General features: G+C 38.6%; 6 protein-coding genes across 8 annotated transcripts; 4 read left to right on the forward strand and 2 right to left on the reverse strand.

Annotated features, from left to right (window-relative positions):
• Window positions 1–4,692: 4,692 nt before the first annotated feature.
• kpna7 (karyopherin alpha 7 (importin alpha 8)) lies at window positions 4,693–10,231 on the reverse strand. 2 transcript variants are annotated; one of them, XM_088936665.1, is made up of 10 exons: window positions 10,169–10,231; window positions 9,875–10,015; window positions 9,245–9,330; window positions 8,080–8,348; window positions 7,671–7,753; window positions 7,279–7,542; window positions 6,687–6,920; window positions 6,072–6,254; window positions 5,567–5,713; window positions 4,693–4,782 (listed from the first exon to the last, which is right to left on the reverse strand). In XM_088936665.1, the coding sequence occupies exons 1-10, from the start codon at window positions 10,229–10,231 to the stop codon at window positions 4,693–4,695; spliced, it is 1,560 nt and encodes a 519-aa protein (XP_088792791.1). The 2 variants fall into 2 exon arrangements, with proteins under 2 accessions (XP_088792791.1, XP_088792792.1); XM_088936666.1 differs by having other exon boundaries at window positions 4,693–4,779; window positions 9,245–9,320; window positions 9,865–10,015.
• A 3,183-nt stretch (window positions 10,232–13,414) lies between these two features.
• Window positions 13,415–44,545, forward strand: LOC148818525 (myosin-16-like). Its single transcript, XM_088936884.1, has 43 exons — window positions 13,415–13,445; window positions 13,950–14,227; window positions 15,564–15,707; window positions 16,307–16,463; window positions 16,757–16,784; window positions 17,678–17,777; window positions 18,702–18,794; window positions 19,114–19,177; window positions 19,804–19,902; window positions 20,449–20,552; window positions 21,010–21,148; window positions 22,873–23,141; window positions 23,347–23,517; window positions 23,627–23,803; window positions 23,948–24,133; window positions 24,950–25,037; window positions 25,403–25,520; window positions 25,947–26,067; window positions 26,605–26,741; window positions 27,312–27,393; window positions 27,490–27,663; window positions 28,352–28,579; window positions 29,394–29,498; window positions 29,865–29,951; window positions 30,071–30,216; window positions 30,598–30,688; window positions 30,833–30,889; window positions 30,986–31,072; window positions 31,259–31,504; window positions 31,812–31,929; window positions 32,363–32,490; window positions 32,619–32,815; window positions 33,486–33,618; window positions 33,711–33,927; window positions 34,290–34,426; window positions 34,686–34,789; window positions 35,163–35,355; window positions 35,715–35,918; window positions 36,424–36,549; window positions 36,941–37,111; window positions 37,930–38,130; window positions 38,521–38,748; window positions 44,257–44,545. The coding sequence occupies exons 2-42, from the start codon at window positions 14,018–14,020 to the stop codon at window positions 38,722–38,724; spliced, it is 5,841 nt and encodes a 1,946-aa protein (XP_088793010.1). The 5' UTR covers window positions 13,415–13,445; window positions 13,950–14,017; the 3' UTR covers window positions 38,725–38,748; window positions 44,257–44,545.
• A 6,171-nt stretch (window positions 44,546–50,716) lies between these two features.
• On the forward strand, window positions 50,717–75,842 carry LOC148818526 (myosin-16). The gene is made up of 41 exons (XM_088936527.1): window positions 50,717–50,926; window positions 51,294–51,437; window positions 51,971–52,127; window positions 52,657–52,684; window positions 53,472–53,571; window positions 54,052–54,144; window positions 54,503–54,566; window positions 55,000–55,098; window positions 55,638–55,741; window positions 56,359–56,497; window positions 58,545–58,813; window positions 59,019–59,189; window positions 59,299–59,475; window positions 59,620–59,805; window positions 60,070–60,157; window positions 60,442–60,559; window positions 61,114–61,234; window positions 61,729–61,865; window positions 62,646–62,727; window positions 62,824–62,997; window positions 63,270–63,497; window positions 64,310–64,414; window positions 64,522–64,608; window positions 64,728–64,873; window positions 65,129–65,219; window positions 65,814–65,870; window positions 65,967–66,053; window positions 66,370–66,615; window positions 66,934–67,051; window positions 67,442–67,569; window positions 67,698–67,894; window positions 68,568–68,700; window positions 69,527–69,743; window positions 69,923–70,059; window positions 70,373–70,476; window positions 70,846–71,038; window positions 71,397–71,600; window positions 73,322–73,447; window positions 73,889–74,059; window positions 75,037–75,237; window positions 75,639–75,842. The coding sequence occupies exons 1-41, from the start codon at window positions 50,717–50,719 to the stop codon at window positions 75,840–75,842; spliced, it is 5,841 nt and encodes a 1,946-aa protein (XP_088792653.1).
• Window positions 75,843–79,773: 3,931 nt separating this feature from the next.
• arpc1a (actin related protein 2/3 complex, subunit 1A) lies at window positions 79,774–86,429 on the forward strand. Of its 2 annotated transcripts, none has more exons than XM_088936730.1 (10): window positions 79,774–79,972; window positions 81,417–81,517; window positions 81,644–81,748; window positions 82,175–82,403; window positions 83,020–83,127; window positions 83,364–83,576; window positions 84,418–84,493; window positions 84,917–85,110; window positions 85,519–85,609; window positions 86,049–86,429. In XM_088936730.1, exons 2-10 carry the CDS (start codon window positions 81,454–81,456, stop codon window positions 86,085–86,087), a joined length of 1,119 nt encoding a protein of 372 aa, XP_088792856.1. In that variant the 5' UTR covers window positions 79,774–79,972; window positions 81,417–81,453; the 3' UTR covers window positions 86,088–86,429. The 2 variants fall into 2 exon arrangements, with proteins under 2 accessions (XP_088792856.1, XP_088792857.1); XM_088936731.1 differs by having other exon boundaries at window positions 79,831–79,976.
• Window positions 86,430–88,211: 1,782 nt separating this feature from the next.
• arpc1b (actin related protein 2/3 complex, subunit 1B) lies at window positions 88,212–100,881 on the forward strand. The gene is made up of 10 exons (XM_088936733.1): window positions 88,212–88,406; window positions 89,463–89,537; window positions 92,024–92,128; window positions 92,846–93,068; window positions 95,901–96,008; window positions 96,478–96,684; window positions 97,883–97,958; window positions 98,612–98,808; window positions 100,208–100,298; window positions 100,528–100,881. The coding sequence occupies exons 2-10, from the start codon at window positions 89,474–89,476 to the stop codon at window positions 100,564–100,566; spliced, it is 1,110 nt and encodes a 369-aa protein (XP_088792859.1). The 5' UTR covers window positions 88,212–88,406; window positions 89,463–89,473; the 3' UTR covers window positions 100,567–100,881.
• A 474-nt stretch (window positions 100,882–101,355) lies between these two features.
• On the reverse strand, window positions 101,356–118,489 carry wipi2 (WD repeat domain, phosphoinositide interacting 2). Its single transcript, XM_088936732.1, has 12 exons — window positions 118,232–118,489; window positions 116,675–116,757; window positions 114,392–114,561; window positions 113,825–113,921; window positions 113,064–113,161; window positions 112,122–112,214; window positions 111,246–111,316; window positions 110,176–110,283; window positions 107,779–107,943; window positions 106,700–106,807; window positions 106,241–106,338; window positions 101,356–105,770 (listed from the first exon to the last, which is right to left on the reverse strand). The coding sequence occupies exons 1-12, from the start codon at window positions 118,303–118,305 to the stop codon at window positions 105,658–105,660; spliced, it is 1,278 nt and encodes a 425-aa protein (XP_088792858.1). The 5' UTR covers window positions 118,306–118,489; the 3' UTR covers window positions 101,356–105,657.
• Window positions 118,490–133,711: the final 15,222 nt, after the last annotated feature.

A 133,711-nucleotide genomic window follows, 5' to 3' on the forward strand; every position in this document is an offset into this window, starting at 1 on the left:
CGTTTAAATTTGCGTTTTACCACATTTCAGAGTATATAAAAAATGCATAGCTACATGTGTGGATTATGGGGAAAATTAAATTCCTAACTTTGGTCAACACGCCAGAATCCATTTTCAAAGGGCGATAACTAGATTTCCAAAACGTCTCATGTTTCTAGTTAGTACAAGGATACGTCTTGTGCTGTACAAAATGGAAACGTCCCATACACAATTATATCCGAAATGTTTGTGTTACATGAATTATAGTCGTTTTAACGTGTTGTATATTAAGTGGTTTCTGTATGACACATCCTGCATCGACTTTCTCTTAATGTGATACCACTCTTGACGACTGCTTGGATCATTTTAATACAGTCTAAGCTTTGATGTTTAAAATACTAAATACCCTAATATGCTTTTGTTTAAATATTTATATATTAAAAATTAAATATTGAATTTAATATACTGAAATTCGCTACACTCCAAAAACTGTTACGCACCCGTTATAATTGAGTAATGTTCAAATTTCTTTAAGGAGTATTTAATGACTCAGCTGTTGTGAAGATTCGACGCCCTTAAAAATTTACATACTGTATGCAGCAGGACAGCCGTATTTAATGTCAAGATGATGATACATTAATTTATTCTGGGATTCAGCTTCATAGCTTTTTTCAATTAAACTTATTTAACTACATAAAGTACATATAAAGGTAAATTTAAATAGCTTTATTTAATATAGATTTACATCTTAACATTCACAAAGAGTAAACCAGCTCTTGAAGAATAATGTGATTTAGGAAGTAAAAGTTTACTGAAAACTGTTTCATCCACATCAAAATGTACTTAGTGTAGTACAAGATTCTCAAGTACAAGATTTTTTTTAAAGTTTGACATCTGCATTTGGAATATAATTTTATTTAATCCACAAACAAGTGAACTCCTGTGTTTAATGATGAAAAAGTCTTAAAACATAAAAAGACAGTCATATATCCTCATTTGTAAAATAAATAAAATATTCCACACCATATTGGAAATCAAAATTTTGAGTGGGGATTTTTTTTATTTAAACATTTTTTTTAAATATCTAAGTTTCTTTCTCAGGTCAAATAAAATCACTTGCATCCACCTTCCAGCTAATTGATACCAGACACAAAGCAGGTTCTCGTCAGGCTAAAACATTCTTTACAAGCTGTTGGGAAAGGGCATGTGAGTGCACCTACAGTAAAGAAACTTTTTAAATAACTGTGACTCATTTCCTGTCCAAAAACAGAATTATAATGGCGCATAACTTTGGTATCCGGCCTGCTGAAAGTCTGGTCATGTGCTGATGTAGTTCTCTTTCAGTGAGTTTTTGATTTTGTGAAAGCACGCACCCAGTTTAATTTGGGCAATGCATAAGATGACTACAGTTCCAGCCTGGTGGGACTGCTCCAGGCCCAGTGATCTGCAACAGTGTGCAAGACCATGCCAACTTGTAGAATGCCCATTACATGCTAATTGTCGCTGGCTGGTAGCCTGTTTCAGTGTAGCTCTATGGGATGCGTCTTTCAGTAGCTTTCATGGAAGAATCTTAGATTATGTTCGGCTGCAAAAATGAGTTAAGTGACTGTCTGCTCCCCTATCAATTTAAAGACGCTGTTCACCTAATTATATTGATAATTTTGTGGTATAATCACCTACATAATCTAAATGCTGCAACTTCTTTTTTTCCCAGTCAAGCTCATCTATTGTTTAAACCAAAATAATGTGAACATCAAGGTTTTTCTGCTACTCGTCACTTCAATTTATGGAATTATTTTATTAAACTAAATTAAATGCCTGATCTCAATCACTTGTCAATCTTGATGAGTCTTATTTCACTTCCATGACTCATAACATGATTAAACGAGAAATGAGAATCTCCTCCATGAAGCACCTGCTCAAAAGGAATTTCGTATAAAGAATTCTAAACAATAGTAAATCATTCCCGTATTCTCGCCTTAAGCTACGCCATAAAACTTAAGAGTCTTGCTGGCAAGACATGAATCCTAAACACCATGCCATTGCAGATAGTTACTAAATTCATAAAGCCACAGAGAAAAAATGGTGTCTTTGACCTACATAATTAAAATGTAAAAATGTGCGACTAAAGAGTTAAGGGCATTTTATTTATCAACAGGTTGAGCTTTATTGTGGATTGTAAAGAATTAGCTAACAACTAAACAAAGACTTCCTCTGACAAAATGTACAGGGAAACAATCCCCACAAGACAAACAAGGATTCCGACTGCCGTACTGCCTATGGTTCAAACACCTGGTTAAGGTTTTAAACATTACTGCATTCTTTAGGAATCGTGAGAACCACATTCCACAAAATTAACCATATTTGAAAAATATTTAATTGGAAGAACTATACAAGCATGTAAATCAAAATGAAAAAATATACATCCTCGGTACTTACAAATGAGTTGCAAAGAATGGATTGTATACATTTAGGTCACATGGAAAATGAAAAACAAAAATGCACATCTTTCTGATATCCAATTGCAAAATGCTCTCAAGTACTATATTCGCAAGGCTACAAATGCAATTGGAAAAGAATAATCAAGCATACTCTATACTCAAACACATGGTTTCTGCATTTTACACATTTGCATAGCTGGCCATAGATGTCTGCTTGTTGATTTACAAATCCAGGCCAGAGCGGAAGCAAACCTACACTCTCTAACCATATGTTCACTGAGCAAGATAACTTACTCGCACCACAGTCATTCAATTCAACATGTAGTCAACTGTATCTGTCAAAAACAAATATATAAGATATATGAAATATATAACAGGAATAGGATTTTGCAGAACCAATACAATTTTAAAACTCATTGAGGCCAGTGAGCATTTAGCAGTACATGTTCTAGATCAAGAAGTTTCCATTGCATAAACATCTGAGCTAATACAAAAAAAAAAAACAAACCAGCATAAATTAAGTAGTCTCAAGTTAATGACAGATGGATATACAGGAGCATTCCAAAGTAAAACAATGGACTGGAAATAGGTTAAATAGAAAAAAAATGTAAAGAGATTGGATTACCTAACAATGTCAATCCAAGTCATATATAGTATGCTGTATACAGTAGGAGGACCAAGGACTTTTGAGGAAGAGATCCATGTGGCACTATTGCTAAAGACATGCAGGCTGTCAGTGCACATTATAGAATTGTATATAGGGGAAACTTTATTGTATGACAGATTAATCAGATATCACATTAATGTAAAGTTTTAATCAATGCAAATGCTTTAAAACACTGGGAATGTTTACCTTATTTCAAACTAAGGTTTCTCCCATATTTTTCTAGTAATGAAATTTATATAACCATAATTTGAATTAGCATGTGACCCATCTTACAGCTTCATGGTAAAGCTCAAATTGCTTTACCATGTTAGACAAGTTAGTACTGATCGGACAAGCACCTTTCAGTGAGGTCACCATGATCTTGAAGGTCCTCATAGTCAGTTTGGCAGAAAATCCAGAGCACCCTCACCATCTAATCCCAGCCCCCCCACTTTAATATCCTGTCCGATTTGCTCTGATGGTTCAGTTTCTGTTCAGAGGATTTGGATCAGATACAGAGTTTTTCCCCCCCAAGCAGTATATTTGGAGCAGAGAAGCCAGGCTGTGTTCCAAGACTACACCTTTGTAACTTGAGTCACTCTGGAGTTACCCTCTAATCAAATCGGAGTGTGAATATATCCTGAAGAGAGTCAGGTGAAAATTCAGTTGCTACCTTTAAATTCTTAGGTGTCATCTATGATTATTCCTTCAGGTATCCACCCAGAAGGAAACTGGGCTTCTCTTAAACGGAATTCAGATCTGGTGACATGGGGAAGTAACATTTCTTGCAGTACCACATGTGAAGGTGAGGCTACTCAAACACTTACTGGGAGTTTGAAAAGCTTTCTCACGTGTGCATTTTAATAGGTAGCCAGGACAGTCTTCCCACTGAGCAAGAGCTTCCAGTTCGGCAAACTGGAATGTTCATCATACAACCTCTAAATGAGACTACTTAACCAGAATTCTCACTTTCAGAAGTTTCTCAAGCACATCTCTTATTTTTAAGAAAACTTGCATTATGAGGGATTTAAATAGCTTCAGATATTCCACCCGATTTCTATAATGCAGAAATGTTAGTATCCTGAAAATCAGATCCTGGAGGATACAAATGCAAGCACATAAATTTATGCGGAATTTGGGTTACTAGTCAACTCCATGCCTATGTAACTTAGAAAAACACTTTTTGGGAATTCAACAGGATGGTTACACTTAAACTTTAATACCTTACCAATTTATGCATCAAGACATTTAGCCATGGTACCATTTAACAGAGCTTAGTGTTTAAGAGCAAAGTCTTGCCAAGGTCTACAAGTTAAAAAAAGACCTACAGTCAGTCATTAATTTTAGTGAAAAACCACAATATGGAAGAAGCATACCCACTACTTGAGCTATGATGGATACTAGGTTTTCATGCGGACAAGTAAAGACAGGATTTAGATTTAGAAACACTCGATACTGTTAAACATGCATTTCAAAAATACTTTATTATCTGTTTACTTAGAATGCAATAATTCACACAATACAAAGATATGAAGAGTAAAAAAAAAAACAACTTGTTCTACACATTTTTTTCCCCCCCCAATGCCATTTAAGAGGAAAATAGCTTAAGGTTCTGAATGGTGAAGTTCAGAAACTAAATTTTTTGTCCACCTCCTGTGGCTGGAAAATGTAACTGCTTTTGGTGGCTTCCGTTTTCAGGCATTCCACATCTGACTCCTAGGTTTAAGATTTTCACAAGATGAGAAATGGGTCACGGCAGAAGGAAAGGTTTAATCCGCAGGTCAACATTTCACAATGTTCTATACAGTCACAATATTCCAAGGCCCTCTAGCATGTTACCCAATTATAATCATCCTTGCATGACTGGTCGAGACGACTGACACCCATAAGTTTTTAGCCCTATACAATTTTTGTATATGCAGTCTTTTAGGTTTTGACATTTTCCATTTCTAAGATTATAGTCTCAGACAGTTTTCATTAATCTGATCATGTAAACAATCCTTTAAATAGTGCAAATCACTCAAATGTGCTGATTCAATGCAGTAATCCATGTGTGGATTATAACCACATTCCAAGTAGACAAAAGGACTAAGCATGTCTGGGGTTAGGACTTGCCTCTCTCTAGAGGAAACCACACATGCTCATTAAGAAGGCAGGTGTTTATTACAGTTAGATCCTTCTGCAGACTTTGAAGAATATAAAGCTGGCTTTTGGGGTTCAAAATAATCCTGTTAGGAGCATCTTTAATAGCCACTACATTGGAACAAAGGTTTTGATATTTCAGGCAAAATTAAATGCAAAAATCTACATACATTTCCTTGCAAATTAAGGAAAATCAAAAAGTACATTATGTAGAGTATCAGTTAGGGTCTCTTGCTCCCTCCCCAAGGACAAAGTAATTATCTGCCCCTTTTCAATATGCTGCACCTCTGATAAAGCCATACATTACATAAAATGGAATTGTGAGCAATGCAGGAAGGTAGCTTTTGACAAGACTCACCTCATTAAAGTACTTCTCTATCAGTGCCTGTGCTGCTCGATACACAGAATCATTCTCGTGGTTCTGCAGCAGCTCTATCCTGTCAAGCCCTCCCAGTTCCTCCACTAGCAGGCACAGCTTCTCCGTTTCCCCCAGCTTCTCTGAGGCCTGCAACGGAGCAGTTCCAAAAGTAGCAAAACTGCAGTCTCGCATCGGAAAAAACCCCAAAACATTTAGAGCTTTTTAAGTTAGACAGGGCAGTATTTTCCCCAATCATCCATCACCAAAAGCTTTCACTTCCTGATATATTAAGCATCACTTAACTGACATAAGGTGTAAATTCTTAAAATCACCCAAAAGATCAAGCTGCTTTCTCCAAGCAATGAGATTGCATCTATGCCCTATTGCACACAACACCTTCATGTCTCGTTTGTGTTCCTTAAGTCTAGGAGGAACACACTCCGAGGTTTAATACCAAGGGCCTGGCCTAAGTACTCTGGAGCTTTCTCCTCAAAAAATTGCCTACCAGAAAGATGTTGCTGATGGCATCAAGGATGACCAGGATGGTTCGGCTGTCTTTGATCTGCAGCAGATGCAAAAGGGCCTCTAAACCCCCACTCTGGACAAGGTGGACAACTTGATCCACAGTGCCTCCACTCGTGTAGTTGGTGATGGCCCACACAGCCTCACGCTGGGATTTGAAGTCCCCCTGAAGAGCATATGGTTAGTTGGCCATTTTTATCATCACCTGTGTGCATTTAGAGTAATTTACACTTGCAAAATTCAGAATTAATCTACATTAATGTCCACAGATTCTCTAAAATTCCATAAGAAGCACAAGCTGGTAGAACCCATTAACCTTATGGGCTGGTAAAGAATGTTTTGCATTGAAAAAACTAGCCCAAAGTCCCATTTCTTGAAGCAGGAAGATTTTATATGCATGCTATAGCTGTATTAACACCTATAGTTTTACAACAATTTTGCCAAAGTATATTCACCAAACGATCCTTGACTGAATGCTGCCACCTGCTGGCACTTCATACCAAACAGTTAAAAGGGAAACACTGGGGTATCAATAAGGGTGAAGGCAAAATTATGTACATAACCAATTATGCAAATTCAGAACATGCTTTGCACTTACATTTCTGAGGAGATCAATGAGGGGTGGGAGAAGGCCACACGTTATGAGCTGCTGGATTTGTGGTGAAGGTCCAGCTGCAATATTGGACACAGTCCAGGCAGCTTCCTTCTGCACAGAGGGTTTTGGGTGACGCAGAAGCTGAGGCAGGACAGACAGCACGCCTGCATCTATGGCAGTCTGAGTTTGCACATCTGTTCCAGTTACAATATTCCCAATGCACCGGAGAGCTGGGGTCTACAAAGAATTTGTACTTTCAGAACTAGACCTAATATCCAAGCTGTTTGAAAGGCATTATTTTGGAAGAGGCATATTTGACTCCTTTCTCTAATCGCTACTCATTAGGAACACCAATAATCAATGAATATTATACAGTACATGGAACATCAATGATTAGCAATTGCAAAACTGGAGCTGTACGGAGACAAATCAGTCAGACCTTCCTCTCTGTACATCTCCACTCCTAGATTTTTCTCTTTTCTTCCTAAAATGCATTAAGATAGTTTGGAGCAACATTACAAATGAATATGGGTTGGATCTCTTCACAAGCAGCACGAGGCTCTTCCCATCATGACTAAATACAAATGGTATTTACCAGAACTGATAGTTCTTTGAACCCCATCAGGGCCACAAGTCTTGGTACAATGCCAGTCTTCACCACTACATCAATCCGGTCATTTGACCCATCAGTGAGATAGGACATGGCCCAGCAAGCATCAGACAGGATTTCCTTGTCCTCGTGATGAAGTAGCTGCATCAGTGTGGGCAGGACCTGCTGCACCGCAGACAGAGGAGGGTAAGGGTTCTTGTTCCTGCATAGGTTTGACAAGGTCCAGGTCAGGTTGCGCAGGTACCCAATCTGCCAAAACAAGAGATTCTGGTGGTTTGGGGAAATGCAAGAGGCAAGTAAAAAATATTCAGTAACATGAACATGACCCATGGCCCTGACAGCGATCCATTACAGAGTGCAAAGTGAGAAGTGCTTACTGGGGTGTCAGGTGTCACTTTCACAAGCAAGGCAGGGATAACGTTGCAGTTAATGAGAGCATCACGATATGCTGGACCATCACCTGGAACAAAAAAGGTTCATTGCATTACCCGTCAAAGACAAAAGACTTAAGACCCGATAAAGCAATTATTTCCATCTACAATAAGCCCAATGATAGACTACAATTTGATCAAATTAAGGTTAACTGGTTAAAGCTAACACCATCTAGAAAAACCAGCTACTCTGGGGCCCTCAAAGATCTGAATTTTAAGGTACCCTTGTTATGCATTCCCCCCCAAAAAAAAAAACCAAGTAGGCTGCTAAAATTCTAAATTAACAGTCTGTCCTAAAAACTCATTTTGATTTCATGCGCAATTTGTTTCAAACAGTGAGTGGTAATAAAAGTACCTGCAATATTTCCCAAGGCCCACACTGCCTGCTCACTGATGTGCAATAATGGTGAAGACAGGAGGGAAATGAATTTAGGTATAGCACCATGCTCCACAACCTGCTGTGTGTGCCATGAGGTACCAGAGGCAATATTGGTAAGGGCCCAGGCTGCCTCAAACTGAAGAGCAGGCTCATCATCCCTGCCCAGAAACTCCACAAAGCAATCAATCAGTCCCATGTCAATGACCTCCTGCAGGGGTGGGGATTTCTCTTGGGAGAGGAGTTTCCTATTGGGAGGGAAACATTAACTTGACAGTCAAGATTACAGCATACCGTAAAATGCACATATGATCATATGGGGAGAGAAAGGTCAGTAAAATAGTAGTTTCAAAATCATTTGAATTGAGGAGTAGCTTGTTGCAAACTTCATCTTGAATGTGAAATGCACAGAAGCAAGATCTAGCCTGGCTAGATCTTGGCTAATTACTTGCACAGTTTTGTCAAAAAGGCAATAAGGATTTAGAATTGCCAAGGCAAAAAGTGAAGGGTCTCTTTACTTAATGCATTTTAGGATGTAAATCTTTGAGGAAAAAAAGTCCTGAAAATGCATTTCCATACGATGAATGCCAGTGTAGTATGATCGCTAAGGATCCCAAGTTTTGCAAGTTTGATTTAAGTTCTAAAGGTCAGACAGGATTTGTAATTGCCATCAACTCTGCACCTATTTCCGACTTTCAGAAATGCCCTCACTCAGATGTTGCCTGAAAGTTTAGGTAATGCATGAGAATTGTCTGGTACAACTTATAAACTAGTTAGAGCTATTGCCAGCAAGCTGAGGGGAGGCTTCAAAAAGCTCTGTATGTTGAAGTTGTTGCAAACAGTCCTTGAAGCAGGATATTTTGGACACTCTGGGCTGAAGAAAGTTAGTTGATCTGCTTGCTTGCTTGCTTGCTTAACAACTTAAATATCTGAACAAATGGCACTGGAGTTTTAGAGCTCAGGTGGGAGCCAGCAGAGTGTACCCTCAAAACCAGGCTCAGGAACCACAGCCCTGGACATTTCATACCCAAATGGCAACTACTGTACCATCAGAGATGACCACTTTGCAGTTTGGCTTCAGTTAGAAAAATCCCACAATCCCACTGTGGACCTCAGCTGGTTATGTTACAGATTTAGGCAGTACCTTGCCGCCTGAGTCCCTCGGGTTTGTCGTTCTTTACAGTCACTGTTAACGCAGCTGACAATCTCTTGAAGGGTGGCTGCAATAGACTAAGGAAGAAACCAAGTTGTCACTATTGGATTAGACCATCACATAAAAACTGGCTTCACCCAGCTTTGGGACTACCTTCTGCTGAAGGGATTACACTAAGAACTCACTAACATGAAACTGCATGCCAATTAATCTCCTGCCTTTCAGATGACAGTGCACCAAGTATAACCAGCCTGCGGTCATTGTGAGGGCAGTGAAACCAGAGAATCAGGCAGACCTTTGCCTGAAATTACCCTGAAGTGGAATCGCTTCACTTTCATCACAGCAGAGGAAAAAAGTGCAGCTGAATGATGTATACAATAGATGTTGTTCAACAGATGACATCTGTTGAAACCAGGGCTGTTTAATCTTGGTACTGAAGGGCATGTCTGTGGGTTTTCATTTCAAATCATTTAATGAGCTTAAATCAATTTAACAGCTTCTTCCAGTTCCTCGGGTGCTGCCGTTTTAGAGATCCTACAGGACTAGGACTGGAAACCCCTGGTATAAACATTTTAAGAGCTCTTACTTCAGCTGCAACTTTATTACAATGCATAAAGTTACCTGCGGATTCGGACACTTGAGTTCTGGAGAAAGCGGTTCATCATTCGGCAGTGAAGAAACATTTCTCCTCTTCAAGATATTCTCGTTCCTCTGGGCTTTCCGGAGTTCAATACTAGCTTCTATCCTCTGTCGCCTGAGTTTCTGTTTTAAAATTAAAATAAATATATGCACACACTGAGAAAACTGAATATTAAATAAACATTCAAGAGCCTGTAAAAGTGAAAATCAACTGCTTCCTCCGCTTAGAAGAAAACGCTCTCAACGACTCATCGAAGCCGAGATCTTGCAACTCACCGCAGGGTCTTTGCCTTTATTTTTGAATTTAGCAAGTCGCTCGTCTTCTTCGTACGTGGGCATTTCGGCTCCTGAAATAAATGGTGAAAACCTAAATTCACAGAAGAGCTACTTATACACAGTTATACCCAGTTATACCCAGTACTTGTAGACTACGATTAAAAAAAGCCTACAACAATTGGCCTCGAACAATTCATTAGCGTGACACACCGGCATTAAATGAAGGTCTAGTTTTTTTGTTACGAAACTAAAAAAATAAACCTTCAGTGAATTCGTCTCGCTAGTCCTTAATACCGAAACAAGTACTGTACAGTTGCTGAAATATACACAACGCAAAGCTGTAACCGAAAGAAACCGGACTTTTTTTCCCCCAATTCTAAATCCAATAACGCACTGAGACATGTGAATTGCTGCCTAAGTAGGTCAAGTTACGGCTCTTTACTTAAATTAAACCTTCTTAAATTGTAATTTTATCTTACATAGAACGCTAATCTACCTCAGCTATTTTCCAAACTATTCAAGGTCTATCCACTCTGATCAAAATTCAACTATCACCATTTTTTGTTTGTGTGTTTATATATGCAGGTGATGAGCACCAAAATCGTAACAGGTGGGATTTTTCTCTTCTGTTTGAAAGAAGCCACTCCCATTCTAATAGGATGCTAATACTAGTTGTATTTTAAAAAAGTGTTTGTCGAAATAATCACTTCTAAAATAACGCTACTATATTCTAAACTGAAACTTACGTTATGTTTGTTTTTAAAACACGAAAGACAAAACACCTAACAACAGCACCATACAGTATTTCAAAATGAACTATTCTTATAAACGGTATTATGTATAAAACAATATACGATGTATTTATATTATTACCTTAAGATTTAAATCAAACATATTCATCACTGTAGTTGAAAAAGATGCTGTTTATGACTTTTAAGCATTGATTTATGGATTTATCCATATGGGAGTTTTGTTACCTTTGAAAACTTTAAACATTGTATTCAGAAAATGTATAAATACGTTTTTTAACGAAGAGTCATCCACAGAGCTTTTCCCACTTTAACATCTAGAGATGTTAAACGATGCTTGCTGCCTAAGTAATAAGGCTTCGCATGCTTAATAAACTGATTTGAATGATGATGTCTGCTGTGTGTTCATTCAGTTCACTCATCACCTGGCAATTGGTAGCATAACAGCATCAGCAGAGAAAAACATCCTCCCTGGGGTGTTGACATTTCATACCCCTAGATCTATTAAGTACCCAGTTTTAGTATTTCCACAGCTCTGCACCAATTTAGATGTAGGATGTGGTGGAAAATGTTATAATGTTTCCCATTCTGTACTCTGAATTTAACTTAAACTCGTTATAGAGGTTCGAGTGTGGAGTCTGCACCAGTGTGCGAATCGCAAAGTAGCATAGGAGCAGAAAGAAAAAAACAAGGATTTGGCCTTTCTTCAGGTTTGTGACACTCCTGGCAAGTGCATTTCAGCTGTGGAGCCATCTTTAGGTGTGTGACACACTTGAGTGAGGCCCCACTACCTAAGCAGAAGGAGACATCTCCTTTAATATTATTACATTGATTTGCTTTATAACAGCTCCCCTTCGTTACCACACAGTAACACATGACAATAACTCACCATTCAGCTCTATGAAAAAGTCTATTTTAAAAGTGAAGATGCCTGAATTCAATCATGTTGTAATTTCTTAACTTATATTACTGGGAAGTAGGAAATAGGATCTATACCAGGTGTAAAGTAAAACATTTTGGACAAAATGGCAGTTGCTTAGAAAGTAAAATGAGATATTTGCTCATTTAAGCCCTTTCGGAGAGATTATTGTGGATATGTTCAACATAAAGACCACACTGTTTGTGGTCTGTTATTTATGGAACGCAGAGTTCTGAGTTATGTGTGAAACGCACATAATGCTGCTTAAGGCTACTGAAAGCATACACAGCACCTCTATTGTGACCTGTTGGAAGTCCCTTTCAGTGAAATTTGACTGTCTGAAGAAAGTGGCATTTTCACTGTTCTCAGAATTAGGATCAACCTGTGAACAGGTATTTTTACACATGAAGTCAGTTCTTTGTCCCTCTTATAGTCAGTTAACATCTGAACACTCAGAGGCTAGCATGCAAGTTAAAGGGCAAGGATCACACTTAATGGTAATCCGTCCATATTCATTTATTAATTTTAATAATATTTTTATTAATCAAAATGTTAGTATTGACATTTAAAAAGTATCAATGGCACCCGAATCGATAAAACCAAGTTCAGGAACTAACTCTTGGCATGCCCCTTCTGAAAGGTTGCCAACCCCTGTTCTATATAAAGTCCTTAAAAATCCAGTATAGTTCTGTAAACTTTAAAGGGCAAATTGTTCCTCTGCCTGTGGTTTCTGGCAGAGCAGAATATGTTGGTAATTCTCACTGTCTCCTCAGGGAGGCCTGTGGCATCCTCCTTCAGGGAAAGAGAGAAACAGCTGAGAATGGGACTTTTGCTCCTGCCTCATCCACAAAGCATTAAATAAACTTCTTAACAAGGCGTCTAAATGAATATTTCATTTCTATGGGTAACTGTCAAATGTAGGTTGTGGTTATTCTCTGGACAACACAATCTTATGGCTGCAATACATTATACTTTATTTGCATATTCACACTACCACAAATGTTGAAACCTTTGAAAGGGTTGCTCAAAATACATTAAAAGCAAACCACAGGGATGCATTAAGGGACTAATTAAACAAATATGGACTAATAATTCAAAAGTAGCTCCCTCTGTAGCAGAACAAAAAAAACAAAGCAAGGATAGAACCTGAACAACAAGAAGAAAAATAAAGATTATGATAGACTTATATTTACTGGATTTCATAATAGTTTGTATACTAAAATATTTTTACACACAAATCATATTTTTGTAAAACAAAAAAAATGTGCTTCTTTTAAAAAATGATTTTTTTCAAAGTGTTTTGAAAGTGTAAGCATGGCGAATTCGTAAATGAGTTTCATAATATTCCTGGCGCAGAGAGTCGCCAAAGCAGAAGATGTCTTTCTTTAGCTTCCCATAAAGGGTAAAAGAAGAAAGAAGAACTCCCCAAACACCAGAGCATCAACTGATCCTTCCCAGCAGGACCAAGGCTGCTGCTTGAGCCTTTTGTAATGACTTTTTTAATAGTTACTCCTTAATCACGAGTACCACAAGATCATATATAAAGGATCCTCCAAAACATCCAGCATCATCAACTAGCTCTCTCTGTCTCACTGTTGGTCTTCCTCTGGTAAGTAATCAGATAAATCAACTGCACATATACATGGCATCAAATGGGATTTTCTGGAAGTTTTACTCTCTCTTAATCCCTTTAAGAGAGAAAAAAAGTTTGTTTGTGAAATATTATATTAGTAATTGTTACAATTCAATTAGCAACAAGGCTTAAAGTCCTGTATTAGGCTGCTATTTTATACATTCTCTTAAATTTGCAATTCTTTAAATCTTAAATTTGCATTTTAATTTTTTTAAGATAAGCTTTGTAAAACAACTCACTGTCTTGATTGAAATGAAAGAAAAGCTTTAGATGCAGAACTAGTGCAATTTCCCTGGTACTGTGTACATTAGTATTTTATGTCACAGCAGAAGAACATATCCCCTATAGTACAGTCTTGGAAAAGCTACGGTCTGTAGTAATTAGCAAGTTTTAAGTCTTAACAATGGAATTATTGAGTTGAGAATAGGACCACCTGGCAGTTCCATGCTTTTGAAATGTTTTTGTCTATTTTCTTTGCAGCCTCACACCGGGAGGTATCCTGAATTCTCTTTTCTGCTTCTTCTTCTGCTTTGGGAGAGTTATCCACCATGCCAGGAGGTTATAAAGGAGAGTGTGGGGACGATGTGGACCCTATGCCTTTCCTGGCTCCTTCGGAGAAGGAGAAGCTGGAGGCCATGAGCAAGCCCTACGACATCAAGAAGTCCTGCTGGGTGAAGGACGAAAAGGAAGGTTTCATCGCAGCAGAAATCCAGGCAGACAAGGGTGATCAAGTCACTGTGAAGACCGTCAAGAACACTGTAAGGAGCAGACAGAGCCAACAGGGCACAGGTCCAATGTACAGGCCTGTCACAAAATAGGTTTGCATGCAAAGGTATTGGCGAGCTGGAGAGGAAGAACTAACCAAGCAAGCATTTCATGATTTGTGGAGAAAGAATGGGTGACGTGGGTATGTACAGCATGGTGATTAGTGCTACTGCCTCATAGCTCTTGAGTCCTCAACTTATTTCCAACCTGGGGTAGGTACTGTTTGGAGTTTGAATACTTTTCTTTTTGGCCAGGTGCATGGGTTTCTTCCCACAGTCCTGTCTAGTGTCTAGGTTAATTGGCATCTCTATGTTGTTTGCTCTTATGGGAGTGTGTGTGTGTCTATCCTATCCTAATTTCTCTTTGTCTGCTGTAGTAGGCTCACTTTGTCTGCTTGTATTGGAGAGAAGGGATGAAAAAAAGCATTGTTTATGTGATGTTGCAGGAGCAAGTGAAGTTTCAATATTAACCAACAATTATACAGTTTTTCTTCCTTAAATATGTACTACGTGTACTTAATACACACCTCTACCAACCTGCTAACATATATTTACTATAATCTTCCTATAATCAGCACAAAACATTCTTATGTTGTCCCAGGTCTGTGGAAGTCTTTCATTTTGAACTTTTATTTTCTATTGTTGTAATCTACAGTAAACAATCTGATATAGTCATATGTAATACTGATTATTATTATTTCTCTTTGGCTTTGGTAATGGTGTTTGCATAGTAGTTATAAATTTGATTGAAAGCATTTAAAACATCACAGCGCACACAAGACAAGGCTGTTCAGTCTATTTTTTTTGGTATTTTAATTTTTAAGGGAAACAAAAGTTTCGCCCAGTCATTTCTGAAAGATTTGGGCCTCAGCTAGCTGGCTGGGAAACCTGTTCCAGGTTGTATCTATTGGTCATTATGTAATAGATACATTGTCTCACCATCTTCAGCAATATTCCATTTATATTAATGTAATGAATATTGGATTAATTAATCAAATAATTAAGAATCTTTTTTCCTGATCATTTGTTCATTTAGATTGTGTGGTAGGCCCATGGGTGTTGCTCAATAGCAGCTATCCTTATATACAGTAGGCAGCCGTGAAATATGAAATAGTGCACTTTATTTTATGCAGTGCAAAACCACACAAAGCAAAAACCTCACTCTTAAGGTTTTCATCCCAAATGATGCCAAAGCACTTTATATACAGGGGGGCAAGAACCAGTTTATTCCATCTCTTATTCCCTCCCCCCAGCTGGGTAATACATGACTGCTTAACTGTACAGATCAACCACAAAAGTAAGTCTTGTTATTTCCTTTTTTTTTCTCCAGACTCTCACCTTGAAAAAAGATGATGCACAGCAGATGAATCCTCCCAAGTTCTACCAGGCTAGTGACATGGCTAACTTGACCTTCTTGAATGAAGCCAGTGTCTTGGAGAACCTGCGTTCGCGTTACATCACTATGAGAATCTATGTAAGTCCCGAGTCTCAGGGAGCCCTGTTCAAACACACACAGTTGATGACCCTTTCAATATACAGTATATTTAAGATTCTTTTCTATAATGTGTCCATGAAATTGCAAATGAACCCAACAGGGAGAGTTTATAGTACAGTATGCCTCACATCTGCAGGAAAACAATTTTATTTTAGCTGAACGCATGCTCAAATTCATAGCCAAGAAAGAGGCAAATCTTTTTCTCTTCATGTTAACAATTAAACATTTAGAATTAACATTAAAGAAATGTTAAAAGAAATGAATAATATACTGTAAGCCCCATCCCGTCTTGTAATACAGTATTCTACCTTTACAATGACCAGAGCCAATTTTCTTGAAGGCTGTTTAACATTGCAATGTTCCCTGAGATAATAAAATGCTCCCAAGACACCCCATTCTTTGGAACATGTTTGTAGTAATCTATGATGTGTACCTCACGTGTCTTTTCTATTCAGTATGAAATATAAAGAAGGGAAACATATTTAAATCACCCCTTCTACCCTTTAACCACAGCCACAACCCCAACTAATTAATTTCTGAATTACAATTAACTGTAAATGTGACTTCTTTTCCTTCAGACGTATTCGGGGTTGTTTTGCGTGACCATCAACCCTTACAAGTGGCTGCCCATCTACGGGTCAAAAGTTGCCCAGATGTTCAAGGGAAAGAAGCGCAATGAGGTGCCTCCCCATCTCTTCTCCATCTCTGACAATGCCTATCATGACATGATGATGGGTAAGTCAACACATCACAGCGGGTGTGGTACTCAGAAATACACTGAGGAATGTTAAATTAATACTGTGTAATACACCATTATGTATGGAAAATAGAAACACATCTACTGTAGAGTTTCGTCTCCCTGATTTCGAATATTGTTGTTTGCTGTTGTCAGGGGAACAATATGTAAATAAAACAGTATGACAGCCATCTATAACCTGAAGCCTCTAAGGGAGGAAGAAAAACAAGGAAAATAAACAAAAACCAGAACAATTTGTACTGATTCATTTGCCTTTTTTTATCCACCACAGAGCATGAAAACCAGTCTATGCTGATCACGTAAGTCCATGCAAAAAGTTTTTTTTTTAATCTTAGATAAAGGGACCTGTTACCTATTGCTTTTTAACAACCAAATTCCTGACTTCCACAGTTAACAAGCCTCATTGTCTTCTTGTCTTTAACATACAAGCACACTGCAGCGGTGTGTTTTAATTTTTTTAAAACTTTTTGTCTTATTGCAGCATTTGTTCTTTAATACATCAATTCACCAAATAAATGCAATGTATAATTAAAAGTATTATTAAGAAAATACAATGGTGGCTTTATTTATGGAACAGAAGTTTTAATGTAACTAATTATGGCCAACAGTTAGATCAGCCAGCAGATGAAACCAATTCAGGTGTCCATGCTGAAGTTTAATAGGGTGTATGCTAGATATAAGAGAAATTCACATGAATTGCTATATGTTTTGCACTCATTCAACTGAAGAACTACAGAACAGTTATATCCATGAAAGTTAAAATATTTCCAAGATATATGTACCAACTTGTAGAGAAATTTATTTCCAAAAACATTTTAGAAATAATAGAAAGCTTTCCTTTCAGTAAACAAAATTGGTGAGAGATCCTCCAATATTTTAGGAAGTACTGTTCAAGGTAAAACACGTTATAGAGCTCAAAATGTTTAATTTAAGTAAAAAAAAATTTTTCTATCCTACAGTAGGTTTATCTGTTATTTTTTGTACATCTTTCATATGATACCAGTATTTTACCTGAGCAAATTTGTTCTAAAATTGTGGAAATGCACTGTGTCACAGAATGCAATGCAACAGAAATGACATAATAGCAATAATTCGGTCATAATGTCGTTAAAGGATGATACTCTGAAATTAGTGATTCTGAGATATACTACAGTTAGAATGACAAAAGCCTGACACTCTCCCCTCTCCCCAGTGGAGAATCTGGTGCTGGCAAGACTGAGAACACCAAGAAGGTCATCCAGTACTTTGCCAACGTTGGCGCAACCGGAGGAAAACCGTCCTCGGATTCCAAGGTAAATCTACTGCAGCAGGATGTGGGTCATTCAGGTATCTGCACTTCAGAGAGGCAGAGTGGGACGAGCCTGCTGAGGAACAGAGACCAGCTATTGCTGGAATTAACCTTCCGGGGAAGCATGTTCTGTGATTTTTTTTTCATCATACAAATGATGCTATATGCACAAATCAAGTATTTACTTGTCACAGTAGCCATATTGCAGTAAGTGACTTTGCTGGATTTCAAGCAGTCATAGGATACAGAAGCAAACTATTAATACATATATTTTTATTACATTGCCCCATTTTGATAATGGCAAGATACTGTATACTGTTTGACAACATTTTTGGTTGTATGCCAGGAGCAAAGTTCTTGGAACTAAGGTTATGTTAAATAAATTCTGGGTAGATCCTCAAGAATTTTCCTCCATTTTTATAACATCACTTGATCAAAAGTTATGAGTGTAATTTGCCATGGATTCCTCCACAATTTCTCCAACATTTTGCCCTCAACAAATGATTACATTTCACTTGTAACTATAGGGTTTAGAAGTAACACCTTTACGTGCGCCTTCACTTCAAAGGTCAGTTAACAGTTTTGAACACAATCTACCTAATCTTTTCAACCCCAATTTACCCAGTTTTACTCCACTGTCTTGTGTTTTACATCGATTTTCCAATCACATTTTGTATACATTTCATGTATGAAATTAGGGTAGCCTCCTATCATCTACATCTTTTCTTGTTAACAACTCCATCATTGCTTTTTTTCCCACTTTTCGTCATACAGTATATCAGTGTTTTGTCAATGTCATTACTCAACAAAATATTAAATGTTTTAATATCTCTACAATCCTGCTTCGTAAGGACTACGTGAATAAGGGCACTGTAGTACTTTCGCTGTATTAACTGGCGGGACAATCTTTGATCTGTGTTTGACACAGGGCTCCCTGGAAGATCAAATCATCCAGGCCAACCCTGTGCTGGAGGCTTTCGGTAACGCCAAAACCACCAGGAACAACAACTCCTCCCGATTCGTAAGTCTCTTAATTATCACTTGTGGTGCAAGTAAATTACTCTCGCCAGATGAAATATAGTGAATTTTTATTTATTCATGAACTTATTTTATTTTCTTTGTTACTTTATTAGAAATACAATTTGGACCCCATATCTCTAATGCCTATGCAATAATTAAACATTACAGATCTTAAGTCTGATTTACTTATTTAAAAGACCCCTACTTGTCCTAGTAAAGTTATTAATTACTAGAGACGTTAAATTAGGCTTTGAGGACAAGTTATATGTTGGTTATTGTATGAAAAATAACATGTGATTTGTCTCACATGTGCTTTCCAGGGTAAATTCATTCGAATCCACTTTGGGCCCACAGCTAAGCTGGCTGGCGCTGATATTGAGAGCTGTAAGTACTGTACTGTAAAACCATTCTGTTTAAATTGAATTAAAAAATTTCAACAACTTTTTTAACAATTTCAGTATTTATATTTATGAATATCTTTAATTGTAAGCTGTTGTGATTCAAACAATTTTCTCATTGGAAAACCAAGCTTTCACAAAAATGTCAAGTCTAACAGATATGACCACAAGCAGATATGACCACAATTTGCTCCAAATTAGAGAAGTAAAAATAATCTTTATTATAAATATAAGGCCTGATTGTTCCCTTGGTGATAAATATCCCACCTAATAAATTAATTTTGCAGAATATATGAACCTAAGCCTGATCTAAATCCCATTTTCTTCCTGAATCTGTATAAATTAAATCATATTTAATAATCTTTTTATAATCACTTTTTATATGTTCCAATATTTCTTTGTGATAACTATGTTACAAGTTGGTCTGGATTGAAAACGAGATGTTATTGGGGGACGCCCACAATTGAATGGTAAAACATTCTAACAAGACGCATTTGTTGCAATTCTTAAAACTGGACAACTTTCATGGAGTTCAGTCAAATAATGTTATTCAAAGAATGGGGAGCTGCATACTTTTATGTGACCTTAACAGGAGCTTGTTTGCTCCTGCAGACCTGCTGGAGAAGTCTCGTGTTATTTCTCAACAAGCTGCGGAACGTGGCTATCACATCTTCTACCAGATCCTGTCAGGGAAGAAGCCAGAACTTCTTGGTACGTTTAAACATACAGTACTAAGGAGAAACAGCATAGGCAAAGCTACATAAAGCCTTTGTCTGTTGAAAAGACAATCTCATCGCAATTGGAGTGAGACAATATTGACCTCTCATGTTACTGCCTGTGGGTCAAGACTGATATATTCTTTATGTGAACTCTTTTATATTCAAGAGTATAATCCTGAAGGTTTGGCTCTCAGTCCATGAAGGTGAGAATTTCCATAGTAACTTATTGTTTTAGTCTTTGGAGTTCCATCTCTGGGCTTATGTCATAACTCTCTCCACTCTTAAGGTCATTGTGAATTACATTAAAGATCCTCTTCATTGAGCAGACTTGTGCATGAATTTATGAATTTCTGCAATTTCCCCTTCATTTCCACTTCATGGGCATTTTTCCACCATTTACAGGAATTCCAGAGAGGACAGTCCTTGCCACTTAAAAAACAAATACACCTTGTACATTGCAATATGCAGGGCTGAACTAGAATTACATGCAGTGGTGTTGTGCTGCCATTGAGCTTGTTCTGTGTATTGTCACTTGCAGAAACGCTGCTGCTCACTCCTGATCCCAAACAGTATGTCTGGGTCTGCCAGGGTGTGACTGTGGTTGACAACATGGATGACGGAGAAGAACTGCTTCTCACTGATGTAAGTCAGAGCTCGGTGCTGATATTAACAAGGTTCTAGATTGGGTCCTTGTCTGTGAGATTTGGGGTAACACATACTCATTTTGTATTCATTTGCATATATTTATTTCTTTTCTTTCTATCAGTTGGTCTTATGCAATTAGTATATCTATCCCATACTAAGTAAATTTAATCTATCTGAGGCAAAAATGCCCTCATAATAACATCTTTTAATATATGATATCATTGTACTTTTGTCTTTTGGCTACCATGTGGAATTTATTAAAACAACAGTGGGTTATACTTGGTCTATATAAGGGTCATTATTATGCGCATGATAGCTACAATCTGTCATGAATATGCAGTTAGTTCATTGATTGCTGTCTAGATAAGATAAGGAAGGACATTTGAATCTATATAGTTGAACACCATCATGTCCCAGTGTCTTACGCATGCTGTATATAATAATGTTCGAACAGGAAGCCTTTGATGTATTGGGCTTCACTCAGGAGGAGAAAATGAGTGTCTACAAGCTAACTGGTGGCATCATGCACTTTGGCAACATGAAATTCAAGCAGAAGCCAAGAGAAGAACAGGCTGAAGTGGACACCACTGAGGGTAAGATGTAACATACTGTCGAGTGCCTGTATGTATGCAGCACCTTCCAATGATATTCATTTGGCAAAAATTCAGATGATGTTTACCTATTTTTAAGTGTTTTTTAATCAAAACTTATATGCTCAGACTGAAACAAGATAAATGGCAGCAAAACCTTCATTCAGAAATCCCAAACTAAAATGCATTAATTCTGTTATTATTTACCCCCTTTGCTTTGACAAACCTAAATTAGTCCAGGTGCACAAAATTACTTTGACAAGTCACACAGTCCTTTGAATTGCCTCTAATTTCGATTACGGACATTCCTGTCATGCCCTCTACTGCTAGAGGGCGCCCCTACTCTGTCCTGTTCCTAGATTCCCTGTGCTTTGCTTGTCCTTCCAGTGTGTCTTTGTGTGGGGCTATATTTTTCCGGGTCATCCTTTCCTCCTCGCTCAGCATTGAGGGTTCAGATGTCTTGAGACCCGCCTAGCACCAGGTCGCTCCTCCGCGGCCTGAGGTCATATGTTTCTATCTGACATTGTCTGACCTCCTGAGTGTTACGGATGTCAGAAGGGCAAGACGTGGAATGGCCAGGAGAGCAATAAAGACCCTATGCATAGTGGTAAAAGGGGGCAACACGGAGGTTAGCCCAGGCTCAGGGGGTCAGAGAATGTCGGTATAGAAACCTATGCCCTCAGGCCACGGACGTGGGGCGACCTGGTGCTAGGCGGTTCTCAGGACATCTGTACCCTCAATGCTGAGCCAGGAGCAGAGCAGACACAGGAAGTAAATAGGCTACACAAGAAGACACACTGGAAAGACATGAATAATCACAGGGAACTAGGAACAGGACAGAAGAGGTGTACAGGGCGTGACACTGAGCCCGGGGTAGCCCCCATTTCGCCGCTACGCATTGGGTCTTTATTGCTCTCTTGGCCATTCCACTGCACGCCCTTTCCAACATCCGTGACTGTTCCCACAGTCAGGTAGTGAATTTCAACATTTAACCATGAACACAAAAGTTTATTAGACCAGGACAAAGTTATAAAAACATGTCAAAAGACCCTGAATATCTGTAGTACAAAGAAACTGGTTAGGGATGGCACAGTGAGGCCCACAGTGATTTTGAAAGAGCTGTAGAGTTCAGTGAATAAGATGGGAGAAAATGTCCATGAGTCAACAATATCCAGGCAATTCTGCTAAGCTGGTCTGTATGGCAGAGCAGTAAACCCATCTCAGATCCTGCATGAAGTATGCAACAAACCATTCAAGTGATACAGCATTACCAGGTTTGTGGTCAGAAGAGATGCCATTGGAACAATTTGATCTTCTAAAAGGAAAGCATTATGTCTGGCATATAACTAAAGTTCACTAAGAAATTAAGACTGGCACAACCTATTTGACCTAATACAATATATACAGTACTGTATAGTATGGTACTACACAACTGGCACTATAGAGCTGAGCCAGTTTAGGAAACAGAATCATTTTCAAAATTTAAAGGGAATGTTGTTGAATTGTGACCATTTGCTGGGGTTATTAGCTCATTGCCCATGTCTATTACAATATAACTCATACTCATGGATTCTCCACCAGCTACCATGTACCTTGAGGAGCAATCTTATGGTATCCATTATTTTGAAGATATCTCTTCGAATTTGCATTTGTTATAAAGAATACAGGGAGTTATTTTGTAAACACAAAAATAAAACCATAATAATTATCCTCTCTGTCCTCCTCAGTGGCTGACAAAGTTGCCCACCTCATGGCAGTCAGCTCTGGGGAACTCCAGAAGGGCATTACCAGACCACGTGTGAAGGTGGGGAATGAGTTTGTGACCAAGGGGCAGAACCAAGACCAGTGCAACTACTCCATTGGTGCCCTGGCCAAAGCCGTCTATGACAAAATGTTCAAATGGATGGTTGCCAGAATTAACAAAACCTTGGACACCAAGATGCAGCGCCAGTATTTCATTGGAGTTCTGGACATTGCTGGCTTTGAGATCTTTGAGGTAAACAAATAATCCATTTCTATCCCTTCTATCACACAAATATAGAATTTTACTGAAAGAGATATTTAAATTGGTTTTGGTTGCAGCACTTAAACATTGACACAGTCTGGGTCAAAGTAACAGTTTTAAGAAAACCAAAAGCTCTGGAGTATAAAAATTCCTGAATTAAATCCATGAATTTCAGTTATTGCCTATTTCTTCACAGTTCAACAGCTTCGAGCAGCTCTGCATCAACTTCACAAATGAGAAACTGCAACAGTTTTTCAATCACCACATGTTCGTGCTGGAGCAGGAAGAGTACAAGAAGGAAGGAATCGACTGGGTCTTCATTGACTTTGGTCTGGACCTGCAAGCCTGCATTGAGCTGCTGGAGAAGGTGAGATAAGGGAGGAATGATTATATGCCTTTACATACAAAGTGTTTCAGTAATTTGAGCTGTGTGTGTTGAAGTGCTTTGAGTTCATAGTCTCATTGTCCTTTTGCAGCCCATGGGGATCTTCTCAATCCTAGAGGAGCAGTGTGTGTTCCCCAAGGCCACTGATGCTACCTTTAAGGCTGCCCTGTATGACAATCATCTTGGCAAGTCCAACAACTTCCTGAAGCCTAAAGGAGGGAAGAAAGGCCCAGAAGCTCACTTTGAGCTGGTCCACTATGCTGGCACTGTGAGTTTATAAACCTCAAAATCAAATCTGATTAAGTTTGTGTCACAGTTTCAATTTGGATTATAGCCATTATATCAGTTTTTGATGTCTTTCCTTTCAAATGTCAGAATTAACTGATCTTTCTCCCTTTACTTCATTGTTAAGGTTGGGTACAATATCACAGGCTGGCTTGAGAAGAACAAGGATCCACTGAACGAGACTGTGGTGGGCCTGTTCCAGAAGTCATCTATGAGCCTTCTGGCTGCTCTCTTCAAGGAGGAGGAGCAACCTGCAGGGACCAAGAAGCAGAAGAAGGGCTCATCCTTTCAGACTGTTTCTGCTTTCTACAGGGTATTCAGCCATCTCTGTGCTCCAAACCTTTTGTTACAAGAGCTGGTCCAGGCTCCCGTGAAGGGTAGTTCAGGGCCCTATGCGGATGGTATAATCCGGAAGTAAGTGGAGAAGAACGACAGGGAGGAGACGACGAGGATCAGGGTGTATTGACAGACAGGGGGGCGTGACATCGGTGATCTGGTGCTCGGAGGGCATGGCACAGGCAAACAAATCCAAACAGTCCAAGGGGGAAATCCGTGGCACAGGAACCACCAGAGACAGATGAGGTTAAAATCTGGAAATGGGATCCGGAACAGGGAGTTAAAAAACAAGATAACGAGGCCATTCGCTTCGAGCCCCGGTCTCAGGACGCCGTGATGAAGCCTATGCCGCTGGGTCTCTCCTGGACACGCTGGAAGACGGGCGTCCAGGCTTCCATCTTCCAATGCTGAGCCAGGAATAGTGGGAGTGCCAGGCTTAAATAATGACAGACTAAACAGGGGGCAGGTGCACGAAATAAACTAAAATAGGAAAGGGTCGGAGCGCCCTTAAGAGGAGGGATGACGAACGTGACACCTTTCTTGTTCTGAAATTCTGCAAATGATAAAGACATAGAATCTTTTTAAATTCACCCCATAGGGGATCAGACTTTGTCAAAGCACATACAGCACATACTTGTACGTTAACCTAAAAAAGCAAAGTAGGTTCTGTCTACTCCCAGCACTGTTTTGTTTTATGATAATTTGGTTCCAAGTGACATTACAAAATGCATGTTTTTGGTATTAGGGGAAGTTCAATAAGTCTTTAATATTTTTCATCTCTTTTTACAAACAGGAGCAGCTGAACAAGTTGATGACCACGCTGCGCAGTACTGCCCCTCACTTTGTCCGCTGTATTGTACCTAATGAGTTCAAGCAGTCAGGTAAGATACAGCACAGCTTAACACAGTGCAGATCTTCAACATGAAAGGATACCTCGGAGTATCGTAGGGTTTATACATTGAGCAATCTTGTTTATACATTGAGCAATATAAGTATCTTATACTTTTATACGCCACAATGAATACTTTGAAGTGTAAATGAGTCAAAAATATGTGTTCAATAATCAAAATGTATGAGGATCATTATTTTCATAAATCACAGACAATGTGTGTAAAAATAAGAAAGAAATCTTCAGACATTTGGCAAATTTATTTTCACACCATGTTCCTCTGAAATAAAGCTGAAAATGTGACCCTGGCAGCTCTGTGCAGGGATTCTACCTGACCATGTCCCTGTCTTCACCCAGGGGTTTGTGATGCCTTCTTGATTCTGCACCAGCTGGCCTGTAACGGTGTGCTGGAGGGAATCCGCATCTGCAGAAAGGGCTTCCCCAACAGGCTGCAGTACCCGGAGTTCAAGCAGAGGTCATTCTGGCAGTCATTGTGTATTTCCTACTGGGGCTGGTGTTTGCTGAATCCATGTATTGCTGTGCAATTTCTTTTCATTACCCTGATTTTGTCATGATCTTTGTCAGTCAATTAACAAGATAAATCCACAGTGACTAGGTATAAACATTCATGTTTTATCCCTGTAGCCATCTAGATGTGTAAGCTAGTGTAGGTTCTCTTCACTATTGAGTAAATTAAGCAAGTAAATGAGTGCTTACTATGCCTTAGTTATAATGTAGAAAACAGGAATGCTACATGTTGTGTATATCAGTATCTTACCTTATTTATTTACTATACAATAACCACTCAAGTATGATAATTTCCTGAAACCTTTAACTTTCTTTGTCTTTGTTCTACTGTGTGTTTCTTATTAATGTAATTATGTATATTTTACTGTTACAGGTATTATATTCTGAACCCCAACATCATCCCTAAGGGATTTGTGGACAACAAGAAAGCTTCAGAGCTGATCCTGGGCTCTCTGGGCCTGGATGACATGGAGTACAGGATTGGGCACACTAAGGTGAGACTGGACATCACAGAATGAACACAGGGAGAAAATGTCTTCAGAAGTTCTACATATCATGAAAGGACATCAAATCGGCCACCTGCAAATAATCAAGTCTTTAGATACTTCCTCTCAAGGAATACAATTTTACATGATTATTTTTTGTTGTTCCCTTGTCTCTTAGCAAAGTGTCTAATAGTGAAGCCTGTGTATTGAACTCTGATAATACACTTCTAGAGATAATACTCTATATTTGCAATTAATTTAATATATATATAATTCAATCATTTTCAAATTGTGTTTGCTTGTCTTCTTTGTAACATTATAAATATCATTAGATTGGTATCCTTGAAACTAGAGGTCACAAGGTCAGGGTGTACAATACAGCTTGCTTATTAATTGAAAACATGACTATTTCTCCTCTAAAATGACAGATAAATTTATCCATCGCTCAAATTTACCAATCAGAAAACAAATTTAATGTTATATTGAATCCTTTGTTGTCAATTCATTAAATCATTTCTGCTTATGATTTCCCCTCTGATGTGAAAGGTGTTCTTCCGTGCTGGAGTTTTGGCCAAGCTTGAGGACATGAGAGACGAGCGACTGGCGAAGATCATGACCATGCTTCAGGCCCGACTACGTGGTGTCCTCATGAGAATTGAGTTCAAGAAGATGCTTGACAGAAGGTCAGTGCTGACAGTATTCTCTGGCATGAGTATTTAATGCACAGTTAGGATTCAAGATTGAAATTCAAAGAAATGTTGTGATTGACCATATGAAACTGACTGTATCTTGAAACCATTTTTAGGGTTGAGCTTCCTTGCACAGACACACAAGGAGATACAGCAACAGAATTAGATGAGGGATAGAGCCTTCTTTCTGTATTGTCTACACTACCAATTCAGCTCATCTTGCACATTCCATGTTGGTAGTTTTAAAACTACCAAGAAGTAGACTTAGGTATTATAACTGAGTAGCAGAGATAAACATTTCCAAAACGTTGATGTCTCAGAGGACAAGAAGACAGCATAAACAGCATCACTCTGAAAGGTGTTTTGCTCCAATAAACAATGTACAACACTATTTCAGCTTACTTTTTTTCATACTTGATTTCTCTTTTTAAGCAATTCCGTTGATAAAATTAGGAATTATTTCTGGCCTCAAATTAAAAGCTTTGGCGATGACGCTGAGATCCTGTGTGTGTATACACCCAAGTGAACTTTCTTGAAGGATTTCGATATTTCTTCCTGTTGTAGAATTGCTCTGATCGCCATCCAGCGTAACGTGCGCAAATTCCTGCAGCTCCGCTACTGGGGATGGTGGAAGCTCTACAACAAAGTAAGTGGAGCGAGTCTAGGACTCAGCCGCCTTCTGTAGTGTCAGTGTGGGACAGAACCCCTCCAGCTTCCCTCTTTCTGATGTGCTGCCCTTCAGGTGAAGCCTCTGCTGAACGTGGCACGGCAGGAAGATGAGATGAAGGCCAAGGAGGAAGAGCTGCGCAGTGCAATGGAGAAGACCCAGGAGATGGTCAACAGGATCAAGGAGCTGGAAGAGAAGTTGGCCACCCTCTCCCAGGAGAAGAATGACCTTTCATTGAGTCTGATAGCGGTGCGTCCTGCTCCACAAAGAGCCATTTGGCACAACTGGTCTGGAAGATGCTAACTTATCCTACAATCTAGCCATTTCTTAAAATCCCTGTGGTACTGCACTATGACTAAGTCACCTCAATTTGAACTTTCAACACTTATCTGTACACCCTGTTTCCAATTTGTTATGAAAATCTAAATACATATATAAGATTATATGCACTTGTGTGTAACTATTACTTTTGTAACTTGTTCGAACACATCTAACAAATTGGTTATACAAGACGTACCTTTTCTAAATCCACTTTGAATTTTCGCTGAGCCTTTACTTTAGTTCTAATAATTCTTTCTATAACATCAGAGGTAATAGAAGTTGTATGTACTGTATTACTCTACCTGCCAGACCTATTTGTCTATAGTCATAATTATTGGCCAATAAAATACTGTGTTAGATGTTTAGTTGTTCACAACAGCTTTTCTCACGCATCTCCAAGGCCTTATTCCTAACCCTTCCTGTTTTAACTCTCTCAAGATCACAAATTCTATATATATGATGTGTATGTTATGAACAGATAAACAGTTTCCTCACTGTGAACATTAGAAAATAAATGGTAATTGGAATAGTAATTCACTCTGGGGTTTGTAAGTCCTCCACTGTCGAAGCTTAACTCCTGCCCATGTCTCATTCTCTCTACATCCCCTGCCTGCAGGAACAAGAGACACTGGCAGACGCAGAAGAGCGCTGCACCCAACTGATGAAGTCGAAGATCAGTATGGAGAGCCAGATCCAGGAGATGAAGGAGCAGCTGGAAGAAGAAGAGAGTACAGCCAGTAGCCTTGGGGCCCATAAGCGCAAGCTGGAGGGGGAGCTCAACGACCTCAAGAGGGATTTGGAGGGGCTTGAGTCCACTCTCGCCAAGACCGAGAAAGAGAAACAGGTAAGATCACCTTCTGTCCTTCAGGAAGGGCCATCTCTGTTAGACTGAGCAGAGAAAGGGCTTGGATTGTTCCTCTTTAACTTGGACAGGGAGGTTCAGTCTGTGGGGGATCAGTAAAAACAGGAGAATCAAATATTTGTCCTCATCCTCAGAAAATGAATTAAATTTCAAAACATTTGAAAAGGGGCCATAATAAACTATTCCATAATTCCAAGAGTAGTACTATTAATATTAATTAAGGCACAATTTAATATTTTCCTTAATTAAATTAACATAATTATAATGTTAAAAAGGTTTGTTCAAAAGACTAAGACAAATATGATCATTTAGAAACATCACATAAAAAAAATACGGACACCACACAGAAAATTATGACATAGTTGTAAGATGATTACGTGTCATATGTTCTAAAACACAAATAAATTATGCATAAAAATACTTATAATTTTGAAATAAAGTATTGTAAGGGACAGAAAAATAAGGGAGGTATTTTATTTGTAGTATGGTAAAAATAAATGTGACATACAACACAGAAGGTAACTGTAGCCAATATATATTACCAGTTCTTCACCCCAAATGAGGGGCAACAAAACATACCCAACACACTGACATTTTGCATTTACAGTCATGGCAATTCCATACCTGAAATGCTGAGAAACAGAATACTATTGCAATCATGTGTACACACTGTGGATAAATAGTATTCCATAATAATGAATGGGCTAAACTCCTGCACAAACACTATAAGCCAGAGATTAAAAACATTCTGAATTGTGTATCCATTGAAGATGATTCTCATCTTGTTCCTCCGCAGGCTCTGGACCTCAAAGTGCGCACCCTTACTGGAGACCTGGGTCAAAGAGATGACAGTATAGCCAAACTCCAGAAGGAAAAGAGAGCTCTCGAGGAGCTGCATCAGGTGAGGCCTGCTTCAGTGTTCTAGAACAGCTTCCTGCCTGACAGAAAACAAGACTGAACCTGTACTGAAAAACACAAAACAAGAAATAAATTTTGGGTGCCTCCTGGAAAACTTTATACATGAAATTAAACTACATTTGTTAGCATACACCCATGCTAAAAATCACACAGAATTAAATAAAAATATTGAATATATAAATATATATATTCCTGATATAATATATAAATCCTGATATATAGAAAGTAGTTGAATACAACGTTTACATTCTCCCAAAAATTCATACTGTCAGTTTAATACAGTAAGTAAAAACAAACATAGTCTTGTTCCTGTTTGCATATAACGATGGTATCTGGATTTTGTTTCCAGAAAACTCTGGATGATCTCCAGGCAGAGGAGGACAAGGTGAACCACCTCACTAAGAGCAACAGCAAACTCAACACCCAGATCCATGAGGTGAGTGAGTTACCAGCAGAGATGGAAAATGAATAGTCAATGCAGCAGATACTGTGGTGTTCCCAGAAGAAAATAGCTGAACGTTCGTATGATGAGACTACCTCTCCTTGATCTTTCAGCTTGAAGACAACTGGGAACAGGAGAAGAAGATCCGTGCTGAGGTGGAGAAAGCACGACGGAAAGCTGAGGGGGATCTGAAAATGACCATTGAAAACCTGAACGAGATGGAGAGAGCCAAGCTCGACCTTGAAGAGGCTGTCAAAAAGTAAGAATGTCATCAGACTGAGTCACCAGGAGTCATAGAATTACTAGGGTAGCAATTATCTCAAAATGAAGTACAGTATTGCTGAGCTCAAGAATTACAATAAATTATTGTAACATTATTACATGAGATTTGCGTGTCATTTTTGTGCTATTGAGGTCAACCTTAATAAAGAATTTGCAGTCAATAATTTACTTACGGTAGGTTATAATAGGAAAAAGTAATACTTATTATATTGTTATAAGTATAATTATATAATTATTAATATAATATTATTATATAAGTATATAATACTTATTATAATAGGTTATAACAACCTATTATAACCTACATGTGACTTGAGTGTTCTGTATGCAACTGGGTATTTTGTTGTTTGTCTCATAGGAGGGATTTTGAGATCAACCACTTGAACTCAAAATGGGAGGACGAGCAGTCTCTCAACTCTACTTTGCAGAGGAAGTTCAAAGAGCACCAGGTACTAAGAAACACATGCAATCTTGTTACAAGGCAGACAGGAATATCGACCAATGGGGGTCACTTGCTTCCAGTTACTAGTTCCAACCTTGAAATGAAATCATTACTTGCTGCTTCTTATGACTTGTGCCTGTTTAATTTGCAGGCTCGTATTGAGGAGCTAGAAGAGGAGCTTGAAGCTGAGAGAGCCATGAGAGCCAAGGTATCTACATCAAGAGCTCATTGCTGCTGTTCAGAAGTCTGTTGTAATTCCTGAGGTAGTGATTCTGTAACCATCTTCCTTCCTTAATTGAAACAGGTAGAGAAGCAACGTTCTGACTTGTCTCGTGACCTGGAGGACATCAGTGACAGGCTGGAGGAAGCAGGGGGTGCTACAGTTGCTCAGGTGAATCAGTTAATCCTTTTAGAAATTATGTCCCTCCTCAAGTTGCTCCGGGTGAGTAACAGTGTTGAGAATTGACATCTGCAACATGATGAGGATAGTTCCACAGGTTTAACCTTTTAAGACATAGCTAAGTCATTGCTATTATTTGTGATACTAACTGAAGGATTTCCGGTCAATGATCCCCAGATTGAGCAGAACAGGAAGAGGGAAACAGAGCTGCTTAAGCTTCGCCGGGAGCTGGAGGAGGCAGCTCTGCAGTCTGAAGCCACAGCCTCCGCGCTGCGCAAGAAACATGCTGACTCCATGGCAGAGCTTTCTGAGCATGTGGAGAACCTGCAAAGGGTGAAGGCCAAGCTAGAGAAGGACAAGCAGGTCATGAAGGCTGAGATTGATGACCTCAGTGCCAACATGGAGACTATCCAGAAGGCCAAGGTAAAGAAGCTCTGTAGGTTTCAAATGAGAGGAAGCCCATCTGGCCTGTATGGTAGCTAGTGTTTTATTGATCCAAGAATCTCTTTCCATAATTTTTCAATGTGCACTATTTTACATCTGATTGAATTTATGTTTAGCCGATGTCTGTTCATAACAGTTGTAGTCAAGATGTTTATGTGAAGGACCTTTTCTCACATTGATTCAAACATTTGTACTGAGACCTAATGTTTTGTATCAAAATCTAAAATTGCCAAGTGGTATTCAAAGGACATTAGAGAGAATCAGCAGAAACTGTTTTTCTGTGCAGCTGAATGGAGAAGCCCATGTTCGCAAACTGGAGGACAGTCTGGCAGAAGCCAATGCCAGACTGACAGAGATGGAGAGGAACCAGACAGAGCTGAATGCCTTCAAAACCAGGATCTCTGGTGAGAAATCTTGTACATTTTATTGTTCCTCCTCTCCATTGACAAATTCATAATACAAGAAATTGGCCAATAAAGTGATCTTACTCCAGGCCTGTTGTCCACATATCTAGATACAGTATATACAGAATTGCTACAAAACAGGGGTAGGGAGGGTGTTAGTTGTTAAAAGAAGTTAAATTATAGTGAAATATTTTTTATAACAATAGAGAACCATGTACTGGAGATGGGTTGTAGATGGGTCGATACATCTTCTTCCACCCCTCTTGTTACAGTATATAGGAGGGCGTCATTTCTCCAATTCACTTCAGATCTCTCTTTATGAAGTATAATACATGGAGACATGAGCTGCAAGTATGGTTATCATTGCTGACCAATACAAATGTCAGAGAGATGTTTTTCAATCATCATGGTCCTGCTCTCTCCTGCTGTGAAGCTGAGAACAGCGATCTGAGCCGGGAGCTGGAAGAGACGCAGAGCAGGTTGAACCAGTTCCTGCGTGTGAAGACCACCCTGACCTCCCAGACCGACGAACTGAAGAGGCAGGTGGATGAGGAGTCCAAGGTGAGCTATCACACTGAACTGTGGCCTTCAAACCATACATGGAACTCAAGGATTCTTGACTTGAAAGTATTCTATCTATTCTATTATCTAGAGAAATACCGAATTGCACCCTTCTCCTCTCTCCCCAGGCTCGCAGCGCCGCAGTGGTTGGTCTGGCCAACGCCCGCCATGATCTGGACCTGATGAAGGAGCAGCTGGAGGAGGAGCAGGAGAGCAAAGCAGAGATGCAGCGGCTCATCTCCAAACTGAACTCTGAGGTCACGACCTGGAGGACCAAGTATGAGACTGATGCTATCCAGAAGACAGAGGAGCTAGAGGAGACCAAGTGAGTTGTTCCTGTGTTTCTTAATCCAGAGATGGGACAGGCATCTGCTCTGTGAATCAAGGGATTTTATGCATATTACATTTCACTATTGTTGGATATTTACAGTAGCAACTTTCTACCAGTTGGAATTTCTGATATAACATAATGTGTCTCCAGTAAGACATATTTGAGGTGTAATTTGAAAGTTACTGTTTACAATGAGGAAAATAACCTGAATAACTTTGATTCACCCATAACATTTAAAATAACTATGTATAATATTTATATTTCAACTGTTTTCTTGTAAAGCCAAGGGACAATTGAGTTATAAATCAGTATATACAACAGTTAAAGCCCAAAAGCAGAACCCCTTTAAGGCCGATTTCACTCTACAATGATTTGTATGAAACACAGCTGACTTTGATGTTTACAGTGAATTCACTTATGATGAAGAAAAGGAAACACTTCTTTACCTAAACAGTACTAGGTTTCAGGAACAGGTTTCCCAGCCACTTGGTTAAGACCCAAACTCTGAGCGCCTTTAACAAACATCTGGATAACATTTTTTATTCACTTAGACACTTAACTAACAAAGAGGCAGGACAGGCCGAATGAGCCCCCTCTTGTTTGCAGACCTTTCTTATGTTCTTACTGGTATAAATCCCAGCTGGCCGTGATGTTCTTTGCTCAGGCGCAAGCTGGCAGCTCGGCTCCAGGAAGCAGAGGAAGCGGCAGAGGCAGCGCAGGCCCGAGCGGCCAGCCTGGAGAAGGCCAAACAGAGACTGCAGGGAGAGGTGGAGGACCTCACCATCGAACTGGAGAAGGTGCTAGACACTCACTCACGGATATGTTAATGGAAAGAAAAAATGTAGACACAAACCATTCAATCATAACATGTCCCTGTTTTTAATTGTAGTCCAATGCCGCAGTTGCTGCCCTGGACAAGAAACAGCGCACCTTCGACAAGATGATTGCTGAATGGAGCCAGAAGTGTGAGGAGCTGCAGCTGGAGCTGGACAACTCCCAGAAGGAGTGCCGCTCCTACATGACTGAGGTCTTCAAAATGAAGACGGCTTATGAAGAGTCACTGGATCACCTGGAGACTGTCAAAAAAGAGAACAAGACCTTGCATGGCAAGCACACTAAAATTAGAGAAGATCTGAAAATTAATTCTGTTATGCTTATTCATGAAGTACATGGAGATTTTTATCTGGGTCACACACTCGGTATATATAAATTATTTAGGATCATAAACATGTAAGGAACTTGAATATCTTGCATGGTGAGCGTAAGATTTACTACATCTGCACTTAGAAGTAATATCACATAAGCTGCTTATGAACACAGCAAGGTTTTTTTTTTAAGCAAACCATACAGGGTAAACTGTAAGACACACAGTGTGTGAAATTTTCTCAGATCAATTAAGATCTAGAGGAATAAACAAAGCCACACATTTTGGCAGCTGAATAACAGGATGTTCCTCTTTAACCTGCAGAGGAGATTAAGGACCTCGTGGAGCAGCTGACTGAGGGTGGAAAGAGTGTCCATGAGCTGCAGAAGATCAAGAAAAAGCTGGAGATTGAGAAAGATGAGTTGCAGGTGGCTTTGGAAGAGGCTGAAGCTTCTCTAGAGGTAATGAGGTCTCTCTAGAGAAAAAGGCTGGACATACACAGTGCCAGTTTGTTTTTTACAAGATCCCACTACATTTTATTAGACCTGGCTACACATTGGAAAATTAAATCAATAAATTATTTAGTAACAAGAAGGATATTTAATTTTGAGTGTACAAAGGTTTATTGGACATTATAAATGTATGAAGACCAGAGGGTACAATGCTTTTTGATTGTCTTATAACTTCAGAGGATCGCTAATTTGTACCATTGGTCTCCAGGTTGAGGAGAGTAAGGTGGTTCGTATCCAGCTGGAGCTGGCTCAGGTGAAGGCTGATATTGACCGAAGAATCCATGAGAAGGAAGAAGAGTTTGAAGTTACTAGGTAAGGTGTTTCACCAGAATTCCTAAAATGTTCCTTGGGGAAAGAGCATCAATTTAACTACAGTATATCCTCCTAAAAAAAACTTTAATGAGCTTTGAGAGAGCCAGGTTTATCTGGTGGCAAATGCTGAATTGTATGCAGATAGCAAAGTAAAAAATGAACTGCACATACAAATTGAATATGGGCTTGGTCCTCTGAGTTCTCAATTATTGATTATCTCACATTTGTATGGATCACACAATCACATCACACAAGGATTTTTAAGTCCTTTTCATTATGAAGGACAAAAGGTTCATGATTTTACCAACAGAAGATCCAGTAAGTAATACTGTTTCCTATCTGTGATGTCTGAAATTTTCCATGGGCTCTCCAGGAAGAACCACCAGCGTGCCATTGAGTCTCTGCAGGCCAGCCTGGAAGCTGAGGCCAAAGGTCGAGCTGAGGCTCTGCGCCTGAAGAAGAAGATGGAGATGGACCTGAACGAGATGGAAATCCAGTTGGATCACGCCAACAAGAACAACAGTGAGCTGGTCAAAACTCTGAAGAAGATGCAGCAGCAGATCAAGGTAGGAATCTGTAACAAACAGCCCTAACTCATCTCAGAGACAGTCCAGTTCAATTCACTTTACAAATATTCTGAGCTTTACAGCTTCCAGTTTTCATCTTGATGTGTCTACCTGTGTGCATCTATACATTTCTTTGTGATGGTTTCTGTAATAAAAGACAAGGAGATATGTTTCTATTTTCTTATTTATTTGGAGGATGACTCTTAAGTCCCACAATATTTAGAATAATAAAAATCAGATGTTAACAGTATACAAGAACTTCAGTTTATTTCCGCAGCTGTAGGCCAGACTGTGGTGATGGTGAAATCTCTGACCTGACCTGACCTGACCTGATGCAAAATTCCCCCTGTCCCTTCCAGGACATGCAAATGCAGATGGACGAGGACGCTCGCCAGCACGAGGAGCTGAGAGAGCAGTACAACCTGCAGGAGCGGCGGCTCAGCCTTCTTCAGACCGAGCTGGAGGAGGTGCGCAGCGGCCTGGAAGCCTCCGAGCGCTCCCGCAAACTCATTGAGCAGGAGCTGGTTGAGACCACCGAGAGATACAATGAGCTCAATGTGCAGGTAATCACTGCTAATAAACCCTTGGATGGGAGAGAATTGTACAAATAACATCTTAACCTTACACACAGGTGAATTTATTAATGTATATATCTACTTCTGGATACTAATCACTGCTCTCTGTATAAATCAGTCTTAACACAAGCTTGGATAAGTAGCAGTATGCATTTTTTGCCGTAAGAATTTTATTAATAATTGTACTTCCTCAATGTGTAATTTTCTTTACATTTCCTCAGTTGTGGATTCAATGGATTAAATGCAGTACCATAGCATTGTACTATGGGAGACCTTCCATTAGCATTGTTTTTAATATTGTTTGAAGCAGGACTTTTTCTACAAGGAATGTGTTTTTCTAATATAATGTACTTTTAATATAGTTTTATGTATATTGGTATATTTTAAAGCTAATTTTGGGCTTTAAAATGTTAAAAGAATACATAATAGAATCTTAAGAGAATACATAAGAACAAGAAGAGTTCCTGCTTTAAAAAGTCTCTCTCTTCTACAGAGCCAGAGCCTGATTATCATAAAACGTAAACTTGAGGCTGACTTTCAGCACATCACCAATGAGAATGAGGAGCTACTCAGTCAATTCCGTGTGGCTGATGAGAGAGCTAAGAAAGCTGTCACTGATGTAAGCCTCTTATTCCATCCCTATGCATATTTCTTTGTAAAAATGTAAATAAATTTAAATGTAACTGTATTTGTTGGCAATATGGCCAAATGCATGGCTGTAATATCAATAATGATTTTTAGTGTTTTTATATATGCCTCGCTTTTTCACACATATTCTGAGGTCTTACATTTTTAATTTCTCAAACCAGATGTTGTGTTCTCCCTCATTTATGTTGATATAGAAGCCTAGAATTTATTTTTACATTTAATTTCAAATGCAAAGTAACATTTTTTGCTTGATCGATGTCTGATTTATGATGAGAAAGGAACAACTGAATTATAGTTCCTAGTGTCTGATCAGCTAGGTGTCAGTGGTGAATATATACTGTACAGAGCTGTACTTGTTCTAGGCCACACGCATGGCAGAGGAACTGCGCCAGGAGCAGGATCACTGCATGCACCTGGAGAAGATCAAGAAGACCAACGAGATCACTATCAAGGACCTGCAGTTCAAGATAGAGGAGGCTGAGCAGCTCGCCCTGAAAGCAGGCAAACGCACAATCCAGAAGCTGGAGACCAGGGTAAGCAAATCAATTTGTACATGAAAAGATATATTTTTTTGTTGTTTTGTAGCATTTGCTTTCAAAATTAACGTGTGGCATAGAAAAGTTATAACCCTCAAAGGCACAATATTCTACCATTTCCTTTGACAATTTTAGCATGAAAAACTTTTATCTATTGTACATATATTGGCTTGGGCCTCAGTTTAACCAAAGACAAGTCCAAGGCTATGCAGAAAGAGGGGTCTCCTACCATCAGACAACAAGGAAAAGGGTTTCTTAGGGCCACAAACTATATAGCCAGAGTCCAATGGCTCCAAGGGGGTGTTGTGTTAGGGTCTGTAAACCCCTACAGTTAACCATATAATCCTATAGACCCCACAGGCTGATCAGAAGAAATGTGAGGCCACAGTGTTGCTTGTTCTGTATTGATACATTTGACATGCAAGACCTTTAATGTAGCAGGTGCTTTTCACTCATTGAGGAGAGAATGCAGGAAGTTGTGAACTGTGGCGATATCACAGAAAATAAGTTCCATATTCTGTGCACCAGAGTCTCCACTCCTGCAGGCATACTGATGCCTGAATGGTGCAGACCACAGTATCTGACAGCCCTAGATCTGAGAGTCTATGTTGATCCAGAGTGAGAGACAGGGTTCACATTTCTAATTATTGTTCTGTTGTTTTAATTAGAGTGGTTCAGAATAGCTTTGAATTATCTTGCCGAGAACCAAATGTCAAGGTCTAATCATAATTGGGCTCTGCATACTTCTCCAAGACCTGTGTTGCAGGAGGAAAGCATGCACATGGCTTCAATCGGTCTTTATCCATTTGGTACAGATAAAGGACCTGGAAACTGAACTGGATGCAGAGCAGAAGCGCCACGTGGAGACAGTGAAGAATCTGTGCAAGAATGAACGCCGCCTCAAGGAGCTGGTCTTCCAAACAGAGGAGGACCACAAGACCAACCAGCGCATGCAGGAGCTGGTGGAGAAGCTGCAGAACAAGCTGAAGTCTTACAAGAGGCAGATTGAAGAGGCTGTGAGTATCTGTCCATGGAGGCAGGATCTCAAGCTTCTCCAAAACTGCAGGAGATGGTATCACAGAACTTAAAAATCCCATCACCCTTACCATTCTTATTCCTGCCTAAAACGCTGAAACAGTGAAGCACTGACCTGAGAAGTCCTACATATTAAAACAGGAAATAAGTTAATCAAATAATTGCAAAAATACAATAGTAAAATAATAATCAAATAAGTAAATGCAATAGTACAGTAAGTACTTAAATACATGTACAGCATCTTAAAGGTTGTCTCTTTTAATAGAGTACTCTAAAGCCAAAATCAGTATACTGTATATTTAAAAGACGGAGTTTGGTGCAGTTGTCTGTAGGTGGTTCTGCAGTAGGTGACTGCTGTTTCTCTGCTGCAGGAGGAACAAGCAAACCAGAGCCTGTCCAAGTACAGGAAGACTGTCCATGAGCTGGATGATGCAGAGGAGAGAGCAGGCATGGCGGAGTCAGCCCTGAACAAGCTGCGCACCAGGAACCGCGCCTCTGTGGGCAAGGGCATCACCTCTGTGGAGATCATCCAGGTGTCCAAGTCCTCCTCCTCCAAGAGTGTCTCCGAGGAGTAGACTCCTGTCAATGCTGGCTGGCAGGTAAGAGCACTTGATAGTATTTATTTTTACTTCTAACTACTTTTGCTGGCTTTTCTCTTTGGTCTGTTATTTACTTTAATAACTATTTATCATAATTAAAAGCCTCAGACGTCTACCATATAAGAAAAAGAGGTAAACACAATTAAATTAACTATCCACTTATCAGTGGATAGAAAAAAAATGGATCTTAATCTTAAAAGTTGAATTGATGGTAAGAATTGAAGATAAGTGGTTAAATTCTCCATTGCCTTGAATTAAGCTGCACTGTGCTATGTTCAATAGTTCACAGTTTAAATATTTTGTCTTGTTAACTACTGTACTAAGCTAAATGGAATAAATTGAACGTGTTAATATTTTCTGAATTTGGTACTTTTAAAGCAGTAACAATGATTAATATTGGACAATTTTCAAAAACAAGTCATACATTTACATTTTTGTTAAATTAATTTTTGTTATGGACTATCTGATACTCCAAACAGTTTGGGGGGGAAAATTATCTCAGTAAACCAAGGGATGGGTGTATTTGTAAATCAATTAGCAAACTGTAAACTTAAGTGCAAGTTATTTTGGTTTAAGGATTAGTGGTCAGTATCACCTATAAACTTTACTAGAATGTGAAGTCACCACCCTCTAGTCCTTCTGAGAAAGGGTGGAGAAAAGGGAAAAGAAAAAAAACTTCAAGTTATATTCCATAAATAATATAAAATATACAGATACTAATGTAATATACAACCACCCTAACAAACAGTAAACCAATATCACTTGCCGTGTTTAAGGATTTACAGTCTGTCAGTGGGTGAGCGTCAACTCACTATGCTGTTTGTGAACTAGCTAATACAGAGTAGCTAGGACTGTAGTTGTGGCTCCATGCACCTTCTGTGGGGTTCCAGAAGGGTCTTGTAATTTAATTGTATTAACCAGATGACAATAAAATCATTCAATAGTATTCTGCATCGGCAGTAAGGGGGTTTCTTTACAGGCCGCCTGCACCTGCTCCATGATTTGGAGACTGAGTTGTACGTGTTTACATCAAAGTAAGGCTGAAACCCGTTCTATGGGTTGGACTACGCATTTACATCCGTTCTGTCAGTTTTCCCTCTCTTTCAATAGTGAAAATGGCGATTGGTGGTATATTGGTGAGTTTGATTACGATGTCTTAGGCAATCAGTCTTGTTCAGAGGGGTTGAACAATGTTAGCCGTTACTATAAGCCAGACAGGAAAATCCTTTGTACGGAATTTCAAAGAGACAAACTACCAACGGTATGCCTGGCTAACAGCCAGCCCTTGAGTGAAAAAGCTCTTCTGTTAGGATTACCTGCTTTTCAGCTGTGATTATGGGGCATGAAATCAGAAGGGTTTCGATAATTTGAGGCGTTTGACAAAGGCGACTAAATTATACTGGGGCACTTGAAAACGCTTATAGAACGGAAAAGAGTTCAAGGCAACAGGATTGATCTTGCACTGGATGAACAGAGGAAAACTGATTTTGACATGCACAATGCTATAGTTCGAAGAAACAGGGACGCTCTCAACAGCCATGGTATTTTTTCAAGTCCATGATGTCACTAACAACAAAACCACTGCTGCAATCTCAGAGAAGATCTTGATCTTTTGGGGGAATATTACTGTAAAGCTAATTAGCTGCCCAGAGTGCCTTCTTTTCAAAATCCCCTAAGTAAGTCACCTGCTGGATGAGATCTGTGAAGAAATGAAGACTACCGTGTCTGGCCCCAACACAATGGAACTTCACATCGGGACTCGTCTGCACTGTGTCCGAAAAAAGAGAGGAGTTCAAACAACTTTTCCAATTTATTGTTGATAACCCCCTAGACTTAGATCAACATACAGTGCACTATGCACTGGGTTCCTCGCATAACTTAAAACCACTTTGATTTCTGCTTTCTTCCACCTTCAATTAAATCTTTGCCTTTGCTGATGTTCCATATGAGATTCTCCAAAACAAAAGCTGGGACATCTAATTTTGACTCTCCAGGGCAAACGAGTTCTGTGGTGTGATGGAGAATGAGAGGAGAATCTCCTTTCCTATGAGGAATCTGAGAGAGAGACCAGTGTTTCTGGCTGGAGGAGGAATCCCACAGAAGACATGCGCAGACACTACCACAGCTGCACAGTGATCACAGACTATTCTAATGCAAATCAGGTGTTTCCTTTTTTGCTTTTATTGGATCCTCAACATTTCAACTCCTACAGGATGCTCCCTGGAATTGGGGAGATGCCCGAGATAATGGTGGTACTCTATGGCAGATTGTGCAGGGAAGAGCCCAGGTGACCTTCTTCTTCTCCTTCAGATGAAGGAACTTACTAAGAGCCTGTCCTTGCCCTAGTCCCTGACATATCTGGAAAGGACAGGACAGGACTTGACAGGACAAACCAGGTTGTCATTTTTGGCACTCTTTGTGATCGAAGGGGATCTTCTCATCCAACTCAAGAGAAAAGACACATTTTACAATCAAGTGATTGAGCATTTCATTGTTAAGGAGAGGAGAATGGACTTCATTTTTAAGTAACCCAGATCTGGTGAGTGTTATGGTTTATTATCAAATGTTGCCTAATGTTATGAAATAGAATGCTTATAAGGGTGATCTTTTGTTTAGCAATGTAGGCTATTTAATTGTTATTGTTTATAGGAATGAACCTTGAAGTTCTACTAGTTGGCAGCAGAATGTGTTAGAAAGAAATGCGAGTGCTTCAATTTGGGGTGAAGATTGTTTCAAATTTATTTTGTGCGGATGTTGCTACCAGCTGATAAAATAATGTTGATTTCTGGACTAAAGGTTGACTGGCTGTCTGCCTGTGGCTTATTTTGCATACATAGCTCAAGGAATACACAAGTGAAACATTTGTAAAGCACCACAGTTGTTGTATTTGATTTGGCTGTTGTCTCTTGTGGCATTGTTTTGTCCTGCCCTGTTGTGGTTTTCCATTTGGCACAGTGAGTAAATGGCCACACTAAGTGTGTGTGTACGGGCATGTGTCCGTTATAAAGTACTCCACTTCTCTTGAATCACGCAACCTCCCAGGAAGGGGAGTATTTTTCCACCAACAGTCCCGGAGGGGTGTGGACACGCGTAAGGCGTTTTTTTTCTTTTTGCCTGTCCCTTCACCAGACCAGGCACATCTTTTTTTTCACATACTAAGTTTTTTATTTTGTTTTGGCCTTACGCACCCCGTTAAACAGGGTCAGTCCACTCTGGTCACCGCTGTGCTTCTTTTTCCCAGATAGGACCTTGTGAAATAGGCTAAGCCCAGCCTGGAGGTCGTGATGCACAGCATTACACCCGTCTTTTGCCTTTTGTTTCATTTTTCACCCTTTTTGTGTTATTTTTGGTCCCTGCTAACCTCACACCAGTGCATTCCGTCCCTCAGTTAGGGATGTTGACTTTTTACCAGTGCTCGCCATGGCTCCTCTCACTCCCACATTGTCACAACTAATATTACACAAAAACACAACCCTGTTAAACCCTATCTGTGGCATCATCAACCAGGATCACTGTGATTTAAAAGGGCATGGAATAGAGCACAGGGAGCAATTTTTCTGCAAGAGTGATATAGTAACTTCACCAAAGGAACCTGTTTCGTGTGTTGGCCTTTCAGGCTCATTACAATGCATGAACTGAAACCTAGCTGATCACCACAATTGCAACTAACACACGGACTAAACAAATGCAGTTTGGTCGGCTAAATCTGACCAGTGGGCTATGTGCTGGACATCCCTGGTCTAGAAGATGTAAAGAATGCTTCAACATAAATTCCTAAGTTCCTTTTTCACATACTTACCAATAATAAAGATCCCTGTGATACTCCTCTAATTACATTACTGCAATCAGAGCATTCACTTCTTATTTATACTCAATGTATTCTGTCCATTTTAAATTTCAAACATATGTATTACCTTGAATAGATTCAAATGGGGATGGGGAGCTGTGTCAGTGTGCACGTTTGAAAAGAATAAGTCATGTTTATTTTCTCTGTGATATTCAGAGGTTGCTTTCTGAGAAAGCCATTATCTTGGCTCAAAACCTGAGCCAAGATGGCCACCTGTTAATTTAGTATTGCTGAGTTAGGCACAGCTGCACTGAATATGACTTTACCACTCAGAGGGACTGGAATTCCAAGAGAGAAAAAGGAGCCACCAGGATACATATTATATTGAATTTGCCACTCCTCTAGACTAATTAAGAAGTTAAATAAACTTGTTTTAAGCTAAAAAGCTTCAGTCTAGGCTTATGCAGGCTGCAGCCTGGAATGAAAGAGTGAGCCCGATGGGAGAGTTCTAACTAGTGGAGGATTGGGCTGATTACAGGTCTCTAGGAACTGGTAAAGGAGGTTTGAGAAACATTAAGGTTAGGCTGTATTCCCAGGGCCAATGCGAATTAAATGTTGTGGTGAGGAACAGTATTGGCTTAATGTTGGGAGGTGGAGCAGTGACTCCAAGTAGCAGGGCATCACTTTGTTAGGTAGCAGCATATATTTTCTTCACAACTGAGAGACAGGAATCTACATGGCACAGGTTAAGGTTCACAAACAGTTCCTACGTGGAAGTTCTGTAATCTGGGTTTGACCACTGTAACCACTAAAACTGTTTTCTAGCCGGTTACAGTCTAATATCAGCGCCCCTCAATTCTGCCTACAGTATATCAAAGTAATTGTAGGGAATAGAGGAGGCATATTTTGTTTTGTCTTTTATAAATAATTCAAAACATCTGTAATTTAAAGACACTTTATATTTTATATATATATAAAATATGAATATATATTTTATATATATTTTATCATTGTAAAAATCTTTGGTATTGCATAAATGTTTAAATACTGTACATTTGGCTGGCATGTGATTTAGTTAGAAAGGCAATTTTGGGTTTATTTTTCTTCATCTTTCCAATGTCACCTGCGCAGCAATCCTCTTGATTTTCAAGCATAAAAGCATAAAAGGGGGTCAGTCCTTTAGAATGAACAGAATCTACCCTAAACAGCATTTTTACAGATCTATTTCTGAATACCTACTTAAATTATTTAATTTTACCTTTTTGTCCTCTTTCCTTTACTATTTTTTAAAAGCAGCATTTAAACTCTTTGTGTATCTTAATATTTCTTCTTTTACCAGTTTTGCCTTAAATTGGAGACTGAGACATGCTTTTCACATTAATCTAGATCCACATCACTCAATATGAAAAATCCAAAATGTACTTTGTTGTTCTATGAACATACTTGAATAAATATGACACGTTTCTTCTGATTCTCATGATATTCATAATAACTTTTGTCATACTTAGATATTATCTTTATTATGATAAAAATATACTATATCTTTTGGTAGGAATGTAAATAAAAGAATTAAATATTTCACCCATAACACTAATGGCAGCCTTGCTAGAGCATAATTAATTAACTCCGCAAATCCAAGAGAAACATGAGCATTCTGGAATGTTAACAAAACATTTCCAGTGCACAACTGATATTCTCATCTATTTTCTTAATCTTTCCAGGGTGAAATGCACAACAACCCACTCCCTTTCCCATGTGGACTGTTCCCAAGCAAAAAGCAAGACAGCCAGAAGACACTCCAAGTCTTATAAAGACTTGAAGAAGAATCCAGTTTACTGAAGCTTTGTCTTGTCCTGCTTGTTGTGTAGACTTGTGTCATAATGATGGGATTGGATTGGGAAATGCTGCACTTTCATATCAAGGATGGAGAGTGCACCACTGTATATCACCCTGCTACTGAATGTGCATGAATGCACTGTTTCAAAGTCTTAAAAGTAAAAGTCTTAAAGCATAGTTCTAATAAAGCAAAGCAATGAGCAAAGCAAAGCATTGTGTTTTTGAGCCTTAATTGCAAGCTAACAGAAATGAAACTTTCTTTCCACAGTGATTTTGTTTGAAGTCCATTTCCTCCAAGAGCATTTGTTACAGCAGTTGTTGTTGCTACTAATTTGCCTCTGATACTCTTTTAAACAAAAGAAATTTACATTTTGTTTGCCTGACTTATGATCATTAGAGTAGTTACAGAGGAACCAGAAACGTATTAATTGTAGTCAGAAAGGTTAGCTGTATTTAATTTATTTTAGAAGAACAGCACAGCTGTTTCTCGTCTCCAAAATATAGCTAAAAAGTTTCATCAAATTCCAACTACAATGAAAAGAGATTACGAATATAAAGAAATAGTGTATTTGGCGTTAACATGCCAGGCTGTGGAAATGACGGCACTGATCCAAGATCAAAACCCCGCTCACTTATCAGGGATGAACCAGGGAAAAAATGCTGCAGTGGTGAAACTATGGTGGAGGAAGGTGTGCCAGAATGCCCACTATGCCATGTGTAACCAAGGGGCATTTATGTATATGGAAACAGAGCTGGGAAATTAGAATTTGAACTCCTACCAAACTTATGTTAAATAACATAATTTCAGAATCTCAGTCAAACTTCAAAAATGACAAAACAAGCCACTAAATATAAAGGCATTGTGTACTTAATACTTTAGTGATAACTCGTATGGCTAATGACCAGTGCTGTTACAACCCCACAAAAAATATCCAAAATACCAAAGCAAATTTTGAACATGGAGCTAAGAGTGAATTGATTCAGCTGAAAATATTCGCAGAAAGGGAGCAGAATGTTTGTGTAGTATGGAAGGAATGAAAAGTGCATATGATGCAAGCTTGAGCTTGTTTGATTGAATACATTCAAATATGAGGTGTTTTAGAGGAACGCTCATCATGAAATAAGTGAATGAGAAGCACTTATCACGTTGTGAGGGAATGCAAGACAGAGAATAAGTTGCAACCAGAACTCTGTGGTGGATAGCAGAAGAACATCCTGGACACAGAAATAAGAAGAGAGCAGCTGCGTGTTGAAATTTTATGGACTGAATAGGAAGGACTGTAGGACATATTCCAAGCAGAACCCCCCAAAGAAGAAGAAATATAAGCTTCTTTTGCAGATGGAAGTTTTGGGAGAGCGAAGAGTTGAGAGCCAACACCACACCAGTTGGACACCAACCAAGGGGGGTTAAGGGGTGGGTAGAAAACCATTTGCCATAGCAACCAGAGCCATGCTGGCACCGGAGACAGCAAGGACTATAAATGAGGAGGCCGAGATCTAGCGCACATTGACACCGGGTGCTGGCACCCATAGGGCAGTGTATGTCAGCAACTGGGTGGGCTCCTGCAGAGGCTGTGAAAAGAAGGAATATATAAAGGTAAAGAAACAAAAACAACAAAGATAGCCTGGAGCCACAGGTGCAGTGAGCTGTGCAATCAGAAATAAAACATAAGGGGGATATAAAGCAAAGCAAAGGGAGAGTGCAGGAAGGGAGAGAAAGAGGAAGCAGCCATGGTTGTTTGGGTGTCCCAGGAAGTGGTGACTTCAGGAGAACTGGAAGAAGCAGGATAATTCATAGCAGGTACAGGGAAGAGGAGAGGTTGAGGTTCAATAGCTGCTAGTGCCAGACTGCACTTGGAATAAGCAAAAAATGGTCAGATCTCTGAGTCTGGCAGTGCTAGGAAGGGTGAAGAGCACAAGAGGATGATAAGGCAGGACCCAAGCAATTCATGCAGGACAGCACAGAAGTAATAAAGCTAAACTCTAGCAATGCACAGTGCAAGAGAGCCACCCATCACTGAGTAGAGTAAACATCAAGTGTTAAGAAAAGATGCATGCAGATTTGTGGACAGCCAGTGAGTATTTACATAGTATGTAAGAGAGTAGAAGGCGTTATTATTAATTGACCTTCTGAACAGCTGTTAAATAACACCATGTCTGGTAAAAAAATATATATATATAAAAGGGTATAGAAACAATGAAAAGGTCAGTCAGAAATGGTGATAGACTCAAGTGCTTACTCCAACAAAAGAATATATGTAGATTTTCCAAAGATAATAGATTTCCAGAGTTAAATGAAGACTTATATTTCACTCCATAAATTTAATCATGTTTTTTAATGTTTTGTAAGTTTTATGTTTGAGTGTCTACATTTGTATCTTTTATATTTTCTTAAGGCTACATAGATATTAATTTAAAAAAAATAAATTAACCTATGATTTAAGTCTAAAGAGATAATTATTCAAGTGTTGTTACTTTAGCAGGATTAATAGGTGTATCTTGAATATAGTACATACCCTAATGAAGGCAATGTTAGATGTAAAGCATTGGTAAATTGCTGTCTTTTGAGGTAATGTAACTTTTGTCATATACATATTAAAACATTTGTGATATTTGTTCTATTAATAAAGTTTTGAATATGAAAATAATACCCTGGAGTTTTAGGGCATATACAGGTCCAATTTTAAGAACCTATTGAAAGTCATGAATTGAGATACAGGTTTTCTACTACACAGTTTTAATTAAATTGAGATTTTTTTTTTAATAATTACATAAAAAAATTGGAGGAATGCTAAATTGAAACTGTGAAATGTTTCTATTATATTGTCTGGGGGGATGTTGTTTTTTAGCCTGAATCTCGCTTCTACAACGAAGTAACTAATTTTACAGGTGTCTGTGATAGAAATAGAAGAAAACTGAGAATCGCCGCTTGAATCGTGATAGGTAACACATCAATAAATGCTATTGATGATTTGAGAGGCATACAAGGAATGTTTTTTCAAAGCACACACAGGTAGCAACACGCACTACTGTACATTGTATTTAGAAAACACTGTATTATAGAAAACCTAAAAAGCACAGCGAGCGACTTAAGACCAATTCTAGAAGTCCCGAATATTTGCAATGTGCACAATAAAGTGGCCAGTAAGCACGAGCGTTCATATACCACAGGCTAAACAAAGACACGGATAGAAGCACAAGTGCAGTAAAAACAGGTGCAATAAAAATAAACAAAGCCACATTTTTTAGGGAAGTGCATGGGCAATTACAATGGATAAAATAAATTGTACTACTCTGGAAACAAGCTTCACACAACGCGAAAGACAACACGATGGAAGACAGTTTCATAAAAAGCAAATGTTGTGTTTAACGTAACAAACTATTGCAAAAATAAATAAAAAATATTATGTCATACCTCATGATCATCTTCTGTTGAATACAGCACTGCGCAAGCAGTAAGATTCTGAAATTCCTTCTGTTTTGAACAGTGGTGTGCTACACCTATTACGCCGATATAACTCGTGCATCTGACTGGTCTAAGAAATCTAGTTCTGTATACAGATTATATAGTTTAATTTATATGTTATTAATTCTGTATGTATTCTGAACCGCAAAACTCGTAATGCCATATTTTGTACTGTATCTACTGTATCTGTTGGTCGCAAACGTTTAAGCGTTTGTTACATTCATAAAATGAAATACAGGTGTAAAGTAGTTCAATTCGCACACCTTGGAAAAATTAATAGCTAATATTGCCTAAAATGAAATTGGATGACTTTGTCAGATATGATCCCAATGTCGCTGAATTCCTTCACAAAATGCCCAGGTACATCTCCGTTTTAGTGCGTTTATACGTTCTATTGAATAACGCAGAAAGTGGCAGAAGTGTTTCTTGTCCTGGACTTTCGTCTGTTTCAAGGATGATAGTCTAACATAATATGCTCATAACGAATTATACACGATAAAAAAGAAAATGCATGTTCAGAAAAATGAGCATCTCCAAATTGTTTGTTATCCAATTTGAAAATAATGCATTTAATCTATTTTTGATCATTATAAAAGATCTAAAAAAACATTTCAGCAGAATTTGTCATTTTACGTTGAAACGTTTATAAAACTGAGCAAGTTTCTTAAACCTAGAGATTAAAATCGAGTAATGTTCATCATGTAGCTGAAATCGCATTTATACAGAAAAAAAAGGTCGTGGTACTGTACATCGAATGAAGACACCGCCAATGATATTTCAGCGTTGACTTATCCACCTGCGAGTTTTTTGTTCATTCGAAAACCTAAAATATTTTATTTCGCAAATACATAAAACATTATTTTTTAAAAGCGAGTCATGCGCGTATACATCTACGTGTAAAAAGCCGCATTTTAAACGCTGTTCTCCTGCCCAAGTAGTAGTATCACAATATAAGGCTTTGCATAACGACGTCTACTGTGTGTTCACTCAATCAACGCCTGGCACTTGATAGCTTTAACAGCGGCAGCCTAGAAAAACATCCTCCCTCGGGCGCTGAAATTTCATACCCTAGATCTATTAAGGAGCCAATTTTAGCAGTTCCACAGCTCCGCACTAATTAAGATGTAGAGGGTGCGGACATTTTTAATGCTTCTCATTCTGCGCAATGGATTCAAGAACGTTTACAATGGCATTATATTCATTCATTTAATAATTCTTTTGCTAGTTACTCGTATAGTATATACAGCACTTGACAATAACCCACAGCTTTATAAGATGCTTATGTGCGTAAGTTATCCCCCTTTTTAATTCGAAGATGCCTTAGTTCAATCAATGCGGTAATGTTTTAGCCTGCACTAATAAAAATATGTTCCATATGAAGTCTTTCGAGTTTTAAAGCACTATAGTGATGTAAACTTGAAAGGACTTACAGTATGGTAAATTTATTCTTCTGTATCTTGTTTTAGCACACCAGAATATGTTGGTAATTCTCACTGTCTCCTCAGGGAGGCCTGTGGCATCCTCCTTCAGGGAAAGAGAGAAACAGCTGAGAATGGGACTTGAGCTCCTGTCTCATCCACAAAGCGTGAAACGAGCGGCTAAGACATCTAAATGATTATTTGATATATAACATTAAGTGTCAAACAGGCACCGTTTATTCTGTGGAAAACACAATTTTATGGTTTCAAAGCACACAAAACATTCTACTTCATTAGGATATTCACACTTTCCAAAGGTCCTGAAAGCTTGGAAAAGGCTATTTAAAATATATTACACGCACATCATTGGCTGTAATAAGTGGCCAATTAAACAATTCTTGATTAACAATTTAAGAACCAAGACAACACTTATAATATAGAGAGGCTACTGACATAGATTGGAGTGTATGTGACTATAAACTATTTTTAGAATTTTTAAATCATAGTACTTCCATCTTACGAAAATATGTATAGCGTTTTAAAATGATGTTTCTTGAAACGTGCAAGCTTAGAAAATTCTTAAATGATTTTTTTAAAGTATCTTGGCACACATGGTGGCCAAAGCAGAAGATAAGACATCTTCAGCTTCCCAAAAAGGGCAAAAGAAGACTGAAGAATTCCCCAAACACCAGACCATCAACTGAACCTCTAAGGACCAGTGCTGCCACTTGAGCCTTTTGGTAATGACGTCTTTAATAGTTACTGCTTAATCAGGCGTTCCAAAAGGTCATATATAAAGGATCCCCCACGACTGCCGGCAGCATCATCTAGCCCTCTCTTTCTCTCGTCTTCCTCTGGTGAGTATTCAAATAAATCAGCTGCATATATGCTTTGAATTTATTCTCCCTTTATCCCTTTAAGAAGAAAAAAATTTATATTAGGAAAATATATTACAATACAGATCGGTTTTGCAGTTAAAGTGGCATATAGGTTTAAAGCCTTCAGTAAAGGTATGTTATGAGCATTAAGAGTTTACACAAAGTCTCCACTTGTGTTTTCTACTATTGTGTTGTTGGTGCAGCTCAAGCTGGGTGAGAAGAAAACCAACCGTGTCTAGACTAATCCATAGCATTTACCAAAGAAACCTTAATGACTCATTATTAATTATCTAAATTATTTTTTTTTTTTATTAGTGCAGTTTGCCTAGTACCGTGTACATTAGTATTTTACTGTATGTCACAGCAGAAGAACATATCCCCTGTAGTACAGTCTCGGAAGAGTTACGGTCTGTAGTAATTAGCATAATTTAAGTCTTAGCAATGGAATTATTGAGTTGAGAATAGCACCACCTGGCAGTTCCATGCTTTTGAAATGTTTTTGTCAATTTTCTTTGCAGCCTCACACCGGGAGGTATCCTGAATTCTCTTTTCTGCTTCTTCTGCTTTGGGAGAGTTACTCACCATGCCAGGAGGTTATAAAGGAGAGTGTGGGGACGATGTGGACCCTATGCCTTTCCTGACTCCCTCTGAGCAGGAGAAGCTGGAGGCCATGAGCAAGCCCTACGACATCAAGAAGTCCTGCTGGGTGAAGGACGAAAAGGAAGCTTTCATCGCAGCAGAGATCCAGGCAGAAAAGGGTGATCAAGTCACTGTGAAGACTGTCAAGAACACTGTAAGGAGCAGATAGAGCCAACAGGGTACAGGTCCAATGTACAGGCCTGTCACAAAATAGGTTTGCATGCAAAAGGTGTTGGCTAGTTCTAAGTGAAGAACTAAGGTTTTCCAGCATTAATAATTGTAGGTTACCAACGCAAGGATTTTGTGTTTTGTGTCTGAAAGTGGGAGGGGGAAACAGAAAGATCAGAAAACACCTATATGTTCCTTCTGCAATTAATACATCAAATACTTATACTTCTTCAAATCCACTCCATCCACCTCTGAAGTGCTGCACCTACTTGTACCTGAATTATACACAGCAGGCCCACTGCACTGCAGATAATATGGAAAAGTATTGTAATTTGCTGTGCTTTTTCTTCCAGACTCTCACCTTGAAAAAGGATGATATACAGCAGATGAATCCTCCCAAGTTCTACCAGGCTAATGACATGGCTAACCTGACCTTCTTGAATGAAGCCAGTGTCTTGGAGAACCTGCGCTCGCGTTACGTCACTATGAGAATCTATGTAAGTCCTGAGCCTCAGGGAGCCCTGTTCAAATGTACACAGTAAAGACCTTAGTACTAATGTACCCAATGTACCCAATACAATTTTAGAACCCCTTCAATATGCAGAACATTGATGATTTTTTCTAAAATGTTTTCATTAAATTGAAAATGAACAAAACAGGGAGAGTGTATAATATGCATCATATCCCCTATTCCAAAGTATGAAATTTTAATTTAATGTAATTTAGCTGGACATATGCTCAAGTGCATAGCAAAGCCAAGAGGCAAATCTTTTTCTCTTAATGTTAACATGTAAAAGAAATTAATAAAATAATTTTGCAATGCAATATTCTACCCTTACAATGAACAAGTCCATTTCTTTTGAAATCTGTTTAACATTGCTATGTTGCCTGAGAAAACTCTTTTCTATTCAGTATGAAATATGAAGAAGGGAAAAAATATATTTAAATCAACCCTTCCACCTTTTTAATACAACCTCCACCCAAACAAAATAATATCTGTTGACTGTAAATGTGACTTGTTTTCCTTCAGACGTATTCGGGGTTGTTTTGCGTGACCATCAACCCTTACAAGTGGCTGCCCATCTACGGGTCAAAAGTTGCCCTGATGTTCAAGGGAAAGAAGCGCAATGAGGTGCCTCCCCATCTCTTCTCCATCTCTGACAATGCCTATCATGACATGATGATGGGTAAGTCAACACATCACAGCAGGTGTGGTACTCAGAAATACACTGAGGAATGTTAAATGAATATAATACACAATTATGTATGGACAACAGAAACACTTAACACATCTATTGCAGTGTTTCTCTGTCATCTTCCTGATTCCTTTCCCGAATACTGTTGTTTGCTGTTGTTAGGGGAGCAATATGTAAATGAAGTGCAGACAAAATAGAGATAAAAGAGAGCAGGTATGAAAGAAAGTAATATGCTCAGAGAGAAAGCTGGAGATTGAGGAATAAAATATTCTTTCTAGTAGGAAGCTAATGAAATAGGGGGTGAAGTTAAAGTATTAGCAGCAATTATTAATATTGAAAAAACTTATTGGGACCAACACTGAGCCCATGAACCTTAGAATCAGCTACTGTAGGTCCCAGCCATGTGTAAACAGCAAGTGTCTGTGTACAGTCCCTTACAACCCTCTAAGGGAGGAAGAAAATAAACAAAATCCCAAATAGTTTGTACTGATTCGTTGGCATTTTTTTTTGTCCACCACAGAGCATGAAAACCAGTCTATGCTGATCACGTAAGTCTGTGCAATGCTTTTTTGAATTTTAGATAAAGGGTTAGACCTGTTACACATTGCTTTTTAACAACCTAATTCCTGATATCCACAGTTAACGAGCCTCATTTGAAATGTTTTGTCCTCGTCTTTAACATACTTCTTATATTTAAATGCCTCTTTGTCTTTTCCCAGCATTTAAGATATCTTTTACTTTTCTTAAATGTATCAATTCACAAAATAATGTGGTATATTCTTAAGTATTTTAAGCAAAATGCAATGGCAACATTATATATGGATCAGAAAGTTAAATGGAACTTAATATGGCTAATAGTGTTATAAATCCCAGTGATGGATGGGATGAACTACAGCAGCTCAACTTTTATACTTATGAAGGCTAAAACAATTTAATAATTTATACATATCCATTTGTAGAGTAGGATTTTCTACAAAAACATTTAGAAAACATTAGAAAAATTTCCTCTCAGTAACACAGACAGAGAGATATCTTCCAATCATTTATGAAATGCTCTTCATAGTAAGGAATGTCCTACACATTATACAACTGAAAAAGGCTACATTTAAGAGAAATGTAACCTATTTCTGTCTTAGGTGAACCTGTGATTTTCATACATCTTTTATAACGTCAGTATGTTATTCTGTGTGAATTTGTTGTAGCAATAAAACAGAGATGCCATAATATCTATAATTCGGTCATAATGCCATTAAAGGATGATACTCTGAAATGAGTGATTCTGAGATTGTACTACAGTTAGAATGACAAAAGCCTGACACTCTCCCCTCTCCCCAGTGGAGAATCTGGTGCTGGCAAGACTGAGAACACCAAGAAGGTCATCCAGTACTTTGCCAACCTTGGTGCAACCGGAGGAAAACCGTCCTCAGATTCCAAGGTAAATCTACTGCAGCAGGATGTGGGTCATTCAAGTACAGTATCTGCACTTCAGAGAGGCAGAGTGGGACGAGCCCGCTGAGGAACAGAGACCAGCTATTGCTGGAGTTAATCTTCTGGGGAAACATGTTCTGTGATTTGTTTTAAATACAGCAGTGTATTTGTTCCACCACTGACCATATTGGAGTAACTGACCCTTAATTTAAAATGTAAAGCTCTTGGTTACAGGATATGGAAACCACACTAAAGTAATAAATGTCTCAGTGTGGACTCAATTTGGAGATACTTTGTTACCAATTCCAGAATTGTTTTTTGTACATTTTCACAGATATCAGTGTTTTGTCAATTTCGTAACTCAGTATGTGCAGATAAAATGTTTTAATCTCACTACAATCTTCCATTTTAAGGACTCTGCCACCTGAACAAGGGTACTTTCACTGTATTAACTGGCAGGACAATCTTTGATCTGTGTTTGACACAGGGCTCCCTGGAAGATCAAATCATCCAGGCCAACCCTGTACTGGAGGCTTTCGGTAACGCCAAAACCACCAGGAACAACAACTCCTCCCGATTCGTAAGTCTCTTAATTATCACTTGTGGTGCAAGTAAATTACTCTCGCCGGATGAAATGTAGTGAATTTTTATTCATTCATGAGCTGATTTTATTTTCCTTGTAGCTCTATTATAAATGCAACTTGATCCCCATATCTCCAATGCTTATGCATTAATCAAACCTTACAAATGTTCTATTGGACATGGTGTATTTAAAAGACCCCTACATGTCCTAATAGTGATTAATTACTAGAGATGTTAAATTAGGCTTTGACTACAATTTCAAATGGTTGTAGTCAAATGACTTTGACTATAATTTCTATGTTGTTTATTGTATGAAAAACAACAGGTGATTTTTTTATTTCACATGTGTTTTCCAGGGTAAATTCATTCGAATCCACTTTGGGCCCACAGCTAAGCTGGCTGGTGCTGATATCGAAAGCTGTAAGTAAATACTTTCTGTTGGAAGGAATGGGTTCTATTGAAAAATCTCAAATTAATAATACATCAGTATTTAACTTTATGAATATTTTTTATTTAATTAAAAGTTGTTGTGAATAAAACAATTTTGACATAGAAAAACTTGCACATAGATGCCAATATTTGTCCCAGAAGTACATCTAACCACCTGTTTTCCACCACTCACTTGTAAACAAAGATTTGAAAAGCTGCTTCCAATATCTGTCACTCCTGAATGAAGATCCTGAATCCAGGGTAATCTTAGAAAATCTTCAAAATTTAAAAACATGTTTTCCACAACCATTTTATTTTTGAGAATATGAATCATTTAATTGAGTTCAGTCAAATTAGGTTCTTCTCAGAATGGGGAGCTGCACACCTTCACGTGACCTTAACAGGAGCTTGTTTGTTCCTGCAGACCTGCTGGAGAAGTCTCGTGTTATTTCTCAACAAGCTGCGGAACGTGGCTATCACATCTTCTACCAACTCCTGTCAGGGAAGTTGCCGGAAATTCTTGGTACGTTTAAACATACTAAGGAGAAACAGCATGGGCAAAGCTACAGAAAGCCTTTGTCTGTTAAAAAGGCAATCTCATCTAATGGCGAGTGAGGATGGTACTGTCTATGGGTCAAGATTTTATGTGATTCTTTATGATGAGCTCTTTCATATTCAAGAACCAAATTCTGGAGTGTTGGCTCTCAGTCCATGAAAGTGAGAATTTCCATTGTAACTGATTATGTTTTAGTGTTGGGAGTTCCATCTGCAGGCTTATGTCTGAGCCATAACCATGTCTGAGCCATAAAGATTAGACCCTTTTTGCTTTTTGAGCAGACTTGTGTATAAACTAGTGAAACTATCTGCAATTTCTCCTTCATTTCCATAGGCACTTCTCTTCTACTTACTGGAATTCCTGAGAGGCTATTCCTTGCCACTTTAAAGACCAATGCAGCTTATATACTGTACTGTAACTATATTGGATTGGTTAGATCTGAACTAGGTTAACATGCAGTGGTGTTGTGCTTCCATTGAGCTTGTTCTGTGTATTGTCACTCACAGAAATGCTGCTGCTCACTCCTGATCCCCATCAGTATGTCTGGGTCTGCCAGGGTGTGACTGTGGTTGACAACATGGATGATGGAGAAGAACTGCTGCTCACTCATGTAAGTCAGAGCCCTGTGCTGATATTAACAAGGTTCTAGATTGGGTCCTTGTCTGTAGTCTCTGTAAACAGTGTGATTTGTGGGTGCTAGGGTAAGAGAGGCAGATATGAGATAAAATAACATTCGAATTTGAGCAATAGGATAGATGAACACCCTTCATGTTTCTTCATGACTGAGTTTGTGAGATTTTGGGAGAGCTAGGGTAAGGAATCTGGTAGAAGGCCAGGAACATATACTCATGTTGCATTCACTTGCATACATTTCTGGCTTTTCTTTCTATCAGTTGGTCTTTTACTATAAGTATCTCTATTCCATACGAAGTAAATTTAATCTATCCGAGGCAAAAATGCCCTCATAATAACATCTTTTATCATGTGATATCAATGTACTTTTGTCATTTGACTACCACGTGGAATTTAGGTATTACAACAACAGTGGGTTATACCTTGTCTATATAAGGGTCATTATTATGCATATGATAGCTACAATCTGTCATGAATCTTCAATTAGTTCATTGATTGCTGCTTAGACAAGATAAAGGAGGACATTTTAATCTATACAGATAAATACAACCTTACAGTGTCTCACGCATGCTGTATATGATAATGTTCTGGCAGGATGCCTTTGATGTATTGGGCTTCACTCAGGAGGAGAAAATGAGTATCTACAAGCTAACTGGTGGCATCATGCACTTTGGCAACATGAAATTCAAGCAGAAGCCAAGAGAAGAACAGGCTGAAGTGGACACCACTGAGGGTAAGATGTAACATATCTGCAGCGTGCCTTTGTGCAGAGCACTGTTCACAAGAACACAAAAATGTTACTATAAGGAAGGTGACAAAAAAGAGAAGGCTTTTTGATCTGTCTAGATTATTAGCAGTTATATATAGCTAAAAAGGCTATAGACTTTTAAGTATAAACAATTCTGTTACTAACAAGCAAAAATGGTCTAAGCAGTATGGGGCCTACTATTAGAGGATAACTATTTCAAACTGAACAGTCCTTTAAAAGTGTAGACAATATGGTTGCATGCAAAGACAGAATTTTAAATGAAAAACTGAAGAAATTGTCTTTGGTCTTGAACATGATGAATGTCCTTCCTCAGTCATAATTCGTAATTAGTCCAAGATTCATTCTATAAATATCTGGAACATACAGTACATATATAGCATGCTACTCTGTCTTTCCCTCTAGGTGGGCTTTTGGATCTGTCCATATTTTTCAGTTCTATGATAAAGCATAATGCAGTATGGTATAGCAACCTGGTCTTACAGTCTTCCTGTGCAAAAAAAATCTATGATCCCCAGACTCTTGAGGATGTGTTTCTAAGATGATGGGACAGCCACTTGAGCAGAGTTTTCAAACTATGTACTGGTATGATGAGTATGTTGAGACTATCTGTTAGTATCTCACGTTCAGCAAGAAGAAAATCAATTCATGCCTTCAAATGTATGTTTTTAAGTCCCTCAGTTTAGACGTAACATGAGAAATGGAAAATCTTTTATACCATATTCAATCAAACTGCTCAATCAATAAATGAGTTTGCAATTGATGAGTAATGGTTAAAGGACAAGTGCAATCAATAGATTATGTGAAAAAGTGAAGGGGTAATATATAATTTTATAGGCTTAGTGTAATTCTGGGGGGAAAATTTACAGGGTTCTGGTGGAGTTGCATGGCTTCCTGTAGGAGTATTGTGAAATGAATAGGTATGGCTAGATGCCTGTAATGAAATGTAATTCACGAGGAATGACAGCAGCCGAAAGCTTGGGAGAAATTAGAATTGTTTATTGTGATGTGGAGATTTGGCGTAACCCGCTTGGCTGAGGGCCAACCTCCCGGCCGTTGGACGGGGAGGATAGGACCCCCATGCGACCAATTGGGTAGCTGCAAAGGTGGAGAGGGGGTGGAGGAGGGATGCAGAAAACGAACGAGGAAGAGGAGAGGGTGACGTTTGATATTTATGGAGACTGGTTGCTTACGTCAGGATTAGTGAGAATTGCGGCAGCTGTGTCGAATGAGCACGGCTGCCTTCATTCCTCCCGAACTTTCATTAAAAACTCCATTATTTACTTGCACTGCTTGTATGTTTTGTAAGTTTCTGTGTGTATAAAAAATAGCTGCTTTGATGCAAGAAAAAATTCTGTCACAAATTTCATTAGAAGGACTCCTCATTTTACCTCAGTATATTTAAATTGAACTGCTCAAAGTAACTGGTAGTTAAATTGAATGTTGAAAAAATATAATATTTCTTACAGCATTTTTCCAGAGAACCAATGAAAATTGGATTTTGCTATCCTTTTTTTAAAAAAAATGTCATTGATATAAATCCAATGTATATGTTTTTTAAAGTTTGAAATCTAACTTAGCGCACAGAAAGCAGGTATGCTAGAAGAATACTGTCACCTTGTTTCAAGCACATAACACAAAGAGAAAAGCAGATTCATTGTTAACGATTTAGTGGCTTTTAGTAAGGCTGATTTGTGACATCCTATGTAGAAGTTTTTATGCTTTTCTGCCCTCTTTTGCCCTTTGCTGCTAATGTTTTCCTCTTGGATTTCCAATCTGACATCAAGTAAGATGTTAAGCATCAGAAGCAAATTTTTCTATTTCAGTCACTGAAGCTTCTCCCTTAAATATGCTTAGCATCCCCTATTTACCTATTTTGATAATTTTATCCACCACCTGTATCTTCTATTTGGATCTACTGATAAGATTAAGATAAGATAAGATTAACTTATTTTAGAGTTATGTTTGAGATGAATATCACATCTCTCTGTTTTATCCTCTCTGTCCTCGTCAGTGGCTGACAAAGTTGCCCACCTCATGGCAATCAACTCTGGGGAACTCCAGAAGGGCATTACCAGGCCACGTGTGAAGGTGGGGAATGAGTTTGTGACCAAGGGGCAGAACCAAGACCAGTGCAACTACTCCATTGGTGCCCTGGCCAAAGCCGTCTATGACAAAATGTTCAAATGGATGGTTGCCAGAATTAACAAAACCTTGGACACCAAGATGCAGCGCCAGTATTTCATTGGAGTTCTGGACATTGCTGGCTTTGAGATCTTTGAGGTAAACAAATAATCCATTTCTATCCCTTCTATCACACAGATATAGAATTTTACTGAAAGAGATATTTAAATTGGTTTTGGTTGCAGCACTTAAACATTGACACAGTCTGGGTCAAAGCAACAGTTTTAAGAAAACCAAAAGCTCTGGAGTATAAAAATTCCTGAATTAAATCCATGAATTTCAGTTATTGCCTATTTCTTCACAGTTCAACAGCTTCGAGCAGCTCTGCATCAACTTCACAAATGAGAAACTGCAACAGTTTTTCAATCACCACATGTTCGTGCTGGAGCAGGAAGAGTACAAGAAGGAAGGAATCGACTGGGTCTTCATTGACTTTGGTCTGGACCTGCAAGCCTGCATTGAGCTGCTGGAGAAGGTGAGATAAGGGAGGAATGATTATATGCCTTTACATACACCGTGTTTCAGTAATTTGAGCTGTGTGGGTTGAAGTGTTTTGAGTTCATAGTCTCATTGTCCTTTTGCAGCCCATGGGGATCTTCTCAATCCTAGAGGAGCAGTGTGTGTTCCCCAAGGCCACTGATGCTACCTTTAAGGCTGCCTTGTATGACAATCATCTGGGCAAGTCCAACAACTTCCTGAAGCCTAAAGGAGGGAAGAAAGGCCCAGAAGCTCACTTTGAGCTGGTCCACTATGCTGGCACTGTGAGTTTGTAAACCTCAAAATGAAATCTGATTAAGTCTGTGTCACCATTTCATTTTGGATTATAGCCATTACATCAGTATTTGATGTCTTTCCTTTCAAATGTCAGAATTAACTGATCTTTCTTCCTTTACTTCATTGTTAAGGTTGGGTACAATATCACAGGCTGGCTTGAGAAGAACAAGGATCCACTGAACGAGACTGTGGTGGGCCTGTTCCAGAAGTCATCTATGAACCTTCTGGCTGCTCTCTTCAAGGAGGAGGAGCAACCTGCAGGGACCAAGAAGCAGAAGAAGGGTTCATCCTTTCAGACTGTTTCTGCTTTCTACAGGGTATTCAGCCATCTCTGTGCTCCAGACTGTTCCTGGTCTGATATTCTGCAAATGATAAAGACAGAATCTTTTTAAATTCACCCCATAGGGGATCAGACTTTGACAAAGCACACACGTTAACCTAAAAAAGCAAAGTGAGTTCTGTCTACTCTCAGCACTGTTTTGTTTTATGATAATTTGGTTCCAAGTGGCATTAAAAAAATGCATTTTTTTGGTATTGAGTTCAATAGGTCTTTAATATTTTTCATCTCCATTTTCAAACAGGAGCAGCTGAACAAGCTGATGACCACGCTGCACAGTACTGCCCCTCACTTTGTCCGCTGTATTGTACCTAATGAGTTCAAGCAGTCAGGTAAGATACAGCACAGCTTAACACAGTGCAGATCTTCAACACGAAAGGATACCTCTGTGTATCGTAGGGCTGATACATTCACAATCTTGTATATTCTCTTATATCATTGAGTTTTATACTCCAGAATAGGTACTTTTAAAATGCTACACAAAAATACCAAAAATAAACACAAAAGTTCACTTTTCCGAACATATAATAGGTTTATTTTTTAAATAAAGCTGAAAATGTGACCCTGGCAGCTCTGTGCAGGGATGCTACCTGACCATGTCCCTGTCTTCACCCAGGGGTTTGTGATGCCTTCCTGATTCTGCACCAGCTGGCCTGTAACGGTGTGCTGGAGGGAATCCGCATCTGCAGAAAGGGCTTCCCCAACAGGCTCCAGTACCCGGAGTTCAAGCAGAGGTCATTCTGGCAGTCATTGTGTATTTCCTACTGGGGCTGGTGCTTACATGAAGAAAAAGAAGTGACTGAACTCTGAGTAGAATGTTGTGCAATAGCTCAAATACAACACAACCCCCTCCCACCTTAAATTGTAAACTCCTTTGTATGCAAATTATTTTTATCAGGACTTATATATTCAAGATTTTTATTTAATTTTATGTAATACTTTAGTGGGGCATTAGCATGGGAGGTGAATTGTTGTCCAATTTCTTTTCATTAGCTGATTTTGTCATGATCTTTGTCAGTCAAAGAACAAGATAAATCCATTAGTGTGAGTGAAAACATTCCTATTTTATCCCTGTAGTCACGTATAGATATGTACAGTAATTTCGATTCTCTTCACAATAGAGTAAGCTAAGCTAAATAGCAGGTTGCTTTTGTTATTATGTAGAAATCAGGAAAGGTCAGATGCTGTACATTTCAGTATCTAACCTTTAATTTTTTGCAGAATAACTACACAAGTATTCTAATTTCCTGACACCATTTTTACTAGTGTGTATATTTTGCTGTTACAGGTATTATATTCTGAACCCCAACGTCATCCCTAAGGGATTTGTGGACAACAAGAAAGCCTCAGAGCTGATCCTGGGCTCTGTGGGCCTGGATGACATGGAGTACAGGATTGGGCACACTAAGGTGAGACTGGAGACAGAGTGAACAGAGAAAATGTCAACAAAGCTGAGGCCCGCATTTAATCAAGCCTTTGCAGATTGGCACCTCAAGGAATACATTTTCACATGCTTAGTTCCTCTTGTTTTTCTGTCTCTTCTCAAAGTAACTGTAAACAGTAAACAGTAAAGACTATGCATTAAACGCTAATATTAAAGAGAATGGGCTTTTTTTTTCACTGAATTCAAAACTTTGTCATATAAATAAAACATAGAGTTTTTGTTTTTGAAATAAAGAAGAAAATTGCTTTCAGAAGATTTAAGCTCACATATTCTTACATATAAGATTTAAGCTTACATATTCTTTGCAAATTCATCCTAACGGAATACGGAATTTATTAAATCAAGGTTGGCATGTTATCTTTATAACTTTCATTCTCAGTTTTTTAGAGGATGGGCAAGTTTAGACGTCTTTAAGACAAAGCACTCAGGAATCCATATTTTCCCCTCTAATGTTGAAAGGTGTTCTTCCGTGCTGGAGTCTTGGCCAAGCTTGAGGACATGAGAGACGAGCGTCTGGCGAAGATCATGACCATGCTTCAGGCCCGACTACGTGGTGTCTTCATGAGAATTGAGTTCAAGAAGATGCTTGAAAGAAGGTCAGTGCTGACAGCATTCTTTGGCATGACTGTTCACTGCACAGTTAAGTCTCAAGATTAAAATGCAGAGAGTATTTTTAATTATCCATATGAAACTCACACCATATCCTGAAAGTGTTCTCCAGGTTGAGGTTTCTTGCAGAGACACATGAAGAGATGTGACAGAAGAATCAGCTGAGAGGTCCTTCTTGCATTAATTTTACACAACCACATCACACAAACAACATTTGTGTATTTGCATGTTCCATGCTGCACTGCTATTGTTGGTAATGTATATTGACATAAAAAAGAATATATATATATCCATATATATCCATCAGGGGAGGCACAGTGGTGCAGTAGCCACTAGCACTAGGGCCCTGGGTTTGTTTTGGACCTGGGGTGCTATCTGCATGGAGTTTGTATATTCACCCCGTGTTCGTGTGGGTTTCCTTGGGGTGCTCCAGTTACCGTGCCTCCCACAGTCCAAAGACATATTTGTAGATAAAATGGTGTCTGGGAAAACTAGTCCTTGTGTGAGTGCGAGTGTGTGTGTCTGCATGTCAGGCTTGTGATCCTGTCCAGACTGCACACTGTCTTGCACCTGCTGCTGCAGCAATAGACTCCAGTTCTCCTTCCACCCTGTACTGGATAAAGCAGTTAGAAAATGGATAGATACTGTACATACTTTAAGAAACTTTAGGAGAGATGTTCAGCCTCAGGTTAAATATTTTTGCAATGATACTAAGTTATTGTGTGTATACACCAAGCTGAATGTTCTTGATGGATTTCTTGTTGTAGAATTGCTCTGATCGCCATCCAGCGTAACGTGCGCAAATTCCTGCAGCTCCGCTACTGGGGATGGTGGAAGCTCTACAACAAAGTAAGTGGAGGGAGTCTAGGACTCAGCCGCCTTCTGTAGTGTCAGTGTGGGACAGAACCCCTCCAGCTTCCCTCTTTCTGATGTGCTGCCCTTCAGGTGAAGCCTCTGCTGAACGTGGCACGGCAGGAGGATGAGATGAAGGCCAAGGAGGAAGAGCTGCGCAGTGCAATGGAGAAGACCCAGGAGATGGTCAACAGGATCAAGGAGCTAGAAGAGAAGTTGGCCACCCTCTCCCAGGAGAAGAATGACCTCGCTTTGGTTCTGGCAGCTGTGTGTACTACTCAATAAGACTTAAAGCAGAGCTTAAATGTGGTTAGGCATTTACTAGATCACAGCAGATTTTCTCACCCTCCTCCAAGGTCTTATTGATAAACGTTTCTGTCTTACCTTTCTCAATATCACATTTTATTTTATATTATGAATAGATAGTCAGTTTCCTCACTGTGAACAGTGGAATGGTAATTGGAATGGTTTTTAAGTCCTCTGCTGTTAAAGCTTAACTCCTGCCCATGTCTCATTCTCTCTACATCCCCTGCCTGCAGGATCAAGAGACACTGGCAGATGCAGAAGAGCGCTGCACCCAACTGATGAAAACAAAGATTAACATGGAAAGCCAGATCCAGGAGATGAAGGAGCAGCTGGAAGAAGAAGAGAGTACAGCCAGTAGCCTTGGGGCCCATAAGCGCAAGCTGGAGGGGGAGCTCAACGACCTCAAAAGGGACCTGGAGGGGCTTGAGTCCACTCTCGCCAAGACCGAGAAAGAGAAACAGGTAAGATCACCTTCTGTCCTTCAGGAAGGGCCATCTCTCTCTTAGACTGAGCAGAGAAAGGGCTTGGATTGTTTCTGTTTAATTTGGACAGGGAGGTTCAATATGTATGGATTTTAGTATTGCACACACTTTGTTTTTGTCCTCAGAAAATGTACTAAATTTCAAAATATTTGAAAAGAGGTTATAATAAACTATTCCATAATTCTAAGAGTAGTACTATCAGTATTATTGTAGGTAAAATTTAATATTTACCTGGCAGTTACAATGTTGAAAAGTTTTTTAAAGAAACTGATACAAACATGGTAAATTAAACAGAACCTTCACACAGAAATAAACCAAAGTTTTAACTTGATTCAGTATCCAAAAATGTAAAATAAAAATAAATTAACAAAAATTCTTCTTTAAACCTTAAAAAAAGTGGAATGAGCTTTCTCTAGTTGTGAACGGTATATTGTTCTACTATAAAATCACTTAGAAAATTAGAAGATGGAATTGGCTCATGAAAGAGTCCCCTGCCAATTCTGAACTGAAGCCTGAATCCACATATTCTTGTGCACTGCTTTGAAAGTTTATTTAGAAGGTTTCCTTCTTGAAGGTTCACCACCAATACAAATTATATAACCATATACCAACGTCCCAGTTTGTACTACTCTGAAAGTCATGTTTTCTCTCTATTTCTTATTCTATTGCTTTGGTTTTATTGTGCATTTTGTACGCAGAATAGACTTAAGCAGAAACGGTGTCAGCCAGAGATTAAGAACATTCTGAATCATGTATCCAATAAGCAAGATTCTCATCTTGTTCTTCCGCAGGCTCTGGACCACAAAGTGCATAACCTGACTGGAGACCTGGGCCAAAGAGATGACAGTATAGCCAAACTCCAGAAGGAAAAGAGAGCTCTCGAGGAGCTGCATCAGGTGAGGCCTGCTTCAGTGTTCTAGAACAGCTTCCTGCCTGACAGAAAACAAGGTTTGTTCCTGTTTACATATACAGTAATGATGCGGTATCTGCATTTTGTTTCCAGAAAACTCTGGATGATCTCCAGGCAGAGGAGGACAAGGTGAACCACCTCACTAAGAACAACAGCAAACTCAACACCCAGATCCATGAGGTGAGTGAGTTACCAGCAGAGATGGAAAATGAACAGTCAATGCAGCAGATACTGTGGTGTTCCCAGAAGAAAATAGCTGAACGTCCGTATGATGAGACTACCTCTCCTTGATCTTTCAGCTTGAAGACAACTGGGAACAGGAGAAGAAGATCCGTGGTGAGGTGGAGAAAGCACGACGGAAAGCTGAGGGGGATCTGAAAATGACCATTGAAAACCTGAACGAGATGGAGAGAGCCAAGCTCGACCTTGAAGAGGCTGTCAAAAAGTAAGAATGTCATCAGGCTGAGTCACCAGGAGTCAAGGAGCATTGGGGAACAAGTAACTCTGCAGAGCTAAAGATGAATTACATAGGTTTTGTGTGTTATCCCTGTGCTATTGAGATGAACTTAATTAGCAATTTGCAGGCAATGATTTAAAGTGTTACTTCTTACATTATAATATTATAACCCACTGTACATCTCTTCACTTCCTCATGTGACATTAGTGTGTGACATTGGGTATTTTGACGTTTGTCTTATAGGAGGGATTTTGAGATCAACCACTTGAACTCAAAATGGGAGGATGAGCAGTCTCTCAACTCTACTTTGCAGAGGAAGCTCAAAGAGCACCAGGTACTAAGCAACACATGCAGTCTCGTTACAAGGCAGACAGGAATATCAGCCAATGAAAGTCATTCAACTTTACAGCTGTCTGGTTCTTCCTTGCAATTAATTTTTATAGTGAAGGCAGCTGTTCCTGACCCCAGGCCATCTTCTTATAAAGCCTGGAAAGCTATTAAGATAGACCTCTCAGCACTCAGGGTTCTCTATTTTTCTCAAGAGCGTTTTAATTAAAAATGTCAGCCTATGTATACACCTTACATATGCAGTCTCAATTGAGTCCAATAGCATTCAATTTATTATTTTTATTATATAAATAATAATAATATTTTATTATTATATTATTATTTTAATAAACTCTGAAGTTCTACATGTTTGTATGGTTAAGCCATCTTCTCAACTTAAAAAGTCATATGAATCATAATACTGCAGTTTAAACCCAGAGGTTTCTTGACTAAATTTTGCTGAGCTGCTTGAGTTTGTTTAAGGGTGACAGCAGTTCCCCACCTATAATATGAATCCACTTTCTTCCAGTTTCCAGTTACAAGATAGAAGTTACAACCTTGCCTGCAAACTTCTAAAGATTTGTGATTGGTTGATTTGCAGGCTCGCATTGAGGAGCTAGAAGAGGAGCTTGAAGCTGAGAGAGCCATGAGAGCCAAGGTATCTACATCAAGAGCTCATTGCTGCTGTTCAGAAGTCTGTTGTCATTCCTGAGGTAGTGATTCTGTAACCATCTTCCTTCCTTTATTGAAACAGGTAGAGAAGCAACGTTCTGACTTGTCTCGTGACCTGGAGGACATCAGTGACAGGCTGGAGGAAGCAGGGGGTGCTACAGTTGCTCAGGTGAATCAGTTAATCCTTTTAGAAATTATGTCCTTCACGTTTACCTACTCAGCCATGGCTAAGTCGCCATTATTATTTTAAGACTTACATTTATGGCCCTAAAACAGTTCATTTTTCATCTGTGCGCTGACTAATTTTATTGTATTGGTTAAAGGAATTATTGGAATTCTGAGCACTATAGCCACAGAATTAATATAAAGTGAATATTACAAGATGCAACTTGTCTCAGACATACTGTAGTTCATAGTGCATAGCGATTCAGTCAGAAGGATTTGGTGTGATACTAACTGGAGGATTTCTGGTCAATGATCCCCAGATTGAGCAGAACAGGAAGAGGGAAGCAGAGCTGCTTAAGCTTCGCCGGGAGCTGGAGGAGGCAGCTCTGCAGTCTGAAGCCACAACCTCCGCTCTGCGCAAGAAACATGCCGACTCCATGGCAGAGCTTTCTGAGCATGTGGAGAACCTGCAAAGAGTGAAGGCCAAGCTGGAGAAGGACAAGCAGGTCATGAAGGCTGAGATTGATGACCTCAGTGCCAACGTAGAGACTATCCAGAAGGCCAAGGTAAAGAAGGTTGAGTTTAGAGCTCTGTAGGTTTCAAGGAGATGAAGCCCATCTGGCCTGTGTGGTAGCTAGTGTTTTATTGATCCAAGAATCTCTTTCCATCATTTCTCAATGTGCACTATTTTACATCTGATTGAATTATGTTTAGTTGATGTCTGTTCATAACAGTTGTAGTCAAGATGTTTATGTGAAGGACCTTTTCTCACATTGATTCAAACATTTGTACTGAGACCTAATGTTTTGTATCAAAATCTAAAATTGCCAAGTGGTACTCAAAGGACATTAGAGAGAGTCAGCAGCATCTGTTTTTCTGTGCAGCTGAATGGAGACGCCCATGTTCGCAAACTGGAGGACAGTCTGGCAGAAGCCAATGCCAGACTGGCAGAGGTGGAGAGGAACCAAACGGAGCTGAATGCCATCAAAACCAGGATCTCTGGTGAGAAATCTTGTACATTTTATTGTGCCTCCTCTCCATTACTCGAGGCCTACATATGTCCACATATGTAGATACAGTGTATATATAGTATTGCTACAAAACAGGGGAAGGAAGGGTGTTACTTGTTAACGAAAGTTAAATTATAGTGAAAAATGTATTCTAAATAATAGTCATGCACTGTGTTGAAGATGGGTTGTAAAGCTATATCTCTCCTTCCACCCCTCCTGCTACAGTGTATAGGTTAGTGTCATTTCACTATATCACTTCGGATCTCTGTTTATGAAGTATAATACATGGTGACATGAGCTGCAAGTATGGTTATCATTGCTGTCCAATACAAATGTCAGAGATATGTTTTTCATTGTGGTCCTGCTCTCTCCTGCTGTGAAGCTGAGAACAGCGAACTGAGCCGGGAGCTGGAGGAGACGCAGAGCAGGTTGAACCAGGTCCTGCGTGTGAAGACCACCCTGACCTCCCAGACCGACGACCTGAAGAGGCAGGTGGATGAGGAGTCCAAGGTGAGCTATCACACTGAACTGTGGCCTTCAAACCATACATGGAACTTAAGGATTCTTGACTTGAAAGTATTCTATCTATTCTATTATCTAGAGAAGTACCGAATTGCGCCCTTCTCCTCTCTCCCCAGGCTCGCAGCGCCGCAGTGGTTGGTCTGGCCAACGCCCGCCACGATCTGGACCTGATGAAGGAGCAGCTGGAGGAGGAGCAGGAGAGCAAAGCAGAGATGCAGCGGCTCATCTCCAAACTGAACTCTGAGGTCACGACCTGGAGGACCAAGTATGAGACTGACGCTATCCAGAAGACAGAGGAGCTAGAGGAGACCAAGTGAGTTGTTCCTATGTTTCTCAATCCAGAGATGGGGATAGGTTTCTACTCTGTGAATCAAGGATTTTATGCATATTACATTTCACTATTGGCTTGCCCTGCAATGGACTGGCGCTCCGTCCAAAGTGTACCCTGCCTTGCGCTCGTTGCTTGCCAGGTAGGCTCATTGCAGACATGACATGTTTGCAATGAGGAAAATAACAACTTCAACTCACACATGAATCATCCACAAGTAAGATTAAAATAAATATGTATAATGCACTTGTTACAGCTATCTTTTCTTGGAAAGGCCAAGGGAACATTTAGTTATTAATCAGTATATACCTCAGTTAAAGCCCAAAATCTGAACCCCTTTAAGGCCAATTTTCTCTCTACAATGGTTTGTATTAAACACAGCTGGCCTTGATGTTTACAGTGAATTCACTTATGATGGAGAAAAGAAAACACTTCTTTACCCAAACAGTAGTGGGTTTCAGGAACAGGCTTCCCCGCCACTTGGTTGAGCCCCAAACTCTGGGCACCTTTAACAAAGATCTGGATAACATTTTATATTCACTTAGATACTAAACTAACAAAGAGGCAGGACAGGCCGAATGAGCCCCCTCTCGTTTGCAGACCTTTCTTATGTTCTTACTGGTATAAATACCAGCTGGCCATGATGTTCTTTGCTCAGGCGCAAGCTGGCAGCTCGGCTCCAGGAAGCAGAGGAAGCGGCAGAGGCAGCGCAGGCCCGAGCGGCCAGCCTGGAGAAGGTCAAGCAGAGACTGCAGGGAGAGGTGGAAGACCTCACCATCGAACTGGAGAAGGTGTGACCCTGGAAAATGAAATCCTGAGGATTTTGTTTGTGAGAAGAATAGTTGATACCTTTCCTGGCACTTCACATTAGTTTTAATTAACAATATTGTCACAATAGCCGGTTCTCTCTCCCGTGAAATGCGTATTTAAAGACCCTATGTGAAACAGTAATCCGGAAGTCACTAGAGAATAACGTCAGGGAAGGCACAGCATGTTAAGGGCGGGATGACAGACAGGGGGCAGTGACTGATGTGATCCGGTGGATGGAGGGGGGCACAGGTGAACAAGCCCAAAGGAAGTCCAAAGGGGTAGTTAGGGCGCAGTCCAATATCCAGATGCCGGGAGATCCATCCAAGACGCAGACGATTAAAATGGGAACAGGGAACTGGTACCAGGAACACAAAAGGTTAAAAGCATAACGGGAGCCCCGGACAGAGGTCAGGTTGCCGAGATGAAGCCTGTGCCCTCAGGCCACTCCTGTGCCTGGTGGTAGGCAGGCTTCTGGGCGTCTGTCTTCCAAAGCTGAGCCCGGAACTACAGAGACACTGGGCTTAAATATGGGAAAGAGGATGAGACACAGGTGCAACTTTTAAACTAAGAACAATACAGAGAAAGGTAGGAGCGACCTCTAGAGGAGGGATGATGACCGTGACAATATATTTTTTTATTACAAAGAAAAAAGCTGGGAAAAATAAGCGTACTTGCTCTTTCTATTGAAGTTGCAAAACTCCTAAACAAATCTGCTGCCACATAGGTTTAGCTGGTTTTCTTACTTACAGTTCCGTAACAATGAACAGAAACCTATGAAAAAACTTACAAGAGAATAATTTTTCTTAGGCCAATGCTGCAGCTGCTGCCCTGGACAAGAAACAGCGCACCTTCGACAAGATGATTGCTGAATGGAGCCAGAAGTGTGAGGAGCTGCAGCTGGAGCTGGACAACTCCCAGAAGGAGTGCCGCTCCTACATGACTGAGGTCTTCAAACTGAAGACGGCTTATGAAGAGTCACTGGATCACCTGGAGACTGTCAAAAAGGAGAACAAGACCTTGCATGGTGAGTTCGCAGAAATCCAAAACTATGAACTGCCTTCTAACAATGCAAGGTTTCTGTTTGGCCAACCCCACAGGGCACAGAAATGCACCGATCATGTGCCATTTTCTCATCTTGCTTAAAGGTGACAAAGTCATGCATTTTGGCAGTTGAATAACAGGATGTTCCTCTTTAACCTGCAGAGGAGATTAAGGACCTCGTGGAGCAGTTAGGTGAGGGTGGAAAGAGCGTCCATGAGCTGCAAAAGATCAAGAAAAAGCTGGAGATTGAGAAAGATGAGTTGCAGGTGGCTTTGGAAGAGGCTGAAGCTTCTCTAGAGGTAATAAGGCCTTTCTGGAGAGAAAGGCTACAGACATACACAGTACCAGTTGGTTTTTTAAGAGATCCCAGTACATTTTATTAGAACTGACTACAAAATGTTAAATTAAATTAATGTATTAAAAATTAATTAACAATAAAAATGTTTTAAGCATACTTGAAGTTGAACAGATTTATAGAATTGTTTATTACACATTGTATATTTATGTATGTGGAGGGTTCAGTGCTTTTTGAATATGTCATTATTTTCTAGCTGACTTAAAGACATCTGTAGGCAAGCTATGCCAATTTTAAATGGTCCTGTTGGTCACCAGGTTGAGGAGAGTAAGGTGGTTCGTATCCAGTTGGAGCTGGCTCAGGTGAAGGCTGATATTGACCGCAGAATCCATGAGAAGGAAGAAGAGTTTGAAGTTACAAGGTAAGGTGTTTCACCAGAATTCCTAGAATGTTCCTTGGGGAAAGAGCATCAATTTAACTATATCCTCCTCTAAAAAAACTTTTCTGAGCTTTGAGAGAGCCAAGTTTATTTGCTGGAAAGTGCTGAATTGTATCCAGATAGCAAAGTAAAAAATGAACTGCACATACAAATTGAATATGGGCTTGGTCCTCTGAGTTCTCAATTACTGATTATCTCACATTTGTATGGATCACACAATCACATCACACAAGGATTTTTAAGTCCTTTTCATTATGAAGGACAAAAGGTTCATGATTTTACCAACAGAAGATCCAGTAAGTAATACTGTTTCCTATCTGTGATGTCTGAAATTTTCCATGGGCTCTCCAGGAAGAACCACCAGCGTGCCATTGAGTCTCTGCAGGCCAGCCTGGAAGCTGAGGCCAAAGGTCGGGCTGAGGCTCTGCGCCTGAAGAAGAAGATGGAGACAGACCTGAACGAGATGGAAATCCAGTTGGATCACGCCAACAAGAACAACAGTGAGCTGGTCAAAACTCTGAAGAAGATGCAGCAGCAGATCAAGGTAGGAATCTGTAATAAAAACCCTAACTCATCTCAGAGACAGTCCAGTTCAATTCACTTTACAAATATTCTGAGCTTTACAGCTTCCAGTTTTCATCTTGATGTGTCTACCTGTGTGCATCTATACATTTCTTTGTGATGGTTTCTGTTATAAAAGACAAGGAGATATGTTTCTATTTTCTCATTTATTTGGAGGATGACTCTTAAGTCTCACAATATTTAGAATAATAAAAATCATATGTTAACAATATACAAGAACTTCAGTTTATTCCCACAGCAGTAGGCCAGACTGTGGTGATGGTGAAATCTCTGACCTGACCTGACGTGATCTGCTGCAACCTTCCCCCTGTCCCTTCCAGGACATGCAAATGCAGATGGACGAGGACGCTCGCCAGCACGAGGAGCTGAGAGAGCAGTACAACCTGCAGGAGCGGCGGCTCAGCCTTCTTCAGACCGAGCTGGAGGAGATGCGCAGCGGCCTGGAAGCCTCCGAGCGCTCCCGCAAACTCATTGAGCAGGAGCTGGTTGAGACCACCGAGAGACACAATGAGCTCAATGTGCAGGTAATCACTGCTAATTAATAACAATAATAATTGCTTACACTTTATAATTGATATGATTTTATCTTAGTCACACTGTCACTGAAACAATGTTGAAGGAGACGATGATGTGCTTGTGGTGTGGAGGGGTTACTTAATAAGAATGATTACTTACACTTATGTAGCACTTTTCTGGACATTCAAAGCGCTTTACAGTTAATAGGGACTCCCCTCCACCACCAATATATCAGCATCCACCTGGCTGAAGGAACACTCACCACACATCAACTAGCAGTGGGGAGGAGAGCAGAGTTATTAAGCCAATTCATAGATGGGGATTATTAGGAGGCCATGATTGGTAAGGACCAATGGGAAATTTGGCCAGGACACCAGGGTTACACCCCTACTCTTTTTGAGAAATGCCCTGGAATTTGTAATGACCACAGAGAGCCAGGACCTCGGTTTTACATCTCATATGAAGGACGGCACCTACAGTATACAGTCACTATAGTCACTACAGTCACCATCACTATACTGGGACATTAGGACCCACACAGACCGCAGGGTGATTTTAATATTAAAATATTTTTTTTTAAATTGAACATATTTAATATTTGAAGCTTTAAAATGTTATTCCATCTTAATCTATGTCCTAATAATAAAGTTAACCTGATGAAACAAATTACACATTTATTTAGTCTCAAATGAACTTTCAATATGCATGTGTGACAAAGTATGTGATCCTTTATATCACATACTTTGCTTAAAGGAGGCTCCCCTTTAAGCAACTATGAATGGAATTAAATTCAATTTCCCTTAACCATTATTCAGTCTCTTACATTGGTTTAGTGGAATTCTGGCTCATTCCTCCTTATAGAAAACCTTCAGCTCTGGGACATTTGAGGGCTGCCTTGCATGGACAAGTCAAATCAGGTCCTGCCACAATATTTCGATGAGGTTTAGGTCCGGATTTTGACTAGACCATTATATGATGCAGAATTTCTTCTGTAGCCAGTGTTTGTAGATCTGGTTGTACAGTATGTTTAGGATCATTGTCTTGCTGCAAGAACTACTTTCAGTTCAGTTTAAGGTCACAGACGGATGGCCTGACATTCTCCTCTAGAATCTTCTGTCACAATGCAGAATTTATGGTGTCAATGAGACAAACCCACTAGGTCCTGAGACAGGAAAGCAAACCATCAAACTCCCTCCACCATGCTTGACGATTGGATGAGGTTTTTGTGTTTGAAAGCAGTGTATTGTTTTCGCCATTTCTTACTGGGGCCAAAAGGTGCTAGCTTTGATTCATCTGTACATGTCCAGAGAATATTGTTCCAGAAGATATAGTAAAACCATTAAATTTCCATCTTTATTTTTGAGGTTTCGCAATCTTTTTCTCTGCATTGTAACAACTTAACTTCATAAAAGAGCGAATTTATTTATCTACTTATGGATATTCATTGATGCAGTATAAAGCAGATTTTAATACAGCTTGTCCTAATTTTATTATTTATATTTTTACTTTTTCAAAATGTATTTTTCTTTAAATTGCCACAGCTATGGATTCATTTGACTACATACACTGTAATGGGTGCTGTATGAAGCAGGACATTCAGGATTTGACTAATATCATTTTATGTACTGTATATTGGTACATTTTAATGCTTTGGGGTCTTTAATATGAAAGGAATATGAAAAATTCCCACTTGAAAGACAAATTTCAGAAACGTCTCTCTCTACTTCAGAACCAGAGCCTGACTGTCATAAAACGTAAACTGGAGGCTGACTTTCAGCGCATCACCAATGAGAACGAGGAGCTGATCAGTGAATTCCGTGCAGCTGATGAGAGAGCTAAGAAAGCTGTCACTGATGTAAGCTTCTTATTCCATCTCTATGCATCTTTGTAAAACTATAAAAACACAGAATAATGTACAATAGGCACCATAAAAGTCCCTTTAATGTGTTAGGAGGTATTCCCAAATGCATGACTGTAATACCAATAATATTTTAGTGATACTTTTAGTGATAGACTGAGCTAAAGCTCAACGCATATATTTGGAATTCTTTGGGGCATAAAATAATACCTGATAGCTTTTAGGCTGCTTGTAAGCTCTTCACTTCTGTATTCGATTTCTAGTGCAAGTCTACTTGTATTTTTTTTATAAGTTTATTCTATGATGAGAAACCAAAAACTGAATTATAGTTCCTAGTGTCTAATCAGCTAGGTATCAGTGATGAATATATACTGTACAGAGCTCTACTTGTCCAGTGTCAACTGATTCACTGCCGAATTGCTCTCCTGCTCCCTCTAGGCCACACGCATGGCAGAGGAACTGCGCCAGGAGCAGGATCACTGCATGCACCTGGACAAGATCAAGAAGACCAACGAGATCACTATCAAGGACCTGCAGTTCAAGATAGAGGAGGCTGAGCAGCTCGCCCTGAAAGCAGGCAAACGCACAATCCAGAAGCTGGAGACCAGGGTAAGCAAGTCAGTTTGTACTGAAAAGACGTGAAAATGTTTTTTGTGCTGTTTGCATCAGTATCTCTTTACGGTAATGTAAGGTAGAGAAAAGTAAATGTTCCAACATTTTCTTTAAGTAAGGTAACAAGGCCATAACAACATTCTTTTCCTTTATAAAACTACTAATTTTTATAAACTAGAAATATGCTTCTAAAAAAAAGAAAAATATAGTTTTATGAAGTTATTAGTGCATCCATATATAATTTTAATGATGCTCTAGTTATTCAAATATATTTTGTGCTAGAATATTGTTTGTCAGTACAGTGTTTATTTAGCTGGAGTCATTAACAAGTGTGACTAACAATCAATGAGCCATAAAATACTGACAAACTCTGATTTGAAGCAGGAGAACAAAGAAATCAATATCAAAAAGAATGTAATGTGCAGGACAGAAACCAGAGTGGAAACTGTCGAGCAATAAATGGTCAGTGAACAAAATCTGTGTGGCTGCTGAAGAGCTGCTTTTTCACACGTTTGTATATAGACAAAGGGGATAAGAAAACAAGTGATATTTCTGGGGAGAGAAGTGCGAAGAGAAAGCAGTTTGACCTATTTTAAATTAAAGGAGATTGTAGCTCAAGACTACTTACTTAATGCTTACTTATTCTTTGCATAATTCTTTGCGCAATCCTGTAAAGTAAATTGCACTATGCACATTGCGCTTTATGTACCCTGTACCCTATCAGAAATGTCTATGTCTACATTGTCTATAGTTCTATCTTGTCAGTGTCTATTTGTATTTGCACCGTAGACCTGGAGAACGATATCTCGCCCCTCTGTATACTTTTATATGGCTGGACTGACAAATTAACTTGAGCTTGAACTTAATTTAAATGAAGAAACTGACTCAAATAACTTTATGCTATTTTGCTCAAAAATAAATGCCAAATACCAACACCAAACCATAAACATGCATAAATGTTTTATCTGGTACAGGTAAAGGACCTGGAAACTGAACTGGATGCAGAGCAGAAGCGCCACGTGGAGACAGTGAAGACCCTGCGCAAGAATGAACGCCGCCTCAAGGAGCTGGTCTTCCAAACAGAGGAGGACCACAAGACCAACCAGCGCATGCAGGAACTGGTGGAGAAGCTGCAGAACAAGCTGAAGTCTTACAAGAGGCAGATTGAAGAGGCTGTGAGTATCTGTCCATGGAGGCAGGATCTCAAGCTTCTCCAAAACTGCAGGAGATGGTATCACAGAACATAAAAATCCCATCACCCTTACCATTCTTATTCCTGCCTAAAACGCTGAAACAGTGAGGCACTGACCTGAGAAGTCCTACATATTAAAACAGGAAATAGTTAATAAAATAATTGCAAAAATCCAATAGTAAAATAATTATATATTAATTAAGTAAATAAGTAAATGCAATAGTACAGTAAGTACTTAAATACATGTACAGCATCTTAAAGGTTGTCTCTTTTAATAGAGTACTCTAAAGCCAAAATCAGTATACTGTATATTTAAAAGACGGAGTTTGGTGCAGTTGTCTGTAGGTGGTTCTGCAGTAGGTGACTGCTGTTTCTCTGCTGCAGGAAGAACAAGCAAACCAGAGCCTGTCCAAGTACAGGAAGACTGTCCATGAGCTGGATGATGCAGAGGAGAGAGCAGGCATGGCGGAGTCAGCCCTGAACAAGCTGCGCACCAGGAACCGCGCCTCTGTGGGCAAGGGCATCACCTCTGTGGAGATCATCCAGGTGTCCAAGTCCTCCTCCTCCAAGAGTGTCTCCGAGGAGTAGACTCCTGTCCACGCTGGCTGGCAGGTAAGAGCACTTGATAGGATTTACTGTTACTTCATGACTGCATGATTCAGAAAACTTTAAAGTACCTTCTATCATTAAACATGTTCTACAGCTCTTTTATTGGCATTGTTTCCTTAAGCTGTTATTTTGACAGAATTATTTTTCACCATTACCTGCACCAAAATGTCTTTCTTAAGAAAGAAAGGATTGATCACATGGAGAAAGGCACCATTAATGCCTGTCAGTGGGTAGAAAAAAGTGATCTACATGTCCTGTGGACTTAATTGCAGTACTCTTTCAGATGTTTGCTGAGCTATTCTTTGTCTCATAATGTAATAGTGGATGAAATATAGCTGTAGATTCAGGATAGGGAAAACAAAAGGATCTCCAGCAACATGTACTTTGTAGAAGAAATTGCTGTGATTGCAGTTATAAATTATTCAAATAAAAGCTGAAATGAAGTCTTTGGATGAAGCACAAATAAGCTATCAAATATATCATGTTTTATTGGTCGTTTATGTTCTTAATGTTGAAATTCCCTAATAGCAAAACAGTCCTTTCAGTCTTCTGCTGGAGGTTTCCATGCATTATACAACAATTGTTTAGTCTGTTTACTGTTATATGAATAAGGAAATCTTAATACTTATTAGTCTATAAACAAACATCTTCTAGATCATTTATAGTTTAATAGGATCTAGAAATAACCTGTCTTCCCCATTGACTGCTTTAATATTTTGAAAAGATATCACATATCGAGACAGGAATGTAAATGAAAGGACTGCATATTTCACTTTGATGGCACCCCTGACTAACATTGCAAATCTAAGAAAGAGAAATATGACAATCCTGGAATTTTAATGAACACTTCCAGTACAGGGCAGCACGGTGATGCAGTGGTTAGCATTGCTACAGTACCTCGCAGTGCCAGGGCCCTGGTTCAATTCCTGGGGTGCTATCTGCATTTTGTTTGTATGTTAACACCAGTGTTTGCATGAGTTTCCTCTAGGTGCTCTGGTTTCCTCCCCCATTCCAAAGACACGCACGTAGGTTAACTGGTTTCTGTAACATTGGTACTGGTGTATGTGTGTGTGTGTGTGTGTGTGTGTGTGTGTGTGTGTGTTGTGTGTGCCCTGCGATGGACTGGCGTCCAGTCCAGACTGTATCCTGCCTTGTGGCCAGTGCTTCCTGGGACAAGTTCCAGGCCTCTGTGACCCTGAATTGGATAAGTGGTTGTTGAAAGTGATGTAATGCAATGATTTCCAGTCAACAAGACAGCTGTTTTTAACATACCTGTTTCATCTTCCCAGGGTGACATGCCAGTAACCCACTCTTTTTCCATCTGGATTGTTCCTGCGGCAAAAAACAATGAGACAGGACGGCTGGAGGACACTCCAAGTCTTGTAAAGTCTTGAAGAAGAATCCTGTTTACTGAAGCTTTGTCTTTGTCTTGCTCTGCCTGCTGCATAGACTTGTGTCGTGATGATGGGATTGGATTGGGAAATGCTGCACTTTCATATCAAGGATGGAGAGTGCACCTCTGTATATCACCCTGCTACTGAATGTACATGAACGAGCTGCTTCAAAGTCTTAAAGCATAGTTGTAATAAAGCAATGGATGTAATTAAAAAAGGTTGTCAGTGTGTTTTTGAGCCTTTTATAAGTCATAGCTAACAGCAGTTTCGTATTAAAAAAGAAGGTGATTATTTTTGCATACTTTTCATATTATTTGTACTCTACAAGGGCAAGATTCAGAAGATTTAATTCTATATACAACTTTCTTCATTTTTGTCCTGATGGGAGATCACCTAAATCTAATTGTTCTTTCTATTTAACTTAACTTTCCATTTATTCTGAGAATTTCATGATTTCTTTATATTCCTGGTAGGCAGTCTATCTGTACTAGCTTGGCTGAGGTGCATTTTATATGTGCTGCCAAGCACAGTGCTGCATTTTAATTTGGACTGCAGTCCAGTTACTGTATATAGTCCATTAGAGTTCCACCTCTGAAGGACTGAAGAGATTAATGAGGGAAGCAGGCAACCTGTCTGCTCTACTTCACAGTGCTGATGTCCAGTTTATTTTGACTTGTGATCTTTTACTCTCATATTATTTAAACACAGTGTCCTCCAAAATATTTAGACAACAAATTCTAAACTGGAGTTTTCACTATAACATGTAATAAGCATTTCTCATTATGATTGATAATTGCAGCTCCTAAGTATTTTATGTTTTATAAAGTGACTTCAGTTCTACTTTCAAACAATTACATATATTGGTAGTGTTGAACCTATTTAGTTTGAAGGAGTAAATACTTGGGAACAATTACATGACAGGTGTCTCTAGTTGGCCAGGTGTTCGTTGTTGGTAATTAGGAACTCATAAAAGAGCTGTGAACATCCTATCAACATGTCTCACTTTGACTTTAGTGTTTGGAGTCTGGGGGGAGCCAAAATGAACACCATAGAAGATTCTATTAAAGGAAAGTAGGTTATTAAGAAGAATAGCCCAGAAATGAGACATACTAAAATAAATACTTTGGAATACATGGAAGAAGAAATTAACCACAGGTATAATTGTCAATCAGTTAAGACTGGATTGGGGAAAACTCTAAAACACCTGTCAGTCACCAACAACCTCCAGGGCTCAGTGATGAAGGTATCAAAATCCATGGCTCATAGTAGACTGATCAGAATCGCAAAGGCTACACCTTAAGATGTAAACCTCTCATTAGCACCAAGAACAGAGATAAGCCAGGATTTGTTAATAGGATACATACTGGAATCAGATAACTTTTCAATCATTCTGGTAAAGGTGAAGGTGTGGAGAAAGAATACAACTACTAATGAACACCACCTCTTCTGTGAAGCATAGTGGAGGTAATGTCATGGCCTGGACATAAATGACCACCTCTGTGTAATAAAATAAAACTTTATATAGTGGATTCTCAAAGTGCAGTGAGAGGAGATACAAGAATTAAACTGTTACAATGAGGGTTTAAAATACAGTAGGAAAGCAAAGGGGCAGACACAGAACCAGTTAAATAAAAGCCTTTATAAAAAAAACTGAGTCTAGATAAAAAAAAGAGCTAATTTCAGAGCTCTGGGGCATAGCAGTAGAAGGCCTTATGAGTCGCAGAGTGAAGACCAGATTGGGGGACAGACATGAGACCAGAATTAGATGAATGGAGGTTGTTAGGTTGGCAGTAGGACGATAGTAACTCAGACAGCTACTGAGGTGCCAAGCCATGTAGAGCCTTATAGGTAAGCAGTAGGACTTTTAAGTATACCTGATAGGAAGCGAGTGTGAGGACTCCAGGATAATAGTAATGTGATCACTTGCGCTAGACCCGGTAAGGATTCTGGCTGCTGACGTTGGGACATACTGTAGTATAATTTGTTCACTGTGGATTTAGATACCCCAGGGAAAATGGAAGTGTTGACCAGCTTTAGCGATATTTTTGAGGTGGAAGAATGATGTTTTACAATATGCTGCACATGTGGGTCAACCCTGGATAAATATCACCCCCATATTCTTCAATTTAGGTTGAAACTCGGGCACAGTACCTTCCACAGATAACCTTACTGCATTGGCTTTACAAAGCTTAAAGCCAGCATAGTGTAGTAGGACCTGGTGTTACAACTGATGGCTGTTGCATTGCGGTGGATGCTATGTAAAGCAGTCTGAGACCTTTTGGAATGAAAAAATGCATGGAATGAAAGTAAATGGAATTAATAATGACTATAATTAACAACAGCCAATAATTGTAAACATTTTAATTTTTGATCTTGGTCTTGTTCATCCTTTTAATTCTGTATTCTAAATTAATTTCATTAGGTGTTTGCCGTTTTGTAAAATTGTACATGTATCTCCTCCCGTTTGTCGTCACTGTGCTATGTGGAGAGTGATAGGGCTACTCCTGAATTTTCTTTGTGCTGTGATTGGGCTGCAAGCTTGCTGTTAAATCTGGGAACAGTGGGTCCTTGTTATTTCCTGGGTTGTCTTGCAGTTCCGAGTTTATCGGAGTGAATTCGTGTCGACTGCCCAGAGTCCACGAATTCAGGTCCGCGCCGACCACAGAAACCGAAGCCGCTTACCCGAAAACCACCATCGAAACAAGATTCTGAATCGTAGGTAGAACATGTACTCAAGATTACAGGCCTACCGGGAGACCGGCTTGCTCGACCTGTGCTATGCTGCTTACAATCACCAGGGAGCAGGCTTCCGCTCTTGGGAAAAGCCGGTGTTTGGAAATTAGAAGGGTGAAAGAAGAGGCCTTGTTTGATTAATGACTTGGATTTTATGTATCTTGTATATATCTGTGATGGTTAAGTCCGTGTTCTCTATGGTTAATTTTCAAAGGCAGTTTTTAATTCTAAATATCTAATCTTTTTTTCTACGTTACCGAAGTCTTCCTTAACGATCCGGTTAATTACACCTAGTATGACAGCTCTTTGAATGAAATATTTTAGTTTATTAATAGAAATTAATTATTAAAACATTGTTTAGTTTCTTAAAATATTATGTCTCCGTAAATGCAAATTATGATTTTTAAGGCTTGTAAACACGTTGTATATGAAATTTAAACCTTATAACCGCTGTCTGTGTTTGAAGAATACAAAGACATTGCACTGAAGCAATATAGAATTTATTAGGTCTAAAACAATATTCATTTTATTATAATTATTTTAAGGCGTTTTCCTTTTTGGAAATACATAAGTGACTGCAGCAGTGATAAAAAAAAACGTCACACCCACGAATCCGTGTAAAATTCCAGATACCGGCGGTTTATTCTCTTCCGGGTTTTAATGAACGTACCTATTGCTTCACGTCCAGTGATCTTTAAGTTTCTTCTTTTTAAATGCTTTTGAATGCTTTGATTTCTTTTTCCCAGTCTACAGTAATTTGTTTAATAAACTAAATCAATTAGGAAAATGTAGCAGATGGTGTGTAAATTCAACGATAAAATAATTGTAGGCGGGATTTTCCTAGGTATAGGTACTACATACTGTACCTGTTTTCTGTCCTTATTGTTTGTTTCGTGCAATGGTGGATATTATCGCTGCATTCAGATTTACAGACAGGAGTTTCCTAATGCGATATTTGACCGCATATCTCTTATGTGAAATCGGTAAAAGCACAAAAATATAACAACGCACGGGGTGGTTAAATCGGGTACCCTGAGTAATGACAAACAAGTTAAAAAGGTGGAAGAACGAGCAATTACTGTCCACTGGTAATTCTGATACAGTTAAAAATGAGACAAAATAACGTCCTACATTGCATTGATCTGTTTTTTTAAGTAACTTTTTAAGTTTTAATAAACTGAACCATTCTAAAATAGTATCAAAGGGATGATTAAATTAGTAAAGGAGGTAAGAAGGCTGCGATAAAAGAAATGATTTGTGTGTGCACCTGTATCATTTGGTCTGATCATTGTACAAGCAAGTACCTCTCTTTTCAGTTGGTAAAACTGCCCACAACTTCGCATATAGGATTGCTCTGTTTGAGGGTGTCATCACGATTGATTACTCCAGTTTTACAATGGATGTTTTGTTTTTTTATTTCCTGCAGAGTTTGGTCAGCTGCCTGAGGAATCTCTTGGATCATAATGTCGCTGCACCAGTTTCTTTTGGAACCCATCACCTGCCATGCCTGGAACAAGGACAGGACTCGTGAGTGATATATCTTCCTGATAACTTGTATTGTTAGGAGCCCATTTTCCTACTGACCTTATTTTCATGTTGTACAGTGTTGAATATGGGTGATCTGTGTTTTCTTTTTCTATATTTCTGTTTCAGAAATTGCTATAAGCCCCAACAATCACGAAGTTCACATTTACAAGAAGAATGGAAACCAGTGGGCAAAAACTCATGAGTTGAAGGAGCACAATGGGCACATTACAGGTATATTTTAACTGCTTAACTTTTCTGTCACAACAGCCTCTTAGTTTTAGTAATGAGGGTGGACTTGCAGCCAGTCTATTATGTTTTCACTGCTTTCTGAATTACTAAAATATATCTGGTCAATCACCATTGGTGCTTATTGGTTCTTATTTACACAGGATTTAAGTAAAGCATTTTATGGCTCGAGCCTTGATCTCCACAGAGGTTAGGAAATGCCATCTTGCATTAAAAGTCTTTTAATTTGGAGAAAAGGTGAGAATATTTGGTAGTTATACAGGAAGTTTGGTTTTTACATCAATAACCCATGAGAGATTTTTCTTTTCTTTTTAAGAGGAAAGAATTGGAACTTATTACATGTCAGACAGTGGAAAATTAAACTGAATGCAGCTGTACAGATTAACTTTTTATTCTCTTCTCTCTGTGCAGGAATTGACTGGGCCCCTAAGAGCGATCGGATTGTTACGTGTGGTGCAGACCGCAATGCCTATGTCTGGAGTCAGAAGGATGGGGACGGAGTGTGGAAACCGACACTAGTGATTCTGAGGATTAACCGAGCAGCCACGTTTGTGAAGTGGTCACCGCTGGAGAACAAGTTTGCTGTGGGCAGTGGAGCTCGGCTCATCTCCGTGTGCTACTTTGAGTCTGAAAACGATTGGTAAACCTCACTGGAGTGGATGAATGTCAGCTTTCCCTGATTAGATGCTGCCCAGTTCTTTATTTTGGACTTTCACAGTGTTGCTGATTGATCCATAAATTCAGAGGCTATGTGCTGTCATGCTGTATCTGTGTGGTAATGAAAGTTACCCTCTGAATCTGTAGATCACGGTTGGGTTGCCTCTTAGAACTACTGGACTACTGTAAAAAAATGTTTCCAGGATGTTGATAGACTGTTGCGCCGAAGAAATCACAATCAGATCTGAGTGTTGGTCCTAATCTGCCAGTTTACTCTTAATGAGCAGTTGCTTTAGCATTTGGTTGTACAATATAGATTTTACCATTCATTTCATGAATGGTAGAAATGTTTTCTCTTCCCTTAATTTTTTAACTAGCATTATCTGTAGTGTAGAGAGCAGAAGCAAATCTGAACTTCAGTGCACTAATTAAATTGGGCATAAAATAAATTAAAATAATTAGGTAAAGGTAATATACATGTTTATTTAATTAAATTCAAAAGTAAATCTACCTATTTGTCCATAACATGAACAAATTTAATCTTAAAGTGCACAGAATAAATCATTCTTCTTAAAGGTATATCTTTTATCTTTTTTTAGGTGGGTTAGTAAACACATCAAGAAGCCCATTCGCTCTACAGTCCTGAGCTTAGATTGGCATCCTAACAATGTCCTCTTAGCTGCTGGATCCTGTGATTTCAAATGCAGGTGAGCACATTTGATGACATTGGTTTGACCATATATGGAACAGTCAGATGCACTCTAATTATGTGGTGAAAAGCATTGTTAATTTGCAAAGTGGAAGCTTTAAGATAAGTGAAGCTAAGTGAGTAATTGGGGTATGCATGACATCTTATTCAGTATTTAGCTGAAAAGCATCGTTACCTATATATTTTATAATTGGCATGCATACAAAATCATGTACCTTTTTTCCCTTCTTTAAGAGTATTCTCTGCATACATCAAGGAAGTAGAAGAGAAACCAGCACCCACTCCCTGGGGTTCCAAGATGCCTTTTGGACAGGTGATGGCAGAGTTTGGGGGTGTTGGGAGTGGAGGATGGGTTCACAGTGTCTGCTTCTCTGCCAGCGGGAACCGCCTAGCCTGGGTCAGTCACGACAGCACGGTGTCCGTTGTAGACGCTTCCAAAAGCATGATGTAAGTGGAATTTTAAGTTATTTAGATGTGCATGGAAGGGAAGCAGATCATTGTATCCAGGAAGTAGATCTGTTTTGGGTGCAGCCTGCAGTACGTGTTTGAAATACCAAAATGACTCTTCTTTAGATCATATGCAACTTTCTCTTTCTCATTCTGAAGGGCCGTGAAGCAGGTGAAGCAAACTGGTTGAAACTCAAGTTAAGTGTGGAGCCTCCTGAGTGGCTCAACTAAAAAACGTGCTCACTGAGCACAGACTCAGCTTTGTGGTCATCGGTGCATGCCTGAGTCATGTCATTAGCCAACTGTGACCATGATTCCCCAAATGGCGATGTCCAATTCATCTAATTAGTCAGTCAGGGCTCTCTTAGCCCTGTGTGAGGTTTGTGATACTGTCAGTTAGGGACATGCCTCTCCTCCAATCAGCACTGAGTCTCCCTTGTTAAAACACATGCAGCACAGTGGGTGGGTTTGAGCACTCTGCCTGCACTTCCTCATTCTCTTTATGTACTCACATGATTTATATCCGTGATCTGAAACATGAGAAAACACATATGTATGCGATTTGGAATAGCTAAGTGTAACAGAAATAATTGACAATTATTACTTTAGAAAAAACCTCTGTTAATATATTTGTTTATAAATCACTTACTTTGTTTTAGTAATGAGGTTGGACTTTGGATCAGTCTCTCTTGTTTCCACTGAGTTCCTACAAAGCTTGTTTAAAACTATGCAGAGTATCTTTTTTCTATAATTGTTAGCCAAGTACAGTGTACTGGTGCATTTTGTCTGAAGCTTGAATCTGATCGAATAATGGATTAATTTCATGCTTTTATAATTCTAGGTGTGCCCAGCTCAAGACAGAATTCCTTCCTCTTCTGAGTGTGATATTTGTATCGGAGAACAGTGTTGTTGCAGCGGTAAGAAATACAATAGTACAGCAACATTTATGTTCCAAAGGATCAATGATATTGCTTAATTTGTATTGAATTAGATAGATCTAGGTTGAAGCATTTAGTTAATATGCAGCCTTTTGCATTTCTTTCATTGAGTTTAAAAAAGGATTTGCTGACAAATGGGGAGAAATAAGGGATCCATGCTTTGATCATGACCAGTGGCTTTTTGACTATTCTTCAGATCTATGAAAGGAACACTTAGTTTTTCCTTATTCAAATGAGAGAATATCAGGACAACTTACAGACCTCCACGTGATCCAAAGTAGTGTTAAAATATATAGGGAATTTCCCCTGAACATATTTCAATTTAATTATGGTTCTACAAACAAAATCCAAACATGATGCTGCCGTTTCCCCGTATAACAAAATGTGCATTCTTTGTGCTAGGGTCATGATTGCTGCCCAATGCTGTTTAACTGTGATGACCGTGGGTCTCTGACCTTCATCTCCAAGTTAGACATTCCAAAGCAAAGCATCCAGCGTAACATCTCTGCCATGGAACGCTTTCGCAACATGGACAAGAGAGCCACAACCGAGGACCGCAACGCTACTCTGGAGACGCTGCACCAAAACAGCATCACGTAAGGGAGTTGTTGTAGAGATTTGCCTAGTGTGTCTGCACAATAGTCCAAATTAAGAATGTGTTCATTGCAAAAGATGTGCATCCAAGAACTTTTTAACATAGCTGTTGCATAGTGTGATGGTTATATATCGTGTTAGTTAAGGTAAACCATAAATACGAAACGAAATATTAGTAATATATTAGTGTATTTACATACAGTATAAGAAAACAGTTAAGGTACCCCGATTCACAACAATAAGACTATAGGATTGCTTTTTTTAAGATGTACTCTGACAATGATAGGGCTAGAAGTTGTTTACAACTGTACAACAGTACGTCATAATTGCATAGGTTGAACTGGGATGAGGTAGAATAATATTAACCATGAATCAAGTCCACAAAAATAAGAGGAGTATCTTTTTTACAGCCAAGTGTCTATATATGAAGGAGACAAAAGAGATTGTCGTAAATTCTGCACTACAGGAATCGATGGAGCAATGACCATATGGGACTTTAAGGTACTCGCATTAGATTGTCTAAAAATCTTGGCACAGTAGTTAAGTATTTAAATAAAAACTGAAGTTAAAATATCAGTACAACTACTACTACTCTCATTTGTAGTCTTTCTTACCATTGACAGCTAAGCAGTAACTGATGAAGTATGCATTATTTTTAGCTTAATTGTGATCTGTAATTTTAACAATTTTATTTAATGCATTTATTTCATCTAGTGATTGTTTTTTAAGCATGACCATATGAAAACTCTCATAAGGTGGTATTGTATTTGTATTTATTGTACAGTACTCTGTAAAAGACTTGTCTTTTTCACTAGACTGTGAGTGTGGTACATTCTAGCCCTGGGTGTGCTGAGACTGCAGTATGAAGGTTTTAATGTCTGCTATCTAGCAATAAGCATTCACATTTTAACCATGCAATTCCACTCTCCCTCTCCCATAGACACTAGAGTCTTCTATCCAAGGCCTGCGGATCATGTAAGGGAAAGCGCAAGTTAACTGACATGAAGCAACTCGCAAGCCACGCAGTTTGATGACTAACAAGGTGTCTTCTGACAACCCTTTCAAAAGATTCATCAAAAAGCACTGAAAGACAGGAAGAACTGACATCATTGTTTATTTAAAAAAAGAAATAAAGAGGAAATGGGTTTGGAATCTTTGGTTATTACTTTAGCTGTGATTTTCTTGATTCTTGATACCAAAGCTGCTACCCAGCAGTTTGATAGTAAGTCATTGGAAATAAGCTCCTCTGGACACATTTTGGAACATTAAAGGGGGATTTCATGTAAGAGTTCTACTTGTAATAAAAAACATACACTACTCACCCTGAATAAGTGTTTTTATTTGACGTTTACATGAATCCTTTATTTCTTATTACTTAACATTAGCAGGTAAGATTAGCAGAGGTCAGAAGTGGAAACTGAGAAAACCTTTAAAACTGAGAACAGAAACCACTTTTTACACAAAGGGTTGTAGGAGTATGCAACAATCTACCATGTAGGTTTAGCTTCTTCAAAATCTTAAATCAATTAGCTACAAGGTTGCCAAATGGGCCAGGGTGGCTGAGAATATTTTGTAACTCTTCAAATCCATGTTATGCTGAAGAATTTGTGCTGCTTGTGTACTTGAAATGTTTTGTAGTATCACCACCTCTAGAGAGTGCAGCTCTGCAGAATTTTTCGGCACTCTGGTTTATTATGGTGAATGCAGTAGAATAGCGTATGGCATTATGGTTGGACATAAATTTGAGTTGGTAAGCATGGGGGGCAGCATTTGAAAATTGTTGATCATCACATTGTAAAGAATTATGCAAGTAATCTGCATTGAGTTTAAGAACTTGTTTTTTAATGAAACCTTTTCGGTTTATTGTTGAGGGTGTATAATGCAAAGAAATAAAATATCAAGTCGGTAACTTCAAATTAAGATTTGAAGATTTAATTTTTTTCTTTAGATGTAATTAAAATTGTTCAATTTTTCTGCACAAAGCTTTCATTTAATTTTTTAATGCAAGTATGTATTTTGTGCCTGAAATGTTCAAAAAGTGATTTTTTTTAACAGCAGTTTTAATTTGCATAGTATATTTTCTCCATTTGGTTCTGGGTCACCTTGACCATGAAATGGATAAGTGGTTATTGAAAGTGATGTGATGTTTTCCATGTGACATTTTCATGTGATAAAAACACAAAAGGCCTATCCATATAGGATCTGGATCAAATTTCAGTTTGCTCCCTCTCTGGATACTCATGTCGTGCATGTCAGCTTTCAGGGTTCATGTTCTAACAGTGCTCCATCTGTCCATTCAAGACATCTTCCCTTTACTCTGAACACCAACTGAATGCAAACAGCTTATGTCACAAAGACAGACTGGATAGTGAACTAGTGGAAACGAGACAGGACATGCTTTTAGAAACCTGTGAAACCTGAACTGTAATATATTGCATGTACATATGCAAATACTCTTGAACACAAAATGAGCTAAGACTGCATGAATGTATTTCTAGTGGATATTTAAAGTACATATTTCTATTAGTGTTAGTGTTATACTTCAGCATATAATAGTTTATTAATTGTAGTACTATGTCCCCTGGGATTTTGTGTTAGGATTATAGGATTTAAATGGTTACTGTATATTTATAGTGAGTCACATCCACACTGTGTAGGAGATAGTTTAAATGAATACAGTTAGCACATTGTTTGTGTTTCTGATTACTTGTCCTCAAAAACTGTTAAAAATTCATAAAGTAATGAAAATACATTTATTTTGCCATAGTCCAGTTGTTAACCTCTTCTTGGTGAGGGAAAGGGCAGAGAAATTTGACTTTTCTGTTATTTTCACAAAGTTGTGCTCACAACTTTTAAATCACTTTAGTTTCCATATGTAGGGTGTACTTCTGCACATTTCTTATTGTAAAGCCCCACCCACATTTTCCTAATGACTTTCAGATGAATTTTAGCATCACGGTTTTAGTCCTGGAAGTTAAGTTAGACCAGACAATTTTGAGATGAAAGGGTCTTGGTGAATAATGGAGAAGAAGGGCAGGGGTTACATATCTGCTGACAAACCGGTATGTGCCGTTAAACCTTGGGTCCTGCTCGCTAGCTGAAAGCCGCCCACACAAGGAAGTGGTTACACTTTTGAAGCAGGAAAAGGGAAGTGTAACAGTTTTCAGAGAAATAAGTTTCTTCAGCTCATTCAGAGCCAGCGTTCGTGTTGACTGCTCAGAGTCCATGAACTGAGGCTGCTTGTTTGACATTTTGACCAATTTTCATCTCCTTCAACTTTTAAGTTCAAGAGGTACCGGTAAGTAAACATACCACTACTTTCTTCTGAATTTTTAATCTGTTGCAAAAATAGCAAAAGTCCAGTATTTCATGCACCTCAGAACTGCTAATGTCAGTTATATTGTTATTTGAACTTTTTCCACTTTTATGACTCTTTTACAGGTTTGGGTATAGTTGTTAGTGATGCTCGTCTTGAAGTATAATGTAAAATGACAGTTAAAGCCCTATTAAAAAACACAGGGTTCTTTTCTTTGCTGTCAATATATTTTTTTTTCTAAAATAAAATGGTTTCAACTTTGGGAGTCTTTCAAAATTGAAAGATTTTTTTTTTAATCCATTCAAAGTTTTATCCTGTTCCAGCGCAGGAACTGGGCTAGTGGATGGTAGTTATAAGACAGAGAATTGAGACCACTGCTGTCCAAAGAGTGGACCTTGCAACAACTAATATTCACACAAGCCTGGTACACAGAATTCATGCATAGTAAGAACGTAATTTGATATATTTTCCATAAATAACTTGTTATTTTTGGACTTGTAATGTGGGGATGTTTTGAAGACATCAAACATTTCCCGCTAGCAGGTCACATTCCAAGCTGGCCTGCATTTAATTACCCTAGAGACCACAGAAAGTAGATCTGAACAGAGCTGCCTTGTAATTAGGGCATTCATGGAGTTTTCAGCCTGTTACCTTCATGCATAAAGCTCACTATGTCAAACAAATTATTGAGATGCAGCTTCTGCATTTACAACTTCTCCTTTTGCGGTTGCATGCGGAAGTGCTCTGACAAAGATACAGTTTTAGCGTGCACACTGCAACTGCATTTTTTTCATATGTGGATATGCATTTCTGCTATTTTTAAACAACTTTTAACCTGTGCATAGCCATTGAACAGAGTCTTCTTTTTTTAATGCCAATATTTCAAATTATACTAGATTAGCAATACTGCATAGTTATTACACAACATCACTGTAGCACAATCAAATGTTCTAATTAGTTTATCACTAATATAACATATGGGTTATGGCGTTTGAATACAGAGAGCAGTTAACCTCATACGACATATTTATTTTTCAGTGTCATAAGCCATGTCTTACCACAGTTTTCTCCTGGAACCCATCAGCTGCCATGCCTGGAATAAAGACAGGACTCGTGAGTATACATTTGCATTTGTTTTGGGTTGGTGCAAAAGATTAACAGAATTTGTGTTCACAGCAGAATTTATTCACAACGTCCCCAAATCAGCTCACTTACTATACCACATATCAAGTTCTCCAGATATATGGTTCTGAAGTTAAATATAGCCACTGGCCAATAGCCAGGTCGTTGGAGGTATTTCCTTTGGAAGAGCAAGTAGAAACTGGCAGTCAGCATTTACTGAATTTCCCTAGATTTCCTTATGATACTAATTTTACTTTCTCAGAACATGCTCTCTCCTGTAGATTCGGAATACATATGATGTGTATAGAGGTTTTGCAGAAATAAATATTTTCTAAAAGTTTTAATCTAAAAAGGATAAAGGGAAATGAAACAAAAACATTGAATTTAAGTGGAAAAAAACTAAAAGCATATTTGAACCAATTTTTCTCCACAGCACCAGAAGAACTACAACTGAAGCTACTATTATTGAAGCTACTCTTTCACATAGTTTCCGAACTTGTAATTACAAGGGTGGAAAATATACTATAGGGGCTAAAAATGCTTTGAAACAGAAGCCCTATGCCGTTTTAATGGGTTTGCTTGGGAGTGGTATTTGTTCACAATTTGCCTGCGTGCATCTGCCTCTTTGATACTCACTTACAGGACCATGTTGATTAGATTTCTGCTTATGAATGTATATGCTGATATCTGGCAAGACATGTGGTATTAAACAGCTGCCTTTGCTTCTCCCAGCGGTTGTTTTTCAAGACTCAAAGGGATCCACCCAGTTAGTCTGTGAACTGCAAAGCCTTACTTCTGCACCACAAACAACATCTAGATTAACTTAACCCGGGTTTGACAGACAGGGGGATTATTTAAAATAAAATTGAGGAGTTCCATTTTGCGAAGGACCTTCCTAAATGGAAACTGGTCGGAGTAGCCAAAGATTCCAAAAATGTTTTCGAAACTGACGCTGAGACTTCAAGAGTTCTATTTGGGATAAATACCACTTTTAGGAAACTGCCACAGTTAGAGCTGAAGGATGTTGATCACAAAAAAAGTAGAAAGAAAAAGTCCACACTCATGTGTTCAGACACAATCTAGAAAAATACTTCTTTGTTCAAAGATAATTTACAGGAAAAAGCAATGTATAGTCAGTTGTGGTTATTGTATGTATGTGTGTAAATACAGTTGAAAAGTATGGTGTGTTTGTAGTTATACACCCGTCTCATATTTTCTCTCAGTCTGATGAGAGAAACAGCAGTGACTAATTCCACCCAGACTTCCTGTTTTACCATGAATGGTTCGTTGTTGATGATTGGATGTGCCTAAAGCAGACCACAGCAGAAGAGAGAAATAACCCAACTCTACCGTGAACTGCTGGCTGTCTGTTTTAGTAGTGGAAACAATCCTCTCCTATAAAAAGAGGGGGTGTTGGGACTTGAATTCAAGTTAAATATTAATGTTTTTATGAAGGCCATTCATCAGCACAAATGTGTTTGTGTTTTAGGAAGTGGTTTGACACAGGCAGAGAGGCCTATATTGATGTTGTGAGAACATCCTATGCAGATTATTTCAGCTTGAGCTATTTTTTTACACCACATTCGCAAATCTACCTGAAGAGGACGTGACTGATATTTTCTTGTCCTTGACAAACTAGGGAACAGTCAGTTTGCTGTAAATTTTTTGTGCACGCAGCATGAGAACCAAGGTCATTGTCATTTGCCAGCATCTATTAAGAAAGCTTTTGGTGAAAAAGAACAGTATCCATCTATGTGCACCGTATTCTGTGGATTTTAATTTTTTCACACCCTTCACAACTGATATGTAATTTTTTATTATTTGGAGAAGTTGAACAATATTGTGAATATTGAAGCTGACACATCTATTTATCTAGAATGTTTCATCCTAAAAGGCATCAGTTATTCACATATTAGGAGGAACCCACTTCATTCAACAGTGAAATCTGTGTGATGCATAGCAGCCACTATTACATTATGCCAGCCATCCCACTACACAGCAGATCAGGTAGAGAAGTGAGAAACTGTTTCACCAGCTGAAAGAAGGGAACACTTTACATTACAGGATTTTTAATGATCAAGTAGTCGAAATCCTGGTTGCCATACTGGGGTACTGGTTTGAGAACCAAATGGAAGAGTGTCACCTACTCGTCCACCACAGTACTCCTTGTAGCTGCACCCTGGTTTTCCATGGAGTACTGACATTTGATGGAATCAGTCTACAAGTCGGTGATGCTGCTTAGAGCAGTCCAGAGAGCATTTATAACAGAGGCAGCTTGTAATATCCACTGGACTTTATATTAAGTTATATATAATAATATTAGTAGGTAGCTGTGTCAGCATGTGTAGACTGCAAAGGAACAAGTAAATGTTGAAAAGAGAAGAAAAGAGACACAACATTTCGGCTGTGGAGCCTTCTTCAGTTGTCTACGTACAGTATAATAATATTAATTTGCTTTTCATAAACCTATCTTTCAGAAATTGCATTATGTCCCAACAACCATGATGTCTATATCTACAAGAAAGAAGGAACCAAATGGACCAAGATCCATGAGCTGAAGGAGCACAATGGCCAAGTGACAGGTAAGGAAACAAAGAGTGAGCATGTATTTCCAGCTGTTGTCTCAGTGTCTTTAAAACTAAGCAGCTTGTAGTACTGAGCTATGCAGCAGCTGAAATGAAACGTTAGCTTACAGTATTTCACTTCACTAGTACGGCCTGACATTGGTCTTTGTTATTGAGTTGAAACCATTAACATTTTTAAGACATTTTCAGAAATCAATATGAATCTAATTAACATAAAGATGACACAATGTATTTCTAAGGAAAAGGTACAAAAGATCTGGCAGCATGAACCAGAAGACACAGCAGAGGCAGTTCAATTTTCTCATAAATGTTTCTTTAAGAGCTAGCTACAAAATGAACACAATACAGCCTTTCTACATGTGTTAAGCAAACATTGACAGGTTGCTAAAGAAACATTTATTAATAAAACAACAACTTGTCTTCCTGATGAGATGCTGTCAAAAGAAAAATAAATAAAAAAATAAGTTGATACAAGTATTTGGTGAGTCATGCTATTGTACTTGGAAGTTATTTTAAAAAATAATAATAATAACATTAATTAAATAAAACGAATTTGTCCTATTAAGCAAGTAACTAGTTTAGTGAAGTAACAGAATCTGGTTTGACAGTCCCGATTCTGGTTGATGGGGGACCTCTTGGGCCTGTTTCCTCCAGGAAACTGGTCAAACTGCAGTTTACAACTGGGAAGATTTAGTTGTGTTTGTTCTGTGACAGGTATCGACTGGGCCCCAGAAAGCAATCGCATTGTGACCTGTGGGACTGATCGCAATGCCTATGTCTGGACCCTGAAAGGCGGCGTGTGGAAGCCCACTCTGGTCATCCTGAGGATCAACCGAGCCGCCCGCTGTGTCAAGTGGTCCCCCAAGGAAAACAAGTTTGCTGTGGGCAGTGGCTCCCGGCTCATCTCAGTCTGCTACTTTGAGCAGGAAAACGACTGGTATGTTGTACAGCTGCGTTTCCCCAGTCCTGCCCTGGGTTACCCCTGAGGTTTTCATTGCAGCTGATCCTCGTGAGCCTGACCCATCAAGCTCTTAAAGGGGAACTGCAATCCCAATTTCTAAAACCAGATTAAAGCCTGGTAACAAAATAAATACATTGACGTTATAGAAAAATGTTGACAAATTTCAAATTAAGCACAAAATCGTGAACTTTGTGAGAGTACTGTAAGTCGCCACGTTGTCACAAACCTGCATCCCCTGAATTGCGACGTGATGCAGCCCTTCCTGCTCACTAGTCACTGTAATGACTAATGCAATACGATGTATGAGTGACGTACGGCTTGTGCAGCAGACATTTCACTGAAGAAATGTTCCAATATGATCTGCGTGCAGAGTTAGCAAGTAAGTAGTATTTGTTGGCAAAACAGTCTTGAAGTCAAGAGCAATATTTCTATTGGATTACAAGACGTATTCATAGGCCCGCTTGTTTACAATGTAAAAAGGCAGAAACATGTCACCGGAAGTTTTGTTGTCTCATTCTGTATTGCAGAACATGGCGCTAAGCATACCTGGAAATTTTTTCTATTTTGACATATAAATTGGAGGTTTTACAGGTTACTGTGTACATTTTACTTTTATTGTGGTTTGAAATCCACTCATCAATAGCATTGCAGTTCCCCTTTAAATTTAACTTTTTGCATGCATTTTTAAAACTTTCAGTTCCTAAATAGTAGAACAGGTTGGAAAACTGTGCCGGGGGCAGTGTCAGAGTGTGTCTGACAGTGTAATTTCTACCTGTGCCTGTAACACCACTAATTGCTAAGCAGTAAAAGAAATTTAGAAAGTTATAGGGGACCAAGAATTTCAAACCTCACAGAAACAGAGTTCTGCTTTCTAGATTTTTTAGAAATGATACACACAAAGGTGATTAAGCAATGGGTTCAATAACTTGAATTGATTAGGAGCTCAGTTGAAATGAAAACCAGAAGAGAATGCCAGGAGGAGGAAATGGTACTGTGTAATGTATACTGTATGCTGAACTCTGAGAAGACTGTAGAGATGGAAGTTGTTGAGTTTTTAATTCAGAAGCTTGGTAGGTGTGTTTATGAAGATAATGCCACTGCATTCCTCATGTGTGTTTTCATTACCCAGGCCTAGTGAGTCGCCTGGTTATTTCGGGCATGTCACAGATGCTGATATTGGTCACTGTAAATATGTTAGGAGATAAGGAACAAGTTATAGGTTTATTCCATGCTGAAAAGAGAAGAAATAAAAAACAACGTTTCGGCTGTGGAGCCTTCTTCGGGTGTCAACCCACCTGAACTATGTTAGGAGATGACTGGCTGTAAACAGATAATAAAATTTTGTCAGTGTCAGTTCAATAACAATATATAAAATCTCCTTAATTTGTAATTAACTGAATTTATACAGCTGGACCCGTACAGGTCCAGTTCTCTAGGTTAAATAAAATGTTTTTTTTTTAAAAAAACAGTAAATTTGGAGCAAGTAGTTGTGTATATGGCTTACTAGTGAACCATCTACCATAATACGCTTGTCAGAATATGGGGTTAACATGACTAATGGGCTTCAGAACCATTAATATGCTGCTCAGCTACAATATTCATTCTTCGCCTATCTATCACATGTTCTATGTAGGCTTCCAATCTAATAACTCCATCTGGTGCTCAATCTGCGCAAAACCCAGGAACAGTATTTGATGGAAACATATTGCATTATATCATTAATTAACAGAAGCTTTGTCACTGAATGAAAACCAGGCCAGCACCTCTAGTAACATTTGCCTTGAACAGATAGTGGGGGAATCAATGTATGTAAACCCAAATCAACAGTCATGTTTGTAATGGTTCCAGAAAAGCTCAGTGTTAGCCAACAGCATAAGAAGGTTTGCAAATGAGATGAGTCCATCTGGCCAGTCTAGTTCATTTGTTTTTAGCAAATGGCACTTATGTCACCTTTCTGTGATGGGAATTACAATGGATGCAATATAGAGACACAATAACAATTATAGATGTAATTTAAGTCATTTATGCACTTCTTCTACCTTGGGTGTAATTGCACTGAGCAAAAAAAGAAAAAAATGGCATATGGTACAAAGATACTCAGTAAGCCTTTCAAATTAAAGTTACACACATTAACACCGCATGTATTATCCATCTGCTTTGTAACAGTCTGATACAGTAAACCCACGAGAGAGATTCAGTCCCTGGTAAAAGGTTCATTTTAAAAATAATATCAGTGTAACAGCCTTTTTGCAGAAAATATGCATTGCATTGCAATTAGTTAAAATTTGAGACTTCTGCTTTACATTTCTCCCCATAACTCAGAACACATTAAAATACAAATGATTTCCAACAGTGAGAAATAAAGATTCTGTTGAATTTGCAATTTTAATTTCCTTGTGTTCATAGGACCTAAAATGAGCAGATGGGGAGTGACATGAATCTTATTTTGTATATTTTTGTGAGTAATGAAGCATCAAAATTAGCAAATTTATCAGCTTTTGGTAGAGATGTTATAGACCTTTTAATTTGAAAGCAGATTTGCTTATCCATTGAATCAGTTTTTATTTTTAGGGTAGACAATGCCAAGATTAAAGTCCTACTTGTTCATTCAGACTTCCATTTCCTCCTGCATTTAGCAGGCTAGTATCATGTGCATAGTATGCAATTTGGAAAACTGTAAAGAGTTGCTTTTAAACTATTAACTGTTAAACTATATGACTATATAAGTGTCTGGTGCATCTATGACTTGGTATGTAAAATACACATGATGAATTCTGATATATAAATATATATATTTATATTCTAAAGGTGGGTCTGCAAACACATCAAGAAGCCCATTCGCTCCACTGTCCTGAGCCTGGACTGGCATCCTAACAATGTGCTCCTGGCAGCTGGCTCCTGTGACTTCAAGTGCAGGTACGGTGTAGGTAGTGTTGGACAACTGCGTTCTGGCAAAGTCCACTTGCATTCTATACTCAGTAATTCAAACTGAATATTCTTTCACGCCTTCTTAATCAATTAATCTTTGTTCAGATCAGGCAAGTCAATGTTTGTGGCTTTAAAAATTACATAGTCTCTGGACAAACAATACAATGTTTGGTGCTAAGTTAGAAATTACAGGGACCTCCAAGAGCTTCCTTGAGAATTTCTAATAGTTTCCCTGATCTTGTGCTTGTTAGTTCGTTCACAGGTACTCAACAGATCAGTATTCGATTTCTAACCGGAATTGACTGTGAATCAGAATTTCTAGGCAAATACCCATCCAGATTTCACTGTATAATCAACTGATCAAGTGCCTTCTTCAGGGAAAGACCAACGAATGATGCAACATACTGTACAGCCTTCATTGTAGATGCAGAATAGATTTTTCTGTTCTGTAACTCAGGATCTTCTCGGCCTACATCAAAGAGGTGGAGGAGAAGCCGTCTCCGACTCCCTGGGGTTCCAAGATGCCTTTCGGAGAGCTGATGTTCGAGTCCAGCAGCACGTCAGGCTGGGTGCACAGTGTCTGCTTCTCCAACAGTGGCAGCCGCGTGGCCTGGGTCAGCCATGACAGCTGTGTGGCTGTAGCAGATGCTGGCAAAAACACTGCGTGAGTACAGCCCTGCTGTGCACAGAGCTCTGCAAGCCCTGACCTGGGGCAGCTGTGAAACGCTCAGTCTCTGCCTCTCTGGGTGCAAAGTTAATATGCTAGAGCTCATGCATAGACATCCAAATTACTCTTCTAAATCTTACAAACTGGTGTATTCTACAGTGCCTTGCAAAAGTATTCAGACTTTGCAGTTTCCACATTTTGCTTTGAAGTTTACAGACATGTCCCTGTGAAGCAGCTGTTAATATTTGTTACATACACAACCTACTCCACATATTCAAAGCAAATAACAAAAAGAAAGAAGTAAATGGATAACTAAAACATAAGAAAAATGGAAACATTAAGATTGCATAGGTATTCAAACCCTTTGCTTTGGCAAACCTTAATTAATTTCCATGCACACAATTATCTTAACAAACCACATGATTAGTTGCATGGCCTCTGTCTTTCCATGTTAATAGTGGCTCTCATGATTTTAGAGTACAAATACCTGCCTTTGTGAAGTTCCTTGGTCACTCGCTTTAACCAAATATTGAGTTTGAGGGTACTTATGCTATCGACTTGCTTTAGTTTTAATCTTTAGATTTTCCAGAAGTGTTCAGTGACATATCTTCCACTTAGAATTATTCAGTTTGAGCATTCAGATTTTAAATAAAATACCAAGTTTTTGAAAAACTGTGTATGCGTCATTTTGAAATTTCAGAAATTTGGATGCCATAAGAAGGGTCTAAATACTTTTGCAAGGTATTGTTCATGTACATCATTGTACAGGTGGGTAGCTGCGTCAGCATGCGTAGTCTGCAAAGGAACAAGTAATAGGTTTATTCTATGCTGAAAAGAGAAGAGAGAAAACACAACGTTAAGGCTGTGGAGCCTTCTTCAGGTGTGAGGAATACCTGGAGAAGACTCCCCAGCCGAAACGTTGTGTTTTCTCTCCTCTTTACAGCATGGAATAAATCTATTACTTGTTCCTTTACATCATTGTACATATGTCTTTAGGTTCAGAAATATGCAAAGTGCTCTTGTGTTCATGCAGAATTAGCCCCACAGAGCCTGAGTTTGGGTGAGCAAATGATACTAGCCAACACAATGTGTTAGCGTGCATTGCACCTTTGCTTACAAAGAAGCTCCTGTGGGTTTCCATTTCCAAAAGACAGGCTTTTCAGATCTCTATACTCTTTTGTTTGTTCTTCTTCAGCATTTCCAGCCTGAGCTCCGAGACCCTCCCTCTCCTGACTGTTACCTTCATCACAGAGAACAGCTTTGTGGCAGCTGTAAGTCCAGCCTTTCCTTGATGCAGTATAATTGTATCTGTCTACAGATTGATATGCAGCTATCTGCATTGGTGAAAAAGGAAGGAGACTGGGAGACTGCTTCAGGGAACATGTCAGGGCTGTGAGGCTCAAAGATCTCTCCAAGCCCATAGTTTTTCATTTCACCTCTAACAGCCATGATCATACTGATCTCTCTGTCTGCATTCTCAAAGAGGGGTTTTTGAACTCCTATTGCAGAAAGACAAATCCGAAATCAAAATTATCCTGAAACACTTTCCCCCTTCTCTCAACGGCAGATTCATTTCTTTCTATTCCTCTATTCATTTGCAGGTTTTGACTTCGCACCTCTGTTCACCTCTCTTGACTTCGCACCACCTGAGTGTCCACTCTGCTTCTCTCCTGCTCCCACCTCCTCTCCAGTCCTGGCTTTTGTTCTCCCATACTTTACAAACTGCCAGTCTTCCTCTCTCTCCCACACCTGAAGAAGGCTCCACAGCCGAAAAGTTGTGATTCTTTTCTTTTCAGCATGGAATAAACCTTTACTTGCTCCTTTACGGTATAACTGACATGATTTTATCTGAGTCACACTGTCACTGAAGCAGTGTTGAAGGAGACGGTGATGTGCTTGTGGTGTGGGGGGTTACTTGTTTCAGGGACATGACTGCTACCCAGGGCTCTTTGTGTACAATGAGGAAAAAGGGACCATTACCTTCGGAGGTAAGCTGGATGTGCCAAAGCAGAGCGCGCAGCGTGGGATGACAGCAAGGGAGCGCTTTCAGAACCTGGACAAGAAAGCCACCACTGAGACCAAAGAAGCCATCCTGGAAACCCTGCACAAGAACAGCATCAGGCAAGCCCCTTCTCCCCCATCGGCCTCCAACGTGACAATGTTCATTGCCATTGCGATTTAAGCTTTATTATCCCCCAGGGGGCAATGTGGTTTACAGTGGAGGCCAACACAACACTACAACAAAAACAGATATCATCAGTATACAGTGCAAGACAACAGTGTTTCAGCAGATAGAGAGGTACTTTTTACAGTGAGAACGAGATTGCAGAAGGGGATTAAATGTAAAAATCTATGATTGTTATACCTAGGGGCAGATGGAAGTAGTATACATTTCCAGAGGTGGGGGTGTGCCACACACTCCTTAATGCTCTTAGCCATTTAGAACCCTCTGTTCATTGAGGGCATTTAGGTTCATCTGGTTTGCTCCAATGATATTACTGCTTATCTTCACTATTTGTCTCAGTGTATTACAATTAGCAATGGTCAATTTTCATTTAGCACTCACTCAAAGCACAACCTTCCCTATTCATTTCTCAAACATAATGCGGCACTTGGGTAGAAAGAAGTCACCTCAACTGGCATTTCGAAAACATTTAAGGACAGGCTGGTTTGAGGAATACATTGCACTGTTGAATTGACTGCTTTTGTAGTGGAAATATTAACTCTCGTTTTACTTACTGTACATTTTAGTCATTTTTGGACTACAGAAGCTTATTTATGCCGCTGAGCAAAAAAAAGTTTAAATGAGAAACTTGTGTTTAAATTAGATAACATTGTGTTGAAACATAATTAGTGAACAATATGACCTAATATATGGATGCTGATTAGTGCCACATTTTAATGCAATATTTTTCTCCACGGTGCTAATAAGCTTCCGTACTAGACTGCAACTAAATAATGAAATATCGTCTTCTTTTTCATATACAAGAATACATTTTGCATTTATAGTTAAATATGATAAATTTACATTTATGTCAGTATTAACAAGGAATCTGGTAGTTAGTAGATTGGAGAGATGCTGCTAAACTGTAGTAAGCCCGTGTGTAAACATGGTTTGAGTTTCTTTATTAAATACAGGAAAAAAAAATTAATGGTGCAGCAATAATCATATTAATGACAGGACATTTATATTTGTAAAGGTTAATTTCCATCTCACTAAATTTTCATTGAACCTTTTTAAAATAATTCCTGGTGTCTTGAATTATTTCAATATCTCATTTAGTGACACGCAAAATAAAAGACAGCTCCTGTGTGATACTGGATACCTGTAATTTTTCTTACTAAACTGGTTAAGTGCAAATATTACACCAGGTAAATGTTTTCACTCATGATTGTAGATTTTCTACCGTTACATTCTAGGCCACAGTATCCCACAGTAGTGGTAATTTATACCAAATGTTTTTAAAATTTATATCTTCGTACTTTTCTGCATCTAATCTTGTCCATCTGTGTTTTACAGCCAGATCTCTATTATGGAGGGAGGCAAGTCCAAATGTACAAAGTTTTGTACCACAGGCATGGATGGAGGGATGACAGTTTGGGATGTTAAGGTAAGAAAAGAGTATGTTGATTATATTCGCAACTCTGGCATTTTAAATGCAAACCGTACTAAAAAATACAATTCAAAAAGAAAAAAAAACTTATATTTGTTGTGCTTATTTTTATATTGAACAATATAGCTACTGTACAGTTGTTTTAACTTGACACGGACCTGCTCCTTGGAGCAGAAAGCAGGGGATAATCAATGAACTGAGGGTAAAATGACCTTTCTTATTTCAGACTCTGGAATCTGCGATGAAAGATCTGAAGATTGTTTGAGTCTCGGGTGTAATCATGCAATTTCAAGAAAAAAAAGCAAAATGAAATCTCAAACTCAAGCCTGATGCACTTGCTGCCTACCATTGTTTATCTATACACATATCTTAATTATTGCCTACAAGACATTTTGCAACCAGTGTTTTTTATATTGCAGGGGGCAAGCCCTTTAAAATTGAACAAATGTGCTGCATTGTTTTTTAATATAGATATTACACAAATACAAAGCTGTTTTCAATTAAGACAGTGCCATTATTTGTTATTGAAAATATGCTGGTCATACAATGCTTTGACATAATAAACATCTTTTGACTTCCATGTTATTCTGGTGTCTTTGCTGAAAAACATCACAAATACAGCATTTTTAAAAGTGTACAGACAATATTATTTTTCCATTAAGGTGCATTCACTTTCTGTAAACCTTACCCCATCCTTTACATCACTCAGATCTGTTCAAGAGCATTAGGTTATCTGTAAATTTTTTATAATCTCCTGAACCATGAAGCCTCAGGCTTAAAAATGACATTCTAAAGGATATTATATTAGTTATTACCCTTTTTATAGAAACAATTAATATTGAGAAAGCAAAAACGAATCTCACAACTGTTAAAAAATCTGCTGTACTTATAAACAACACCCACCAGCTGGTGAAAGACGAAGATCTCTATTACAAGCCTGTTCGTTCTTGTTGCATGACTCTATTCATCTGACTGGTCTCTTTTGCCAGCCATAAGTAGAGCTGGATAGGATAGTTTGGTGCAAATTGTGAAAACAGATACAATCCAACAAAGCTATTTTCCCCATCTTCTATTTTATTAATTTGGGAGTGGTTAGGTTTGACAGGTTAGTACAAGTCCAGAGTTAACCTGGCATTCAAGAGTTGCATACCAGAAGCAATTTACAAAAAGTTATGAGAAACAATTTTGTTTCAACAGACCAATACACAGTATATATAACATAAAGCAGTCCATCCCTGGCTTGAGCACTTTTTTAGACTAATTTTAAGAGTTGTGTAATCACATAAAAATCCACTGAGATGTGAAGAGCTACTCAAGTGCTTTAGCCAGGTTTAGTTTGGCATGTTGTATAGCAAAGCACTGTGCAACACATCTATAACCACCCATTATCAGGAAGCCCCTGTTCCTGGTAAGGGCTGTGGCAACCAAGAGCCTATTCTGGAAGCACAGGGCACAAGACAGGACTAGACCCTGGATGGGATTCCAGTCCATCACAGGGAAATATCTACAACATGAATAACATTTTAGGTTAAATGTGTACAAAAATGACCATCTCTTTCTTGGTAATACACTCAAGTTTATTTACATTAAAAAAATCCATCTAGTGTTTCATTAGTTTGACAGTTAGTTCTGTGGAATGTTTTTTTTTTTTTATCTGTGAACAAGTCATAATGCAGAGTAACAGGCTGAGCAGCGGAAATAAGCTAGACAGTTTACACAGAGCGTTTCCACTGATGCTTACTAGACACAAAAACCAAAGGCAGTGGAGCCACATCTAAAACAACAGCTCCTGTCCCCTAGCAACTATTAGGGCTTAAAACAGCAGGGAAGATACCCTTGGTTAACAGTGCTGCCCCAAGTCAGACCAGAGTCCCTAAATTGAAAGAAGCTCTTATACCCAGGCTGTGCACCCAGGACAAACCTAATTCTCTGACCACTGTCTGCAATGCCAAACTGATCCACCCCACTATAGTGACAAATGAAATAGTTGACCTCTGCCACATTACAAACATCTTCTGGACAAAACAATTTCAACAGGAAATACCGTTCGCTCTAGTTTTAAAAAAGGAAAGAAAGGCCTTTTGTCATACAGTAGTGTCTGCCTCTTCTGTAACAAATTTACATTAAAATACATAACTACTGTCAATAACATGTCAAAAAGATTTTTTGTACATGGTGGTGTTTTTATTTTTCCAAGGCAATTCCTTTTTTGAGTTCACAAGCTAGTACTGTATTTATAAGGAACGATTCACATTTTTGGTACAAAAATCATTAGAAAACTCAAGATGTTGTGGTTTAGTTCTGGATAATCCATTGGCTGAAAAGAAAAAAAATCATTACACTTGCTTCAAAATACTAAAACTGAATATCCATCTGAATGACTTCAGAACCCAGTTTTGAGAATCATGGACATCAAAACTCACACAAGGAGGCAACAGTACAATTTATGTAGCATTACAAATCCTAACTATCCAAGGCTTAAATTAAACCAATTAAATATCTTCTTGAATAAGAATATGCTAAATAATGCAACAAACAGGACATATTATATCTGTGAAGTCCACTTTCAGTTAGGTTTTAAACACAAGATTACAAGAGGGGAGAAAAAATATACAGAAACAGTCCCTGCAAGTATCCTAAACAGTTCTTGAGAAACGTTGGCTAGTGTTAAAAAAACTTTTCTCAAAGCAACTTTCCTATCAGTTGCTACATCCTTCCAGCATGTTGCATTCATCTTCTCAATAAATCTGAAACTGCTATACACTCCACATAGAAGGAAAGCACATTCAATGTGCTTTCAACCTAAAACTCTTTTACACATTTCACTAATTGTATGATCCAGTTTTACACTATTTTAATATTCCAGACTTGCACCGATACCGAGTTGATATCAGTTTAAAGTACAAAAGAAAAAACAACCAAAAGTCTACTGACATTTTAATTATTCTATATAGTCAAAAGCTCTTGTTCATTTTTTTCCCCCCCAATTTGCACATTTACCCTTAATATGAGGCACGGTAGGGGGTAAAAACTTTAGCAGTTTAACTGTACCACCCCCCCACAAAAAATCATTTGGATCTAATCTACCTTTTTAGAAAAAATAAAAGCATTGCTTACCAAAACAACATATAAGACCTAACCAAAAAAACTGCACAAAATATAAAGCCTTCAAAATTATGTTTATGAGATGTAGAGATAAATTTTTGCAATTGCACTTTTCCTTTACCAACCATTCCCTAGGGCTGTTTGGAAAATTAATGTCTAGATTAGAGAGGCAGATTTTTCAGATCACTGTATTTAATCTAGGACCTTGCTCTTGACCACCAGTCCATCAAAAAATAATGAAACAGAAGTAGTTCCTAGTATTGCAACAGAAAACAGATCCTCTGGGAGTTATGTAGTCTCTCAGTATGCAAGATATGTCCTAAGGTTCATTTGACCTAAATGAACTCTATCTGAAATCAATGTGTGCTAGCTCCATTTATTTAAAAACTGAAGGTGTCCATGTAAGATTCTGGTTAGAGTATTTCTGTTATTACTGCCCTTTTCAGCTTACTTCCCTAATTAAGAAACATCACGTTACTAGTCATGGTAATGATTTCCACATCCCCCTAATTTGCCACAAAATCACAGAACATTTCAGGCTTTTCACATTTTTGGAGGAACAAGAGAAATGTGCATTAAAGCACAAACACCTGCAGATCGTATGCTCTTGTTTTAAACTCATTGCTTTGCATAAAGAACTTCTTGTGCCTTAAACCATTCTTCTTTTGTATAGATCAGCTCTTTTTGTAGATGTTTTTTTTTTATTTTACACACATGCTCGAGCAGCTGGAAATTCCCTCCACCTCTAGCAAAACAAAACCAAACAATTCTTTTGTTATTATAACATCACAAGACAAACACTACTATTCATATATACATTTGCTATAAGGATGCAACATCTGAAATTAAAATAGATGAAGTGTGTGAATAAAATACGTTTGGCATTAAATAACTGTGCAGAGACATTTTATCCTAGTCTTCACACCTCACAGTGTAAGGGAGTTTCTGTGGTCTTCTCAGTTTTTTTACTGTGCAAAACAAGCTCCAAAAAAATCACCAGCACATAATACTGAACTTAAACCTCAATTAAAGGTTCGTCTTAAATTAGATAAGGTGAGGCTTGTCACAATCACAGTGGCCTAACATTGTTAATGTTTTTGTTAACGATGCACAAGTACTAATAAAACTACATCAAGAAAAGCAAAATGGTAGATGTGGAAATTTATTTCAGTGAAAAGTTTCATTTGTAAGCCGAGTGGCAACTTCCTTTTTTAGACTGGCTCAGTTCTAGCTTCATCATAACCATGAATAATAATCTACTGTCAATTTTTAACAACTGCCTTACAAAGAAGAGAGTTATGGGGCTTTTTGCTGTATTTCATTTTCACCTTCATGACCAGCAAATTTTTCTGAACAATGAAATGAACAGCATTCCAGGCAGATCGAGAAGTCACAGGCTAATAAGATCTGAAATGGAACTGATAATGACATGGAAGCATGCTATTAGACATACACAAGGAGGAAGAAATGAGATTATTTCAGGTCAGCAGTCTATAGCTATTACACTGAAATGAACACTGGAAAAATTCAATCAGAAATGTCAAAGACATTCTTCTAAAACATTAGGAACCAAATCTTGTTTATTTTAGACCCCTGGATCCATGAAGTCTATCCAATACAGGTGACAGACGCCTTTTAAGTGAAACAGCTGCACAGCAGCACAAATGTGTTTGTTGCTCATTCTTTTTTAGAGGATTTTTTCCCCAACTACAATTGAAAGAACCACCCAAAAACTACATTTCCCATCTGAGTGGGAATCGTAAATAAGGGGGATATACATTTATCATCGTATAGAAGGCACGTTAGGCCTTTTTCTAGTTTTCATTCATGCTAAATGTACACAGATCTAAACTTCTGAATGCTCTCAATAGGAAGGTCAACTGTACGCACCTGAAATCATCAATGCAAATGAAAATTAAGTGATTTCTAGTAAGTCTATACTTGGCACGTGTACATGCAAAGCTTAGAAGCTCACGAGCTGCACAGGGCAGCTTGGCTTTTTTAAAAGCAGAAATAAAGTACAGCGAGACACAGGTTTAGCAAGATTTAAAAGCCACTGGGGAAGAAAAAAAAACAAAACTTTATATTTATCATTAGAGATAGAATTAGGCTACAGCTAGGCTTGTTTTAAAACTTCCTGTCCTTTAATCTCTCTTCAACTTTACAAACTGGTAGCAGCACCGCAAGACAGTCCCCCCCCCACCGGGCAATGTTGCACAGATCCCCGTCTCCAGCAGCCTGCCTGGAGCGCTCAGTCAGTCTGGAGGATCATTGGTGGATGCTCATTCTCTTCATCCAGGCGCAGGGAGCTCAGGTCGTCCTCTAGGCTAGCGCCCCCTGTCGCTCCCTGATCCTCAGGGTAGCCTAGGGGATCAAGTAACACCCATCATTTGATAGAAATTTAGAGGTATAATCAAGCCTTAAATCAATTATTTGAGATCTTCTGACCTAATCCTTATGGCTGGTTGTGATGGGGGTTATTCTTTTGCAACACTGTACAACAGGAATATAAGTAACCTGCTATCTTCGCTGCAGTAGCCCAGATTCTTTATACATCACAAATACGCAAGCTGGCCAATATTAAGCCTGTCTAGTACTGGATAGGCAGGGGGCACATAAGGAGACGCAAAGTAGGGATCTGAGAGGAGCAACTATAGTGTTATCATATCTTTCATATGGATTGACAGATCTTGTATGTGCATATCACCAGCTAACTTGTAAAAGGTAAAATAAAAAAACACCCCCTTGCTGTCTTGTTTGTATTACCACTGATATTCCTTAAGCTCTTTAACAACAAGGGAGTGAGACTAATCAGGTATTCAGGGCGGTTTCACCTTTTGCCACAGCGGCACTGTAGGTCTGTGCCACAAGTGGACGGTCATGTGCTGTCGGCTCAAGGATTTCATTGGCTGGCTCCACACTGCCATCCAATCTAAAGGGAGGCAAGTTAAACAGGAATGAGCAGAAATCCACAGCTTTGATATTCCATCCCTTTCACAACAACAAAAACGTAATAATATAGTAATATCATTCAAAATGAATGTTAAAATTAATTACTTCCCCTTAATATGAAGTTAATACAATAACATAATTCTAAAATAGATTTATAATAATATAAAACTAAAATATAAAAGTTCAGAATAAATCAAACTAAAATCTTTTCTGCACCCTTCTACAGGTCGCTTCATGAAAGAAGCATTCTGGGTTACAACTAAAATCAGAGCCTTCAGATTAGTATAAAAATTGCTTCTTGTTCTGGATTACACCGGACTGAGACAGCAGACGTGTCTTACTTGTGCTGCTTCATTAGCGTGCACTCTCCACCCTCCTGTGGGTCCAGGTTATACATGTACAGGTAACCATCTGCCGCTGCCACCAACAGACGAGGGATCTTCTGGATTCTGATAAAGTAAAGAAATCCACAAACATTCACAGTGAAATGCAGTCTAGCTGGCCTTAGAGGCACATTTTAAATCCTGCATTTAATTCCAGACCATGTTAATCTTACAACAATGGTGGAGAATTATCCAAAGCCTCACCAAGATCTGTGTTTGGTTGTCAAATAGAAAAACCTTTTGGAAGAACACTGGCTGTTTCAGTTTCCAGTGTGAAAAGGGGCTGCCACCTTAATTAGAAATTAACATGCCGTCTACCATCTCTGCTTTAAGCATTGTCCAAATACGGATTCTGTAATGCCAATTTTGGAAAATGCGAATACTGCATTGTGACATTTGCACAACTAAAAGAATAGTAACTCTGAACACACATATTTGCAACCTGACTTTTCACACTGAATTAGGTAAGCTGTTGATTTACTTGGGAAACGGAATGACAAAGCTTTACATTCGTAGCTTTTTAACAAAGTAGACTAACAAGTACAAGATGACAACATAGTTTAAGCTTCCAAAAAAAATAAACTGCTTCAGAATGGCAATGCACAAAGCTGTCTATAAGGAAGCTGAACACTGAGAAAACACTTAATCAACTTGTCAGCACGAATTAAAAACAAAGGTGCAATTTTTCTTTCGATTCAGAGCATCATTAATTGGTCAACATGCTGTTAAATTTGCTTTCCTGTAGTGTCTTCCGGTCAAGCATCACAATTTCAGTCAATCTAAGCTTTTGATGAGATTGTACAGTTTTAAGCCCTGTTTACTGAAATAATGCTCCAATGGATTTAAAATGACCTCATGATTCATGGTAAGATGACTTCATAGGACTGTAGGTGCTCATTCACTATGGTCCATTTAGAATGCAACTATTTCTACAATTAAAATGTGGAAGCAGTATAATATTTATACCAGTTTTTCCAAGTTAAAACAAAGCAAAGTCTCTCTCTTTTTCACCTCTACACAGTTGTATTATTACTCACGTGGCAAGTGCACAGATATTCTTGTGCCCTGAAAATGGCAGTCTTACAGTAGCAAATGCCCTGCCCTGGTTGAACATTTCTGTGACTTGGGCTGGCAAGTAACTGGTGGATGCCATCAAGACCTTTCCAAAGTAACCAGTCCAAGTTGTGGGTTCTTCCTGGGGCCTGTAGAGTAAGGAAAGGAAGAAAACAATCCCAAAGAATAATTATTCGGATGACAGAAAAATGACAGGAAAAAGTGATTAGTGCCATGAAATCTCGCTCAGACAAATGTACCAGAATCATTATTCTTTTTCAAAGGTATAGATTGATTTTACTTCCAAGAACATCTTGTCAATAAAATCCATATAGGTATATTAACAAGAGACATTAGCAAATGTGGTTTAAATAGTAGCTTTGGAACCTCTTGAAAAAGGAACAGTTAAGCCTGAAGTTCCTCCAGATATGCTCTAGGGCAGTGATTCTCAAAGTGTGGTCCGCATGTGCCAGGTGAGCTGAGCTAATCATCTTTCTTAAAAAGCAAGTCTACACTGCTTAAGTGAGAGTAAAGAATATTGTAGCGTCCGCTACAAAGGGGCTCCCCCTAGGAGCACTGGTAAGAACTGCAAGCTGTAAATAGTGGGAGGAGGGACTTGTGTGTTGGTTCTAGGTATTGGGGTTTCACCAGCCGTTAAGGGGACTGTGTGTGTCAGTAATGGGGCGAGCACCAGCCAAGTCGTAGGCTTGGCTGGCTTGAGGGTCTGCCGAAAGGTTAAAGTTTCCATTCATTCTCCTTGGCTGTACCCTTCTGTTGCCTTTGTGTTTTAATGAAACTTGAGTTATGGCGGACCACCTCGCCTCTTTATTCTCCCCATCAGCGCCTATTGCTTCAGTGTTTTAGTTTTCTGCACCACGAATGAAATGATGTCACATATTGAAAACCAGTCAGTTTGGCAGTGACGTCCTTGCCGCCCTGCAGCAGTCTATTGTTGTTAGTGATGCACGGGTCGGCTTTTTTGGACCCGCACCCACCCGACCCGATTTAAAATGATAAAAGTACTGACCCAAAGCTGGTCCAAACCCGCTCCATTAGAAATTACACCAAACAATATTCTAACATTCATTTGATCAACATGTATTGAAACGGCATATCCGGATTCCTTGTTTTAAACAGACTAAATTAGCCTAGTCTTGTGACTGTCATTTTTGTAAAGTGCTTCACAATCGACGCAGATAACGTAACCTGTGCTTTCTTCTTTTGTTGTGCTGACTAGCTTGCCAAACGTCTCCCACCTGGCTCTTTTGTCGCTCTCTCTTCTTTATTTTCATCTCACTGTTCTGGAGTTGTGTCCTGATCTTCTCTAACGAGGTTGCCATTACTGTATGTTTTTTTCTTTGTAATACAATGTTGTCTGCTTATGTTTTCTAGCACTTTGCCTTGTGATACAACCAACTGGGGCTTTAATATGGTAAAATGGTTTTAAACCTTAAAATCACTTTAATTTAAGATACAAATTATCAGTTTTCTGAAATATTTTGCTTTTGGTCATACATCAACCCTGCACCTGCCCAACCCGATCTAAAACCTTTTTTTGAACCCAAGTCAACCCACGCATCACTACTTGTCATGATTGCGTGGTTCCGCTGTTTACGTTTTGATATGCGAGTGTGGTTCAACCGTTGCACTTATTATTGTTTGTACCGTTTTATTCTTACTTTTGAAGATCTTACTTTGAGTTTGAAAGTTCAAGTGTGTAATTTAAAGAAGCAGTCGAAGCAGAAAAGTTATTATGGAGCACTGGCTCAAATCTGGGACTCTTAAACGCAAATATAACAACGATGGTGGCAGCGCAAATGCGAGTAAGATGCAGAACAGAAGTGAAAATGCGAGTGAGGTCATTTGTGAACCATACCAGCAGTGCTGTAATTCTAATTCCAACAGCTTGATAAATGAAATGTGCAAGGAAGCAGAAGGTGTGCTTGATGTGATGTCTTGGTCTGCTTCCGGACATGAGACTAAAGTTGTCCAGCTTAGATCCAGAAAACACTTCTCTGATTGCTCAACAAAAGCAGCTCCATTCTTCACATTATCTTTTTAAGTAATAAAAACATTTGCAAAATATGCAGCTTTGTTTGTAAAAATATTAGTACTTTTAATCAAATTTAATTCAATATTAAGTTATTTTTGGTACATTAATAGGTGATGATTTTCACAGGGTAAGAAGTGGACGTAGGCATAGGTGGTCCACCGCATCTGTGACTTGGTGTAAGTGGTCCGTGGACCATAGAACTTTTGAGAACCACTGCTCTAGGCGATGTGGTACCTAAATCTGAAAACATTCATCTCAAACTCAGTGCCTTTTACCAACACTTAGTGTTTGCCACATGTGTAACACACATCTTGTACACCAAACTTACTTCTCTTTCTGTGTCTCCAGCTTAAAGATATGGACAGTCTCTGTGTTACTGGAAGCAGAAAGGAATAGTCCTTCCATACTGAATGCGAGAGAACAGATACTAACACACCTAGAAAACAAAAAAACAGGTATATTTTTGCAGCTACCAACTTGTACATGCTATTTCTGGAAATTCTCGAGTATGCAAGTGATAGACTCTCACACATCCCAAAACACTCATATATCATTGTCCAAAACACTTCCACTCATTACTGCGTTTGTGAAAACAAAGCCTCAGTGTACCAGTATGTGACTTATCCCTCTTTATCTGCTACCCAAGCCTAATTCTTTGATATAGACATTATATAAATTATTCATTATGTTATCAACTGTCAACTATCAGATCAGGCTCAAAAAACTTACACTGGAATGGAAGATCTGATATTTCAAAAGATATAAGTTAGAGGAGATCAAGTCAACAGGAATTTTTCCAGATGATAGCTGGGCAGCTGGACATAAATTTGTATAGGAACAAGTAATAGGTTTATTCCATGCCGAAAAGAGAAGAAAGAAACAACATTTCGTCTGTGGAGCCTTCTTTGGGTGTGATAAGTCTCCACAGCCGAAACGTTGCTTTTTCTTTCTTCTCTTTTCAGCATGGAATAAACCCAATACTTGTTCCTTTGCAGCCTACGCATGCTGACACATCTACCCACCTGAAATACTATAAATTTGTATATATTCTACAGTGATTTTTGATGCACAATGAGAGCTATTTTTTATTATTAAGTTTTTATTTTGTTTTACATTCTATGACCTGCACGTGATGTTTTAGCAAGTACGTGAAATATGATTAATCTGTAAAGCAGCTGCCTCTAAAATGTTGCACAAAATACTATCCCACCACTATTGATGAAGGCTCAACTGATAAAGAAAACTACACCGTTGCTTCATTAAGAAATATCATGAGCTAAAAGGCAATGGAACTGAATGTCATAAAAAAGGTGTCCATTAATTACTTCCGTAACTTAATAAGAATTATGTATTACTGAATGTTGAAACAGCAGAGTGTGATCAAAGACTTCTGCCCACCTTTTCACTCCCCTCCTGAACTCAAAGAGTTTCTGTCCTTCTGGAATGGAAAACACTCGGATCACAGTCCCCTGGAGAGATTGCACAATGAGACAATGGGAACCTCCTGCAGTCAACACTCAGATTGCTTACTATACCTAGACTGCCATATGTCATGGTTTACTGTGCTGTTGTCAAATAAGGCCAGCACTTAAAAGCGAATCAATGGTATCACCTGCTGGCTAAGAACTATTACTCTTTTATTTCATCTCTTCATGCAGATTCAAAGTGTCTGCAACAGCATTCAAACATGATCCATTTAGATAAGGAAAAAAAAAATTCAAAATCAATCACAGCAGACATAACATTTTAAGCCAAATCACCAAAAGAAATACACCTCATATCAATTACCACAACATTAGATAAGAATAACCTGAAATGTAAAATGTCCTAATTTTATTGACTTCTCTTTTTTGATTGTATTGTGGACATAAGACACCAGTCTCTTAAGGTAATGTAATAATGCCAAGATAAAAAGTCCAGGAGCTTAAGGGTCTCCTTGACAATTCAGCTTTCCGTATGGGCAGTTTCTTGTGTACAGAGAGGGGGTTTACTGGGTTGGCTGGCCTTGAAAAACAAAGCTACTCTATCTGTTTTGTCCTTTATCTGCTTCACAGAATGTAACCTCAAATCCTACTCCCCATTCTTCTTGGAATTCTAAAAAAACAACAAAGCATTTCACTTCACTGTGTCTGGGTGAGGCTTTCTGAGGCAGCACAAGGGGGTAGATGGGAAAAGAAAACCAAGCAAAGCACCACACAACAATGCCATGAAACTGGCATCCTGAGTTAGCATAAGCTTAAAAGTTAATGAAAGTAAAAGACTCAGTGTGCAGACCTTCTCTGAGGCTGTTGCGAGCTTGGAGCCACTTGCATCGAAAGCCAGCGCTGCCAAGGGACTGTCATGGGCTGGGATCATATTAGCAGCACGCTAGAAAACAGGGAGGTATCTGATTACTTGACAGTAAAAAGCTTACCCATCACTTACTGTAAATTACTGATCAGAAGTTTCAATTTTAAACTTTCTGTACACAGTTTTGAAGTGCTGAAACAATGGCAGTTCCTTTTCATTAAAAAAAACACATGACCAGTATGCATCATCATCTTATGTTTACTTTCAGTTCATAATTTCTTCCAGTAACAAAAGCATGCTTGGATTTATTCCCTTACTTTAAAAATCGACACTTTAATTACAACCTGAATCAACTGACATAAAAATGAAATACCCACTTACTCCTTCATAATTCTCACATTTGCTCATTGCTGTGCAACACCTAGTGTGCAATAATTCAAGGTTACTAGCTATTTTCTTGTCTCTTCCAAAAACACTGGAGAAGGTTTATTTTCAAAGTTATGCTTTACTTCAACATCACAATAAGTAGGTTAGCAATAAAAGTACTATTTCGGATAGAAAGGGCTCATGCTAGAAATATTCAGTTTTTTTTCCCCAATGTGTAATGTTATCTTGAACCCACTGATTTGTCTGAGCATTCAACCAGCTGGTTTCAGTACTCCTACTTAGACTGCTCTACACAGACAGCTGACAAGAAGCTTGGAGACCACTTTTACTAAATAAGTAGTAGGAATAAAGTGATTTATAATTCTCTGCTGTTTTTAAGTAGACTGTGAAAACATATAACAATAACATTAATAAATAAAGAAAATTATTAGTTTCCTGAAAGGAAGTTTTCTTCTGTTGTATATAGAACCAGCAGGAGCCACAAAATACACAGTAGGGCAAATAATTAAATAGGTCCCCACACAGGATTAAGTTGCTTACCAGATTGATTGTGTCAAAAACTTGCACTTCTCCTATTGATGCACTACCAGGATACCCCAGGTAGCAATTATCATTGTTGATTGACAGTGCACACAGGCCTACAGAAAATATATTGAGGATTAGATACTGCCACAATAAAAAGAAATAATGTCAGTTCTTCTCCAAACTGCTCGGCCTCTGAGACAGGGGTCTAGTTTCCGTTGTTTCTGCTTCTCAGCACTCGGATATACAGAAATGGTCAAGGTAAATACTAGCTCACACTCCAGAAATATTCTTAAATCTTGCAGCTGCCAGACAAAGGAAGTGAAACCACAGGGTGGGCCATCAATATTTTTATACGAGCACCGTGTTCCTTCTTCATTTCTGATTCTACAAATATTCTGTTGTGCAAACTCTGCAAGATACTCTATTTTGTTTTACTTTAAATGTATTAGATGTGTTGAGGAACTCTTCCTCAAATATGGGAATTAACTCTAAATGCGTACTGCTAAGAAGAGCAGACCTATAGCCAAGAACAGAACACTTAGGCCTGTATAACAGCAGTTGCCCTCCTCTCCATGTTTCCTTACATCTCCATGTGAAGGATCTAATCAGAAAACATTAGTAGAAATATGCAAAACTATGTGTAGAACAATTCTGTATGTCTTTGTCCTCTGGCTTCTCCTTTAACTTATAAATACATAAGCTCTTGACAGATAGGCCTTTTCATTTTACAACAATCCACAATCCAGTACAGAGCTACAAAAAAACACAACACCTACCTGAAGGGTTAGGTGGGGTCTCTCTTATGGTATGCAGTACTTTCATATCTCGGATATTGTGGATATAAAGGGATTCTTCCAGGCATACTATCAGCCTCTGCATAAATAAAGTAGTATTAAAAAACTTAAATCTCTGTGCAACAGGTTAATTCCAGTATAGAGTTAATTAATCCAAATACTATGCTTCTCATAGGAGAGAATCATTGATTTCAGTGTCCTGTGATAACAGTACATTTGACATTTTACAGGCCCAATCATAAAGCAGAATACATGCAGCTAATAAGCAATTACTCTTTTAGCTGTGAATGGATCACAGAGATGCTTAGATAGGGTATAAATAATACTGTCACAAAGCTGCTATTTAGAATGAAGGCAAACGTCTGAATATCAAACACCAAAATATGGTAACTCTAAACTGCAATAAAAATACAAAAAACTTATCGGACATGGAATGGGATAAATGGCATTAAAACAAAAGGCATAATCCCATTTTAAATTTCTTCTAACAAATAACACAAATAACATAATAACATAACAAATAACATAATAACAAGGTGAACCTTTTACCTGTCTATTGAGCTTCACAGCCAAGATGGTATTGGAATAGCTGTAGTTGCAAATCTCTGTCCCTTTCTTAAAGTGACACACTTTTAGCTTCCTGGGTGCTTTAAGGCTAACAATTGCAACCAGACTGCTTGAGAACAGTCTTTCCACAATGCACACATCTTCGGTATCAGCTGAAGGGAAAAAGGAGGAGAACAATGATGTTGCAAAGAACAGGTTAAACGGTCAAAAGTGCCTTCCATAGCTGTCCGAATGCCAAGCGTTACAAACATACAGTGTGAAAGAATCCTGAAACAGTAAACTACAGTATGTAACAGTAAACCAGGTTACATGTACTCTAGTTTGCCAACCATGAAATATTGTTTTTACTGTCAGAGACCATCTCATCTATACAAACATCTTTTTATGGATGCAACTTTCAAGAGGAAATGTTGAGCAGAGGAATGCCTCATAACAGGTATTTATGAGCATCCTGAGAGCGGGAGTTCACTCACTCACCGCATGTTTCAATGCATTTTTCTTTCCTTCAAGCCACAAATGCAAAACCTATAACACTGTTTTTTACATCAGCTATACTTTTATTGTATTTTGAAGATTTACAGTAATTAACCCTTTTTTTACAAACGATATGTACTGCATGCAACTCTGCATTGTTAACCTGAAAATCACAGTATACAATTAAATCTGAAGCTGTCCAACGCCAGTAACACTGATCCTATAAAATATATTCTACCATCATAAAGTACATTACACCTGACGCATGTCCTTATATAGCCAATAACTTTCATTGAAATCCTCTGCATACCACAGCAAGTTTGTCATTAGCTTACTGCAAATTGTCATCTAGTGCCTTTTCATTTTTCCTGCTGCCTCATTTTAACATATACATTCACACAGGAACCACAGATGCACCTCTAACAGGTTTGTTCTCTCTCTTCCTGAAGGAAAAAAATCAAGTGACAACTATGCCACACATTAAAATGCAATTCAAGACCCCAGCCTTTTCTCTTTTGCTAGAATTTCAATCATTTCAACCTCTTGTTAGCAGTGTTACCACCTTGCAAACCGATCTTGTGAAATTTCAGGAGCTAAACTAAAGGTGGACCTGGTCTATAATGGCAAGGGAGATCTACACCCCCAGCATGATAACAGGACACACCATGCGGTACAAGTTTGTGTTCTTCAGAAAGATGTTTAAAAAGAGGTTATGACTACATGTGTATTATTGATCCCCTGGCTCAGTTCAAAGGACAGGGATGTACACAGGTAAGGGGTGTTATCCCTCATGTCTAGGCTATATTTGCCAGTAGCCATGTCACACTGCAATTCACATCTGGCAACCCACTGAAGCTAAGCAGGTGTGAGCCTAGGTCAATTTCACCGGATGGGTGACCTCCTGGGAAAAGCTAAGGTTGCTGCTGGAAGAGGTGTTAGTGGGGCCAGCAGGGGGCGCTCACCCTTGCGGTCTATGTGGGTCCTAATGCCCCTGTATAGTGATGGGGACACTATACTGTAAAAAGGCACCGTCCTTCGGATGAGATTTAAAACCGAGGTTCTGACTCTCTGTGGTCATTAAAAATCCCAGGGAGTTTCTCGAAAAGAGCAGGGGTGTAACCCTGGCATCCTGTCCAAATTTCCTGTTGGCCCTTACCAATCATGGCCTCCTAATAATCCCCATCTATGAACTGGCTTCATCACTCTGTTCTCCTCCCCACTGAGAACTGGTGTGTGGTGAGCGTTCAGGCGCACTATGGCTGCCGTCGCGTCATCCAGGTGGGGCTGCACATAGGTGGTGGTGGAGGGGAGTCCCCATTACCTGTAAAGTCCTTTGAGTGGAGTATCCAGAAAAGTGCTATATCTGTGTAAGCAATTATTATTATTAAATTTCAATCAGTTTGTACAATCTGGTCTCCACAAGCTCCCACTTAATTAATTTAGTGACAAATGTCTCACTTCTACACCCGATCTCCTGTGTATTGGGGCTGCTGGCACACAAAGGTTGCTACGTGTTACCCAAGTGAGTACTGCTCTTCAGTGATGGATAAAATGAAAAACATTCTTTCGTATATGTAAAGCACTGTAAAATTGCAGGTAACTAAAAAGCTATTTTGATTACTACTAATACTGTTTTTTCCTCACAAAGCTCCCAACAGTACTTTAAACTTTGTGACTGCAGCAAGTGATAAAAAAGTGAATCATGAATGTAAAAAGTTCTCAGAAAACTCCAGAAGGACTTTAGTAACACATAACCTAGACAGTGCAGAATTGCAAGTAAATCTTACTTACTGCATTCATATATCTGTTCTAGTTTATCAACTGAAGACAAGGAGAAGAACTTATAGCCAGATTTGGTGCCAACAGCTAAGGACCTGCAAAGGGAAATTAAATATTTTAACTTTTGAGAAGGACGGGACATTGTTTTCCACATTCTGCACTAAATTAAAAGTGTTTCTGGTTAAAATAATATAATGCACTTTTATAAAAAAAGATAAATAAGATCTTGCCTGAACTCACTCTGTTTCGTTTTTTATTAACAGTTAACTTGCATGTAATTTCAGTTTAAACAATAAAATTATTTTACAATACATGGTTATTTTTCCATTCACATATTCCCAAATTATTTTACCAATGTAACCTACAGTACAAGAGGCGGGGTTACAACACAACCACCAGAAAGTATGTACTGTTTCGCACTGTGGCACTGAATTGATGAAGCCTTGATGCAAAGCAGTTGAAACTAATTATTAATAAAAACAGGGAAAAAAACATTTAACAGAATCAGGCTAAAGCCACCTTTTAAAAAGCACCTTTACGCGAGTCCTGGTTTGTCGAAATTGCTAAAAAGCTGCGATTACCATCTATACCCGTTTAAAAAGGAAGATCAAACAATAGAACACAGAACTTCCTGCTTATCGAACAATATTTAAGTGCACGTGTTGACGGAGGCTAGCAAAGTGCAGTATTAGATCGCTTCAAAAACTAAACATTGTAAAACAACACCAATTACAAGGGACCGGGGGGACTACTTAATGGAATATCAAGAGCAACAGCCTAGAATAAAGGCCACACAAACTTTGAGGCTCCAATAATCCCTGATCAAACTACTACCAGGGCCATTTTAGTGTTACACTAGCACAAAGAATAACTTGGCCTAGTGCGCGTAGTTTGCCATTATAGTTCCTAAACGGTGACTTGAAAGGAATGTTCTAAATTAAAATTTGCCTTAATTTCGAGCGTTGTTGAAAATATTTCCTTAGGCCCTTCAGTCTCAGCTGACCTGTTGCACTTCTTTAAAAATCGTCGCTCACTGCAAGTGCAACGCTGGTTTCGAGAATTCTAGCTGCGTGTTCAGGCACATCTTAAAAACGACACTCGAAGAGAGCAAAAAGCAACCAAAAATCGTGCTCCCCAGACCTTTATAACATGCCTAAATCGGGAATAACAGCAATGCTGAATCTGAAAACGTGCTTTGTCATTTCACGCGTTGGGTCTTGTCAAGACAGCAGTCAGCTCGCCCGACACCGACACACATAAAAATACAATCATAAACACCTGAGCCTCTTTTGTGATTTCACAGCATTATTATTTGAACTACGCTATTCCAGAAATGGCACTACGCGAAAACATGACCACGACTACCCAGCGTAAGAGGTGTCTTTATTTTATATGCATGTCTGTTGACGGAAATATTGGGCATACTTTTTATTAGCTTAAGTTCCGTCACTAAAATAATTAATGACTACCGCCTGAACATCACTAACAGACCAATTTAAGCGTCTCCTGGAGCCTACAGGCCCCTCTATCCCCGTCGTCTCTGTGACCCTACCCCCTGACCCTCCTTACGTGTTGTCCTGGTTGAAGTTGGCAAAGAGGAGCTGGCTGCAGCCGGCCTCCCCGCTCTGACTGGCCAGGTTCATGGGCTCCACAGCATCTACAGATATAACATCAGCAGGAATTACAGCAATCGTCGTTCGGATGCTAAAATCCTCCCCGCATAGTCAACACTCCTCACCACCGCATCCTCTCCGCTAGTTTCCCCGCTTGTTGTTGTTTTGCTCAGGCTCTGTTGCCAGTTGTCCCCACGCATGCGCGTTAGGGGGCAGTGTGCTGTGGACCAAACCACAATAGCCCGTTTGAGGTGAAGGACAAATTGCTGATTCTGCAGGGGTTTTTTATTTTAATAGATATTTTCGCCGCCGGTGACCTTGTCGTGGATATATTTTCAAAGTATTTTAATATTTTAATTCAATTACATTATGCTTGTGTCCGTTTTCATTCTGACAATTCCCTGGACACACTGTCTCACCCCATTCGCCAGCGCTAGTTTCTTTCCTGTTCTCGCACAGGCTAGGTAAAGTGGCCTGTAGACAGCGCCCACCCCTGGAACAGCTGGGTGAGTGGTGCAATATTGTTGGTTATGCGCGTTACAGACAAGGTGGAGGATAGTGTTAACATTGGATAGTGTAGTGCTCATTTTAAAACAGTTAAAAACACTTTAGCTGTTATGTTCTAACAAGCAGGGCATGGCACCTAACCCATCCAGTCTCTTGTAGCTTATTGAATTTAGAACCACATTATTTTTGTTAATGCTCCTAATCAGAAAGAGTGCGTTATTCAACGTGAATGTTGACGAGTGTAAACCTCGTTGTAAAGTTACTGTAACGCGGCGGGTCTGGCGAAGCTGGACACAGGAAGTTAGGCTCTTCTTAACTGAGACTATGGTGCTTTATTAATCGACGTTCGTCCGGCACAGCGACCACAGCAAAGGAAAAGGAGAGTTTCTAACACACTGGGGTCAATTCGGGTACAGTTATACAGGTATAGGGTGGTAATTGGGTACATGTATAAAAGGGGTGCAAAACCAGGTAAACTACATAAGTCTGGGCGATCTCGCGACTGTGAACACCTGTTCTACAATTGGTCAGCTGCACTGGCCAGTGGCTCTCCTAGTCTGTGCCCTGGCCACTGCTACTCCCGTCCTGCCCCTCGCCGTCCACCCCAGCTGGGCGCTCTTCGGCCTCAATGCTAGGCGAGGGCGCTACAGTGTACATTACTTTTGACTCATTAATCTGTTAAAAGATCCGAACTTCACTTGCCCTTTAGTTACACCGTGTCTAGATTTTGTAGTGTCTAAATTTACAACTAGTCTAGACTTTATCGATATCTAAAAAGTTATTTTTTAACACCTATTATGTAAAATTATTAAACCCCTAACAGCAACTGAATGCACAGAGAAGCAGAATTTTCTGTACAAACGCAGCTTCTTTAAAAAAAACAACACAAGGGCCTCATCTTTTTTGCCGAGTATCTTGCAGATTTGGTCGTGGTGTCGATGATTCGCCAGTAGAGGGCTTAGGGAGCAACATCTTAAAACAAGATTTCATTGTCATTTTATAAGAATGGAACGTTCTGTTCGTTCTCACCTTTTCAGAATATTATTCCAAAAACCTTTTTCAGAATGCTACAAATTTTGTAATGTGAGTAATGTTATTGGTGGAATACCAGTATTAGTTCACTTGCCAAATCATTGACCGGAAATAGACTTCTTAGGTCCTAAAAACATAAGAAATAATAATTTAGGACAAAACAGGGTTAATACTTGTGTATTTTCGAAAGCTACCAAGATTTTATTATTTTTTATATTGATGTTGTGACTGGATAGAGTGCAAAAACACAAGTGTGTTATATTGCTGGAATAAAGTCTCAATAAAATAGGGTGAGTTATCATGTCGCGCATCTCGATTGAATCTAGCTGGTGTCTTCTGTTTAGGTGATAATGTGCATTCCAAGCTGTGTGCACCCATGGTCGTAGTTACACAGAGTTGGAGTATCTGGACAAGTTATCAGAGAGACCTTCATTTAAAATCTAAAATATTAATTTGCTTAATTTAAAAACACAGGAAAAAAGAAACAGCCATCTGAGGCCATTGCAATGTGTGGTTTGCAGGATGATTGGCTTTCTGGATGGGAACAGCCAGATGGGAGAGTTCACTTGTGAACGCTGTCTTTTGAGCATCTCAAACTCCAAGATATCTTGACTTGAGCTTACTAACTAGTTTACTAACACCTAAACACAGAATTAGCAGAATTGCAAGAAGTAGGCAAGAGGCCTTAGAGGGAGATTATGCACACACCACGAACAGGGGTGCAGGAGGCTTCAGACCAGAGAGGCCGGAAGAGCTTACTAACACTTGAGTTAGTAGTAGTGGGGGACTCAATTACTGGAGATTTAAGCAATGTTATACGCACAAGCAATGGATAGTTTTGTATTGTGTTGCCTCTGCCTAGTGTCCAGCTTGCAGACCTCCATGAGCAAATGGGCAGGATCCAAGCTACAGTAGGGTGGATCAAGTTGTCGGGGTCCATGTAGTAACAAATGAAATTATAAAAGGAGAGATTAACAGTTCTGAAAGACTTCTTTAAGCAGCAGACTGTCTACAAATGAATAGATAGTTTCTTCAGGAATATTTTGAGTGTCATATACAAGCCAAGGTAAGCAAAGGGAAATAAGGAGATTTAACACATGGGCAGAAGATTGGTGCAGGTAAGTGGTGTTTAGGGTTATGGAGTATTTGGGGTCCTTAAACAAATGGGACCTGTTCTAATGTACAGGCAGAACGGGTTGCACTTGAAGCAGAGGAACACCAAAGTGTTGAAGAAGCTTATGTTTAGAGTGGTTGAGAAATGGCACTGGCTCTAATGGGGTCAGAAAAGGCCTGGGCCACTAAGAAAAAAAATTAGAGATAACAAACTCATTCTTGAATGTGTATACCTTAATGCTAGAAGTATAACAAATACAAATACAAAAACACAAGGCTACTGCATTAACAGAAAACTGTGACATTATAAGAAACACTAGAACATGGCTGGGGATTAATAATGGGGAAAAATATCAAATTATTGGGTACACATTTTCAGCAAGACACACAGGATAGAAGGATTTATGCTTTGGGACTATATATCAGAAACAATATGCAACCTAGAGGGGTGAGGTAAGAGGGAAAAAGCAGAACAGAATCTATATGGATGAAACTATAAAATAGAAATTCTAAGAGCTTAACACCAGGTATAAGCTGTAGACAGTCTAATGCATACAGAGGTTTAAATAACTTACTGTATGGCAATATCAGGAAGGCATGTGGCATCTTATATTATACTTTTACACTCATCTTTTCAAATATCCAGGATCTAATTCAGGAAATGGACGCAATAAAAACCATGGCTAATTCCGACAAAAATATGGAATCGTTTGCTGTGTAATTTATATATCTAAACAATGAGTCTACATTTAAGATATAGAATAAGAATTCTGGTAAAGTAGACTAGAAAGAAACGAGGCAGAGATTACAAGTGGTGAAATGAGAGCGGGTGAATACAAAGTCAACAGAACAGGATAGTCATGCTTCAGAAATGTAATGTTTAAGGCTCAGAACAAGTTAATCCCTAAAACAGTTACAGTGCTCATGAACAGTTTGTGAATCCCCTAGGCTAGTCTGTATTCCTGTATATTTTAGACCATTATTCAGATCTTTATTGAAAGTCGTCATAAAAGCTATAGCCCTAAACCATGATATTCCCACCATCACAGTCACGATTCTTCTTTTGGAAGACACTGTGTAGATACTATGTTGTTCCAAGGAAAAGTCTCAAGTTTAACAGAAAGCACCCGAATGATCCACAAGACTACTGGAAGAGTGTTCTACGTACAGATGAGACAAAAATGAGAAAAAGTTTGTGTGGAGTTCACAAAACAGCTGATTAATAATAGTAGATGACAACCAAGTAGTAAACATTCTAAAGTAATATTCATTGCAGGTTTTTACCAGAAGATTTCAATTACAGTACTGCTGGTGCTTATTCTATAACATATCGTAATTTTAGAATAATTTACACTGAGGTTCTACAAGAGAGATTGACTGACTAAAAATAATAATTCATTAATATTTTTCATGTCATAGTAACGAAAACAAAGGATTTTATTCCTGGACTCCTACCCAAAATATTTCAGATCTCAGTTGAAGAGTGACAGCTTTACCTGTGGACTGGAGAATTACAAATATTCACCATTTAATAAAAAGGGCAAAAAATTAAACAAGAAGCATAAAAGTCCAATCAATCAAGGTTACTTATGTTGCCTTCTTATGCAGCTATGAAGACAACATTTTTAAGATGCAGCCTACATTATTTTAGAAAGGGAAGGTCTTTTTTAAGTTTTTAGAATTCTTCAAACAAGCAAGATATTAGATAACGCTGGAGCACATGACATTTTTTTTTTGTATTTCCAATAAGCTTTTGATATGGTATTGTATGCACATGGACCAGGAATTTGTTAATGAACCGGAACAGCACATACTGTAATCTTAAAAGGCACAACATCTAATTGTAAATAAACTATGATGTACCATAGGGGTCTGTTTTCAGCCATTTTCACTTCCTGATCTACTGTATGCCTATGTTTTAGATTGTAATAAAGATAGCAAACTAGTTTTGGCAAAAACAGCAGAAAAGGAATGGCACAACCATGATTAAACCCTTGGCTAGTGAAATTTAACATTGAAGTAACAGAGATTGTGGGAACTAACTGTTGAAGGCAAGTCCCAGAATATGTTATTAGGCACACACTAGGAGGACAAAAAACAAGAAAATATGGCACCAAAAATATTTCCAAATATTTGATTGTCTTAGCTGCTATGTAAATAGCTCAAAAGAATAACAACAAGGTTAATTTCTTCACTTCAAGAACAGATACAAAAACTGTAACTATTTAAAGTTTTAGTGCATTAACACCAAGAGTTGGGGGTATTTGGAGCAAGTCACCCAAACATATTGTTGAAGCTGATTCAAACAACAGCTGATTTCCTGCAGATCCTCCGGCCAATAGGCAAATAGCTACCAAATAAGCAGGATGAGGAGAATGACCTCGATTTGTCTGTGATCTTTCCGAGTGTGAAACAAAAACATGGACAACAGATTAGACATTCATTATTATTTTTAAATTATATATTGCTTTCAATTAGCAGCATGTGGGAACGACAAAAGTAATTATAAATTACATACTGAAGACTGTATAGGCAATAACCAATGACGACTCTTAAGTGATATTTCTAATCGAGATGCTGTCTTTTCTGAATCCGAGCATCATCGCATCTTTAAGTACTCGTTATCCGTTACTATATGAACCATTTAAAGAAATAACAATATGGATGTATCACGGGTTTATAGAAACCTGCTTAAACACGATGCAGATACAGCATTCTTCCGTGAACCAAAAATGGTACTTTTCGGTTTTTATGGTATTCTGCAAACACTATCTGAGACGGTTACATAACGCTTGGACTGCGTTTTAGGTTGTTTTGCAATACATAAACACGACGTGAATGTAATTTCATTCAGCAGTCTAAAATGTAAACTGATTTCAACACTTGCCTTGTTGTGCAAGGTACTCTCTTTGTCTACAGTATGTGCTCTCGTAGCAAGCAGTGCTGCTAGCACTACCTCTTTTCGACGCTGTGTGCACAGACAGCGACGGCTGCGTGCTCACATCCAGCACATGATTCTACCTCAATTCGATTTTAGCCTCCTCAGTGTTCTTTGAAAAAATTCAGTGTAGTATAACATTTTATTATCGAAGCCTGTACGTTCAGGACACACCCTGTATCGATCAGGCTTCCAGATGCACGTTGTGTATTTCAAAACGATGATCCACATCTATTGTGTCCAATTCTATTGAACATCTATCAGCCAGCCTTAACTACAGAAATCAAAGAAGACGGGGACTGCAACAACACACCTCCCGATTTCTTTCGAAGCACCGTCTCCACTAACTGTTGCGTTATTATTTGCACTTTTTAAATGAATCTGGTAAGGTGAGTGTTGCATTTTCTTGTGTAGTTCGGGGATACTGAAGGGATGAAGCGCCGTTAATTTCGGCATTTATGTTCCTCTCGGTAGCTTTGCTATAAAAAAATACTTTTATTAAAAAATGTATCAATACGTAGGGAAAATTAATTAACAAAATCAATGTATATATAGTGTAATACGAAACAAATCTATTTTGGATGTTTGTATCGCATTATAAAAATATGAAAAGAGGTCTCGAAAATACAATTCGTAAATTTGGGAAATGTAACTAGAGCCTGTTAGTTTTATTTTGTTACATTTGTAGCTGCACAATGCTAGCGCTTGAAACGATTATGAGGTGTTGCCCATGTGAAGCAAAAAAGCTTTTCTGTGAGTGGACAGACCTTAATTTCAATGAATACTTAAGCGATTGGGGAGGGGATTTTACACGGTATTGTAACTGCCTTGCATATTCAGGAGTTACAGAAAAGAGCTTTTCAGTCTTCCAGTACGAAGTTGTCTTAAGTAAGCATCGCCCTTTAGCTAGTATTTATTTTATTATTATAGAGATCTGAGACGAATGAGCTGGAAGTTGTACTTCCAGTATCATCATTCTTCTTCAACAGTGTAAATATGTATAGGAACATACGGAGCTGGGAACAGAGCAAAGCGTTTTAACTGTCCGTATGGACCATTTCCACATCCGTTTGAAAATGTATGAATTGGAACGCGTACAGTATGGATTTTAAGAAGACCAAATATGCAAGGTAATATTAAATCACGCCTAATTTTAAAACCCCACATACCTGTAGATTATAAAGTTTTAAGTGCTTTGCCAAACAAAAAAAGTAAGAGTATGAAAGGACGGTGATCTTAATTATTAACACTTTCAAACCGTTATAGATATTAGCACTGGTGGTATTAAGAAGTATCCGGTTCTCCTAAGTCAATTTCTACTTTTCTTGGACAGTGGACAGTCTGTAGTTCGCGAAGATGACTATCGTAGGAATAGGGAGAGATCTATTCTTTGTTAGCGCCGTGTTATCCTTTTGGTACTTGTGAATCTAGAAAAAATTGAAATATTTTGCATTTAGCAGTAAATTTGTGCAGTAATTTAAATGCGTTCCAGTGATATTATGGGCACAATCCATTTATCTCTCTTTGCCGTTGTTGCCCACAATTTGAATTTTGCTTAGTGAACGTCTATGCGTGTTAGAGCTTTTAAAATAATTTGACTGTGCTTTACTATGCATTCCACGGTAACTCTTAAGTGGAATACATGTACTACTCTTTGGCCTCTCAAACGGTTTACAGTAGCTGTTAAAATAACATTGTAAGGCAAATTAATGCTTACAGTACTTTTTATTTATAATAGGACAATGGAAATACAGTGCAGTGTTTTTCCTGCTTGTTCTCTACAAGCCGTTGTCTGGGCAATAGATTACAATGGTGTTTTTTTTTCAGGTAGCGTCTTCAGTGTCTCATTCTGCACCTGAATGTAAAAATAGTTTTTGGACAGTCCTAGTGTCTGTCTACATAACAGGTTAAATGTTTGCCTGGTCTTTCAGGAATTGCAAGCTGATATTAACATACTGCAAACCTGAGACTTCTCTATAATGAAAACAGCAAAGCCTGTCAGTTGCAGGAAATTTTGTTATTCTCAAAAAGTAAAAGACATTTGTCTGCTATAAGTTACATGGAGCTGTAGAAATTTTGTGAGTGTTCAAGTCTTTGTTACTCAAATAATACTCTTTTAATTCTGAAATGCTAACAAATTGAGTACTTTGTGAATGATGCATCACAGCTGATTATAATGTTAAAGATTGTGCCACTTGCAGTGCTTAATTTGAAAAGATAACTTCAAATTCAAGGACAAATCAGGAAGTCTCTTTTGGTGCTACCTGTAGGTGTGAAATGCTTTCTGGGCAGCTGGCCAAAAACCACAATATAACACTGTACCTGTTTGTATTCACAGTGAGAGCAGCCTATACTTTCATTTGAAACAGAGCACATTGTTGAGTTATAGTGATGCTTTTGCTGAGGTTGCTAAAACATGTCTAAATCCTAACAAAACAGACTATGATCGTGGTGCTTGAAAGAGATCAATGTTTTATATTTCCTGTAGCAGAGTTTAAACAATTGTAAGCTACATTTTATTTTATTTTTATTTTTTGCTACTACCAATTGTATTAAAGTAGAATTATTTTATAGATTTTACTTCCCAGTATAAGTTAAAATGTGAAGAAATACATTGCTGGACAAACCATAAAACATTAGAGAGAGAGGCAGCCTACAATGACAATCCTGCCCTCCCACACTGCCTTAAGTCTCTTTACAGGGTTTAATTTTGGAAAGGAAAACAGCTACTCATTTTCTTTTTGATGGAAACTATCTCAAACCAAACAGCAGCTAAAAAGATGATGGGGAACAGTAATTTTGATTGAATGGCATCTATGCTGGAGAGCAAAATTTAAATTAACTGAACGTTTCGTGGCTAACTGGAAGGATAGTGTTGTCATTGCCCTCTCTTCATGTACATTTTGGAAACTTAAAATTAATGGCCCTCGTGCCCAACCAGAAAGATGGGAAGTTGACCACAGGAGAGCAGTTCATCATCATAATGAATAACAGATTCCTAGAGACTGCTTCATGTATTTTTTTAGAGCTTCTCTTGCATTGGTGACACACACAGCAAGTGGAGACTAAAATCCATTTAAACCACAATGTTCCAGGGCTCTTCTTCTATTATAGTGGCATGGATGCCTTTGCACGGATGGTTGAGCTTTGTGACTAGGAAGAAAGCAACATAATTATAGTCCATGGGGCAAACACATGGTGTCTACTTTCTGGGGATATCACATTACATGTCAGAAGTTTAAAACAAATGAAATATTGAAGGTAGAACTTTATCAAATATTGTGTGCTTTATGGCAGTGCTGCAACAGTTAATGAACGGGTATAGGACGAGAGATTTGCTAGTTGCCTTGTTTTAAATCGGGTAAAATTAAAATCAAATGGGGAGGCTTGATGGTTAATGAAAATAGGAAGAAAGGTGTCCAGTAGGTTACAGTTTCACTGTGTCTGTGGCAGAGTTTTGTTTGGGGATGAGTTCAAACATAGAGAAAGACATCCCTTTGTACTTTATAAATAGTAATATATAAATTGAAATCTCTTCACTACATATAGAAATATAAGAGGTGATAAGGTGTTTAAAGGGTTTTAATTTTAAAAAAATGGCTAGAAAATGCAGCACTTAACACAGGATAGGTGGACTATTACTACAAATATGCAATATTCTTCCATCCATCCAATTCAGGGGGGTTGCAAGGGAGCCAGAGCCCATCCCGGAAAGCAATGGGCGCATGGCAGGGTACACCCTGGATGGAACGCCAGTCCATTAAAGGGCACACATGGACACAGACACACACCAGGGCCAGATTTCCCAGAAGCCATTTAACCTACCGTTGTGCTGTTGGACTGTGAGAGAAAACTGGAGGAAACCCACCTGAACATAGGGAGAACATGCAAACTCCACGCAGATAGCACTCCAGGTCTGGAATTGAACCCAGGATCCCCTGCACTGCAAGGCAGCAATGCTAACCACTGCATCACCATGCCATAGTCTTAATGTTTGGAATTTCTCCCCTTTTTTTCAACAGAATGTACCCGCTCAGTGAATGAAATTATTCTTTATTCTTTGCTTTTCATTCATTTGGCACCATAGAAATTTGTAATGAGGGGGCAAACCAGGAGAACAACTCAGAGTTATTTTTATCTGTTTTGCACTAGAACAGCATCTCAGGTTTGGCCCAGAGGTGTTACAACAGTTTTAGGAACTAATCTTCTCACTCTAAACCGTGCAAGCTATAGTGTATTGTGATGCAGTGAACTGTCATAGTAAAAATGTTAAAGTTATGACAAATAACTAAAGAAACTAAGAGATTGTTTTATGTACACACTGGGGAAATACATATCTCACATATTTTGCACTCAATAAGTGTCCTTTATGCAGAAGCACAGTTGTGTGGTGATCTTCTACTTAAAGTGAAGTATTTTATGAACAACAAATTTTGCAAACGGTGAACCCTTGTAAAAAATGATTTTTTATAGTGGAAAAAGTAGCCTTTTAGCTATATGAAAATGTAGAGAAGAATAAATGGCATTAATAATCAGGGACAACTGACACTGAGCCAGTTTGATTTGATTGGTAAATGCTATGGATTATCTACTTCAGCACTTCAGATTGTTTGCTCATAAAGTTTCTACTGAGATGATGTTCTGATCATGTCTTTGAAGATGCTTTTCAATGTGAATTAAAGATTGCTAAATGACAGGATAGGTTTCTTCTCACTCAGACTAAGCTGTGTTATATAAGTGAAAGATGTTATACTAGAAGAAAACTCTACCAGAGGATTTGACTAAATTGTTGATGTCCATAAACATATATATATATAGATTCTAGCTCATAATTGTTGAAGATAGTTAAAATGTTTGTACTTAGCAGTGTACAAATTAATTATAAATAATTAAATAAAGGTGATTGATTAATGTGAAAAACAGTATAGTCAGTGCCTTCAGAATTAAAATGTAATAGCAAGAAGAGGCGACAATATTCTTTTAACTTTATATAAGTCTGAATAGTAAGGTTTTACAGTGTTACATATGCATTACACAGCTGCCTCTTTCAGTGTGCTAGCAGTTGTAAAAAATAGGCCTGTGCACGCTTACAAAATTGTAATGAGCTTTAATGGCTCGAGAATGTGTTTCACGAGCTAAAACATTGTATGAAAATGAAATCAAACTAATTATAAGATGATGCGTTCTTTGGATATAACAGTCAGAAGTATAAGAAGCCTTGAGTAGAAAAGTGGGAGACAGACAGAGAGTTCAGCAGGGGCCAGCTCTTGCTTCCTCTCAGACAAACAGTGCTTTGTTTTTGTAACCAAAGAGACGTTCTTACCCTGCCTGACAATAGGGTGAGCATGTGAAAGTATTTCAAACAGAAGGCCTGTGATATAACTGCCCTGGATGCTCTCAGGAGCAGTCAGCCAGATTAAAACAATGTTTGCCTTTAGAGTATTTTGCCTCAGCTGTACCTTAAGACTTTCAGCAAATTTATCTGTCAATGATCATGCATGTAAAGGGCAGAGAAGTATATGGGAGATTTTTGGGCTGTGGGTATTCTTGTAAGACATAAAAGTAATATCTTCATTCAAAATCCCAAACTTCAAAAACATTTTCAGTGGACAATGCCAGTGTAGTACTGTATATAGTATATGTGAGGGTAGTACAGTTTTTAACCTTTTTTAAGATGTAAAAAAGATCTTTCATTGACAAGAAAACTGATTCTGCTGCTACAGTTATAAAAAATTCACCTGAATGCAACAATTACAGATGTGCATAACCATTAACAATGGTAACAGTTAACCATGAGGTGCCATTTAGGCCATTATTCAAAGTTTACCTCTCATACACACACAAATTGCTCTCACATTCATACAAAATGCTCCCACACTCTCCATTTTACCTCTCACATACACACAAAACTCTCTCACATTCACTAGTTTTACCTTGCACATACACACAAAACACTCCTTCACAATGTGAACGTGAGACAAAACTAGTGAATGTGAGTGCATTTTATGTGTATGTAGTCATTTTTTCTTTTTCCTCTGACACCTTTGTATCACATAAAAATACAGACTTTGGTTTGAATTACATAGAATTTTCTTTCTAAAAAAAACATTTGAGCTCTTTTAACCAACAAATTCGCTTCATACTCTTTTTCTATTTACAGGATGCTGCAACTTATTTATTCCCTTTTATTATTTTATGTCCCTATACTTTGCATACATTAGTAATATAAAAATGTAAGCATTTTAAGAAATGTTAATTGTTAGCCCTTCCTTTTAAGACATAATGATATAGTATATTGAAATAACTGGTTTATATAAATCATAAATAGTGGTGTTTGTTCTGAAAAATAATGTGATTCTCATTGTTTCTGAATTCATTACATAAAAATACACCTCTTTGGTCAGTTGTACAATTTCTATTTGAACTCATTTGTCACATCTGCCACCACAGTCTGTAGTTCATATGGTGACTTAAGATACTTAGAACTTAATTTTCTTTTTCTTTTCTTTTTTCAATTTTTCGTCGACTTCATTTGATTGTGTTAACCTGATCATTTTTGTGTTTTCTGTATTGGAGTTTCCTCAATGACAGGAAAGCATTCATTGATTGATTTTTAAGCTCTTGATTGCCCAAATTGACATCTAAGAAGCCTTTAATACTCTAGAACTAATTTCACATTTGTGCAAGTCCCACCTATTTCCTTTTTCCTTTCTAAGCACAACTGCAGTTTTTCTACCATACCTCTTTTTTTCTAACAATGACTGGTAATTGGATTATTGGCATGAACATGTAGTGATTTGATGTTTTGAGTTTACTGACACAATTAAGAAATTAGGACTGTAAATTCAGGGAGTACGTTCTAGCTGCTAGCAATCAGTCAACCAGAACAAATGGCGATATCCACTCACATATTCAAAGAATGCAGTATACATTGCATTTATTAATGCAATAACAAAATGTGCCAAATGAATCAATAAAAAGAGTGAATATATATGAATGAATCTGCCTTGATACAAATTACTGAGAGCTTTCAAAAGATGCTAATAACACAGGGTTAAAAGCTGTTGACTCCAATACTTGTTATTGTATTATACATAAAAGTGTGGATTATTTTATATATAAATGTTTGGAATAATAGCTCAGTTCTTGAGTGCTGTAATGTGACCATTGAACATATACTGTACTTATCCAAATTAGACTGCTCGCCCAAGCGCAGTTCCGATGAGATTTTTAAAAGTCCCACAGGCACAGGAATAGCTGGAGACATGTGCTGTGCTTTTTCTCATGCTGAAGATGACTTCTTCAGTGCACACAGGTTTTGGACCTGAGACCAACCTTCAGCGAGACTTTGATGGGGAGAAATTTACAAAAAGTCCTTATTTTGTAGCTTCTACACTGAAAATGCAATGGTTCCTCATTGGTGGAACACTCTGGCCCTGACAGGTGACTTCCAGCTGTAATCCGCATCCAGAAGTGCCTCCTTCCTGGAGCTGTAGACTGAAATTAACTGTGTATTTTAATACAGTTTATAATTTATAGCTCTGCGTGAAATTTTATTCACCACCTGTGAAGTTCCTCCCCATATGCATAAATATTTATAAAATATGAACAAAAGTAAAGAGAAAAAAGGCAAGCCCCTTTTTTCTAATATCTGTTGTAGAGTGAAATGAAAACAACAAAAACAATCGTTTTAGGTGTTAGTATGGAAGCTCTGAGTTTAGATATAAGTAAACCTGCCAATGGAAAACTTTAGACGTCATTCTCATTAACATTCATGACTCTCTATGGGGAATCCCAGCTGACAGCTGTTAACTATGTGGTCTTAATAACGAATGAACAAAAGGTAGCCTTTTTTGTTTGCACCTATACCACTGGCTTGTCAATGTGGTCAGAGTAGAAGAATCTAGTATTGAATTATAGCAGTCTTGATAAGTAATGCTGTATAAAAAACAAATGATCAAAATATGTTTACATATATGAAGAAAAATGATGTACAGAACATGCCAGTAAGGTGGACACAATAGATAATCTTTCTTTGGCAAGCAATTTGAAGTAAGACCACACCACATTACAAAAGCATTCTTCCTTGGCAGAGGCCTCATCCTGAGAGGCAGTAGTACTTTCCTCCTGTTTCTCTGTGAACCTTTCTCATTGTGCTTTGCCTTTCATGGGCTTTATAGTATAGTAGAGTTTCCAGCTCAGATTGGCTTTCCTACCTGTTTAATGCCTTTGTATTCTTGTCTCATTCCATCAACATTGTATATTTTAATATCTGAATTACCCAAATTAGTAGCTCACATGTTTAAGCTGTATCAAAAACATTTGCTGGAAATGAGGGCCATATACTGTATTTTTGTTTTTTGGTGAATGGTGTCAATTCTCTGTTTCCAGGCACATAACTTTATTACTGTTCTGCATTCTGTACATTAACAATGGTTAATGGTTATGGTTTACAAGATCTTTATACAAGATCATTGGTTTGCAATAGCACTGCCATAACTTGTATCCTGGCTGTTGTATTTTGAGAAGCTTATTTTTCTGCCTTTGAATTGCAGAGGTTCCAAAATTAAAGACACAGCTTTGTAAATGCTTGAGTAACATACATAAGCATGCATGTTTCAGCATATTGCGCATTTAATATTGAATAACAAAAAATATATTTTTATAACATTTTGTCATAGATCCCTAGTGTAGTCTCAGCTGACTGTCAGCTTCTGAAAGTTGGCAAGAATGCAAATTTTTCTGTGTTTCATTCCGGTGTCTGAGAATTGAGTTTATTTGAAACGCACAGTAGCTGAATGCCAACTATTTCAATAGATCACTTTAATTTCTTTGTATAGATATATAACTCATAAATAGTTTAATGGATTTTAGAATTATAGCAGTATTTAAAAATGTTCTATGATGATTGATAGTGTGGGTACTGGATGTTGGATTGTTTTCAAAAACACATCTTTGCTTCTTTAAAAATTACCCCTTGGAAAAAAAGAGGATCTTGGATGTGGCTTTGAATAATAGCATCTCAACTTCAGTTCTAGGAATAACATGAAATAAACTTTGAAGTTCAGGATCGATAAAATGATATTGGGGTGTCCAAAATGTGATTTTGTGGGGGACAGTGCTATAGCAGATGTTGAGCTTTATTATATGCACAGTTATTGTATATGCAACAGACATTTTTTGTAATTACAAATAAATGACCCTTTAAATATTGTTTTCTATAATTCTGTGACTGGCAAACTCCTATTACAGTTGCGAAAAAAGGGATTCGGGCATAGAACTTTTAGCCTTGTTGTTGGTATTTGTGCATGAAATATTAATAAAGTTGCCTTTTCCTAGTATGATGTGCTAATAAAGTGTGGTACAAATTATACTGATATACATATCAAAATACTTCTTATTTGTTCATATTAATGTTTTAATTATAAGAATCATAGCCATGAGGAGATTATTGTACACTATGCAGCTCTTATGCTGTTCCAAGAGAAAAATATTAATATCTGTACAATATTGTTCATATTTCCGCATAGTGTACATTGGGGGGAAAAAAGAGTAACATCATCTAGACTTTTGCTTTTCACACTTGTGGCCTGGGCCAGATCTTAACCAATCATTTTGACGGTTGGATTTCACTTTAAAACCTGAAGGCAGTGAACTGTGTCTAAAAATCTCACAGAATTATGTGTCAAATCCAAACCGTGTTTTAAGTCGGATAATCGCTCAGCTTTAATGTGAATTTGGTATTGACTTACCTCAGTTAAATTAAACCAAGGCTACAGATGAAAAATGTGAGTCCACTGGGTAGATGCACAAGATCCTTTGAAACCAGAAAGTCATTATCACATG

The sequence above is a fragment of the Atractosteus spatula genome, chromosome 18 (assembly GCF_055471065.1).
Source record: "Atractosteus spatula isolate fAtrSpa1 chromosome 18, fAtrSpa1.hap1, whole genome shotgun sequence".
In the NCBI taxonomy this organism is placed as follows: Eukaryota; Metazoa; Chordata; class Actinopteri; order Semionotiformes; family Lepisosteidae; genus Atractosteus; species Atractosteus spatula.

Bases quoted from the DNA above. Each gene is read 5' to 3' on its own strand.
- arpc1b (XM_088936733.1), top strand. From the start codon at position 89,474: ATGTCTTACCACAGTTTTCTCCTGGAACCCATCAGCTGCCATGCCTGG. The intron at 89,538-92,023 runs GTGAGTATACAT...CCTATCTTTCAG, and splicing joins CTGGAATAAAGACAGGACTC to AAATTGCATTATGTCCCAAC. The intron at 96,685-97,882 runs GTGAGTACAGCC...GTTCTTCTTCAG, and splicing joins GATGCTGGCAAAAACACTGC to CATTTCCAGCCTGAGCTCCG.
- kpna7 (XM_088936665.1), bottom strand. From the start codon at position 10,231: ATGCCCACGTACGAAGAAGACGAGCGACTTGCTAAATTCAAAAATAAA. The intron at 9,331-9,874 runs GTAACTTTATGC...TTTCTTCCTTAG, and splicing joins TCAAGTGTCCGAATCCGCAG to TCTATTGCAGCCACCCTTCA. The intron at 6,255-6,686 runs GTAAGTGCAAAG...TATGCTCTTCAG, and splicing joins TCATTGATCTCCTCAGAAAT to GGGGACTTCAAATCCCAGCG.
- arpc1a (XM_088936730.1), top strand. From the start codon at position 81,454: ATGTCGCTGCACCAGTTTCTTTTGGAACCCATCACCTGCCATGCCTGG. The intron at 81,518-81,643 runs GTGAGTGATATA...TTTCTGTTTCAG, and splicing joins CTGGAACAAGGACAGGACTC to AAATTGCTATAAGCCCCAAC. The intron at 83,577-84,417 runs GTAAGTGGAATT...TTATAATTCTAG, and splicing joins GACGCTTCCAAAAGCATGAT to GTGTGCCCAGCTCAAGACAG.
- LOC148818526 (XM_088936527.1), top strand. From the start codon at position 50,717: ATGCCAGGAGGTTATAAAGGAGAGTGTGGGGACGATGTGGACCCTATG. The intron at 63,498-64,309 runs GTAAGATCACCT...GTTCTTCCGCAG, and splicing joins AGACCGAGAAAGAGAAACAG to GCTCTGGACCACAAAGTGCA. The intron at 71,039-71,396 runs GTAGGAATCTGT...TGTCCCTTCCAG, and splicing joins AGATGCAGCAGCAGATCAAG to GACATGCAAATGCAGATGGA.
- wipi2 (XM_088936732.1), bottom strand. From the start codon at position 118,305: ATGAACCTGGCCAGTCAGAGCGGGGAGGCCGGCTGCAGCCAGCTCCTC. The intron at 116,758-118,231 runs GTAAGGAGGGTC...TTCCCTTTGCAG, and splicing joins AACTTCAACCAGGACAACAC to GTCCTTAGCTGTTGGCACCA. The intron at 105,771-106,240 runs GTGAAACCGCCC...TTGATCCCCTAG, and splicing joins CAGTGCCGCTGTGGCAAAAG to GCTACCCTGAGGATCAGGGA.
- LOC148818525 (XM_088936884.1), top strand. From the start codon at position 14,018: ATGCCAGGAGGTTATAAAGGAGAGTGTGGGGACGATGTGGACCCTATG. The intron at 24,134-24,949 runs GTATTCAGCCAT...TTTTACAAACAG, and splicing joins CTGTTTCTGCTTTCTACAGG to GAGCAGCTGAACAAGTTGAT. The intron at 26,068-26,604 runs GTGAGACTGGAC...CTGATGTGAAAG, and splicing joins ACAGGATTGGGCACACTAAG to GTGTTCTTCCGTGCTGGAGT.